The sequence below is a fragment of the Thalia democratica genome, chromosome 4 (genome assembly GCF_965202585.1).
Source record: "Thalia democratica chromosome 4, ktThaDemo2.hap1.1, whole genome shotgun sequence".
Classification (NCBI taxonomy): Eukaryota; Metazoa; Chordata; class Thaliacea; order Salpida; family Salpidae; genus Thalia; species Thalia democratica.
The window spans coordinates 55,535,943-55,640,984 of NC_139168.1; the positions used below are offsets into that span (position 1 = coordinate 55,535,943).

General features: G+C 26.3%; 2 protein-coding genes across 5 annotated transcripts; one reads left to right on the top strand and one right to left on the bottom strand.

Moving 5' to 3' along the window:
- Window positions 1–5,877: 5,877 nt before the first annotated feature.
- Window positions 5,878–24,013, bottom strand: LOC145834702 (E3 ubiquitin-protein ligase RNF25-like). Of its 2 annotated transcripts, none has more exons than XM_082942198.1 (8): window positions 23,929–24,013; window positions 23,621–23,704; window positions 20,589–20,691; window positions 19,317–19,526; window positions 17,253–17,399; window positions 16,767–16,874; window positions 11,229–11,372; window positions 5,878–6,668 (listed from the first exon to the last, which is right to left on the bottom strand). In XM_082942198.1, the coding sequence occupies exons 1-8, from the start codon at window positions 23,931–23,933 to the stop codon at window positions 6,399–6,401; spliced, it is 1,071 nt and encodes a 356-aa protein (XP_082798324.1). In that variant the 5' UTR covers window positions 23,934–24,013; the 3' UTR covers window positions 5,878–6,398. The 2 variants fall into 2 exon arrangements, with proteins under 2 accessions (XP_082798324.1, XP_082798325.1); XM_082942199.1 differs by having other exon boundaries at window positions 5,879–6,668; window positions 23,845–23,986.
- Window positions 24,014–30,968: 6,955 nt separating this feature from the next.
- On the top strand, window positions 30,969–91,367 carry LOC145833981 (uncharacterized). Of its 3 annotated transcripts, none has more exons than XM_082941276.1 (14): window positions 30,969–31,104; window positions 35,575–35,696; window positions 39,080–39,234; window positions 45,997–46,196; window positions 47,721–47,823; window positions 51,178–51,269; window positions 54,015–54,183; window positions 55,087–55,163; window positions 63,711–63,801; window positions 67,748–67,849; window positions 70,529–70,661; window positions 75,728–75,903; window positions 89,884–90,606; window positions 90,925–91,367. In XM_082941276.1, exons 1-13 carry the CDS (start codon window positions 31,022–31,024, stop codon window positions 90,571–90,573), a joined length of 2,193 nt encoding a protein of 730 aa, XP_082797402.1. In that variant the 5' UTR covers window positions 30,969–31,021; the 3' UTR covers window positions 90,574–90,606; window positions 90,925–91,367. The 3 variants fall into 3 exon arrangements, with proteins under 3 accessions (XP_082797402.1, XP_082797404.1, XP_082797405.1); XM_082941278.1 differs by having other exon boundaries at window positions 89,884–90,589; XM_082941279.1 differs by lacking the exons at window positions 30,969–31,104; window positions 35,575–35,696 and having other exon boundaries at window positions 39,105–39,238.
- Window positions 91,368–105,042: the final 13,675 nt, after the last annotated feature.

Genomic DNA, 105,042 nt, shown 5'->3' on the forward strand with positions numbered 1-105,042 from the left:
TTGAATTCAAAGCACTAGTTGTAATATAATATACTGTTTTTTAATTGCATATTTTCTTTGGGTAGCTGTCTAAATTGCACAAGCGTATAAAATTGCACGAGTGCATAAAATTGAACGAATATACTTTTGCAGGACGGTCACTTTTGCACGGAGACAATTTTGCAGGGGTTGATTTTTTTTATTTTATATGTTTTTTTTTTTTTTAATAATAATTTGATTAATTTTTTTTTGTATAATTTTATTTTTTTTTTTTAATTTAGTTTTTTTTTTTTTATTATCAAAGTTACCCCTAACCCTTACCTACGGTCGGTATGTTATTTTTTTTGTTTTTTTAAGCTTTATTATTTTTTTTATTATTTTTTTTTTTCACTATAACTGTTACTGTTACCTTTTACCCTTGGTTGGTAGCTTTTTTTTTTAATCAATTTTTATTATTTTGTTTTTATTTTTTATTATCATTTTTATTGATTATTATTTTATCTTAATTTTTACTATTGTTGTTACCCCTAACTCTTACCCTCGGTCAGTAAATTTTTTATTAATTTATTATATAGTTTTTTAGTGGGTTTTTTCTGTTTATTTATTTTATGTTTTTTGTATTTTTTACTCTCGTGCAAAAATGTAACTCGTGAAAAATTGACCCATGGTGCAAAACCGTCTTCGTGAAATTTTGTATCCTCGTGAAAATTTGGTTTCGTGCAATTTTTCCACACGTGCAATTTAGTAACCTCGTGAAATTATGTTTTCGTGCAATTTAGACCCGTTCCCATTTTTTTATATGTAACTATTTAATGTAATACATTTATACATTTAGTTTTAAATAGTCTATTCCAATTTTTTTATTTATTTTTAGACTCAGTACTTTTAGCAATTTTTTAGTAACCACAGAGAAACAACGTTACTTCAATACTTAGCAATTGTTATAATATTTAGACTAACTTGGATTTTATACTATTGACATCATTCATAATTTAAATTACACAATTTTTTTTATTATTATTTGTCTGTTGTACAACGCTGAACCTAGGCATTAAAACTTATACCACTTAAACTGAAAGACACGTGAAAAGAAACAGATAAAAACACAAAACATTCATTGTCTACCAAACAAGTTGTAGAACATAAGTTAAAACTTCTAGTTAGTTTTTTCAAAAAATTAAACATTATATAAACTAACAAAAGAAATATATTGTACTAGAAGGCAGGGGCGTGTTTTGACTAGTTTCCTGTTTCCTGTGAACCCCCTGAAAAAAAATGAAAAAAACATTCTTAGAATATCATCAAAAACGTTGTTTATTGACTTTGTTTTGGTTATTTGATAAACTTTGAACAATGAATGTTGAATTTATAACACTGAAAGATTAAAAAGTTACCTTAACAAAAAATGCTCGTTTTTGCCCAACTGAAATAGATTTTAAATAAAATTTAATTGTGACGTCATAATAGGTAAAAGTTTTAAAGTAACATTTTTTCTAAGAAACTTTTTACTAAGATGCTCTTAGTTCCTACTATAAATTGTTACCTAGTGTAAATAACTTATGCTACAGCATTGCTTTTGAACTAGTAAGTACAATTTTACTTAAAAAATGTCCAATTTAAACACTAAAGTTTTATTTCACCAAGTTGGTTGTTTATAATAATGTTGTGTGAAGCTTTTGTACTAAAAAGTTTATATTTTATGTTTATGTGTCAACCAACTGGGTTTAAACCTCGAAAAGTTCAATTTAGAGAGTTTTCAAAATGTTATTTAGACCACTAGACACTTGGCAATTTATTCTTTTATCATTTAGTGGTATTTTGATATTTCTTTATTTAAGTTGTTTTATTTTTGTATATCTGTTGGCCACAAAATGGGTTCTTGATTTTTTTGAAATTTTTAACTCAGAGAGATTTCAAAACCATTATTAGAATTCCTGCACCATCAGGCAAACATTTAATTATAACTTGAAGATATTTAAAATTTGTTGTAAAAGACTAAACATATTTTAATAATTACCTAGGATGATGTCGCACCAAGTTCAAGCTGAAATTATATTGTGTTTAATATCTTTTGGAATCATAATTTAGGCTTAAATTATTGATTTATTTGACTTTATGATTGATCTAAAATTATTCTTCGTTTCAAACAAGCTATATAAATAAATAGTTAGAATTAAATTAATGTGTTATAAACTTAAAAACATAATTGATTTTATTTTACAGTATAGTAATATATATAAGTTATTGTATCATTTGCTTTAATTTAAAAACAAAAGCAATAAATTTTATAAGTTTTATTGGTTTATGACAGATAAGTTTTATTTATGTATTTATAAAATATATTTTTAAACGTTTCTATAGTTAGCTGAATATTTGCATCCTTAAATTCATATTTATATCCAAATGTACCAAACCTTAAGTTGAGGTTGTATAGTTTTAATACTTTATATATGTGTTCTTGTAAGTCGTCTAATCCTTAATTTTAAATTTTAAATAAAAAGAAGCATTTCTGACGTCATAATCGACAGCTGAAAACGAAAAACCCGTAAAAACTGTCTAGTTACTTATATCCTAATGCACCAAACCTTAAGTTGAGGTTGTATAGTTTTAATACTCTATATATGTGTTCTTGTAAGTCGTCTAAACCTTATTTTTAAATTAAAAAAAAAGAAGCATTTCTGACGTCATAATCGATACTAAAAGATGATTGAATTACATATAGATTATCTTTTAAATATAACATTATAATTTTATCTTTATTTTTAGAAAACAAAATTATATCAAACTAGTCGACAAAAAATTTTGAATGCGGTATGTGGGCTGCAATTTGCCAACTTCGGTTTTATATCTAGCTGGATCCTGATCCAAAAAGTTTATTTCTTGGATCCGGTATATCACCAATACAATCTTAACACTAAAAATCACAAAATTTGACAAAATCATGAAACTCAAATTTCCAAACATGTTCTTGCCAATATTTCTCTATATTTTAGTACAAATTTAAACTTAAGAAATAAAAAAGTTTTTTCAATCGTTAAAATTTGTTGACAACATATTCATGTGCTAGTTTAAATATGTTTTGTTATTTTACAACCTGTGTTAAACTTTTAACCAAGTTCATAAAAGTCCTTTTTTAAGATTATTATAATGCTCTAGCAACGATACAACATAAAAAGTCCTAACAAGTAGTTACATTTTAAAGTTATTTTTGCTTAAAATAAAATGGACTAACTGGATGCTTCATTTAAAAACAAATATTAAAAATATTTTTAAAGTTATTTGTATGGAGTAAGTTTTTTGACACAAACATTGTTTAAAGATTAACTTAAGAACAGGGTTTCCACAGATCAATCTGAGAAAAATTTCGTACTTTTCCTGACTTTTCTAAATCAAACTCTTAATTTAAACTTAGTCTAAAATACATAATAAAACACTTGAAACTATCTAAAGCTTTAATCTTATTTTTATATAGGTTAACCCAACAGTTTTTTCCCTAAGTTCAATCATCTAACTTCCATTACATCACTTAAACCATTTGTGTATGATTGATGTATTTTCAGTAAACAGCTCTATCAGCAAAATATAGTCAGACTTAGCATAAAGCTGTAAAATAACCTAAAGGTAAACATATCTAACAATAAGAAATATTTATCTAAAGCATGTAATACTTATATAAATTGTTCACTTACATTAATAAAACACTACCTAAACCATGTAATATAAAATCCTTAAATTAAGAATCAATTAGAAAACAATATACTTAAGTAACTGTAAAAAATACATAAAAAAGTAAACTAAATATCTGTTATAAAAAATGTTTCCTCTTATCATTTAGTATAAAACTTGAAACAAATAAATCTACTCTTATTTATTTTAAAAATTTAAATTTTTCTACAAAAAATTACAAATAAGTTAAATTACAATGAAATATACTTTTCTTATAACTTATTATTCAAGTTTAAACAACTTTGAAAATTATAAAGAGGTATAGTATACACATAGATATGCTACATAAAATACTTAACTTAGTGCTTAATTATAAAGAACTTAATTATTTACTTAAACAAAAAACACTTTAATTCTTAAATTCTGCAAGATAAACTTTTGTGTATATATCACAGTTTCACTATGAGAGTGTCCTTGCCACAGACAAGGTTGCCAAATCTTTTAGTCAAATTTTCTCCAGGTTTTCATAATTTCCTCCAGGTTTTTAAATGAGACGTTTTAGGGTTTATTTTTATTTAAAAACTAATTTTAAGTTAAAATACTGTGTTAAATAGTATAACAACATGGAAAAGAAATCTTAAAGATTCTTTAAATGTGTTTAATAAAAAACATTTTGATGATGACAAAAAAAAAATTATCAGTGCGATAGATTTTTTGTGTCAAATCGAAATTTTACTACTTGACACATGTTAAAGTTTTTAAAAGTTCAAGGTTTTAAAGTTTTTTGGCAACCCTGCACAGATCATCAATACTAATGAGCATACAAAAGCTGCTTGTTCAAGTAGGGTAGTTGTTCAATATGTTAATAGAAGCACGAAGACACTTTTGCACGGGTTGAAAAACTTTTATTTTTTTTTAACTTAAATTTTATAAGTTTTTTTGTTACTATTACTACTACCTCTTTCCCTCTGTCGGTAAAATTTTATTTAAATATAGTTTTCTTTTTAATTTTTTTTTGATCAATAATTTTTATTAGGCATATATATTTTTTTTTTCTATTACTGTTACCGCTAACCCTCGGTCGGTAGTATTTTTTTATTCAATTAATCTTTTTTTTAATTATTATTTCAAATTTCTTAGTTATTTTTACTCTTGTGCTAAAATGTTTCGTGCGAATTTAACCCGTTCCCTATTTTTTACCCGGTTTCGGTTGAATAAAGCGACCTTTTTAGGAAATTACAAAGACCATACAAAATGGCACAGATTATTTCAATACAGTTTTGCGATTAAATACTTTATAAATACTAAGTTAAATTTTATCAAAGTTACACAGACCGCAAAGATATTTTTCTAATATGATTGACCTGCAAAAGGTCTTTCTTTGTAAATCTTTTCTATCAATTAAAAAAGTTTCCCACCCCTAGGATAAATGAATAAAAAATTCCAAGTGTAGTTTAACACATTAAAAACTATATTTTAACTAAGTCCTGATCTTGATTTGAAAATTAAATCCTAACTTTTTGTTTCGGTTTTTGTAAATTTAAAATTTTTTTACCATAATTTTCCAATTCCATTTTTAATGACTACACCAAATAGTTTTTTGGGATATAATAGTCTTCAGTTTGGTCACAACTAAATCGACTAATCGCTTTTGAATTCAAGATGCAACTTAGATAATCTTAAGTTCTTCAATTTTTTTTTGCTTTAAAGTAAAGTATAAAATTTGCAGTACATGTTTTCAACTTCAATTAAGCATTTTTATACTTAAAGATTGTTAAATTGAGAAGTTAAAACTTTTATTTGTAGTTCTAAACCTAAAGATATTGAACTAACAAATCTGTGAATTTAATAATGAAAACTGACTTTAATAAAAAAGATTAAACAATATTCTAAACCTTTTCAAAAGCTGTGCACAAAAAACAATAAAATATGTAAATGTTTTTAAATAATATTTTTTATGTTTTAAGTGTCTAGTCTAAATAACATCTAAAAAAATTTTAAATAATTTTACAATAAAAAAATGTAGAAAAAGACAAAGTTACGTCAGTTAATTCTTTTTTACTGAACTACTCAACTTTGATTGTAGATTGCAGTTTGCAACTTTACAGATTTTTGATTATGTCGGAATATTTTCCCAATTCGCACTTGTGTGTACACAGATGCATACCATGAAAGACCACTATATAAAAATGCACAGTTTCGTAGATTAACTTTTTTTTTCTTGGCAATTTAGAATACCAATTAAAAAACCGGAGTTGTTTTTAAAAAGTGATTGGATAAGAATAAATTAGGTGGTATGTGAATGAATACGAATAACCGATTTAAATGGAAGTGAATATGTCGAGCTAACTTGCGGGAAAATTAACGCTTTCCACACGAAAGTTGAATCTAGTTCAAAACATATATTAATAGTATCAATGTATTATAGTCATGCGAGGAGTGAATTTATGATTACAGTCTTAAATAAAGCGTTATTTAAACTAAAAAAGTACAAATCAAATTTCAGTCAACTAACTTAACAGATTTTAAAAATCTATCTGGTTGCTAAATCTAATCATGCAAAAGCTAAGTACCATAATCATGTTATAAAGTTCTAAAATAAAAATTATATTTATTTAAATGTTGAGAAAATAATCTGGAAACAACACCATAAAGTTAAAAACAAGAAAATTAATTGCCAATTAGTAAACTTTAAAACTAGTTTAAAATAAGTATTGTTTCAAGTCGCAGTTAAAAATAAACAAAAAGTTTTTTCATCCATACTCTTCAGCTGCTTTTTTTAACTTCTTTCTATTATTTAGTCGTTTTTTACTTTTGTCACAAAACGCCTTGTTTTCTTTGCTGGGGTTTTGGATATTTTTGTGTTTATAATTTAATTGCTTGTTCAAATCAGAGCCGCTTTGTTTTTTGATAAAGTTTTTTATTTTCTTTTTACTAGGCTCGTTTAATTTTGTTATTCTTTTATTCACTTTAGAAGTATGTCCTGAATCTTTGAATATTTTCTTCGTTGTGAAATGAGGCCTCTAGAATAAAAAAAACTTTGTTCAGCGTTTGATTTTTTATTAGTAAATTATAATAAAGTTTACTTTTAAAACATAGAGTTTTTTTTTTGTTTTACTAAATAAAAATATACATATATTTTTAGTTTTATCTTTTTAGTTCGGTTACTAAAACTACTCGACAAAAAAATTAAAATTTTGATGATGATAAATAAATTTAACTTTATAGAACCACTAAATATTAAACATACTATTTTTTATACCTTAAAGTGAAACTCAATTATAAGAAAATAAATATTTGTAATTAGAAAAAAACTAGTGAAAACTACAGTAATCTACCGCATAACTTTGAATAAAGAACCCAGTAAAAAGTTGCGTAATGTTCAAACATCCGCTTTCAACTAATAAACAAAAGCAGTTTTTACAACTTAAAAATTTAACTGATTAGTATTGGTAAATTAGGTATATGTAAATAAATTTTCAGATATTAAATTGCTAGTATACTTGTTTAAAACATTCGAAAGATACAAATTTGTTGAAATGTAGTAGGGACGCAGCAAGCGGAAAATGTTACAAGCTGCAAAAAAAATCAGGTACGGACGCGTGATGATGTCATAGCGGGTCAAGAGCAATTTAAACAACCTCAAATATTATTGTAATTAATATTAAAGTAAGAAGATATGTCAGCACTTAAAAAATAAATGAAATGTTGAATTAAAATAGGTAGCTGTATACAAAGCAACTTAGTTGCTTCGCAACCCTTTGACTCTTCACGTGTAACTATTTATGTTGACTTTAAAAAGTTTAAACTTTTAAAAGGTAAAAAAACCCACAATTTTATTTTGAAAGTAAGTCAACTAGGCTTGAAAGTAATACTTTCTTTTAATTTTTATGATTTTTTAATTAATTGCCATAAAATGACGCTATTATCAGATAAAAACATTTAGTTTATGAAATATTACTAAAAAAAATCAGTGCATTTAATGATATTTGCAAACGACAATGCTGACATCATTGATCAATACCTTCAACTATGTAGACTTTCGCTAATTTCATAAACTTTTTTTTTTAATCTTTACTTTTTCAGTTTAAGTTTCCAGAAAAATTTTTTTTTCAAAAAGTTTGAAATATGGTAAAATAGGATTATTACATGCACTAATGCATAAAAATATAACAACAAAGTAGATTTATTTATCTTTGATAACTATCCTTTTGATAAAGATACTAATTTTTTAATTCTTATATACAATTAGATACTTATTAATTGTCTTAGATTTTAAAGCTATTTTAAAACTTTTTACGTTGCTAAGGTGTCGTCTACTTTGGGAAATATATTTTTTGGCATTAAAAACTTCAGTGTTAATGACATTTAATAGATTTAATACAAGGGATTTTAAATGGTCGATGTTGGCCCTTAGGACGTTTTTTTAATCATGGGCAATACTAATAACGATACGAGAAAATAAATGGGGACTTAATTGTTTAAATGGCGATGTCTAATAAAGGTGGCAATTTTTTTTTGTTTCTGTCAAATGGGAAAATATAAAAGTTAGTTTTGGAAACCCTGGTTTAAACAAACTACATAGCTAGGAACTTAGTACAATTATTTTCAGTATGTAATTAAAAAAGGGGGTGGTTCTGTTTTGCACGGTAACTTTTGTACGGTTGAAATTTGTTTAATTAAGATAAAACTAAGTTAGTAGTGGACATATAGTGGAGGAATCGGACCACTTACATTCATAATTTGTTTAAATGACACCGCAAGAGAGATTAAAATTGAAAGTGAAATAATTTTGTTTACAGATAAAACGAAAATATTTAATAAATCAAATAATGCTTTACAATTTACTCTTGATAATCAATGGTTAAATACAGGAAAACTATAAAACTGTAATAAATTTAAAATCATTAATATCTACAAAAGTTAACCTAACCCTATTGATCTCCTAATTAATTCAAGTAAATCACCTTCAGTTATAGAATTTAAAGACTTAGATATACAAATATATATTTAAATCAAAATGAAACGATCAAATTGAATATATATACAAAACTGCATCAATACCATCCTACCAAATATTCAAAAGTTTTAAATCTAATACAATTACTAATCTAGCCAAATTATTTACGATATATGTTCGTCCTAAGCTACAGTACAACACTCAACTTTGTTCCTCTTATCTTTAAAATACATTAAGAAATTAAGAATATACAAAGAAACTTTACTCATTTAATAATTAATCGCTGTAATAAATTTTATATGCGTTTAGTTTAATCATAATAGTCTGGCTTTAGTATAAGTTAGCAAACAGTTGTTTTATTTACCGGTAAACAAAGTTTTTAAGGAAATTTTTGACAAGAAAAGTTTTTTGAACAAATACCTGAAGCAATAACCGACATTTGGACTTTTAAGTAAAAAAATAAAAATAATATCATTGTCAAACCCTCCAATTCGTGCTTTAGTGCGTTTTTGTGTTTTATTATGTAGTTTAATTTTAAAAGTCAAAGTGACCTTTAAATTGATTTATGTTAAGAATATATAAACAATTTAAAATTTAAAGGAGCTAATATTTAAAAAAAATTGTGAAAAAAGTATTCATTCATACTTTAACTTTTCTTCTTTTTACGGTTATTTTGATAGGTTAAATTTTCAAATTTAGATTAATAATAAACTTGAAAAAATGTTTGTTATTATGTTCCAAGTTAAATACTTTATAAAATTATTTTGAAAAATCATTACGTATAAAAAAGCTTTGCGTTTAACAGTGTGGATAATTAGACCTGGTTGTAAACAAATAATAAATACCAAAGTGAAAATAGAAAAGTTAGTTTGAAAATCAAGTTATAAATTTAACAAGTTATAATAATATCTTCAAATTACGTTTATTCTTTTTCATAAATAAATTTAAATAAAATGTAATATCACTTGTAAATAAACTTTAATTAATTATAAAATTTTGTTTGTAACTTAGTTTTAGCCTTTTTTTATGTAAGTATATTTAAATTTTTGTATTATATAGATTTGAACTTAGTTTTAGATTAGCTTTTATTATCATTATTATTTAAGTTGATGAAGTTGTACAATATTTTATTCATTATCATTGTAGTTTCACGATGTACAAAGTTTCGAGAGTACAAAATTGACTTCTCGTGCAAAATGGCATTATTTACAAAAGTGACTACTCGTGCATTTCTTGCACGTACCCAAAACAAAAGAGTTAGCTACGTCTTAATTAGGGTTTTTTAATGTGGGTAATATCACCTCTCAGGGCAATTTTTAATACCGGGGGGCAATGACTAGAAAGTTATCGAAAAGGTAAAGGAGTTATTATTTAAGGCTAATTGAAAACAAAACTATTACTTTTTTAAATCTTTAACAAGTGGACGACTGTAAAAATGATGCATAAATTAATAAATTTGAAATAGTTTAATAGATCATCTATTATTTATATTCAAGAGTTATTTTATATTATAGTTGAATTTATTTTTTATTTATAAAAGCTAAGTTAAAATAATAAAGAGAATTATTTTTTTTTCAAATGGTTTAGTTCATTTTTATACAAAAAATAATATCAGGTATATAGAAAGTACAACTTGAAATAGTTCATTATACTTAAATAAACAAAGTCTTTCTTTATATCTGATATTAGTTATGATTAAAAAAGAAAAGGTAAAAACAAGAAATTAAAGTTTCTTTTATTATATTCTAAACTATTTTTTCAGTAAATTTAATATCAATACGGCGTAAACTTTTTTTTTTTCAGAAGAATAATTTGTAGAAACACTTCTATATGAATAGCAATAAATTACTAACACAGTTCTACGAAGTGAAGTATCTTTAAGTAGAACTTAATACTAATGTGTTATTAAACCTAATCTAGAGAGCAACGTGAGTATTTCCAAATTGCACTCTTCTTGTGAATAAACAATTCATGCCTTTTTTAATGCCTAAATGAGTAAAACATAAAGTTTAGACATAAAGTGGTTTTCATGAACTGAATTATATCGAACCATTAATCTGCAACATCTTATAAAAACAACCAGACGTCTCATTACGTACAATCTTATAAAATTATTTTAACATTAAAATTAATATATGATTTGTAAAATACTAAACAGATGATTTTAGTAAATATAAATCTAGTAAGTATGAATCTAGTGATCTCTTATAGTTGATATATGAATAGAATTATATTCAGCCATTAACCTGCAACACCTCCATAAAATAACCAGACGTCTAATTACGTACAATGGTGCATATAATTAATTAGATATTATTAACTAACAAAAGATTGGTAAAATATTAAACGGATGATGTCAGCAAATATAAATCTAGAAATCTTATCAAGTTTGATAAAGGTTAAAATAAAGAATTAATATTTGTTATTACAAACTACAACTTCGTTTTAGTAATCATAATAATTAAATGTGTTAATTAAATTATTAATTAATTTAAACTTTAATATAAAATTTTCTGTTCAAACTATATATCGATTAACTTAAAAGACGTAACAGAAAAAAGCAAAAAGAAGTTAAGAAATTAAGAAATCAAAATAAGCTTTTAATTTTTTTTAAATACACTACCTCAAAAATAATGTGATTTTCATCATGTAACTTTTCTTGTTCTCGTTTACTAGTTACAACTCCACCATTTTGTTTCTGAAATTCATACTTAATAGCCATTTGCTGCATTTTATGTCTTATACTTAACATTTCCATATCCGTTATCTACAAACACAAAACTTAGTAATATTGGTCTTTTTAAACTACGAAGTTTTGACTTAAAAATTATATATTAGTGTTACTAAAAATGCGATCAACTTATTTCACCAAGTTTTAAATAATAATGTTTTTAAAAGTTATGCTTAACTTATTTTTCTTTATCATTATTTTTATTGCAAGTTTATTGTTAATACGATGGTTCAGATTTTGGTTCTACACATTTGTTTAACCCTTTTTTTTTCTTCATTGCTTTTCCAATCGGTACAATTAAAATCGTACAACTTCAGAATTAAGGTAAAAATAATAGAGAAAAAATCAAAAATCTTAATGTATAAACTTACAACAAAATTTAAAATAATCAAAGCCCCAAGCACATTAACTAGACTGGCCAAATAAATACTTGATTTATTGAAAAAGGACTTATCATTCATAAATGAAAGGCGCTGCTGATAAAATAGAACTATGGAAACAACCAAAGCTTACAAATTATAACAATGGTTGATAAGGAAACGACAAAATAAATAAATCCTTAATTTTACTGAGAATTCATTCAAAACAATTTTTTTTAGCTTTAATCGAAATAACACTCTTTTTTTTGCAAGAAACTAATTTGTTTGAAAATTTGTTCTAAATTTCAACTGGACAATAAAAAATTTAATTATGCCAAATATCATTACTGATGTATGCTGTTATTTCCTTTAAGTAGATAATTATGTTTATAAGGTTCAAAAATGGATTGTAAATCAGTTTTAGTTTCACCATTAACTAGTTAGAAAAAAAACTAATAAGGTCAAATTCAAGTCTTCTGTATTTTTAAGATTTAATATCAAGTGTTGTAAGTCTAACAAGGTAAGACGTAAAAGAATATTGCAGCGGTTGAAGATTATTCTGGTATATTTTCTTTGAACAGATTCTATATAATTAATGTCTTTTTTAAGTATGGAGACCAGATTGGTGGGTTGTATTCTAACTTATGACGAATGTATACAAGATACAACTGTTTAAGGATTTTATATCTGTAGACTTAAAACTTCAAAAGATATAGTTGATGCAATTCGGTAAAGGTAATTGATATAGTGGTTCCATTTCAAATCATCAGCAATAAAAACTCCAACATCTTTAATCACTTTGGTTGAAAATAAGCTTATATTGTTTATTTTAAAGTCATAAGTAGAGCTAGTATTATTTTTTGAATATTTATAACATGAAATTTACTAGAGTTAATTTCTTTTTTCTTTGGTCAATTGTAAAATTTATCTAACAGGGTGGCCACTAGTATTTTAGATATTTCTTCCAGGCTTTCTGAATTACTTCCAGTTTTTTGAAAGTACACGTTTTTGAGTTTATTTTTTGTTTAAATTTAAGTGTTAAGCAAAAAACTGTGTTTAATAGTATAACAACATTGAAAAGATACTGTAAAGCAGTGGTCGTCAAGGTATACACAGTGTTGCACACGAAACTTTTTTGGGGTGCAAAAAATTTTTAGGGTACACGAAACTCAGTTAGGGGTGTACGAAATTTCGAGATTACAAAAAAAATACAGAGTAAGATCAAGTATGTACTTAATATTTAATAAAGTATTTAAAAAATACTGAACTAGGGATTTTGTAGTAATTGCGGAAAAGTGTTCAATTAATAAGTATGTAAGAAAAAGCCATATAATTAAAATATCATAGTGAAAATAAGGTAAAAGAAATAAAAATGTCAATTAAAAAGAAGATCAAATAAAAAGTTTCAACTTGAATTGTTAAATGGTTTGCATGTAGATACAAACTGAGTTATGACTTTTAAGGAGAAATGCACTAATAAAAGTGTTTATGTAGCCCAACCACTAGCAGCGCTTATTAAAATTATATTTCATATTTCAGTTAGAAAAACTTATCTAAACTTTTTTTTACATGTATAACATTCAACAAAACTTATCTTATTTAAAATGAATCTTATATTTGTATATGAAACTTATAAAAAAATATTTTTACTAAAAATTGAAATATAACAAAAAAGTGTGCTTGAGGCTAAAGTACCAAAACTACTAAAATTAAAACTAGTTTTTTACTGTTATAACTGTTTGAGATCCTGGGTGCTGAACCGAAAGGGCTGTCCAGTATTTTCAACTATTCATTTTTGTTTAATCACGTACCTAATATTCAAACTTTTGCTTTCAGCTTCTGCTTGCTTATCTTTCAGTTGAACTCTTAATCTTTAAAAATGTTCTATCTATCTCTGATTCTGTTAGGTCATCATTAATGTAGATATAAAATATTTTTCCTTGGTGCATTGTTTAAAAGTTTCTTAGACTCAGTAATCTTTTTCTACTAGATAGAGTCCTTAGTTTCAGAAAAATTAGTCTTGTTTTATTGGTATTGTATTAACCGACACTGTATAAAGCATTTAGTTCAGTCTCAGCCAACTTGTTAGAAATGTATACTATATTTGACATAATTGATAATTTTATCATTATTTTTGAACCACTATACATGGTAAAATAACTTTTATACACGTTTAAACAAAAAAACTTATTTGAAGATTGTTTTTAATGCACTTAATTGTCTTATACAATAATTTTTTATCTAAGATGTACAAGCTAGGTTTCGTAAGATCACTTAGCTTAAAATCTATTTCAAAGTTGAAATCAGTTTCTCAAATTGGTTCTTCTACAAACGTACTACAAAAAACTAGAATCATGAATTTATAATTTGAAGTTTTGTATGTAAATTAAAAAAAAATATTTTGTCACTTAACTAAATAGTAATTGTAAAATTTTACCTGCACCTCAACTTTCAACAAAATTTTATATTTTCATATTTTATAATACCTTACACAAGCAACAACTGTGTTTTCAAAAAATTACCCAGTGCAAAAATACAAGTTAACGTAAACTCGTAATATCGTATTTCATGACAAAAATGGCGTTGACTGTTTAAGGGCATAGGGAGGGGCTACCTAATTTTACAAATTGATCTAATTTTGTAGAGTTTAATCTAAGCTATCAATCGCTTTAACCGCTTAGCAAAAATTAAAGCAACTTTCAAGGGGCACGGGTCTTAATTGCACAAGTGCCGAAAGTTGCACGGAGCCATATTTGCACGAAGCCAAATTTGCACGAATTAAATTTTTGCAAGGGAGTAAAAAAATACAGAAAAAAGAATAAAAACAGAAAAAACTAAAAGATATTTGATAAGTATAAAAATTACTGACCGAGGGTAAGGGTTAGGGGTAACAGTGATAGTAAAACCAATCAAAAAACAACCAATATTTTTTTTTTAAGTTAAGAAAAAAAAAATTTGAATTAAAAGTTAAATAAATAAAAAACTTAAAACATACAACTTACCAACCGAAAGTAAGGGTTACAGTTAACAGTGATAGTAAAAAAATAAAAATTAAATAATTTAGTTAATAAAATTTATTAAAAACTAAAAAAATAATTTAAAAAAGTTAACTCATGCAAAAATGCCTTCGTGCAATTTTATCCCCTCGTATAAAGCATCGTCGTGCAATTTTGAGCACTCGTGCAATTTTATACGCTCGTGCAAATTTGACAGCTACCCACTTTTAAGATATGAGCGATCAAACTCGGTTACCTAAATAGGCTCCTAATGGAAGGCGCAAACTAAAAGCGCGACAAAAGACTATTTCACCAAAAATCTATCTCCTCCATCATTTTTTAACCTATCTTCTTCAAATTTACACAGTAAGTCTATTACTTATACTTAAGTCGATTTAATGCAGGATTTTTTTCAACTTTGTAAAATAAATATCTAATAATAAAAAACAATTATTTTTTTGACTTTATTAATTTAAATTTTTTTTTTTCAATTTTTTTTAAAACTCAACTTTAAAAGCATTTTAAATTATAAAAGTAATGTTTTCCGAAAATTTGAGGTCTTTAACTCAAAAAATAAAAAGGGAATCCAAAAGTCAATAAAGGATCTGTTATTGCATTAAAGTCCCCCAAAATGTCAAGCTGGTCGTGTTTTGAGAAAGTTGCTCGTTATGTGTACAATTTATCGTTTTAGTTTCTTTTTTCATCTGCGCGTATAGGCTAATGACTTGCTGTTTCTCTCTTTGTTAGCAAACGAAAAGTGGTAATATGTTTGTGACCATCAGATCAAACATACATAGATTGTAATCATTTACTGTTGACAGCAAACACTACTCTTTCAGGGTTCGTGCGCAATTTTTTTATTTAACTTGACTGACACCAATCTAGCCAGACATTTTTTCAAAGTAAGGAAAATCCCCTTTTGAAGTCACTTTAGGTATTGGGGAGTCTTAATTAGTACTATTATAGTCTCCGACTTCAATCAACTTTATCTTTAAAAAAAATTTGAGCTTTAAAAATCTGCAAAAAGTAACTCATAGCTTAGTTACAACTTAATAAAATAAGATTAAATTGTGAAAAAGGTAATTGACTCCCCCCCCCCCCCTATGCCCTTAACATAACAAATTCAGTAATTAGTATTAAAATAAGTGTTATATCTAATGTATTACTAATGTAAAAATTTAATATATTTTACTATACGTAATCGTTCAATTTAATTAAGCACTAAGTAAAAACATAACTAGGAAATATATGTTAAATGACGTGCATTGTTGTGTTTTATTAAAATTTAAAATGAAACGCTTACACGAGTATTAAAATTTAAACATACAGCCAAGTTGTTGAACTAAACTGTAATGTTTAAACTATAGTTTTTGAATAAGTTTTCTTAATTATGACGTATATAACCTACTTAAAACAAAAAATTAAAGAATTTTAAAAATTTTTAGAGATTCAACAAAAGGTTTTAAGCATTTATTTTTACAAATACTGACTGATTTTGTCTTTAATAACTAAATCTTCATTTAAAAATAAGTTCGAATCTCAATTTCATCTTCAAAAAATATTTCTCAATGTTTTAATAAAAAATTTGAAGCATTTGAACTGAGAAAAAATGAGATTCTCAAATTTTTAAATAAAAAAACTGATTTAGCCTGACTTAGCCTGACGCGCACGAACCCTGCTCTTTATTCCTTATCATCAGACATAAAACTTCAAAAGAGATATAATAATTTTGTTTAATTGAATCCAAACCAGCAAGGCGTAAATATGTAGGGCTTACATAGCTAATAATTTTAGAAATTTAAAAATATTTAAACTCTTTCACTTAAAAACTCAACAACCTTAAGGAAATAATATCTACAAAAATAATGTCGTATTTACAGACAAATCTCACAGCAAATATAAAATTAGTTCTGATAATTGTGAAAACCTAACTATAGAAAACATTACATCTACATATAAAAAATCTGAAAATAGTTTTATCAAAAATATTAGTATTGAAACAAAAAGTTATGCCAAACTAAATGGAGAATAACTTTAGCTCAAACTTAAAAACTTTTAGAATAGATAATACTAACTACAGAATCTTCATCAAATGGTTCATTGTATATACCAACTAAGTTATCAACTTCAACCACAATCATTTTTCTGCATTGTGGGCATGGAATTCCTTCCTCTACCGTCATCTATTAATTTTTTGTTTATGAGTACATAAAAAAATTGATATGCATATAAACTATATACATTGATGAAGTGACCCGTTCCCATAATTTACTATATATTTTTTTTTTCTAAAAATCATCTGTAGTATTTATTTAACTGTAAAAAAATTAATATAAATAATCTTAACTTAAGGTTTTGTTAAGGAAACCCAGTATATTCAATGATAAGCATTTTCTTTTAAGTATAAACAAATATAGTGCAAGTATTAAAAATAGAGTTAAAAACTACAAAAATTTACAAAGCTTTTAAATGTATGTTATATTTAGACTAGCTTAAAAACTCTTCTAATCTTTAAAAAACATACTACTAAAAAACACATTTTAAGACAACTACAAGTAAACCTGTTTTTTGAGTTTTTCGCGAATCTTAGAGGGTAGTAGCAATATATCAATACTTTCATCAGGTGGTTGATAAGCTTTAACATATTTATAAATACAATACGTGTGAAAATGATGAAAACATGATGTTTTTATGAAGTTGTCTTGTACCTTTCAGTAAAGATTTAAGCTTTTAATTTAAAAAACTATGCATTAAATTATTTTTTTATATGTTTTATATTTTTTTAAATTATACTTTTGGCTTCAGATAATGTTTAGTAAAAAAAAACATTTTTATTGAACTACATTTTCGAAAACTTAACAAGGTAGCTGTACTTTTTAGATACTTATTTAAGATCATTAGGAACATTTTATTAAGAATCATTGAACATGTTTTAAATACTTTTATTACAAATGTTCTACCTTTTTTTATGTATATAGCACTAAAATGTACAGCAGTTTAATGAAAAACTATGACCTATCATTTTATACTGACACCTGAACTGTTATTAAGGTCATGAGGATTTTTTCTAATTATCGTTGACCTTTATTTGATGTTCAAATTCTATACTATAAATAATTTAAAAATATAAGTTTTTATCTACATTTGAGAAGTCAGGCTTTCAAAAAGTTTTCAATACCTAACATAGAGAAATATAATTTTAATTCACTATTCTCAAGACTTTGTAAAATTTAGTAAACAAAATCAAACATAATATTCTTTTTTAACAATTATTGTGAAATTTTCTAGAAATTTTTTGAATCTGAAAAAATTTACAACTTAAATTACACAACTTATTGTTTATATGAAACTCAAAAATTTAAATAACATCTTACAATATAGCTGTTAATGATAGAGTTAGAATTAGACTATAAAAGTTTATGAATGATTGCTTAAAAACTCTAGTACATTGTTACATAATGTAGGCCACATGGCCCCCTTGGGCATAATTGGGTGGGATAATGCCATAACTTGAATCTAAAACTAGATATTCTTGAGTTGATGGTGAATAACAAAAAAGGTCTTAGGAGCATTAAAGGGTAGTTTTGAAACTTTTACTAAACATGTGAAAATTTTAAACTTACACTAGACCACGGCTTTCAAAAGTGAGCATTTCAGAATTTTAGGAGGCCAGAAGTTGCTATATGGGAAAGTGCATAAAGCCATTACTTAAAATTTACATTAGATATTCTGGAGTTAATGACGAAGAACAAAAACAGCCTAACAATAGTTTTTTGAGAAATCTTGTTGGAGGGGGCTATAGCTTTTTTTTTTCTTCAAAGGGAGCCTTACAAAAAAAAGAAGTAAAACCCTGCTTTAGAATGAGATAGGTTAGTTTAATGAAGTAGTCTCTTTTCTGCCTTTTTAATTTAGTAATTTTATAAGAAATCTAATAAGTTGTCGAACTTAGTACTCTTATATTTCAAACACTTATTTGAAAGAGTTAAAAGAAACTGCTTGCTGCTGGTAAGTGATGGAAATGCATAAGCGTCACTTTTGCATTTTAGTTTAATCAAAACAGTCCAATTTTCTAACCAACTGGCAAACACTTTTATTTTAAAAGAAAACTACTTAAAAATGTACGAAACTATAATAAAAATTTTTAGAACAGTCTAGGACTATAACCATTTGTTACCTATTCCCCCTTGCTACTGATCTTAATATTGAGATCAACTTGAAAAATAGTACTTTTCACCCTTATAGGTTTAATTTAAAGCAAATTCTATATGGTTAAAAAAACCTCCGCTTTGCTGATAGACCATAAGTTAAGTGCCAACTTAAAAAGTTACATAGAGTACTGTATATTTGATTAACTTAATTACTTCAAGTATAAGAATCATCAGTAAACAATATGAGAAAATTAAAATGAAACTACTAATACATATACCCTAAGAAATAAATGTAATAGATGAAACATCATGTAACAAATTAACTGCTCTTAATCATATCTATGTTTTTTATAATCCTCTAATATTTAAATTTATTCATATAGCTAAATAACAATGATTTTCAAACTTTATTTAAAAATTATATCTGTCTAAGTTATTTAGTTTTTATAAGTAAATACAATTTAAAAAATGTATAACCTTAAACTTGACAAGACATATGGGACAAGGATTTGAAGGAATGTTATTTTCTGTTAGATTGTCTACAACTATATTTATTATTTCAAACAAAATTCCTTCGGAGTCTTCATGTTTAATTTTTGAGAAAATAAGCTGTTTTATATCATCAAGTCTTTCATCAGATAATCCACAGGACCTTACAAATTCAACATGTAAATCAGTGTGGGGTGCCTATAAAGTAGTGTAAGTTTTATTTTTGTGTAGCTAAACAAACTAAGTTCAAAGTTTACAAATTAATAACTGTATAGTATAACCTTACTTTTTAAGAAGTTTGAAACATTAAGTCAAATAAACTACATGTCTAGTAAAAGCTAAAATTTAAAGATATATAAGTATTAACACATAAACAAAAATGCTACATTTAAAAAAATTATAATTACTGACTATACCAAAATGAATACTTTCAAGTCTATTACAAAAGTTGATAATAAGACCTACAACAAAAAACCAACAGTATATTCCTAGGAAAAATAATTACATGGTTAGTATAATACTATTTCTTTTATTAAAATAGAAATGACTATAACTGAGTAAAATAAATTATAAAAAATATGATTTCTTTAATTATTATATGAAACTCAAGTGATGAAAATAATATAGTTGAGGAAAAACAGCAATTAAATGTTATAATAATTAAAAAGATAAAAATATATAACTTATTCTAATTTATTTAAACAATCTAAGAAATAAGGTTATTATTTGAACACACTGTAAGTAAAAAGTCTTCATGAGCTGCAGTTCTTAAAAACAGTTGTAGTAATCAATAAAATTATACTAACTTAAATTAAAATGTGAAAAAATATACACTAGTAATTACTGAAAAAGAGCCTAGGAGTGAGTTTTTACCAGAGAAACTATTTTTTTGTTTTAGAATAGTAAGCTTTTAAGCTAAAAAGTAGATAGCAGGCTACTATTTGCCAAACCCTGATCTACTATAACATATGATTCTAGCTAAATAATTTTGGTAATAAATTAAAAACAAATTATTTCCAGTCAAAAATAATTTACATTTAACTTAATTGTTTTTATTATTATTGTAACATATTAATAATTTTTAGATAATTTAAAAGATCTAAGTTAAAAAACTTAATTAATGTAGCATTTATTTCTTGATTGATTTATATTTTATTTTACTTTTAACTTAAATAACAAATAGATTTAAAGTTATTGAAAGTTTAAGCTTTGAGGAATAGGCAACTCTGACATTATTTTTAAAAGTTTAGTATAGCTTACATCAATTTCAAACACAAATTTGAGGTCAATTCTTACATACTGACTATCCTTGTCATTGCCGGTTGATGGGGTAATTGACTTTTCGATTGATTTAATTTGTCCGCTAAAAAAATTAAGAAAGATAAAAATGATGTTAAAAAAACAAGTTATTTACATATGGTATACTTACTAGATTATATATTTATAATTACTTTTGTACTTGTTACTCCTATTCAGTTTTTTAAACTTTTGTATTTGTCTCTAGTTTTTAGATAATCTTTTACTTTTTTTTTATATTTGTGCCAACCACTAGGTTTAATTCTTGCAATGTTCAATTCACAGAATTTTTAATGCCCAATCAGGACCCCTATTCCATCAGGCAACACAATTATAAAATTTGTATATAAATTTTGATAAAGCTTTGTTTTATTTTATTTTTTCTAAACAAAAAGTATCAATTAAGGTATAAGCATTAAATCAGAAATCTAAAAGAATGCAAAAGCCAAAAAAGTAAAAAAGATAAAATACATATAGTAGATAATAAAAGGGTTGATCATGCCAATTCGATCATCAGACCACAAGTTTCGGTAGACTGAGACCGGTTTTGTCCTTATTAGTACTCATCAGTCAGTCACAACCGAAAAACTTGTAGTTGGCAATCTACATGTCAAATTGGCATGATCAACCCTTTTGTTAAATTTGAGCTTGTCTCACGGCAAACGAAAGTCCAGACTTGTTCTGCAGACTTTCGCCAATTTTGTTGATTATAGTAGATAATCTTATTGTTTTTAATAAGGTAAACATAACTTACTCTCAGGACATAGTTTAAGAAATATATTCTCAAACACTGTCATAATACATTTAGAAAAAAAAAAACAATTGACATACGCTTTAAATTAAAAAACTAACCAAAATATATTTATGTGGTCGCATGGTTGTGACTCTTTAGATCAAAAAAAAATTCCTGAGCAACCTTAAGTCATTTCAAGTTTTTTAGTTCTTTAAATAGTTTTTACAACTTTAAAAAAATTTTTTAAATCTTGTTCATTAACAAAATTGATTATAAAATAACAAAATATTGAAACTAAACCAACTAAATCTCATTCAAGATCTAAAAAAAAAATTGAACTATCCTGATCTTTTCATATAAAAACAACACTACCCTGAGTCAGCTAGAGTTAAAAATAAAAATGTCTTCTTATCCTGAGCTGTTCTGAGTCGTCCTAAGATTTTCAGAAACTTCAAAAAATTAGGAGTTATCTTGAGTACAGCAACTCTGTGGTTGCAACTGGAAATTCAAAAAATCACCCTAAACATTATCTCAACATATAAGCTGCTTACGGGTAATGGATGGGGATAGATTTAGGTATAGAAAGAAAATTAATCATCAAATGCGTTCTTCATTAAAGCAAAAAAAAATCATAATAAAATGCTTAAGAGTTAAATTTTTTACATAAACTAAAGCAAGTGAAGAAGATTAAATGAATACTACAGCAAACTATACTAAAACTACAATTGGTTACAAATACAATTGAACAATAAGACAACTAAGAAGTATCTTAGAATTTTAGATAAGGAATAGGTCATAACTTATTTTTTAAACCTAAAATATTTTAGATTATAACACACCTAATTGCCACCATTTCTTGCTGTCAAAAATTGTAAGTAAAATGCTGTTTTATAAGCATTGTTATGAACATAACTCCTTGATTTAATATAGTTTGATTTATTTTCAAAACAACTTATTTAGAAAACTTCACAGAAAGTTCAATTTTACAATGCAAGGGTTGCCAATTTTAGAGTCAAAAAAACTATTATGAGTAATTTAAAAATGTCCTGAAAAACCTTAAGAGTTTTGAGCTATTTAGAGTTTTTAAAAACCTTCAAAAACTCAAATAAATTTTAATAAGATTAAATAAACTTTTTTAAACCAATAAAAATCTGTATTTTAGCAAAAATAGCTAGAAAAAATGAAAGTATTGAAATTGGAATAATTAAATCTCATTCAAGACCTAGAAAAAAAATTAAACTGACATTTTCAAAAAATCTTATAAATATTCTGAAATTTTATATTAAAAAAACTATCTTGAGTTATTGTGTGTCATCATAAGAATTTCAAAACTTTTAACTTTCATGAGTTATACTTCTAACATGATTTAATAAATATTTTCTTATACTTTAAGTCACTAATTAGTCAAATCTATCTCCTCCTTCATTTTTTAAGCAGTCATCTTCAAACTTTCACAGTCTATTCTTTATACAATAACAAAAAAACTTTATTTGTGACTTTAAAAAATTTCAAGTAAAAATACCTTTTTTGTGAAAAAAAAAAAAATTTTTGGATAAAAAATCTTTTTTTTTTTTTTGTCATAAAATTTTTATTTTTCAAAATTATTAAAATTCACAAACAACGTTTTTTTTCTCATAATGTAAGGAACATTTCCTGAAAATTTGAAGAAGATTGCTTGAAAAATGAAGGAGAAGATAGATTTTAAAGCCCGTTTTTAAAAACTCGAGAAAAACGGCTTTAAAGTTACCCTTGATATACCTTTTATAAAGACAACCCTTTATATAACCGGTCATAAAAAAAAAGTTACTTAATATTTTTAAAATCTAATAAAAGCATCTGAAAGATTATGAAATTTACTATAATATAAGTCTATATGTTATTTTTGGTCAAAAAATGGCTTCTACTCCCCCCCTATGGCCCTAATGGTTTAGAAAAAATTATCAAAAACAATTTTATAAATAACTCAAAATTTGGCCTGATAATGTAGGGTCCAAGGGACAGCTTTGAAAACTATTTAAGTTAAAATTTCAAAATTGAAACCCAGTAATGGGCACATATATAGAAAAACAGTTAGGTAAAAATTATATCTCAGTAATCCTGAAAAACAAAGGGAAGTATGAATCATGTATTTAATAAGTGTACAAAAATAATAATTATGTTATATAACTTGTAAGATTAGGCACCGATTATTTTTTACAATAACAAAAAATAAATTATAAGAAACTTAAGTGCAACAAACTAATAGCTATACAGTAACACTAACTTAGTGTGGTAATTCATAACTAATTCATTCTCGTAAATTGCTGACAGAGTAGCAGCTTCTATGTCCGCCCAATAATAGCATTCACTGTAAGTACAAAAATATGAGTAAATATTTAGAAAATCTATCTTAACTTTAAGTTAAAAGTATATTATTTAATCAATATTCTTTGAATAAACTGAGAATGTCTTATTATTTAGTTACTAAAAAATCTTAATTCAACTTACATTCAATATTCTGTACAAAACAAAAAAAGATATTTAAAGATAAAAGTAATGAGATAAAGCTATTTAGTAACTACAACTTTAAACCTCATATCTAACTATTGCTGTTAAGAATTTGAAAACAATTATCAATGTTATAATAGAATGATCAATGATTACACTAATATATATTATATGTTAACCATGTAAAGTTTCATTACATAAGCAAATACTCAAATTAGAAAGAATCCCCTAATAAGTTAAAGTAAATAAAGTACATTAACAGCTATTAACAAAAGCTTATTAAGCAAGACTATTAAAATAAGTAGAAATATTGTGTTTAAATAAAATGTTATACATTTATAACAAGAACCAAAATTAAAGTAAGAACAGTTTATAAGTTACTCTACCAAAGAATAAACTACAATAAACCACTTATTCTATAATTTTTTTTATTTACGTCACAACTTTTAAGAAACTTACTAAAGTTCATCAACTTCAGGACATAAGTATGTTTGTATGTTTTAATAATATCTTACACGGCATCTTTTATTCAGCATCTCTTTTTTTAATCAGTTTTTTTTTTGCTTGATTGTATTGGTAATACTATAACCAAGGATTTCCGGAAATAAACAATTCTGAAAGCTGAAATTTTAATGAACGTTTGTTCATCTTATTTATAAAGCTTAATATTCGTATATTTAGGAAACCAAATGGATTTAAAATAGCTAACCTAATGTTACCTAGAGATTTCATAAAGAGGATGAGCGTATCGCCACACAATGGAAAAAGTTTAAAGCAGGAACGTTATAAGCAAGATTTTTATGAACTTTTACTTCTGCACTTAATTAGTTGAAACTAAATGTACAGTAGTCTAAGTTAGGGACAAGGAATTTTTCTTTGCGTTCTAGATTAAAAAATAGGCCATACTAGTTAGAATAAACTCTTAGTTAGCTGCTTAATTTTGGAAGCTTATGTACGATATGAATATCTATTCACCCTATAATTTAATAATAAACAATAACCTTACCGCACGCCACTGATGGGGTCAGATTCGAGTCTTGGGGCCGAAACTATATTTCAGTTTTGATATTGGTGCGACATTATCCTAGGACCTAGGTAATTACCAAAGATGCTTTATACAGATTATTTTATTCCCAAATAAATTTTAAGATACAACACATTATATTTTAGAATACTAGATTATAGTGTACAATAGGTTCCTTATGGGAGGAGAAAACTTAATTTTCAAACAGTTTGAAATCACGGTTATACACACGAATTGGGGTACACATTATTCATTTATATTTGCAGGAACTTTTTTCTATCTAATATGATATTCAAGATATATTTACTACCAAGTATCTACAATATGCTTAAAAAAAAGGCATTGGTCCAAAGGTAAGGGACGCACTTCAAGAGGTACGCACCCGTGTAAAATACGCACTAATAAAAAAAAAAATTCGATTCTTTTGGTTTTAGGAAACTTATTTAAAACTGAATATTTATAAACATTTATTTTACAGGTGTTATCAGAGACAAAGACTAGCTCTTTGAAGCAAAGGTAGAAAACTGTAACTACTAGTCACATTTCAACTAAGTTTGACATTTAAAATATCTAAACTTTTTCGTCAAAAAAATAAAAATTAACTTTTATGAAAACTCGTATTCGACTGAAACTAAATACTAACAATAAAACAACTAGGTTCTGTTAAACTAAAGTTTAATTAAACTTGTACTAGAACTGTTTTAAATAAAAGATTAATTTTTTATTAGTAAATAAGAGTAAGAATGCAACTTTTTTGAAAAAATTAAAATTTAAAATTTATCAAACTTAAATTATATAAAATAAATTTTTAAGTTTAAACTACAAACCTTTTTGTTTTTAATAAATAAATATACAAATTAAATTGATTTTTTTTAATTAATTAAGTATAGTATAAAAACTATTCATAACTTTTGTTTTACTTAGTTTCTTTTTTGTTTGTTTTATTTACTGAAAATTAATCTTTAAAAAAACATTTTTTATTAGATCATTATTACACAATTTACGTTTTAAAGTATTTAAATAGTTTTAAGTCTGATTAGTTCAAAAATGTTTGAACACTTTGTCAAAAACTAAACCTTGAAATTTCTAAATCGTTTTTTTATTATGATTGTTCACCTTAAGCTTGGCTATAGATGACTGTTTCATAGCAATCAGATTGCTATGCTCTCTTAATTTTTTTGTTTAAGAACCAAAAATAAAATGTTGAATAATAAAATTTAAGACAATATTTAAAACAAATATTAAAAAAAAACACTAAAAAGATTGCTATTTTTTGCATAATATAACAATAAACTTTTATTGACTTGTTTCATTATCTATACAAGTTTATGCACGCATAACATTTGTTGTTTATTTAAAATATAAATTCAATTAAATTTTTTTATTATATTTACAAGCTGTTGCAAGCACTATGTATGTACTTTATAAAACAATAAACTTTAAATTCATTTTTTTGATAAGTATCTGCACAATATTAACTTTTTTCTTTATTCAACAATTAAAGTTTAGTAAACTTGTTAAAATTGTTGCATGAACAAAAAAAAGCGTTCAAATATTTGGTCCTAGGATTTAGTGTACGAAAAAAACTTTCGGTTATCGAGTCATACACCAGGATACAGTTTTAAGTCGTGTCCAGGACAATTACTAAAAAAACAATCAGTTAAACAAAATGAAAAATGAAAGAAAATAAAACAAATAAAATAATTGAAAAACTACTGAATTTTGGGTTTAATTATGTACTATGAATCTTGTTTGGTGACATATGAACTAAAAAAAACGTATAACTTTAAATTAACTTTTAAAAAAAGATAAACAACACTAAAAGAAAAACGTGTGGGTATTTGAATTATAGGTTACAACCTCTTTAAAGTAAGTAAAATGTAATACGATGAAAGATTTTTACGAAATATTTTTATAAGTATTTTGTGCTAAAAAGGTATATTTTTTATTTGATAATTTAACTTTAACAGTAAAAACATTTTTACATTGGAATAGTTAAAAAACTATTGTAAAGTATTTTAAGAATTTTAAAGAAGTGATTTTTACAATAACTGAGCTCAACTTTTATAAATTAAAAAATGAAGATAAGTACTGTAAAACTCATGCTTTTTATAAGAAAAAAAAAACAATAATAATTTTAACAATAATGATGTTAACAACAAACTTCTTTTCATTAAATAAAAAAAATATTTTCTTTTTATTGAACACTTGTCTAAGTATAACTGTAAACAGAAAAAAAAAAAGCATAAGTCTGTAAGTATTCTTAACTTAATTCAGAAAGTTATCTTAAAGAATAATCTTAAAAATAACTAGAAAGAAAATGCTAAAATCTAGACTAAACCAATGTTACCGTAACCAAGCAAATCTACTTTCGAACAAAAAAAGAACTAACATAAAAAAAAAAATTAAACTTTGGATATTAAACGACAAAAACTATTAACTCCTTAAACAAGTAAATAGGCGAGTAGGAATGATCATTAATAACCTTGAGAATCACTATTTAAAAGATAACTTTTAAGTTTATCCTGGAACTTTCCAAATGACTTATATTTATAGAAATAATGGTAGCTTAGTCCATAACTTACTACATTGGAAGGATAGTGATTTATTACTTATTTTGCTGTTTAATCTAGGTAGGAAAAAATTGTTTCTGAAGACCTGGTATGATTATTATTGACATTTTCTACACTTTTATAGTAATATTTAAAGTTATCTGGTAACAAATTATTGTTAAACTTAAACATAAACAGATGCAAACTTAAACTATAACGATGTAAGCCTTAGTTAAAGTCATAAAAAATTGAATGAAAGCGTTGAGGATGATAATGATTTACCAATCAACCAAACTTTTAAAAAGGAAACAAAGTTCAAAACTATTTAATATAATACAACTAAAACTTCGTCAATATTCCTCTACTATTACATTGTATTGCAATAGTAACACTTATAAATTAAATATGGTTCATAAATTTAAGGTTTGTAAAGAAGCCATCGACTTCCCGCACTCAATTAACAAATAATGAAATTTGTTTATTTTGTGCTTTTTCAAAAACAAATATTTAAACACATTTTGTCTTTTTTTCAACAATTTGCCGCGACCGTTTATGTGGTCCTTCAGATCTCCCAAAAACCTTTCTACCTTTAGGGTATATAATTTAGCTAAATAATCATATTTAAGAAAATAACTTCAAAATTTCCCAGTTTAGTTCTAGACAAAGTGTTTAAGTATTTTGGAACTAATTAGACTTCAAATTATTTAATTACTTTTAAAACCTTAATTGTATAAGAACGATCTAATAAAAATTGTTTTTTTAAGTTGTATTTCGGCAAACAAAGCAAACGAAAAAGAAACACAGTTAAACGAAAACTTCGAGTAGTATATTTACTATGAAAATAAAGTATATTTATTATACTTAATAAGTTTTGAAAACTAAATTCAAGTTGTTTATTATTTTACAAAAAAAAGTTCTGTAGTTCAAACTTAAAAAGTTATTATATTTTATTTAAGTTTAATATCTACTGACAAATATAACTAATTTTTTACAATAAGTTTGATTTAACTTTGATTTAATAAACTTATTTTAAACCTAATTATTATTTTGTGATTTCATTTAGTTTTAGTCAAATACATGTTTCATAATAATAATTTTATTTATTTGACGATAATTTTTTGATACAGTATAAATATCAACGTAGTTGAAATTTCACTAATAGTTACAGTTTTCTATATTTGCTTTAAAGAGCTTGTCTTCGTTTCTGATAACACCTGTAAAAAGTTTATAAGTTGATAGTTGTAAATAAATTATTTATAACTAATTATAAATAGTTTTAAAAAAATTTAAAAATTTAGTGCGTACCTTAAGCGGATGCGTACCTCTCAAAGTGCGTACCTTTCCGATGTCTTTACTTTTAAAAAGGACATTGAAGAATTTTGACCTGGTAGTAAATATATATAGAATGTCAAATAAAATAGGAAAAAGTTCCTGCAAATAATGCTAAAAAGCGTGTGCCCCGATTCGTGTTTAAAACCAAAATATGACTGTATTCAGGTTTACCACTTTATCTGGAATCCTGGAGTTTGACAATTTGGGCAAAAAAACCTGGAAAAATCTGGAATTTTAACAATTTTCATATGTTCAGTAGTAAAATTTTGATTTGACTTAAAAAATCTATATTCATAAAATTTTTTTATATTAAAAAACATATTCAAAATAGATTTTAAGTATTCTTTTCAATGTTTTTATACTATCTAACATAGTTTCTTTCCTTGAACTTAATTTTAAACTAAAAATTACCTAAATATGTGTACTTTTAAAAACCTGGAAGAAATTTGGTAAACCTGGAAAAACTAAATAAAAAACGAGTGGTAACCCTGTGTATTTCCAAAATTAATTTGAATTAATTGTATTCTCCATATAAGTACTTAATTAAAAACTTATACTAGACTAATAAGATGCATATGTTGTTTAATAAAAAAATTGAACTCAACTTTTGTCTAATACTCTGGCTAAAAACAGTTTTACTTGCTTTCAACTAACTATTCTTTAACTTACTTTTGGATTAAGTTACTCAAGACATAAAATTTTAAAAACACTAAATATATTTTAAGCAATTCTCTTCAATAGAGTTAAAATGCTAACAAATAATAAGATTTTACACACTTATATAGAAACCAAGTAATCATAAAGTAATCAAGAAATTGATAAAAGACAAAGGCAATTAGTAACATTTAAAATCAAACAAGTTCACTTACTTTATAATTGATCTACAGTAAAACTAAACATAAATAAAATGAAAACAATCCTTATAAAATGTTACGAAAATATAGAAACATAATAGTCAAAATCTTTTTGCTTTCATAAAACTAGTTTCCTTAACAAAATACAAATGGCTTCTAATTTAATCAAATCAAAAACATTACTACACATTTTAATAATTTTAAATATATCTATATCATAATTGTCCGCACAAGTTGGATTATTAACTAAATGATCTGAAATAGATGAAAGTTTAGATGCATTTAAAACCTTAACGGTATATCATCTTACTTATCTGACAGGCAAAAATTCTCAACACATTTTGGTATGTGTTTTTTTATTCTCTTCCTTAGATGTCTGGTTGTTAATCCAATATAACTTGCTGTACAACAGCAACTGTACTGTACTTATATTTTATTTTGATACTGGATCCTTACCACCTGGTGTTATCAGTGGCTTAGAGGTAAAAACAATTCTGGGTTTGCTGCATAATAAGTATTTCTTACTAATTATCTAATTTATTTTCTAACATTTCTGAGCTTTTATTAATAAATGGAATTTTTAAAGTAACTACACATTTTTTTCAGTCCTAATGTCTTTATTCTATCCAAATTTTTCATATGTAAATGAAATGTTTTGTTAACTAACTCTTTTGGGTAACCGTTTTTGTTTAAATTGTTTTGATTTGTTTGATTTCACTTAGTAGCAACTCTGGAGAACAAATTTTGTGTGCCCAATGACACAAAGTTCTTATTAAATTTACTTTTCTCTTTAAACTGCAGTTTTATTAAAAATTTAGATAACATCCTGTAAAAGTTTTCTTTCTGTACACCAAAGTTAAAAATATATTTTCTTTTCGTTTAATTTGCTCGTCTAAAAATGCAAGTTCATCATTGTTTTCTTTTTCTATTGTGAAGTTTAATTGAATAATCTAAAATTTGTTAGCATTGTACTCTACTGAAGAGAATTGCTCAAAATATATTTAGTGTTTTTGAAATTGTGTGTCTTGTGTAACTTATTGTGTATTTACTGGTCACTTATGTTCCAATTACTTGTAGAACTCACTTTTTCATAAAGCTTATAAATGTTAGTTATTTCAATGGATTTCAATAAATTAAATTATTTCACAAGTTTTTTTTTAAACTTGGATTTCTTATATAGTAAGTTTAGTTTTAAATTTACCTAAGTATATATTAACTTCTCACTTATTACAGGTGTAGAAAGATAGTATACAACTTTTATATGACTGAAATTTGTTTCGAGTTTATATTTACTAAAAGATTTTGAAGATTAAATAACTAAAAAGAAAGACATAAAATATGTTATATTTAATTGACAGGTTTATGTTTATCTTGAAATAAGTTAGAACTGTATAAAATAATATTCTAATGTGTCAATGAAGAGTATATCTCATTACATTCCTGTTATAGTGAGCTGTTTACTATCATTTGGACTGCCTGCTGTGTTTTTTATCTTCCCGTGAGTTAATTTTATAAATAAGCCATGATATTTTGTTAAATTAATAGAGCATTTATTTCTTAACATTTATTTTTACTTATTTAATTTCTTTACTCAAATCAATATTTTTTATATAATTAGCAAAAGTTATGATGAGTAAATTTAAGTTAAACTATTCAATAAAATTTCTGTTTAATTTTTGGTTGGAAGCTTTTATATTCATTAAAACAACAGTATTGAATTTATTAGATAGAGGATAAGTAGTTAAGATAGTAGGATAAGTAGTAATAATATTCAACATTTCACTGTTATTCTCAAGTAATTTTAAGCATGTTGAAATAGTATTCAGGGTTGCCACAAAATCAGGAAAGTTAGGAAAATTATAAAAAAAAGACAGAAGTCAGCAAAAACAAGAGTTTGAAAAAAAATCAGGAAAACTTTAGAATTTTGATACAAATATGTTCTTAATAAAAAAGTTTATCATCACTAAAATATGTTTTTTTCAGTTTTATTTTTTTATCTTTTTTTCAGGGTCTTCTTGAATTTTTTGAATGAATAAAATTTAAATCTTTTATTATCTTAATTTATTTTTAAGTCTTTTGAATTTGACTCTTAAAAGTCATGAAAAGTTGGGATTTTTTTTCAGCTTGATCTATGGCAACCCTGAGTATTTGATTTTTATAATATAAGTAATTTGTAAAATCATAATTTAGACTAAAAAAATGATTATCTTAAATAATAAAAGTGTAAGTTTAAATTTAAAGTAGGTTTTAGCCCTACTGTTATTAAGTTTCCACTACACTGGAAAACTTAATTGTTCAAAAAAAAAATGTAGAAAAACATAACTTACAATAAAAAAAGTATAAACAAAGTATAACTAGACTATATGATGAATACAACTAATTGTCTATATAATAAAAAGGTTGAATTAAAATGAATTTTAAATATATATGTAATTACTATAAATAAGCCATAGTTCTATAGATTAAGGGCATAGGGGTGGGGGGGGGGGGGTAAACACCATTTTTTGGTTTTTGATCTTATTTTATATAGTTTTTACTAAGCTACAACATGCTTTTTACAGATTTAAAAAATTCAAAATAATTTTTGAGATATAGCCGGTCAAAGTCGGAGGCAACAATAGGATCCTTATGGGAGGCGCAAACTAAAACGGCAAAAATAGACTATTTCACTAAAAATCTATCTTCTCCTACGTTTTTTGAGAAAACTACCTCAAAATTTCAGGAAGTGTTCCTTAATATATTTAGAAAATTCTGTCGGAAGGAATTTAAAAAAAATTAAAAAAAAATATATTTTATAATGAAAAGACAAAAAAAAAACTGTTTTTTTTGTTTATTTTTTAAATAATTTTTTTAATTTTTATTTTTTTAAAAATTCCTTCCGACAGAATTTTCTAAATATATATATTAAATTGTATATAATATTATAAATATATATTTTTGCCGTTTTAGTTTGCGCCTCCCATAAGAAACCTATTGTTGACTCCGACTTTGACCGGCTATATCTCAAAAATTATTTTGAATTTTTAAAATCTGTAAAAATCATCTTGTAGCTTAGTAAAAACTATATAAAATAAGATCAAAAACCAAAAAAGGGTGTTTACCCCCCTATGCCCTTAATAATTATTAATAGATACAATATATGTTATATAATCTGACTGTTATGAGTTGTGAAAAGGGAGTAAATAAATGAGCATTAATATACTAATTGTATCTACTATTAGTTACAGGGTTGCCACATACTCATAGTTCTCATTATATTTTAAAATTCTAGAAAATTGCAGGATTATACAGAATATTTTGACATTTTGTTAAATGTAAATGACTCAGGATTTTTTTCATTGTTTATAAAGATTTCAGGATAGCTTTTTAAAAATCTCTTAACAAACTTTTAATAGATCTAGAATGAGATCTAGTTGATTCAGTTTAAATACTTAGTTATTTTATATAACTAATTTTGTTCAAGAACATGATTTTTTTAATAATCAATAACAAACTTCACCACACGACCAACAACAACAGCAAGTACTGTGCAAATTGTTTTTATTATATATTTCAGTGAACTTGCTTTGCTAGAATCTGTATTAACAAACTAATAGCTTGAAACTTTAAATATATATTATACAAGTAGTTATAAAAACATCCTAAAAGTTTTTTATTTGAAAATTTAAATTCCTTGAAACTTTGTCATTCAGATTAGCATGCTTTAACTAATTTATGTTATAGTTATAATCTTTACAAACACCGTAGGCCTGTTCATACTTTACTGTAAGCAAAACATTGTTAGTCAAATAATGTATTTACATAAAGAAACATTTTTTTATAATTTTTCTAAGGTATTTGCTTGTCTGGACTTTTTAGATTTAACACCTTATTAAGTCTTTTTGATATGCTTATATACTTGTACATTTTAATACTTAAAATTTTTTGTTGCCAATAAACAAACACAGAAGTAAAAAGTTTGATTAGAGTTGTAATATATTTTTATCCTCAATTTAAATGAACTTTTATAAGCAAGTATATATATCAAAATGCAGTTCAAAAAAATGATTATTAAGTTTATTATACAATAAAACCTAATACTGATAATAAAGACTTTTATAATACAGTATACTACCGCTTAAGTACGCACTTTTTTTGGTACGCATCACGCCTTAAGTACGCACTTATCCAGAAAGACAAAGTAAAGGATGTTATACTAGAACTTATAAGAAATTCCAGTTTTTTTGCCTAAATTTTCAATCATCAAGTTTTTCAGATTGTTTTATGTTTCCAGGTAGAATGGCCAACCTGCTGAGTTAGCCTGAGACTTTCACAACTTTTAAACTAGGGTGAGTAATCCTGAGTAGTCTAAAGTAACCTGAGATTGTGACAGTCCTGTTATTAAATGTTAATAAACTAAATACTTATGTAGTGGTTGCAGAAAAGTAAAAAGAATAATGATATTTGAGCTGTAATGCTATAAAATAAATAAATATAGATGACAAAGTTAAAAAAACCTACAAATACAAAATAGTTAAGTCATAAATTAATTTAAATGTACATACATTGATGTTTTGAAAATGTTTGGTAAACACAATGTAGTTTGGTACTTTTCCTCTAACAAAACAAAATGTAGCTTAAGATTTTTTTTAAATCATTGACTGACATTGACTTTCTATATTAAATGTATGTATTAATTATGTAGAAACTTTTTATAGAAAAAATAAATCATTTTAAAATTTATAAAAAAAATTTACAAATTAGAGTTATGTATTAAATGTTATTTAAAATAAAAAGACTTGTTTGTTTGGCTTAATTATTTGGTGGCTAGTTGTAAGAAAGAAAACAAACAACTAAATTTCATAATATACTATGTCGTCAAAAAGTACGCACTACCCGTGCTAAGTACGCACTTTTTGGTCGGGTTCAATTTGCGTACTTAAGCGGTAGTGTACTGTAATTGTTTTTTAGTTAAACTTTAAGGGCATAGGGGGGTAAACACCCTTTTTTGGTTTTTGATCTTATTTTATTTAGTTTTTACTAAGCTACAAAATGCTTTTTACAGATTAAAAAAATTCAAAATAATTTTTGAGATATAGCCGGTCAAAGTCAGAGGCAACAATAGGTTCCTTATGGGAGGCGCAAACTAAAACGGCAAAAATAGACTATTTCACTAAAAATCTATCTTCTCCTACATTTTTTAATATAACTTCCTTAAATTTTCAGGAAATGTTCCTTGATATATTTAGAAAATTCTGTCGGAAGAAATTTTTAAAAAATAAAAAAATAAAAAAATTATTTTAAAAATAAACAAAAAAAACAGTTTTTTTTTTTGTTTTTTTGTTATAAAATTTTTATTTTTTATTTTTTTTTAAATCTGTTCCGACAGATTTTTTAAAATATTGCAAGTAACATTTCCTGAAAATTTGAGGTAGTTATCTCAAAAAACGTAGGAGAAGATAGATTTTTAGTGATTTCTAGTTATTTGCTGTTTTAGTTTGTGCCTCCCATAAGGATCCTATTGTTGCCTCCAAATTTGACCGGCTATATCTCAAAAATTATTTTGAATTTTTAAAATCTGTAAAAAGCATCTTGTAGCTTAGTAAAAACTATATAAAAAAAGATCAAATTTCAAAAAAGGGTGTTTACCCACCCCTATGCCCTTAATATTGATATTTATATATACAAGATATTAAATTTTAAAAATATTAGATTGCTAGTATGTTTGTTGAAAAAGATTCAAACAAAGCAAGGTTTTTAGAATACAACAACAAAAACAAATTGCTAAGTACTTGTATATCACATGTATTAGTAATTTTTTTTTCTACTATAATGAAAAAAAACAATGCAGTAGTAATCTATCTCATTTAGTTGCGAGATTATTATGTTAGTAAGTATAGCTTGACTTATTTTATATCCAAATGATAAAAACTTATACTTAATTATCAAAAAATACCAGATATGTATATATACAAAAAAAAAATTACAGGGCACCATATATATTTGATGAAATTTCACCTTTGATAATCTTTTATTGTGGTATAATCTACTTTTATTCTATTGTGCACTTCGTTATAGTAACCAACAAAAGTCCAGGTTATTATCAGAAAAGTAAGTTGTTGTTTTTTTAAACGTTTTTAAACTTTAAATATGCTAAAATAATTTTCAAAAGTAAAATAGTTATTGAACTTAATTTTTTTCTTTTGATAATTTGATAGGTTATTACATTACAATTAAAATTTTGACAAATAAAATTCTTAAGAGCAGGGTTGTTTCTTTACCTGGAAAAACTTGGAATTTGACAATTCAGACAAAAAAAAACCTGGAATTTAGAACTAAAATTACTTAAAAACCTGGATTTTTAAACAATTTTTACATGTTAATTAGAAAAGTGTTGATTTGACACAAAAAATCTACCATATTTATAAATATTTTTTGTAATCAAACATTTTTTATTGAAAAACTCATTTGAAGTAGCTCTATGGTATCTTATCAATGTTTTTATACTATTTAACACAGTTTTTTACCTTAAACTTCAGTTTAAACTTAGATTAGATCCAAAAACAAGTTTTTTTAAAAACCTGGAAGAAATTTTGAAAACCTTGAGAAAATTTGCCAAAATTCAGTGGTAACCCTGAAATTTATTATTACAATTGAAAAATTTAAGAAAGCTCTTGTAGAAAATTTTTAGATAGTTGATAAGACAACAAAGTATAAAATTTCTTTAAAAGACAAAATTAATTTTTGAGGTATGTTTCGTTCTTTTTATGACACAATTTTTTTCTATACTGCTATATTTCAAAAAAATCCCAAATCTTCTGTATACTTAATTTGATGTTCTTTTACAAAATTGATTGCATTGAAAATTAATTGACCAGAAATAACTTGTCTTTTTTATTTTAATTATTAGCTATAAGACAATAGTAAATAAATGTTAATTTTATAAACCTTTAAATATCTTGATTTAGCTGGATCTTATTAAAAAAAGATCTGCATCCAGCTGAATCTTCATCTGTTGGTTTTCATGAAATCATATATGTTCTATGGATGTTTTCAGACTGGAATTGCTAAAAATTCCTGAATTCAAAGGACAAATTTTACATTCACTTAAATTTTATGTTAGCGCCAAAATTTATTTCTAAAATTATTCAGAACATTTAAAAATCATCATTATTTACAACTTATTTTGGCATAGTAACCATTATAGATAAAATTCAGATTAACGCTATTAAAAATAAAGATTTTTAAACACAAAGAGAAACAGTTCCAGTCGAGGGTGAAATAGCTTGTAGTATTATTTTAAAATTTGAACAACTTTTTCCGGTCCATAACTTGGTCAAAAATTTGCAATTATTTGTTTTAGTAATTTCAACTAAAACTTATTAAAACTTACAATTCAAATTGTTTATAACTTACCTTATTAAGAAAGAAAACACAACGATTCACTTAACTTTTTGTATGTTTGTGTCCATTGTTTAGTCAATGGTATACTACCTAAAATCCATCAAAAGTTAAATTTAGAGGCATTATGTGTCCTATGGGCATCTTTTGCTCCATTCAAGCCTAAGTTAGGAGTTTTAAGGGTATGATAAATCGTTTTGCCAGATTTTGTTCTCCTTGCTAACTTGCAGGCTAGTTAATATTACTTTAGAATACTTTTCTATCTCTTTGTTGTCTAGGTAACTTAGTATCAAAAGTTATAGCAAGAGCAAAAAGTTCAACAACCTTAAGAATGATTGGCCCTTAGAAATGTCCAGTGTACATAAAACTTCCTTATCTTGGTAGTATTTCTGTGAGGCTTTTTAAGAACATTTCTGAGGAAGTAAATCTGTATTTGGCTTTGTTTGTTTAGTAACTATTTTGTACACTAAGCAATCTCTCAGTGGAACTTACAAAGAGGCTTCTTCAACCCTAGGAAAAAAAAAACATCAATTATAAATTTACTTGTCACTTTAGTAGTGACTAAGTGGAAAAAACATCTCAAGTGTTTCACTTAAGAATTGATCAGCATATTCCGAAAATCTTGAAAAACTGGTTTGATGGTTGTTTGGAGAAACCTGAAAAAAAAACTTTTGCAATTGGACAACATTTTTTTGACAATCATGAGTGTGCAAGAAATTATAAAGAATAGAACTTTTCAGTTTTAAGCAAGCTAAGAACTCTTTTCAGCTACATATTTTAGAATCCTTATATATTCAATTTTTAAAGCCAAGTTTATGTAACAGGGTTGCCAAAAAACCTGGAATCATGGAAAAATCTGAAATTTTGAACAAAAATCCCTATAAAACCTGGAATTTCAAACAACTTTTACATGTTATTTAGTAAAATTTTGATTTGACACAAAAATTCTATTGTATAGATAAAAAAAATTTGGCATCATCAAAAAATTTTTAATTAAAAAACACATTTAAAGAAGCTTTAAGACAGCAATTCTTAACCTGGGGTAAATTTACCCCTTGTAAATTCCTGTGTTCAAGGGATAAATTTTCTTTTATAAAAGTGGTGTAAATTGATGTTTTTTTTTCTATTTTAATTTATTACTTAGTATTTAACAATAAATTTTTTAAAGTTAAATAAACTCTTTAAAGTTTGCAAAATTTATAAAAGTTTTATATTTGTTAATCATAAATTTCAAAAAAATCTTTTTTTTTCTCTAAATTAAACACTATTTTGGATATTGGGGGTAAATTTGTTAGTTAACTTTCAAAAAAGGGTAAATTTGGTAATAATATTCCAAAAAGAAGTAAAGGTTTAGAACCGCTGCTGTAAGAGATCTTTGCAATGTTGTTATACTATTTAGCACCGTTTTTTACCTTAAATTTAATTTTAAACTAAAAATAGACCGTAAAACGTGTAATTTTAAAAACCTTGAAGAATTTTGAAAACCTTGAGAAAATTTGCTGATGTAAGCAGAAAAAGTTCTTTTATGAGACTAGGCTTTTTAAATCTTTGTATTAAATAGATCTATAATTATTATTTTCTTAAATATTTCAAAAGTCTAATGTTATTATTGTTAGTTATATTCTTTGTTCTTTACAGTACAATTTTAGTTCCTAAAAGTTTTTAATGTTAAACAGTAATATTTCTTTAGCTTTAACATTTAGTTAATTTTTTAATTCTAATTTTACACTCAATTATTACACCATTTTATATTTTATAAGCTTATAAACGTTTTCATTACATTATACTTCTATTTCTATTTAATTAACTAAGATACAGTTTTTTGATCAGTTTTAGCCGAAAGTACAAAAATGGTAGTGAAATGTGTGTTGTTATATGTTTTGAATAATTAAAATTTAAATATTTTTTTATTCATTATTGACAGTGATTATATACAGTATAGTAGCAGGGTTTTTATACATCATTATTATATTTTAAGAAAAATTAGACCTATTTAATCTATTTTAGTTTAAACGTTGTATTATTTGCAGTACTAATTTTATACTTCAACTTAAGAACTAAAATTTATAACTTGATTAAAAAAAAATATCCAGGAGCCCAACCTGAAGATGGAGATAACCAACAAGCACCTATATATTTAACAACAGATGTAAATCAGGTTTCAGTGCGTATGAAGTGGTGTTCTACTTGTAAATTTTATAGACCACCTAGAGTTTCTCACTGCAGTTATTGCAATCATTGCGTACACGTAAGTTAGTTAATTTGTTCTGTTAGATACATAATAAATAATGTTCTAAAATGTCTCATAAATAAAGTTTGATATAACTTTTTAAAACATTATTTATAGTTCTATTATATCATTTATTATGCAATGTTGGATTCAGGCCGTGAGACAAGCTCAAGTTTAACAACAGGGTTGATCATACCAATTCGATTATGGTCTGATGATCGAATTGGTATGATCAACCCTGTTGTTAAACTTGAGCTTGTCTCATGGATTACAAAAGTCTAGGCTTCTGCTCTGCATACTTTTGCCAATGTTTTTGTTCATTGTATTTAATACGAGCGTACCAGCTGTCTTGCCAAGTTGACGATGTATTCAACGTTGCACAGCAAAAGACAATGCTGACATCACTGACAGGGTTGCTACTTTACCTGGAAACATGGAAAAACTAGGAATTGGAGAAATTTTGAAAAAACCCTGGAAAAAAATGGAATTTTGAACAAAAATCACTAAAAAACCTGGAATTTTAAACACTTTTTCATGTTAAGTAGAAAAATTTTGATTTGAAACAAAAAATCTACCGTATAGATATATTTTTTTGTAATAATCAAAAATGTTTTTCATTAAAAATCACATTTGAAGTAGTATACAGTATCTTTTTAATGTTTTTATACTATTTAACACAGTTATTTACCTTTAACTTAACTTTAAACTAAAAATAGACCCAAAAATGTGTATGTACTTTTAAAAACCTAAAGGAAATTTTGAAAACCTGGAATTTTTTTCGAAAAAGGAGTAGCAACTCTGTACTGATCAATGTAAGCAAACGGTTGCTTCATCTTTGCATGTGTAAACCATTTGTAGATTGTTGGAAGCAAGTTTTTTGGTTGTGACTGACTGATGGGTCCTAATCAGGACAAAACTTGTCTCAGTCTACCGAAGGCTTGTGTTCTGATGATCGAGTTGGTATGATCAACCCTTGTGTTATTAATTACTTGCATTTTACTTGATAATTTATTTCTTTAAAATGTTAATTAACAAGATATCTTAAATCTTTGGTATGTGAAAATGATAACAAAGCAATGAGGTAAAAGAAACTGCTTAATTACTCACAATCTTACTCTTACATTTCTTTAGTGAACGTTTTAAGTATAAAATTTTAGTGGAATTCATCAATAAAACTTGAATAAATTCATTTTGCCGAGTTTGAGGGTGATTAGCAGAAATTGTTAGGTGAAGTAGCAGGATTACATGACATTACATGACATATCAAAATCTGATAATTTAAATTATTATAGAAATTTCTAAGGGGCCAAGACGTGTAATTGGTGTTTGAAAAAAGTAAAAATGCTCATGTAGGTCTAAAAAATAAAATTATTATGGTAAAAAAATTGAATAAATATTGATAAAAAGAGAAAAATCATAATTATCAATAATAATCATATTTTTGTAAGTTTCAAAACTTATTTTAGTCACATCACAAAAATAGTTTAAATTAAAAAGAAATATTTATGTAGATTTAATTTAACACGGTTGCCTATAAATCCTGGAAACACCTGTGATTTGACAATTTAGGCAAAAAAAAACCTGGAATTTGAGAAGTTTTGAACAAAAACTTTGAAGTTTGGCTAAAAATCATTAAAAAACTTGGGAGTTTAAGCAAATTTTACATGGAAAATGACAAAATTTTGATTAGTAACAACAAATCTATCATAAAAAATCTTTTTTATGTATAATTTAAATTTCTATGTATTAATAAACTCATTTAAAGTACTACTACATTATCGTTGTATTAAAATCTGGAATCCTAGAGAAACCTGGAGTTTTGAACAAAAATAACCAAAAGACCTGGAATTTTAAACAACTTGATTTGACACAAAATTAAATCATATGGATAAAAATTTTTGTCATCATAAATAATTATTTTTAAATTGTTTAAAACTACATTTAAAGTAGCTTTACAGTGTATTTTTAATGTTGTTATACCTCATAACACAGTTTTAAGCTTAAACTTAACTTTAAACTAAAAGTATATCCAAAAACGTGTTCTTTCAAAATATTGAAGAGTTTTAGAAAACCTGAATGAAATTTCTCAAAAACCAATGGCAACCTTGTTAGAAAAAAACTTCAGCTATTTTGATTATATGCATTTCGTTTGGAATTATTATTTAATTAAGGGAAGTTAATAATGAAAACTGATATTTTATATATGGTTGAGGTCTTTAAGATTTCCTTAAGTGACTATAGCTCGATGACCGAAAGGTCTTGAAACCAGAGGTTGTTGGCATGACAACTTGTCTATTAAGTTTATTAAGAAGGAGAGGGGGTTTAATGGTTGAATCTTGGCTAAGAAATCTTTGGCTCTGAATGCGAGCACTCTTTGCTCGAATTTGAACCATGGCGTCTAGTAGACACTCTGGATTTGGACTATTGACACGAGACATATAATTTTGTTATAATTGGAAATTTAGTTAACCAAAAACTATTTAATAACTATAGTTTAGTATAAAATACAAAATAGTTGGGATAAATGTATATGCTTATGAAAAAAAATTGCAATAAAAATAATAAAATTGTAAAAGTTAATTAACATAAATTTATATACTAAAATCTCAAAAGTAAACCAAAATATAACTAAAACAAAATATAAAAACTTGAAAACTTGAAATATCACAATAAAAAACTCAGGTTTAAAAGTCAATAAATTTTTTTAAACTGTTATAAAATTTTAAATTAATATTATCAAAAATAGAAAAAATCAATAAATTTTATAAATATCACTCTAAAGAACCAAGGCTCAGAAAAAATAATAAAATTTTAACTAGCATTACACTTTTCGCCAAGGTAGATGAGTTTACTGGCTAGCAATCGACTGTCACTGTCCAGTTCTTTGCTGCAACAGTTAAGTTTAGATTCTTCAGTATTTCAGCTCAAATGACCAGCTAGCCGATGAAATGTCGTTATAGCAACCAATTTCTCTAGTAAAACTGTAAACATCTTATTTGTTGTTTACTAGGTTGCCAAACAACAGAGTGTTTCCAATTTAAATTGGAAAAGTTTATTATTAAATGAGGTTCTATTTAAAGTCTTTCTCCACACCAATCCATTCACCATATTAGTGAGTGTTCACATTGTTATTTCTTATTTTAGATTTAAATGAATTTTCTCAATAAGATCGTTTATAAAGTGGACTGAAAATGTGTTCAACAGGTAATTGGCTATAATAAATAAATTTTGAGAATAAACAATTAGTTGTTATACTTTGTAGGTTAGAACTGGAAGTTTAGTTTTCAAAACTGCTTTTCTTTCAAGTATTTCAGAAGTTATGTAACAAATATTTTCTAATTAAGATGAAAAATTACTAAAAATTCTTAATAAGTGACTTTAAAAACCTAAAAAAAAAACAAAGTAGTTATTTAAAACTTGTATTTTTATAATTTTTCTCAAGTAGGGTATAATCGGGGTTCCAACTTCCCTATAAATCCCTAGAAATTTGCAATATTCTGAAAAATCCCTATAAAGTTCAAAATGAATGAGTATTGCTTAAGTAAATCGTATTTGTAACTTAGTTAAAAGAATAAATCAACTAAATATAACTCTTTATATAGTAACTGCAGACGTGCAATATATAGATACATAACATAACATACACAACAAGAAGTACATACATAAATACTCACATATAATAATGAGAATACCCTAGACTTCTAATAACTTTCAGCAAATATGTTTGTTTTTATTGTGAATTTTTTGTTTGGGGTATTCTGCTTTAGTAGTTATTTTTAAACTTAAGTTGCTTTTAGCATGTTTGTGGTAGGGTTAATGTATGTAAATAAAGTCTAAAATTTCCTAGGTACGCACTGCCTCTTGGGTACGCCTTTTTGCGCTCTGTTCAAAAAGCGTATATAGTTGGCAGGTTACTGTAACTAATTGATTTAGGGTAGCGATGTTTGAATACAGGTGCGATCAGTTTGAAATTTCTACCAAAGAGTGATTATAAAAATGAGTTTTGGAAACACTTACACAGACCATGTTAAGGATTCGAAATAATCGAAACAAAAAATCATCCATTATCTTTTTTAAGTTTTTCTTTATAAAAAAATCAAACAAGATACAGTGCTTTCTCGCTAATCCGGCGGTGTAGGGCAAGCTCTTTTTTGTAATATGGCTGGATTAGCCTTTTGCTAGATACGAACAAGACATTATTTTTTGTCTAATAATCTACCTCTTTTATAATGCATACAATAAAACTCACCCTATTTTCGTATTGATTTAATTGATTTTTAGTTTTTAACGAAAGAAACAATTAAGACAAACACAAAGCAAAACTTTTATTAAGTTTAAAATCATTTAACAAAAACTAATGACACCATAGATAGGGTTCCCACCGCCCTATAAATCGCCATAATTCCTTATAAATCACAAAAGCCCCTAAAACATATTTAAAGAAGCTTTAAGATATCGTTTCAATGTTGTTATACTATTTAAAACATTCTTTACCTTAAACTTAATTTTAAACTAAAAATAGACCCTAAAACGTGTAAATTTAAATACCTGGAAAAAGTTTGCCAAAAACATGTGGCAAAAAAAGGCTGCAAACTTTTATTTTTTAAGTTAATTATTTTTAGCATTAACTTTGAAATTGTATCTATGTTCAAAACTTACTTTAATAATACAGTCACCTTTCGCGAATCTACGCACTCGTTTGGTTACGCTTTCTCATTTAGTTACGCATTCTATAATTCTCAATAAATGAAACAAAATAAATAAAAAATCTTCAAAATTGTAATTTGGTGCAAAATCAGCAAAATTTCTCTTAAAACTACAAAACATGAATTTCATATTATGTATTTACTTTTTGAGAAAAAAATCAGCTTTTGTATATACAGCTACATAATTTTAATATTTATTTTAAGAGCTTTGATCAACGAATTTAACAATCAACTCAACTTTTGTTAACTAAGTTCGATTTTATAATTTTAAGTATTTTTTCTGTAAGTGAAAAACTAATTACTATGCATTAGTTAACATAAATTAAAAGTTCTTCTCTTAATTTAGGTGCGTAAACAATATGTTGCTTTGCTTTATTATTTTATAGTAAGCAAATAAACTTAGCAAATAGTTTTAGAAGCTTGAACTTTTTTTAATTTAACGAATAACAAACAAAAATGAATTAAGTATTTTAAACTAAAATATGTCGTAACATCAAACTGAAAACAACAAGCAAAGCCGAAAAATTAAACAAACTACAATTGTACAAAGTAGTATTCAGGGTTGCCACTCGGCCAGGAAAAGTCAGGAAATCAGGAAAAGTCAGGAAAAAATGGGGGGTTTTGAAAAAAAGTCAGGAAAAGTCAGGAAATTTGATAAAATTTAAAAAAAAGTCAGATTTTGTCAGTTTAAGATTACAAAACTCCTTGTTTTCCAAAGCCTTCATATGGTAAAAATAAATTAAAAGTCCTTTAAAGTCAGAGATATTTCCAAACTTTTCCAAGAAATTTACAAAAATATTTAATTTTATTTCCAATGCCTTCATCTGGTATAAAATAGTAAAATATCCTTTATAAAGCTGCAAAATATTCCTATTAACATATTAAACAAGTACCCTACTTGAAAAAGCAGATTTTGTAAGCTTTTTAGTATTGATGATCTGTAGCAAGGACACTTCCATAGTGAAACTGTGATATATAAACAAATGTTTATCTAGCATAATTTTAGAATCAAAGTGTTTTTTCTTTGAGTAAATAATTGAGTTCTTTATAACTAAGCAGTTAGTTTAGTATTTTATGTAACAAGTTAATGTGTATACTGAAGCGGAATGCATACCAGATGAAGAAAACCATATCTTCATTAGATGAAGAGGTTGAAGTGCTAATAAAAATTTGAAGAAAATAAATTTTAGTACATACATTAAAAGAAACAGTGTTTGATTAAGTTCTTTATTGTTTTAATGTTTTGACTGTATAAGTTCCTTATTGATTTAAGGTTTTAATTGTAAAAGTTCCTTATATGTCGTTTGTTTATCTAGATACATTTATGCTAGGAAATGCTAAAAAAATGTGTTATTTTTTAGACAAGTTGTGTTTATAAGGTAATAACACAAGTATTTTGCTGATAGAGCTTTTTATTACAAACATAAGTCATACACAGATGGTCTAAGTGATGTACTGGAAGTTTGATGATAGAATTCAGCAAAAAACTGTTTTTTTTAACCTGTATTAAAATTAGATTGAAAGCTTTATATAGTTTCAAGTGTTAGGTTATTTATTTTAGAATAAGTTTAATTTAAGAGTTTGATTTAGAAAAGTCAGGAAAATTTTTGTAAAAAGTCAGGAAAAAGTCAGGAATTTTTTCTCAGCTTGATCAGTGGCAACCATGAGTATTTGTTAACCAAATATAAGACAACAGCCAGTGTAGTAGGTATATTTGCTACCTCTCATTGAGTTACGTTTTCTCATTTAGTAAGCACTTTTGCTGGGGACACAATGTGCGTAGATTCGCGACAGGTGACTGTACGTTCTAAATAAAGTTAATATTTTAAGTTTTTTCTCTCGTTTAGTGTTTTAAAAAGTTAATAGATCTTATTTTATAAAAATACTTAAGTTCCAGGTTAAAACTCAGTATAATCTATGAGTCGATCAAGGCTTTATATTAAACTAACCAACTTTTGAAATAGTTTTAACTGTAATAAATGTTTTGAATCACTTAGCTTTAACTTAGTTTGATGTTTTTTAAGCATGTTTAAAAATTACAAAAAAGTTAATTAACTTATATTTTAAATTATAGAAGTTTGACCATCATTGCCCGTGGCTGAACAATTGTATTGGTCAGAGGAACTACAGATACTTTGTGATGTTTCTAACATTAACAATAATCCAAATGTTAAGCATTTTGACCTTTTCAATATTCTTTCTTGTAAAAAAACTTAAAGAACATAAACGAAACGAAGAATACTTTAACGTTTACACTATTGATGTGATTGCTACGTAAGTATTTTCTTCTTTTTAGTAATGCAACGCTTATTTACTAAGCTTGTATTTTAAGTTTAGTATGTTTTTATTTAAGTTTTCAAAACACAATCTCTTTTTTTTTATTGTCAAGTTTAATATAAAATTTAAATTAAAAACGGTCATGTGTCTGTTTTTATATTCATTTCATTTGGATTTACTTTTACATACAAAAATATCATTATAATGTAAAAAAATGTCTAGCTTATAAAAATTTGGTATTATATACAGTTTTGAACTACTACGTTATTATATATTTTTTAATTTTTATTTACTTAGTTGCATGAATGTTTTTTAGTTCTGCTAGTTTAAAGTTCACTGAAGAAGGACAGTTGTCCGAAATTAATTTGAACAAAATTTTGCAATAAACTTGTAGATTTTTAAACCATAGTTTATTTTTTTTTGTAAAATTCTGTATTAGTTGATGAGCAAATATTTAATGTTACAAATGTCTGTGTAACAAATCTTTTTTTAAACATTTTTTTTTACAAAAATTAACTTTGGCTTTTATATGAAAGCATTAAATACAAACTACAAGCCTGTTTTTATAGAATTCAAAAATATTATTTAACTTTTTATTTTTTGTAAAAAGTTTCTGATACAAACGTATGGACCGCAAATTTTTCAAGGTCAATTTTCTCGTAAATTTAAAAATTCACTAAAAATCTATCTCCTCCTTCATTTTTCAAGCAATCTTCTTAAAATTTTCAGGAAATTTTCCTTATATTAAAAGAAAAAACGTTACTTTAGAATTTTAATAATGTAAAAAAACAAAAAAAATTATCACAAAAAAAAAGGTTAAAAAAAAATATTTTTACAATTTTTATTCAAATTCCAAAGTAACGTTTTTTTGTTATTGTATACAGATTAGACTGTGAAAGTTTGCAGAAGATTGCTTGAAAAATGTAGGAGGAGATAGATTTAAATAAAATAGTCTTTTTTCGCTGTTTTAGTTTTACCTTTCCATAGGGAACCTATTAAGCGGCTCGACTTAGACTAGTCATTTTTCAAAAAATAATTTGAATTTTTTAAAACGATAAAAAGCATCTTAAAGATTAGAAAAAACTTTATAAAATAAGATCAACTTGTAAAAAACATGACTTACCCCCCTATGGCCTTAAATAACTAAGTATAAGTTTAATGTTTTTCATTATGTTAGTAGTATTATTATATATTCTTTTTAACACTGATTTTTAAAAGTTGCTTTAGACATGGTTTTCTCAAAGTGGACGCTAATTAGTAATGCAGCGAAAAAAATTATTGTTAAATAACCAATAAAGGGGCAATACCTAGTAAATGGAAATAATAATAGTTTAAATTTCTAAAAAGGTCACGTTTATGAAAATGATTTTTGGAAACTCTGCTTTAAACTTTTTTAGCAACAGGTAACTTATAATGTGTTAATTTAAATGTGCACAGGTTTCTACAATATCCTATTGTTTTTGTAATATAATATTTTCTGACTTAATAACAATTTTATATAATATAAAATTTAATTTATAGAATTGTACTGGTGATACTAGTGGGTTTACTGCTGATACCAATCAGTGGCCTAACAGGGTTTCATTACATGTTAATCATCAAAGGAAGAACTACAAATGAACAAGTAATTTTTCTAAAGAATTACTAAAATTAAAAAAAGTTTTTTACAAAGTTTTCACATTGAATTTTTGTAATTATTATAGGGAAGCTTCTATTTCGTTATGATTAGACTTTTTTGTCATTGATATTTTTTATGTTTTTGGAACGTTTTGTATCGTTTAAATAAAAATCACCTTTTTACAATTTAGTCTTATTTTATTGAGTTTTAACTAAGCTTCAAGTTGCTTTTTACAGGTTTTTAAAACTAAAAATGATTTTTGAGATGTAGCCGGTCAAAGTTAGAGACCACAATACGATTCTTATGGTAGGCGCAAACTAAAACGGCAAATAACTAAAAATCTATCTCCTACGTTTTAACTGCCTTTAAGGTATTTATCTCAAAAAACGTAGGAGGAGATAGAATTTTAATTAAATAGTCTTTTTTTTTGCCGTTTTAGTTTTCGCCTCCCACAAGGAACCTATTGTTGGCTCTGACTTCAACCTGCTATGACTCAAAAATTATTTTGAGTTTTTAAATCTCTGAAAAATGTCTTGTAGCTTAGTTAAAACTCTAAAAAATAAGATCAAATTGTGAAAAAAGTGATTTACCTCCCCTATGCCCTTAACAACTTATTATTTTACGAAAATATCTTAAGTAAAACGGTTACTTATGTTCTTACATTTTTGTAATCAACAGTGAATACATGAATAACTATGCTTTACGCAATTGAGAAATTTATTAAGTTGATAAAATTTGGAAATTATAAAAAAGTCGATAAGTGATTAGGCAATGACCTTAAAAAGTTATTATCATGTAGGTATAAAGGAATGAGAGGTAGACTAAAAAAAATTTAATCAAAGTTTTTAGAATATCCGATTCTTTAACTTAAAATGAAACTGAAAATAATTTTTAAATATAGTTTTGATAAATAACTTAATTTACAACTAAGTATTTTTTGATTAAAAGTAGTGATGTACCGGACCCACAATTTCGGGTCCGGCCAGATCCGGACTTTTTTTTTCAAATTAGAATCCGGCCGGAACCGGATATCAGACAAAAATGGCAATATCCGGCCGGAACCGGATCCGGACTTTTTTTTCAAATTAGAATCCGGCCGGAACCGGATCCGGACTTTTTTTTCAAATTAGAATCCGGTCGGATCCGGATATCAGACAAAAATGGCAATATCCGGCCGGACCCGGAAGGTGAGTCCGGTACATCACTAGTATAAACTATCCTGGGTCAGAATGAGGCTTTTAAAAACTGAAAAAAAAGAACTTTAATCTAATAACAAGTAGAACAGCTAGCCACAAGGTTCACAAATTTAGGTGTTATTTACAATTAAAAATCTGAAATCAAGTTCTTGAAAAAAATACACTAGAAAATTACAAAATATTAAAATTGGATCAGCTCAAACTCATTCAAAATCTAAAAGAAAACTAGCCTGAGTTTTTATAAAAAACTAAACTAGCCTGAGGCAGTCCAAGATTTTCTAAAATTTCCTAAAATTTTCAAACTAGCAGGGTTGCCACTGTTTAAGTCAATAAAACTAGCTAGAGTGAGTATAAACAAGCCTGAGTCAGAATGAGGTTTTGAAAAACTAAAAAATTACTTCAATCTAATAATTAGTAGAACAGCTAGCAAAGATTGACAATTTGGTAGTAAAGTTGTGGACTGATTGTGATACACTTAACTTATTAGTACTACCCATCATAATTAAATCCTACCTTATTTAATTAATATCTAACAAATACTAAATTCTAACTGAGACTACTTTCTATAATCAGACACGACAGTTTTGAGTGATGAATCTTTTATATAAAACACAACAAAAAATACTAGCATATACAAAATTATTAATTACTTTGGTAACACTTTAAAAACTGGAAGCTATTTAAATCTATATCAAAAGACTTCAAACAACAAACTAAAAATTAAATAAAACTTTTAGTAAACAAGAAACTGTAAAATTTTTAATAAACTATTAAACTATAAACCTGGCTTAAATATTTAAACAATTAAACACCAGTTGAAATACTCACTTTTATAACAAAAAACTACTTACAATAAGCATTCACAAAAAAGTTCAAGATATTTTGTTGCTTCAAGCTGCACACCAAACTAACTAACTGCTTACATATAAACTGTCTGTCATGTTCTGATGTTTTGTTGCATCAGTATTTAGTTTGAAACATTTCGTTATATGATTTTCATTGGCTCTTACATTCAACCGTATTAACTCTAAATATTCTCTGAGCTCAACTTTAAACAGTAAATAATGCAAGTATTCATTCCAAAGTTTTCAATTTTACAACATATGTAAAGAGTTGCATTTCTGAAATGTTTATTTCATAGTTTAAATCAGTGGTCGTCAAGCTAATCTAATTCTGTGTACACCAAGCTACAAAAAATAAAATCGGTGCACCTCAAGATCTAATTTTAATAAGCGCCGCTAGTGGTGGGAGTACGTAAACACTTTTATTAGTGAACTGCTCCTTAAAATTCATAACTCAGTTTGTATTTACATGCAAACCAGTTAACAACTGAAGCTGAATCTTTTTATTTTATTCTCTTTTTAATTGACCTCTTTATTTGTTTTACCTTATTTTCACAATAATATTCTAGTTATATGTCTTTGTCTTACATACTTATTAATTGAACACTTCTCCGCAATTACTACAAAATCCACAGTTCAGTATTCTTTAAATATTTTACTAAATATCAACTACATACTTAATTTAACTCTATGTATTTTTTGTGGAATCTCAAAATTTTGTGCACCCCTAAATGAGTTTCGTGTACCCTAAAAGTTTTGTGCACCCCAAAAAAAATTTTTGTGTGCACCAGTGTACACCTTGCCGACCACTGGTTTAAATGTAAACAAATGTAAATTAGTCACGTGTACAAAATGAGCCAATCACGGTAAGTGTTTAATTTTGACTGACGAAAATGACTCTTATTAATTTACACAGGGTTTGGTTTTGAAAAAATACTTTTCAGTATGCTCTTTTTTACTAATTAGATCCGGGTCCGGCCGGATCTCTGTTAGGATTCGGCCCGATGATGCCGGACCCGGATCATCGATGATGCCGGACCCGGATCTGGACTTTTTTTTCAAATCAGAATCCGGCCGGAACCGGATCCGGACTTTTTTTTCAAATTAGAATCCGGCCGGATCCGGACTTTTTTTACAAATTAGAATCCGGCCGGATCCGGATATCAGACAAAAATGGCAATGTCCGGCCGGACCCGGATAGTGAGTCCGGTACATCACTAATTAAAAGTTATGTTATCTACGTTTTAAATTAACAATAGTTTTTTAAGGTTTATAGATTTTTACAAATTAAGAAACAAGGTAAATAGTTTTTTTTCTTTTAGGTTACTGGAAAATTTGAGCACAGTCAAAATCCTTATACTTTAGGTTGGAAACAAAATTGTGCAAATACGATGTGCATTTCGCAAAATCCAGAGTAAGCTTGATATATATTTTCAAACTATAAAACTGCAAAAATAAATATGTTATAAAGTTTGTATGTATAGTTTTAATAAACTGCTTCTATAGTATGTTAATTTTTTACAAAAGCGTTTCTTTCGCTCCTATTAGGAAAACTCAAACATATTTTAAAAACTATACGAAATTATCTGTTAATTAAATTCTCCTTATGGGTAAAGAATCGGTTAAAACAAGTAAATTTCATAACTCTTCAATACCTGATTAATATTACAAAAGGTGGTCTTGCTTGCCTGGATTTTAAGAAGTTACTGTCTTGCTATATTGTATATTAAATATGATTTAAAATGTTCTATTTCAAAAGAAATTTTTTTATTAGTTTGAAGAAAACTTATTATTATTAAACTTAAAATACTATTTCAACTGTAATATTTTCAGAACAAAATCTAAATAATACATTAACAGTTAAATTTTTATTATGAAGTCTTTGATTTCAAAGATCAATTTATCAAAGTTCAAAATAGTTTCTAAATAAGCGTAATTTACTAATCTAATTAAGTTTTTATAACTTATAGATGCAGTGAGTAAAAAGGACTATAAAAAGAATTTTTATTGATATTTTTTGTAGTTAATGAAACTAACTCTTTTTGTTCTATTTTTGTAAATAATGCTATGGTCTTTTTTCACCACTTGTGTCCAGTGGAACTTTCCATTTGTATCATCATTGGCAGAGAGTTTCATGCAATTGAAATCCACGAGGGGAATGCCCCGAAGTTGGGGTCACATTAGAGGTGAAGGTTTTCTCGAAGGTAGCTTTGCTACATCTAGACTGGAGGGGCTTTATAATTAGAGTCCATGTTAGCTATAGCTTTGAGTCTAAGATAATTTCAATCAATAAATTAAATAAAATGACAAGCCAATGTTAAATAACAAATTTATTCAGCTTAATAATTAAATCAGTTACAAATGAACTGCTTCAACCACTCAGAACCAAATGCACAACCTGTGTTCCAACAAACAGCAAATTCAAACACAAATTAGTTATAAGTGAACTGCGTTAACTACTCAAAGCCAAGTATACAACCTGTGGATAAAAAAGTAGTAATTTCAAATACAAATTAGATATAAATGAATTGCTTTAACTACTCTAAGACAAGTCTACAACCCGTGATCTAATAAGGAGTGAATTGACTGCAAGCTAGGTATAAAAAATGAATTTGTTTAACTAAGTTACTTCATGAACAATGCATTTTATACTAAATTACAAGTTATTTGCAATTAGAAATTTATTGATTAATGATTGGCCGTTCAGTTTGATATTGATATTTAGGAAACTACTTATTATCAGGGAAGCATTGCTAATGCATTACACAATAATAGCAACATGTAGTATTTTATCAGCTCCTGGTGCTTTGCCGTTGAACTAGTGATCAATAACAAAAAAAAGGTTAATTCCTCAATTTTTAAAATGTTTAGGTTTTAAGCTACGTCACAATTTATAAGCTATAAGTCACGTCCGGGTCATCATTTAACAATCCTGATTTAATAATGTTGTTGCTTATCTTTACTCGCGAACCTGGTTATCATCTGACTCCACGCGTTATAACAATTTCGTTGATGTTATTTAAATGTAGAACTGACTTAGCTAAGTTATTTAGCTAAGTCGACTTAATGAATCGCGAACTAAGTTTAGGTTATCTTTTAAGCTTAGCCTAATTAAATAGTTAGATTGTTAGAATGCTTAAAATAATTGTATATAAAGAAATCGAGTCTTAGAAATATAAAGCTGTATTACGATGAATAAAACTGCGATTAACACAATAACAAAATATAGCAAACTATACAAATAAACTACTTCAATTTAAAAGATCATATAAAAAACAGTCGCCATCGTACAAAAAGTACGTGGCGAACACAACCTTTAAAGCAAACAATGCGTTCACTACGAAGCCAAAAAACTAATGCCCCAAAATGAGCGCGTTTTCTGAATTTAAGCGGCTTGAATAGTTTGAGAAAAAAGAAAGAAAAGAGAACGCCGCTTTTGAATTTTAAAAACAGTGCTAAACTGTTACTAAGATTTTTTAAACAAAAACATTCATTGAGTTGTGGTAGAGTTTTGAGCTGTTGATTGGAAAATATTTTTGAAGATTAGTTTGTTACTTTTGATTTTTCTTTTATTGGTGTTTTAAACATTTCAATTAACAAGCAGTCTCGTAGTTCTTTGATATTATTTGTTATAATTTGATAAATTAGTTATTGAAGTAAGTAATAAAATCAATAGATGAATATTATACAATAGATAATTTTAGAGAGAAGGTCTTTATCTTGATTGGTCCTACTTTTTAATTAATATCCTCTCGCATCTCACGATTGTATATAGAGTCTGAAGCCAATTGAGTCTTTTGATTTGGTTAAACTTAAATTTCGTTTATTTACCTTCTGGTGGTTAGTTAAATAATTTTTTAGCATTTTTCAGTGCAAGTAAATATTTTGAACTTGGCAAATTACTATACTAGAAGTTTGGTCAGCGTGTTATTTGAAGGTTTATCATTACAGCTGCTTTAGTATAAAACCACTTGTAAAGAGCGTGCGTTAGTAATTTCCTCAGTTTAGATCACATAATTATCAAAATAATTTTTTTACGTAGTTACGTTTCAAATTTTATTTTTTAACCATCAAACTATATTCAAAAAACAATTGATGCTAATAAGAATTTATACAAAGTTTAGAAGTAGGTCTGATAAATCTTATTATTTTTATCTAGATTCAAGGGGTACAAAATATCTAATCTGTCACAGTATAAAAAAATCAATAATTTGCCACAACCTCAACAATTACTGGTACCATCGAAGGGTTCTGTAGAAGTAGATACGCTAGACCCATCAGATGTTGTTTTTAAAATGACCAGTAAATCGAAAACGATAAAAAATATTGTGAGTTGTTTTTATTATAAAACTTAAATTTAAAATTAAGCAGAGTACTTTACTTTAAATTCCACACTTTGTGTTTTTTTAAATGAAATAGGACATGCATAATAATGTTAAATACAATCGAAGCAATTATTTTCACTTCAGTTTTCCAAAATATGAACGCATAACATATCTTTAAAGGAAAAGTTCTATACGCTTAAGGTTATTGAAGGTGTACTCAGTTTAACAAAAAATGCTATAATTACTTAATTATCTTTAAGGATAAAACATAACAATAAATTGTGAACATATTTCAGAACATATTTTTAAACAAATTAAGATTTTGTTAATTTTTTTTCTTCAAAAAATTATATCTTAAAAGTAAAACTACTATGCTACTTCGTACAGGCTCCTTTTTTTTTGAGAAACACTTACCGAAAAAAAGTTTTCCTTTTAACAAAAACAACCAATATGTATTAAGACAACTTAAATTTTTTTATCAAATTTTAGTTTAAAAAAAAGTTTTTTTTAAACGCTTTTTATACATATATTTAATTTACAGCGTTATTTTTCTAGTAAGTAGTAATAATAAATGTACAGTTCTGTAACTAACTGTATCACTTAATTTTGTATGTTTAATTTATTTTTCATATTTAGTTTCTATTTAAAAATAGTTTTATAAAAAGGTATAAAATTGGGTGGCCATTTAAACTAGAACTCTGAAAAAAACTTATAATTTCTTTTACTTGATCCATTTTTATTTATAAAAAGCAAAGGAAATAAAGAGTTTAATAAATCTAGCTTTTATAACATTTTCGCCATAAAGTATAAACTTGCGGTTGCATTTAAGTTTTAATTTAGTTTTAAATTATTCTTTATTACACTGATTAAGAGCCCCTCATAAATTCAATGAACTGTAAACTTTAGATAAACAATGGATCTATAAAGCAATCAAGTTATTTGAAATCGCAACAAGAAAGTCGAAACATTCGAACAAGTATAAGGTTTGTAATCGGATTTTCTTTCAATTTTATAATTTAATAAAGTAATAAAAATTTGAGAAATAAATAGTTGGGTATATTTCAGTAAAGCTGCTGACTTAAATAGAAAAATTTTTGTTATCTAGTTTAAGCTTCTCAGTATGTTACGTGATTGAAATATTTATAAACACTTACTATTACGCTTTTTAGTTAATTTTTAATTTCAAACCTTTATATTTTGAAGATATCACAGTGGGCTGAAAACGGGGATCAAGCGGCCATTGACTTAAAACTGTTATAAAAAGCACTATAATACAATTTAAAGTTACACTTAGTGTTACAATAAGAATAATGTTTTTTTTTATTTAAAAAATAGTTAAAATTTTAATTTCTAATGAAACTTTAAAGAACGAAACTTAAAAAAAAAAAAATTGGCTACCTCAAGAGAGTTACATTTACTCCCATTTTAGTTTAAATATGAATAAATTTTCAATATCAAGCCGGGTGAAACTATACTCTAAATACAGTTTATTTTTAATTTAAGACTGATCTTTGTATATCAAAGTTTGTATTATTAATAACGTTACATTTGTACTAGTTTATCAAAAGTATAAAACCGCAAACATTTTGAACAATAAAAACATTTATTCGTTGCAAAAAAGTGCAAAAAACAAAATATTTTAGCCTGTGATAGAAAAAAAGTACTTTAAATTTACTAAAAAATATAAGTCAAACAGTAAGTTTCTAAAACTTCTCTGAAATTAAGTTTCTAAAATAAATAAAACACTCTATTCAGTAGCACAAAGCATATGTAACAACGTTTCCCATTCTGAACTACATGATGAAATTTTTCCATTTAGCTGCAAACAACTTCGCGCAGTATGTCCAGCTTCTTTACAATAAGTGCAATTCAGTCTGTCTAAAGTGTTGTTAACATCGTAGTCACTCTTGTCCCATAACCGATTTAAACAATCAGTTAAATTTTCATACTGAGAAGTTTTCCTTGAAAAGTTCATTCTGTACTGTCTTAGAAACTTGTTGTTAGCTTCCAATCCACTTTCGGTGTAATTTAGCAAACCTCTACCGTTGTTTTGCTCAATTAGTTCAGCACTATGTGCAAAAACAGTATGCACAGTTATTGTAAAGCGAATCCATTTAACCGACATGACCAGCATCATTGTTTTTTGACATAAAACTGACTATTTCTCTACATTAATCTTTCTGTTAGAATTTATGAGGCATAAAATAATGGAAACATAACAAAAATTTTGTCAATGTTTTCTTTTAAACTAACATCAGAAATATGCTTCGTCAGCAGAGTGATATTATTAGTGTTTAGCAAAGTTTTGACTACGTTACCTGTTGTAGAAGTTCCACCATGGCCTGTGAGAAAATTAACCCTGAAGAATACCCTAAATTGACAGAAAGTCATCAATGAATTTTGGCGAGAATAGAATATTTTTTAAATGAGAAATAATATACTTTTACATTTAAATATTCAAAGAATTTTGACTTTTTTCAATTAACACTAAATCAAAGAAATGAAAAAAATTAAAAAAAAAGTATTTGTATAAATGCTTTTAAGGTGTTTTTTGATAGTAGATGTAGGCCTTAATCTTGACAAAAATTTAAGCATTTTTCGAGGCTTTTTTAAACTTAAAAAAAGCAAACTTTGGCTACATTTAAGCTTACATAACTTTTAGTATACTTGAAGCAGAACAGAAACAAACCCAGTTTTTAAAAGACGAAACCCCGCTCTAAACAATTAAATAAAAATCTTGCTTTAACTGTTTAGTCGCGAAAAAAGTCAATGGCCACTTGCCAGCCCACTGTGGATATGCTGCGCTAAAACATACTTGATCGATTCTTTACTAAAGTTGTTTTTCGGAATTTGCCCACAAACGGTCGCTTCAGTACTTCGTACTTAAGCCCGCTTGGTCAGATCACAACAGCGGTTTCTTGCGACTATTCCTGCCTGATGAGTCCTAATAAGGACGAAACCGGTCGTAGGATTGTCTCGGATGCTGTTGTTGTAGATCGTGCGGTGAAGTTCATTGTTTATATTTACTAAAGTTGTATATGTTTAATCTCTATTGGCTAAAACTGTTTACTTTTAGTAAATTAGTATTACTTTTTAACATTTAAACTACAATAACTGAAAGCACTCATTCAAGTTGCAATTATAATGCAAAAAAATTTAACAACCAAGTTTTTATGAAAATCTATAAAACAGTAAAACATAAAGTATGACTAGAGCTGTGGTCGGTAGCCTTTTATAAGTAGCGGGCAAGTTTTCCTATAAAAACTTACTCGCGGGCCGCACTGTATAAAAAATCTTTTCCGGCTTAAGTTATTTCAAAGTATTTGTTTTAAACAACATATAATAATATTTTATACAAAACTGTGATAAAATAAGCGTTAGTAAATTATACTATATGTACAGTACATATGCTATAATAAGTACATATTTCTCTTCAAATTTTATTTTCAAAACAATGTTTTACTCGTTTGAAACAATTAAAACGAGATCCTAAGTAGATAAATAAAATCTGTAAAAACATGAATGAAGACATTAGTTAGGCTAAACTTGAAATAAAACTGGCAATTGTGAGAAACTAACAATATAAAACTTATAACTTAAAACTATCAATTTAGCATAATCATAAAATTGTTAAGCGAATTCATGCTAAGATTAGAAATATAAAAGCTGCTTTTTCAGATTATTACAAAATTAAAACTACTGATCTACCGGATTTAAAATCCGGATCTGGCCAGTTTTTGCTTGGATCCCGATCCAACCGGTTCCTAATTTAAAAATAAGATTTCTAGCCGGATCCTAAATTTAAAAAAAATTCAGTATCCGGCCGGATCCTAGCTGAGATTTGTTAGTTTGGAAAAACTTTGTTTTCCGCAATCAGCTTCTTTAAGTTTTATATACTTGGATTATTGTGTTTTGAATGTTTAATATATTTAAAATTCTTAAAGCGAAACAGATTAATTAAAGTTAAAGTAATTCAATAATTTGTTGTAAACATACAGGTACATACATCCATTAGAGTAAAAGTAGTGAATTCTTAGTTTAAAGTTTCTTGCAGATAAGATTATTCTACTGACTTTATAATTTAGTTCTATTTATAAACTTAAATTTTTTATTTTGTTAATATGTAACATTAAAGCAGATGCTTGCATACTTTTAGCTATATACTTTTATGTTATTATTTTTTTATATATTTAATTGGTTGTTTTAATTTTATGACATATATGTTTTAATTTCAAACATTTAAAATTTTATTTTTAAAACAATGGTTTAAAGAAAAAAACTGTTAATAATAAAATCTTAATTAATTTTTAATATTTATTTATTTTATTTGATAATATAATTTTTGGAGTGAAAGATTGTTATGAAAACAAAATCTTAAAATAATTGAAGTTATATCATTTTCTTGAGCAATAACTGGAAACCTTTAATTGTTATTTGTCATTTAATAATATACTTCTTAAACTGTACGTTATGTGAATGAAAATTTTGAGTGCAAACGTCATGTCTGGTATTGCCGGAAATGGAAAATGAGCATACTGGCCAAAACATTTGTAACGTATGTGGCAACTGGTTAATCACATATGTTATTCTACTGCTCGAATATTTTTTTGTAACAAATGAGTGTAGTAAATACAATGCATTGCTCTCAAGCGTGATGCCGCATGCAAGGTCACTGATGAAGTTTGTTAACACTAATGAAAATTAAGAACAACTTTCATATGTGTGTAAAACTTTAGCCAAAAATGTAGGAGAGGCTTGCGAAACAAGGTTCTACACTAGGGGTGGGCAACGTTTTTAATCGGGCCGGATCCGGAAAATTTTTGTCTTAAGCAGGCCGGAGCATTTCGAATTAGTGATTTACCAGATGCAGTATCCAGATAATCCCTTTTTAAATCCGAATCCGGCCGGATCCTAGCTTTAAAATGTTGTCCGGATCTGATGATTTACTATTCTCTTTTATAAATCTCAAATCAAAAAGGCTATAATATAGCTCATAAACAATCTGTCTTGTGAAATACAAACCGAACTATTATTTACAAAGCTTTAATCAATTTATTAGACATTTTCAATGCAATAAAACAAACGGATGTTAAAAACACAAACAAAAATTTAAATATAAACACAAAGATTTTCGAAAAATATAGGCAAAAACTAGTTAATATACAAAATTTAAATAAACTAAGATTTACTTATCAACACAAACAAAAATAATTTTTCCATATTAAATAATAAAACATTTCACTTAATACTTAAAATAATAAAACTTAGCGTATAAAAATTAATAAAAGTACAAATTTACATACAATAAAGTTTTTATATATAAGTGAAACTACAAAAAATGCATCATCTTACAAAATGTACTTTTACTATTATACCCTTATAAATAACTGTAATGTGTTTTAGCTATATTAATATTTGATTTAAGTTTATTTATCCAAAAATGTTCTCTATAATCTAAATTCTTAAAACTAGGTTGTTTTAAAAAACAACTTCGTATGCGTCATTAAAATTAAGTCTCTAAAAGTTGTTATTATGCTTAAAATGATAGTGTCTAAACAATGCATTTTCATCTGATATATCTTTAGGATTAAAGTTTGGTTTTGATCTGTTCCAGTTAAATCTGTGTGTTGTCCATCTATTACTAAAGCTATTTTTAGTTTGGCCTACATAACTGCTATCACATCTTGTGCATACTGCTACGTAAATACCATAAGTCTTACAGTTCAGATTAGTTTTAAATTGTACTGTTTTACCCTGAATGGTTAAAATTTCTTTATCTGTAAAACAAACAAAAGGATTAAAGAAGCCTATACAAATTAAATGAAGTAAAATTTTATCTCAACAAGAAAAGTATTAAAAATAAAAAGCACCGTCAAAGATATTTAATCAGAAAGAAAAATAAACTAAATAAATCAACAAGTAAAATGGTCCATAATGAATCAGAGGAAATTTTAAATAACTATGATATACAACTTTTATCTCTTGGGCCCCAATTCATACCCACGTCTAAATGGGAAAGTAAAGTCATTCAGAAAGAAAATCTATTAAAACACATAAAGGCAATAGAGTGGAAAGGTGTTTTCATGAATAAAGATGGAAGTATAAATGACAAAAATCAATTCCATTGTCATTTAAGCAACTAACTAAAAGTGCTTAACTTCTCAAGACCAGATAAAATTCAAATAACAAAAAATACTGAATCGTACATTCAAGTTGTTTGATATAGTTTTTTTAGTTCGCGCCTCCCATAAGGATCCTATTGTTGCATCTGACTTTGACCGGCTATATCTCAAAAATTAATTTGAATTTTTAAAATCTGTAAAAAGCATCTTGTAGCTTAGTAAAAACTTTATAAGATAAGATCAAAAACCAAAAAAGGGTGTTTACCCCCCCCTATGCCCTTAAACAAAAGAAAAGAATAATAACAGGTGATAACAATTCTGTTGTTATAGCAATTATCTCGTTGCAATACTTAATGATGAAAGCTACTAAATTAAATAAAGCACTCATGGTAAGACGTTTTATTGATGATATAATAGTGATATCAGAGAATAATACAGTATCAATAGAAATAATTGAAAATCTCAAAAATACTTTTAAAGAACACGATCTAAATTTAACATCAACAATAATTTCAACTGAGAGTGAAATAAATGCATTACCTTTCTTAGATGTTGAACACATATTTACCAAAGCAAACGAAAAAGAGTTTTTTCTACACCATAAATTTTAGGAAAGCTACAGCAATAAATTCTACCTTTTTAAATGGCAAATCGTTTCATCCACTGAATACTTATAAAGGAATTATTACAAGGGAAGAGAAAATAATAAATATAAGAAAAGAAGATTACATTGAGATTTTGAAAAAACTCAAAACCAAATGTATTACATCTAATTTCAACTTAAATTTAATAGAAGACCAATTTGAGAAAATTTGTAGGCAAAATGTTAATGAGAACATGCAAAACAAAGAAAAAGAAAACACTAACAATAAAACCAACAATTGGTATTCTCAGTTTAAGAAGATCTTAAAATTCACTAAAGAGGAATCAAAACTATGCCCTTTGGGTAAATATCATTTACAAAACCAGCAAATCTAAGAAAACTTCTAAATAATTATAGTCAAATCGCCAAACAAAAACAAACGAAGACTGTTTCCAGCAAAAAGTGCACAAAATGCGTGGAAATCATGGCCTACATAAAAACATGGTGTTAGATAAAGAAATATTAATTATTTATGGTAAAACATTACAATTGAAAACAAATCTGAACTGTAAGACTTATGGTATTTACGTAGCAGTATGCACAAGATGTGATAGCAGTTATGTAGGCCAAACTAAAAATAGCTTTAGTAATAGATGGACAACACACAGATTTAACTGGAACAGATCAAAATCAAACTTTAATCCTGAAGATATATCAGATGAAAATACATTGTTTAGACACTATCATTTTAAGCATAATAACAACTTTTAGAGACTTAATTTTAATGACGCATACGAAGTTGCTTTTTTAAAACAACCTAGTTTTAAGAATTTAGATAATAGAGAACATTTTTGGATAAATAAACTTAAATCAAATATTAATATAGCTAAAACACATTACAGTTATTTATAAGGGTATAATAGTAAAAGTACATTTTGTAAGATGATGCATTTTTTGTAGTTTCACTTATATATAAAAATTTTATTGTATGTAAACTTGTACTTTTATTAATTTTTATAAGCTAAGTTTTATTATTTTAAGTATTAAGTGAAATGTTTTATTATTTAATATGGAAAAATTATTTTTGTTTGTGTTGATAAGTAAAGCTTAGTTTATTTAAATTTTGTATATTAACTAGTTTTTGCCTATATTTTTCGAAAATCTTTGTGTTTATATTTAAATTTTTGTTTGTGTTTTTAACATCCGTTTATTTTATTGCATTGAAAATGTCTAATAAATTGATGAAAGCTTTGTAAATGATTATTTTCGGAAGATGGTAATTTTAACGAGGAAAAGCGTAATTGATTGCTTCCAAAGATCGGCGAAAACTTTATTTCTCTAATTAACTTGAAAAAACAAGAATAGTCTTTTGTAGTATAAAAAAGACATTTTTTGCAATTGTACTTCGTTTTATATTTTCAAACAGTGTCTAAGGTTAATTTATATTTCTTTTTTGTAATGGTAAAAGTGTAATCCTAAGTGGAATTTAAAAACTTTCTATTACAATTGTATTTCCTATTCTTTCTTAGGCCTTTACTGTGGCTGGTAATATATTTCTAGTTATTACAGCTCCGTGTTATTTTCAATTGCACTTTGTTTTATAAATATGAGCACTTGCAAAAATTTATGTTCTAACTCGTTTATGGTCACAATAAAACATAACTAAGTAAGTTTTAAATGTTTCAACTTAGTTTGTAATATGTTTTCTACTTTAAACATTTATTAAAGTCAATGATTTATTTATTTTGCATAACAAAAATACAAGTTAATTGTTATTGTTGCTAGCATGGATATCAAAATATTAAAACTCAGTCTTGTGTATCTAGCTCGATTTTTTTTCTCAGCAAGACATTCGTTTTTTTATCGCTTTTTAAATAAATTATTCTTAAATAAAAAGTTTTTTTTTAACATTAAAAATATTGTTCAAACTTAGTTTACTAAATAAGTAATAATATTATAGGTTTTTGTTATTTATAAACTTGTGTTATTTTAACATTACAAGCAGCTAAAATCTTTAGGTTTCCTTTAAAAAAAATATTTGGGTTCGTGTAAATCCAAAATAAATAAAATGACTCGGTAGATCACTAGCTTAGTACAATATGTCACCTTTGCTTGTTATTCTTTTCTTAAAATGATTTGTAGTTATTTAGCGAAAGTCTACAGAACCAAAGCCTGGAATTTCATACACCATGAGACAAGCTCAAGTTTACCAGGTTTGATCATACCGATTCGATCATCAGACCACAAGCTCTCGGTAGGCTCAGACCGGTTTCGTCCTGATTAGGACTCATCATTCAATCGCAATCAAAAAACTTGCATTCTTCAATACACAAACGGTTTATATTTATGCAAGCATGAAGCAACCATTTGCTGGCGTTGATCAGTGACATCAGCATTGTCTTTTGCCGTGCAACGTTCAATACATTGTCCACTAGGCAAGACATCTGGTACGCTTGTTTTGAATACAATCAACAAAAACATTTGCGAAAGTCTACAGAACCAAAGCCTGGACTTTCATTTGCCTTGAGACAAGCTCCATATCAATGCCAGCAAACTGTTGCTTTATGCTTGCATTTATAAACCGTTTGTAGATTGGAGAATGCAAGTTTTTCGGTTGCGATTGACTGATCAGTCCTAATCAGGACGGACACTGATCTCAGTCTACCGAGAGCTTGTGGTCTGATGATCGAATTGGTATGATCAAACCTAATTAATTCTGTAGAACATTTTTAATAAGTTTTGCCGGGCCTTGCTTGTTTAAATTTTTATGTTTTGAAAATTGTTACGTTATTACAGACAATCTACAAATACTAAACACTTTTCAGTTCGTCGAGTCAACAATTAAACAATAGATGTTCAGAAATATTAGATGGAGATTACTACGCTGATGTATTAGTAAAACGAAGTGAAAGTTTGGTAAGTCAAACATTTTTAAAAACAGATATTTAATGCGTTTTGTTTCTTTATTTTAAATCAATTCACTTTATTGCTCCAATTCTCTTGAATTGAAAAGATTTACAGTGGAAAAACTTCATCCTCTATCACGTGAACCTTTTAATTAATTAAACTAAATCATAATGATGATTACGTACAACTTTTTTTACACGTAAAAAAGTTTCTCTTTTCATGAGTAGTTGTCTCTTAAGTTTTATTTAGACCTATTATCTGCAAATTAAAAATGTAAGTATTTTTACCAGGATTGAACTTATAATTTGCAGGGTGTCTATTGTTTTTTAGAAATTTCTTTTATCTTTTTGAAAGTACAAGTTTTCATGTACATTTCTAGTATGTCGGCTGTTAGGAAGTGATTTTATTTACCGTTTTAACAGCATCAACTTGAGAATGTATAGCCCCAATAACTTCTCATCTCACTGCGAAGACTTTGGGTGCCCGTATTTTTGTGGAGTGTAAGACGAAATATAAGGGGCCATGTTGCATCTCCTAGGTTGTTCAAGCTTCATGCCCTAACTTGGTAAGTTTATTACAAAGAAACTCTTCGGAAGCATTCCAATTATAACCTGGCCCTTGTTGCGGTACTCGGACTAATCTGCGCTAGTTTTTTACTGCCCACCGATTTGAATAACTCATGGTCTTTGTGTTATTCCTGACTTCAAGGCTAGCGGCATCGCTTTTACTGCGGATGCCAACATGGAAGTTCCCGCCGCCCATATGCAATTTTTTACAAAACCTAATTTTAAGATAGGATTTCGACGAACTTTCTTAAAGTGTGAGGCTCCTTTGTTCTGCCACCCGCTCATCTCTATCTCCTACTCACGCCTATGAACTGCATGCCTCTCAGTTCTGGGCAACAGCACTCAGCTCAAGCCCCCCTCTCCACCTCTCAGGAACGCCTTGAGGCTTTAAGTCCTGAGAGATAGTTTGTACATTTTCTTATAAAGGTTCCTTGATCTCTCTTCCAGTAGTTTATGAAGTTCCTTGTCTGCTTTTATGTTATTTTCTTCACGCTTTCCGCCAAAGTACTTTAGCATCATTTTAACGTTTCTTTCCTTGCTTTATAGATCAGGGTTGCCACTCGGTCAGGAAATCAGTAAAAGTCAGGAAAAATTTAAAAAAATGACTTTATTTTTCAACCAATCTTCTTTAAATAAATTTAAATATTTACAGTCAATTACCTATGTTTAGAAAATTTACTCTAAATAATTTATTGTTTTAGAAAAAGTTGCTCAAACCAGCCTTTTTTATTTCTAAAAGCGTTTATTTTTCAATATTTTGGGAATTCCCACTTGTCTTTGTTTTAAATTATATAAGAAATGACTTCTATAAATTTGAGCTTCTAAACTCACAAAATAAAAAATAGTAGATAGTACAGGGTTCGTGCGCGTCAGGCTAAGTCAGGCTAAATCAGGCTAAATCAGTTTTTTTGAAAAAAGTTGAAAAACGTCAGGCTAAATCAGTTTTTATGTTTAAAAATTTGAGAATCTTAGTTTTTGTCAGTTCAAATGCATGAAATTTTTTAAATTAAGATCAAATTGAGATGTGAATTTATTTCTAAATAAAGATTTAGTTATTAAAGACAAAATCAGTCAGTATTTGTAGTGCTTTAAACCTTTTGTTGAATCTCTAAAATTATTTTAAGAATCTTCATTATTTTGTTTTTAGTAGATTATATACGTCATAATTATAAAAATTCATAAAAAAGTACAGTTTAAACATTACAGTTTAATTCAACAACTTAGCTGTTTGTCTGAATTTGTTTACATGAGCTTTGTTTTTCAGAGCTTAGTTGGTTAAACTGTTTTAATTTCTAATATAAAGGCTTTATACCAAATACTTTTTAGATTAACACTCTTAGCAGTTTGTTAATATATTTTATTTTCTGTTAATTCAAAGTTATTAGAGATATATTCACAAGACTAAAACTTAGCTTAAAGATATAAGTTTCATAATTAGTAGAATCATATTTTGCAAGTTAATGAGTTGATAGTAATTTTTATTTTACTCTTTTTAAATGTTTCAGTTTATTATAACGCTTAGATAATTTTACGTTTATTTTTCGTTCAAAGACATTTATTTATTATAACAATTTTAAATATAAAATTATTTTTAATATAAATGTTTTTTTATTCATTCGTTTATAAAGATTTTTTTGAATAGTTTATGTAGTAACATAAAAAGCTTAAACTGTTTTTTTAGTTTGAGTAGTTATTTTAAAAATTATGTTGTTAATGAAAAGATAAGTTTTAGAGTCCAGATCATGTGTTTAATACTTATCTTTATGTATTCGTTTTAAAGGATTCTTTGAAATAACTTATGTAATATCATGATTAGTTTAATTAGTTATTTTAAAAATTAAGATGCTTTAATGATAACATAAAGTTTTTGAGAGATGTGTTTTATTACATTTTGTTTTTCTTTTACAGACTTATTCACATTTCTGTTTTAATAAAAGCTTCTGGTCCAGTCATGTAACTTATAATTGACGAATTCAAGTACTAATTGACACTAACCCTGTATATGGGTGATAAGCGGTGGATGTAACTAAGCCCCAAAATTTAATAAAGGTATGAATTCATTGAAGCAGAAATTATAATGACCAGTTTAAAAATATTCAAGTTGCTGGGTAAGCGATTGATAGATGTTGAAAATAATTTATTTAAATTTTAATTTTCTTCAAAAATAGTGTTTGTGAATACTTTTATTGCGTTAATTTGCTAATTAAGACCCTCCGATACCCAAAATGCCTTCTGAAGGTGATTTTTTCTACTTTAAAAAAATGTCAGGCTAAATAGGTCTCTGTCAGGCTAAATGAAAAGAAATTTCGCGCACGAACCCTGAGATAGACTATAAATAAATATTAAGTTTCCGAGAAAAATGACGATCAAAAAACTGCTATTCTATAAAATCTGACTAATCGATTATACTTTAAGCTTTCTTATATAACCCAATTTTTAAGTTTGTAGAGAAATACAATAACCCCCTATAGCATTAACCAATTAAGAAACATTGATATACGTCCAACAACAACTGTACTTTTTTTTCCTCTGTATGATGACCCATATAATGTTACAAAAGTAAGATTTATAGCAAATACAATTTTAATGAGAATTCTAGATGTGAAACAGAAAAGACCAATTAATCTGCATAGGTCTACATGTAATAAAATTAAAAATAAGTGTACGATTACAAAAAATTCAGCAATTTACCTTCGTTAATTTCAACTGATAGGCAAAAAACAGCAGCTATTTTTTCAGATTTAGTAATGAAATATTCAAATGGTTGTTGTTATAGCTGTTTTAGTTGTTTCAATTTATATTTACTGCACTAGTTTTTTGCAAACATTACTTAATATAGTTATTAGTAGATTACATGATCCGGAGGGCCCACAAAAGAAAAGAGAAGCTCTCATACATCTGACTACTTTTTTGTGTTTTTATCTACCTGATAGTTTTCTTTTTATGTTTAAACTTGATTAATTGGGACTGTTGGTAGCTTTGTAAAAAAAATCAGTTCTATATATAAAATCTGTTATCATTACTTTTATGAAATTAAAGCTAAGTCATGCAAGTTTTTTGTAAGGTTACTTTTTTATAGAAGTTTAGTGTCCAAGCATGTCTAAAACCTAGTTTGTTGCAAAAGACGTTAAATGTTATGATAATTTTGCAAAAGACGTTAAATGCAAAAAACTTAAAATGTTAACGCTTTTGAAAATTCAAACAGTTCAAGTATAATTATTATATTTGACTTACTATTAGGTTTATCTTTGATGATAGTTATTACTTGATGTGATTTTATTGTTTTACTCTACTAGTATATACATATATTTGGTTATAGTCAATAAATAAATAAAATATTTTAATGCTATACCTACGCGTCAATTAAAACTTAATTACATGTTTTACAGTATGACCCAAATAGGTTTAAAGCACGAGTTACTGTTATAGAAAGTAAAATTTGCAATGAAGATAAAGAAGATGAACCATTTTTGTTTCAACCTGAGTCTGAAGTTATTTGTTTTATGATTTTTATATTTTAGAACCAATTTTTAAATAAATATAATAGTCATTTGAATATAGTATTGAAATTCAATGAATCTACAATAACATTATTATACTTATCAAAAAGTTTATACATAAATTACTCATTTTTGAAAAGTTCTGGAGTTGATTGATTAACGTTTTTTAGAACATCGTTAGAATAAGGTTACTAAATATGTACTGATAAGTATATGGTATAAATTTTAGTTATGTATAATGATATTTTAAATATCTAGCTAAAAATAGATACGTCATAAAGAGTAAAATCTTTATAGAGGTTTAAATTAGATCTAAGTTAAACCGAACTGATTTGAAGTTATTTTTAAGATAAAATTGTTAAAATGAAAACATTAAAAACTGTAGAAATTTTACTTGAAACTAAATTAAAAAGTACATTACAAAAAACGACAGTTGGAATACTAGAAATGCGCTTATTATATAGTTTTAAGTTGTAGAAATCTCGTTGTTTACAAGTTTTCGGCTCGCAACTTCTAATGAACAATGATTCTAAAATTGAGAGATGGTAAGAGTTTCTCACTCTAGGTAGAACTTCGAATCTATAGCTCTCAGCACAACTAGGATTATTGAAAAAGTGTTCTTGGATGGATGATTTTTCATCTTTTGGCTTAACGTAGCCATTAAAAATAAAGATTTTTCATGACATGCTGTACTCGCCTGACGTGGAAACATTGAGATGTTCGATCTACGTAGTCATCTCCGCAATGACAATTAAGTATGTATACTACATCACTTAAAATATGGGTAGGTGTGGCATGTTTCACAATTCTGTTAGGTGGGCGGTTGGTGTTGTAAACAACACGTAGCGAAACGCTATTAAAGGTGGATTGCCCAGTCCTCCTCCACCTCCCTTATATGTGTGAAAACTCAATTAGGTTTGCTTATAATCACCGGCCTGGAAAAGGGATTATTTTTACTCATAAAATACAAATCAGTATTTACACATACATATAAAATTCTAGCAATAACTGTGATTAAAATTTTTATTCATCAAAGCAAATACAACATATACTAAATAAAACTTGTAACAACCAATAACACAGAACAATCATAACAAAATATAAATACGCTTTAGCACCAAATTTACAAATTAGTGTGGTAGAAATCAAAATCAAATATATCAAAAGACATTTTGTTACAGACTAAGCAAGTTTCATTAGATACCTGGATAGTAGATTCAAAGTTCTACCTAGAGTGAGAAACTCTTACCATCTCTCAGTTCTATAATCATTGTTTATTTGAACTTTCAAGCCGGTTTGTAAACAACGAGATTATTAAAACTTAAAATTATATAAATAACGTGTTTTTAGTGTTCTTATTGTCGTTTTTTGTATCGTACTTTTTAGTTTCAAGTAGAATTTCTACAGTCTTTTATGATTTCATTCTAACAATTTTATCTTAAAATCAGTTACATTTAACTTAAAACTCTATAAAGATTTTTACTTTTTATGACGTATCTATTTTTAGCTAAATATTTAAAAAATCATTAAATATAACTAAAATTTATGCCATACATTTATCAGTATTAAGCAACCTTATTCTGACGATGTTCAAATGAAATTAATCAATAAACTCCGGAACTTTCTAAAAATAAGTGATTTATGTATAATTTTTTTTTATAGTGTTGTACTTAAGTTTAAAATGTATTTATTTAGGTTATTGATGATTGTAATAATTAATATAAACAATTTGTCACTTCTAGAAATTAGTGTTCTATTAAGTATAAAGTTACTATAGTAGTTACTGTAATTAAATTCAAATTTTTAAATAAATAATCTTTAATTTACAATATGTTAATAAATTTATTTAAATTTTGAAATTAATTTTTGTTAGACTAGTAAATTATTCCTTGTTAAGCATGATAACTTAGCAATTTATTAAATTTCCCTAAAAGTATGTATTTTTCAGTAGAAATGAAATTGTTTTAATTAAAAAAATATCTATTTCTTAGTTATTTGTTATAACAGTTGAAACATGTTTTTTCAATAGTTTTTAACCAAACTATTTTATAATAAAAAAAAAATAAAATAAAATCAAGTTTTTACTATATCACTGTTTAAAAGTTATGACCGATTTTTTCGGAAATAACAATTGTTAATAATTTTAAGAAACAATGTAATTTAATTTGAAATAACTATTTTAGGTATGAAACATTATAGTTTAACATATAACATTTTAATCAAACGTTTTAAAGTTTTTTAATTTGTTTATTTTAATCTTGCATTTTTCAAACAAAACCTGCTTTGTTTAACATACACCTACTTTATTTTATAGCCTATACTTTTTTTTTTAGAATTCATTAATAGTTTATTATACAACAATTTCCAATTCGTTTATTCCTTTTTCTAAATTTAAGTATTGTTCTTTAAATAAGTACTATAGGTATACTTAATTATAAATACAAGATATGATTGTTGAGCTTTTTCGAATAATATATTTTGAATTTTTTTAAGTAAAATTGTTTTCTGCGAAAAGTGCAAAGGGCTGTTTCATAATTTAAACAATTAATAAAAACTATGTTTAGTTTTATTACATCTAAAAGATCGAAATGAAGAAAACTTGTTAATATATTTAAAATATAATTTGATTTTGAAATTGTTTTAATAAATTAATTATTTGATACTTTTAAGAAACTGAATCACTTTGTTGAACCATCACAAGAAATTTCTTCTAAAAAATTCATGGAAGATGAAATAGACTTCATAGATAATAAATCTAATACTTCATTAGATGGTCTTATTTTAATTGATGAAGAAATTAGAGGTTATTTTATCTAAATATTAATAAATTGTCTTTTTTTAATTGATGAAGAAATTAGAGGTTATTTTATCTTAATATTAATAAATTGTTTTGGTAATCTATAGAGTTTTCAACAAAAACATTGCTAAAAATTTTGAGTAGTTGTTTGTTAATTTCTAGATCTCAGTTAAATCTTAAGATATCTAATTTAGATCAGGGTTTCCCAGACTTTTTTTCATAAGGCCCCCTTTAAAGAAATAAAAAAAGCTATTGCTTCCGACAAGATTTCTCAGTGTAATTTTTAAATCATGGCTTGTGGCCTTTTACAGTTTAGGGCCCACTGAATTTGTAAAAATTTTCCATAATATTTAGTATAATTTTCAAAATATGGTCTCATAAGCCCCTTTACTACTCACGCCCCCCCCCCTGCTGCTTATGCCAACCTAAATTTCAGTAATGTCCCACTATAAGAGATCCTGGTTTAAGTAGATACTACAAGGTATTTATAGCATAATAGTATTGATTGTTTAATTACTTGGTAGTTTCAACTAATGTTTAAATTTTCTTGATTTTAAGTATGCTATAAATTGCCTTTATATGCATAAAAATATTTTTACTGATAAATATTAATTATTTGTACCCTCTATCTGATTTTATAATTTATTCGTACTCGTGTAATATGAAAATTGAAGACCAATACTATGTTGCATGTTTTACTTCAAGGATGCAGTAAAAGTGAAAATATTTTAATATTTGTAACTAAATTTTAAGATAAAAAGTTGTTAAAAATGGTATTTATAGATAGTTTAAAAGATCGGCAAACTGCGACTTGTTGGCCAAAACAAAAAAAGTATGCGGCCTTCGAGGTATTTTTAGCTAGAAACATACTTTTATAAAACAAATTTGAAATTAGAACTCTCTGGTAAATTCTTACAACTAGGTTTGCAATTTAATGATTACTCTTTACAAGTCTTTAACATTGCTTATTTTTTGTAGAATAAGTGAACTATAGCTTATTTTATTATTTTAAATATGTGTGTTTGTATTTATACTTGTTATCGTTTCTGATTTTTTGTTGTTAGTAAAGTACTTAAACACAAGAAGTTTTTCCTATGAAAATTTTTCAAAGCTTAAAATGATTGTAATAAAGTGCCCAATTCATGTGTGCCTCTACCAGACGCAAGATCGACCATGTGATTTAGTTTGCAGACTTCTTGACCTGCACAAAGTGGAACATGAGAAGAATTATTGGTCATCAAACGCTGTGATAATGCCAAATGTACCTCAACTGATTTGGCGAAGAGTTGACTGGGGGATCAGCCAAGAAAAATGGCTTGCCTTCATTCGCAGGTGGGAGGTATTCAAAACTGGGTCATACATAAACAGTTAAAAGTGCAAGCATACAGCCTTTTTAATGCGCGCATGACAAATTTGGCGATCTTATGTTGGCAAATGGTCCTAGGCTGATAGTAAAGTCGGAAGAATATGTGGATAAACTGGTGAAGTCAGTAGCGGTGATAAAAGTCACAATTTGGGTCAAAAGAGCAGAATTTATGAGCGTGCATCAAGACCACGATAAAAAGTTTAAAACTATGGCAGCAACACCCGAGGATCTCAACCAGTCCACGGACACAACGGAATTAACCCTAGTGGCGAAAACGACAGAAAAACACTAAAACAACACAAACGATTCAGCTTAAAGAACAGAGACAATCAACCCAAATTGGAAAGTACGTAAGACGTCTACCAAACATCGTTACCGCAAAAGTTGTCTGATCCTTCTACAAGTCCTTTTGAAAATATGTTTGCAGATTTTTAGAGTTTGCTAGAATTAATTTTCTAGTAGTGGCCAACCGATCATTAGGCTGGTCAGAATTATTTTACACACCCAGCGGAACCTCTCAAGCAGGTTCGGGTGTGTTGGTTGAATACCTTAGAGACTTAGTTTTCAGGTTTGGAGTACCTGAGGAGATATCGAGCGATAGTGGACCAGAATTTTTGTCCAGTTCAACTAAGGAATTTCTGACAATCTTGGACGTTACACATTGAATAGCTTTCGCTTAAAACTTAAGATCAAACGTAAGTCACTGTTAAGTTGGGTGCTTATAAAATCGGTGACCATTGAATTTTCAGATCAAAAGCATTTTACACTTGGCCAATACCACAAAACCACCATGTTCAAAATTTTAGCTGATTTAAGAAAGCTTTTACAGAGGCTATTTTAGGTTTTCTGAAAACCATCCCGATGAAAACTGTAGGGACCCAAAAAATTCGACCTTTGGTATTTAGCTGATTTATCTTTAATGTGGCCAATTATCACTAAAACACATGTGCACAGTTTAAAACAATTAAGAAAAATTTTTATGGAGGCCCTTCTTGATTTTTGAAAACAGAATCAAAAGTTCAAGAAAACTTACAAAACGTGATAAGAATTACATAAAATCAAGAATCGCCTCTATAGAATTTTCTCAAAGTTGTTTAAATTGTGCACAATGTGTTTTTGTGATAATTGGCTATATGTTTAAAAAAATCTGCTAAAAACTCCTAGTTGAATGTTTTGGGTCCCATATAAATCGGGGTGGATTTCAGAAAACCTAGAATAGCCTTTTTAAAAACTTTTTAAAATCAGCTAAACTTTTGCACATGGTGGTTTTGTGGTATTTGCCAAGTGTGAAAAAAATTCAGCTGAAATTTTAAAGGTTGCCGATTTTATATGCATCCTACAGTGTAAAGCAGGCAAATAGACTTTTGGTAAAAGGTCTAATATTAACTAATCAGATAGCAATAAATCTCTAGGTGCAATGCTTCAGTTGAGGAACACCCCTGACAGCAACTGTCAAGTATCCCGAGCTGAAATTATTTTTAGACGTCAGCTGCGAGATTACATGTCTCAATCTAGATCTTAAGATTTCACGTCTGAGAATTTTTTTGTAAATTAGAAGGATTTAGAAAAGTGACAAACCGTATCTATAAAATTTGATTCCGACCAAACCTAAAATTTTATTTAAGTTAGAATGCGACCTGATCCGGTTAAAAATCTGTATCCAATCAGATCCGGATAATATTATAAAATTAGGACCCGGCTTTATAAAGACGTTATCCGGATACTGGATCTGGTAAATCACTGATTCGAAATGCTCCGGCTTGCCAATAACAAAAATTTTAGGATCCGGCCCGATTAAAAACGTTGCCCACCCCTAGTATAGAACCTTATTTCGCAAGCCTCTCTTATAGTTTTGGCTTAAGTTTTACAAAAATTTGATAGTTCTTCTGAACTTTCATTAGTGTTAATAAACATTGTCAGAGATCTTGCATGCGGGATCACGCTTGAAAGCAATGCATTGTATTTACTACACTCATCTGTTACAAAAAAAAGGTTCGAGCAGTAGAATAATGTGATTAACCAGTTGCTTTAGCTGTAATAATCGAATCTGGATAGTTTTTATAGTTAGCCACATAGTACCGGACACCTGAATTTATTTTTTTAGTCTTTCTAGCACAATGTATATTGAGTTCCACCTTGTATCCACATCTTGAACAAGAAGCAAGGCAATCTTTTTTGTTTGTGCTTTTTAATGTTTCTTGCATTGTCTCGCAAAAACGTGAAGAAGGTAATATTCCAATTGTTAATAATATCCTGAATGTAATTACAAATATTTTGGCCAGTGTGCTTAGCCTCCATTTCATTTAGCCAAACACGATGTTTGCACTCAGAATTTTCATTCAACCAATGCGCGGTTAAAGAAATCTATTATTTAAAGATAAATAACAACTAAAGGTCTCCATTTATTGCTAAAGAAAATGATATAATTTCAACTATTTTAAGATTTTGTTTGCATAAAAATCTTTCACTCCAAGTAAAAGAACATCAAATAAAGTATAAACTTATTAAAAATTAATAAAGATTTTATTATTAACAGTTTTTTTTTCTCTTTAGAACATTGTTTTGAAAATAAAATGTTTGAAGTTATCTATATATGTCATAAATTAAATTTATCCATTAAATATTTAAATAATATAAACATAAAAGTATATAGCTAAAAGTATGAAAGCATCTGCTTTAATGTTACATATTTAAGTGTGATTTTTTTTTCTTTGTATAGATGATTGACCTTTATTTGAAAAATCTCAAAAAAAAAACAACCTATTGTAACTGAGTTTTTATATTTTAATCAGGAAAAAAGTAAAATAAAATATATAAGTCCTACAATCCTTGTAAAAAGTCATTTATAACACAATTAAATAAATAATCAATAACATCTAGATGGAGACTGAAAACCATATTAACCAAACAAAAGATACTTAAAAAAACATGGTCTTTGTAAACTAGACCTCCCTACTAAAAACTCCATAAATCTATCTATAAAATATATGTCATAATTTTTCAAGATACACTAAATAGAGATGTTTAGAAAAAAATTCTGGTAAGGCCTGATCTATGCAGGTAAGATTTCACTGAACTTTGGTGACCTGAGGATAACCTATAAAATGAAATAAATTAAATTACTTACAAGTATATTTATTTTTTAAATTCTCGTAGGAGAAAAACTAAATTGTTATTTGAACCGAAATAGGTTCGCAACCAAACACAAAGAACTAAACATATGATGAAAAGTATGAGCGGTTATCTAAAAAGCTGAGATTAAACGTCTTAACTATGTATTTAATTTTATTTGAGAGTCTAACAAAAATAATTTATCATAGTTTTTATACTGAGTGCAAAACTCTAAATCAAAGTTGAGATGGCTTCTATGAGTGTAAAAAGCACTGTTTTATCAACTCAAGTTTTAAATCATTAATTAGTTTTACATTCCATTTAACTTTTTACAGAAAGTTGCGTAAAATTCAAAACGTTTAAAGTGGTCTACCGGATCCAAATCTCATTTTAAAATCAGGGTTCGGCCAAATCCGAATCTTGGATTCGGTAGATCACTAACTGTAAAGTGATTGTTGTTCTGTTTTATTTATTCAGATAAACGAAATTATAATTATAGTTGCAATTTTAATTTTTGTTTATTATATAGTGTTGAACTTCTTAAAGTAGATTCAAGTTTTACATTAGTCAACATTAACAAAAACTATTACTACAGGAAAAAAGAATATAACAGAATCAATCAGTTCGTTAAACAATCATTTTGAATTAAGTTCAAACTCTTCTATTGATGAAAATTTTAAGTCTCAACAAGTATTAAAAAATCAAACACAACAAAAATTAGAACCTAAAATTCAAAATCTCATTTCAGTCAAAGAAAATTCTTTAAATAAGGTAACAACGTGACACTAACGATCAAATCAACAGTACTCTTTTGTTGGAGTATGATAACAATTAAATTATTTGTTGATATTAAAGTTTTTTTTTAGAAAAATTGAGTGGTTGTTAAATGTGCATATATTTTACATTGTGATGCCTTATTAAAAATTTAGTATTAGTGTATTAGGTATAAATGCAACTTATAACAAATTTACTGCTTTTACTCACAATTGTTAGACGCTATAAGCTACTTTTATTTTTCTTTCAATGGAAAACTGAATGTTTTATATAAAGGTAATTACTAACGCTTTCTACTAAAAAAATCTTCTTTTTTTACAGTAATCTTTAAAACCATTTTAGGTATATTCATGCAAGATATAGTATTTTCAATAACGATTTTTTTTTGTATTTTTTAAGTATATAAAGCTAAACAGAAACTAAGTACACTGATAAGTTTAGAAACATTTTTAAATTAAATTTAAGTTTTGTAATTCTAGTAAAAAAAACTAAGTTATTAAAGTTATACCTCATTATTCATTAAATCTATTTTGAGAAATACATACATAAAATTTTACAACTGTTTTATTTAAAGCTTAAACTATAAGAGTTTAGATCAGAGTTTCCCTTTTTTTTTTTCTTAAAGGCACCCTTTAAAGGAAAAAATTAAAAGCTATGCCCCCCGACAAGATATCTCAAAAAACTACCACTAAATACGCCTAAGACATTTTTTTGCTATTCATCATCAGCTCTAAATAGTCTAGTGTAAGTTTAATTTTATGCCTTTATGCCCCCTTTACTACTCATTTGCTGCTTAAGGCCCACTAAATTTCTTTAATGGCCTAATTTGGGAAACCCTGGTTTAGATTATAACTCTTGAAGTGAAAACATAATTATGTCATAGTTTATTTTGTAATGAATAATTAGTTTTATTTAGAATTTAAGCGTGTGATAATTTTTTATTATTATTTATCTAAGTAAATATGTTTAAAGCTCGGAAATAAAAGCATGTTATTATTTAATAAGAATAACTACGTAAATAAGAAAAAAGTAACTGCTATCGGCTTTCTGCATAAAAAAGACGTTAAGTTTTCAAAACCAGTATTTTTAAAATTCTATAGTGAAGTTCGGTTATGAAAAGCTTAGTTTGATTTCTGTTTCAGTTTTACAGTTCTTTGTGTCTTGAGTTTTGTTTGAAACAAATAAAGTGTTGTTTATCTCTAATTTAATCATTTTTAGTTATTGTATTTTTATCATATATAGATATTATTTAGTTTTCATATGTTAATTAGTGATCAGACCATTAACATTTTCACTAAAAAAGTCTTTATTTTAGCTTGTGTTAATAAAACACTATGCCTAAAGAAAAGAAGAAACCAATATTTGCCTCTCAATTAACTAGTAAGATAGCTATTCTCAACCAACGCGTGTGGAATCAACCTAGACCGCAGTGTTCTCTTTTACCCTTTTAAGATTAGTTGCAACTACTATACAGACCCCATAATTTATAATTTAACTTATTAACTGACAAACTGTAGCTTCATGCAGGGTTGCCACAAGGTCAGGAAAAACTAAAAAAAATTACAAAAGTCAGGAAAAAGTAGGGTTTTTTTAAAAAAAGTCAAGAAATTTGACCAAAAAAACGTGATGTTTGTCAGTTAAATTTTACAAAATTCCTTATTTTCCAAAGCCTCCAAATAGTAAAAAATTAATTAAAAATCCTTTGAAGTCAGACTAAAATTGCAAAATTTTCCTCGAAATTTACAAAGTTATTTAATTTCTAATGCCTTCGTCTGGTATAAATAAATAAAATATCTTTATAAAACTGCAAAAACTTTTATTAACATATTAAGCAACCACCCTACTTGAACAAGCAGCTTTTGTAAGCTTTTTAGTATTGATGATCTTTAGCAAGGACACCACCATATTGAAACTCAAACTGTGATATATACACAAAAGTTTATCTGGCATAATTTTAGAATCAAAGTGTTTATTTGAAAGTAAATAACTGAGGCAGCAAAATTGGAGGTAAAAATAAATGAGTGCAAAAAGAAAAGAAATGAAGCCCACAAATTCTTTTCGACAAGTATAGGGGCAGCAGATGAGAACGATTTAAATAAAATGAGGCAAATGGTTTTAACTGCCAAGAAAATGGAGCAGGATGCAGACCAGATGAAAAAAACCATATCTTCGTTAGATGAAGAGGTTTAAATGCTAATAAAGAAACGGAGAAAATAAATTTTAGTACATAAAATATAAAAAACAGTGTTTGATTAAGTTTTTTGTTCTTTTAAGTTTTAATTGTAAAAATTCATTATTGTTTATATATAGTTTTATATAGTTTATCGAACGACAAAAAAGACGCTCAAAATATTTGGTCCTTGGACCTGATGCACGAAGAACATTTTTATTATCGAAGTCATACCATAAAAATTTAAATGTTTTTTTATTTTATATGGTGTAGATTCCATTGAAGCATAAGTTATTTAAAAATCAAAATGTTTGAGTATTTCTATAGTTTAAAATTTTTTTTTTTCAAAACTAACGGGAGTTATTAGGGATGATAGTATATTGAGGGTGATATTACTCAAAAGCTTACAAGTAAACCTCAGTTATTATTTTTTTTCCTCAGGCTAAAGCATATATATAAAAAAAACTATAAAACTTTATTTATCGGGTTTTTATAAGCAATATTTTCATAACTATTTACTTTTTTTCGGTACAAATGAAGATTTAAGATTAAAAATAACTGTTACTTTAAAACGACTATTCTTAAATTTTGATAAACATTAAACATAGTTGAGAAAAACGGTAATAGTTGTAGTTTATTGAACGACAAAAAAAGACGCTCAAAATATTTGGTCCTAGGACCTGGTGCACAAAGAACCTTTTAGTTATCGGCTCGCACATTACGGATATCTTTTAACGTCTTGTCCAGGACAAGGTAAGTTAATAAGGTTAGTTTAAATACGTATTTCAGGTAGTTTTGTGAGGTTTTTTGCGATCTAGTTTTTGACAACAATTCGAAAATATCTAGTAATTTTTGACCTGCAAAAAACAAAACTTCTTGCATTTGAACCTTTATAACTTCTAAAATATTTGAATCAAAAAAGAAAAGAGCCCAGTTTAGGAAACACGAAACCTACTTCTATCCAGCTTATATAACAACCAGTTTTAGTTTCTGTTCTGAAACATTATTTTTAGACTTGAGTCAATTGCCGCTTGACCCTCCTTTTTAGCCTATTGTGCAAAGGTTTTTTTAATGTATATCTAACTAACAGATATAAAATAATATAGACGAAATAACTAAATTTAAAACTGTTTGTAAAACAAAATTGTTTAACATTCATATTTTAAAGAACTATGTGTACATACACATTTGGTCACTAAAACAAATTTATATAAGTTTAGTTTATCTCCGTTAATAGAAGCTTACTGCATGTTGCATGCTCCAAATTATAAATGCTTTATCTAAACTGTTTTTTTAATTAAAAGCTTTTCTTGCTTGAAATTTATAGGTCAAAACCAAAAAATAAAAAAAACTTATTAACTGATTATTGATGTCTATAACAATAAAAATAACAAGCGATTTTTATCACAATTCATCGGGTGCACGAATATTCAAATTCTTAAGGAAAAATTAAAAGGGCCACAACTTAAAATGTATATTTTAAAAGTATATAAACAGGTATTTAGATCTTAATACATCTACAAGCCATTTTTTTTTGCAAACTTTAAAATATTTTTTGTGATATGAATAAATCAATTTTTTAAATGTAGTTATTTAAGAAAACTTTTTAATATTCGAAATTTCCAAACAAGAAAAAAGCCTATTTCTTTTTTTTTTTTTTGATATATTTTGGTTTTTGACATATGGTCTCTTTAATATTTTTTCTTTATTCTTTCTTTTTATTTAAATTATTTTTTAAATATTAAAAGAAATTGAATTTTCGGAATTTGAATTGTCATGTAACTCAATTCATCATTGCTACTTACATGGATATTTATGTTAGTATTACTAGATAAAAATCATTAAGACAATATAGAAAGTAAGGTATAAATAATTAAACTAAAATAGTTAAGTTAAATAGACAACTAATATTAAATAACTTTAAGTGTTTAGAAACTTGAACAAATTGACAACAGTTTAGCCAAAGTTGTTTTAAATAAGGCGTAAGAACAATAAAACATAACTTTAATGTTAAAAATAAAGTTATTGGCTAAACAACTTTTTCCTCTTCACACAGGTTCAGTTTTAAACTTAAAATGTAGTTGCTTCTTATGTTTTATGTATTAAGCATTCCTAAAAATTGTTAAGATTAAAAATCTAGCAAGTTATACATAGATAGTTTAGAACAAAAAAAATGCGCTCAAAAAATATTTGGTCTAAAGACTTAGTGTACGAAAACACCCATTTCAAGGTTTCAATAAATCCGGAGTTTCGAATAAAGTTACTAGAAAAACCTTGAGCTTTAAAGTATTTTTACATGTAAAGTAACGAAAATTTGTTAAGAAACAAAAAATCTATTATAAAGATATTTTTTTATGTATTGTTAAAAAGTTTTCCCATACAAAAATCAATTAAAGTATACAGTACCATTTTTTTTTATAATATTAAAGACAGTTTTTAAACTAAGTTTAGTTTTATACTAAGAATGGACCAAAATACTTGGTAATTAAAAACCTGGATAATGCATTTTAAAAAATATTTGGCTACCCTGTTTTACAAAAAAAAACAGTACAAATATTCTCATAAAAATAATAATGTGAACTCGACTTAACTAGAACAAGGCGTTTATGAAAATGAGTTTGAGAAACCCTATCTTAAACCCACATTCTCCTTCCAAATTCTTTAGTGTCAAAATACATACATACTTTCGGTTCTTAAATTATTTTTTTTTATAAACCAAAGATAAAATTATTTGTTTTTATATTTACTTTTTATACTATATTTAGATACTATATTTTTATGTAAGATCTACTACCGTTTACACTACAATTAAATTTCTGAAAACTTAAAAAGCGATAGTTCAAAGTACTACAACTCAAACTAAAAAAGATTTAATGCTTAGAACATTTTAAATAAATGCTAAAACTCCAATGTAACTTACTTAGCCGAGCCTGAACTGTGTACAATTCTAGAGGTACATTGATAGACCATTTTTATTGCTCAACACCAGAAAAAGTTATTCATTGCAAAGTGCGTATGTTAGATGTATCAGATCACTTTCCACTTTTAATAAAATGCAACCTAATGAAAAACAATTTTTAAAATATATACCAACACTTTCAAGACTCTTCAAAAATCAATACTAAAAAACTTTTAGCAGATGCTTCACTTATTTTTAGCATACATGAAACTAACAATTTAACTCAATCTGAAAGTTCTATTGATACAAAATTTAATAACTTAATAGAAAATAAATAAAGAAATAACCTAGAAAAATGTTCCAAATACAAAATTATCTAAAGATAAACTAAAGTTAAAATCAAAACCTTGGATAACTAAAGCAATATTAAAATCCATAAAACAAAAAAATAAATTATACAAAAATACCTGCAAAAATAACTTTAATAATCTAATTAAAGTTCAAGAATACAAAAAATTATAGAAATAAACTTACAAAAATTAAAACAATATCAAAAAAGGTATACGATGAAAACATGCTTAACGTCTCTGAAAATAAAACATCCAAAATTTGGATAATAATAAAAAACATAACCTATAGGATAAAACAAGAAAACCAATTCCCACACCAGCTAGATATAAATGATTTTTTTTTACCAAACCATTTGAAACAGTTGATGAATTAAATACTCATTTTGCACATTTTGGCTTACAGACCTGTACAAAAAAAAGTGATACTCTGAACTCAGCAAATAAAATAAAAAATGTTACTAACAGTTTTTTTTTTGGTTTGACGTAACAGAATTAGAAATATTCAACATTATAAAAAACTTAGATTCAAACAAGGTTAATGGTTATGATAATATCTCAGTTGAAATTCTTAAAAAAGTTAACAGTCCTGTCTCTGAAGTTTTAAGTGCATTGATTAATCAAGCATATTATGAAAGTAAGTATCCAAATAGTTTAAAATTAGCAAAATTAATTCCAAAATTCTAAACAGGCTCAAAAAAGTTACCAGGCAACTATAGAACAATCTCAATTTTATCTAAATTAAAATAATAATCGAAAAAGTAGTATACAATCGTTTATATAGTTTTTTTTTAATAAAAGCAATATTTTAAACACATCACAATTTGGTTTTCGAGAGAACCACTCTACTACAATGGCTTTATCTGAATTTGTAGAAGGTGTCCTGAGGAGGTTTGATAAGGGAGAAGCAGTATGTACGGTATTACTTGATTTAAGTAAAGCATTTGACAGTGTTGATAGAAGGATTTTGCTAAACAAATTATAATGTTATGGTGAAGGAGGGAAAATGCAATTATTAAATAAATCTTACCTGACTGAAAGGGAACATTATATTAATTTCTGTGGTTATGAATCAACAAGTGAAAAAATTGACGTAGGCGTACCACAAAGTTCAGTCCTAGGACCTCTTTCATTTCTTATACTCATTAATAACTTACAAAACAATACTAGCTTAAAATTATTAAGTTTTGCAGACGATACCTTACTGTATAGAACAGTTATTAAAAACACATATTTACAAGACAGTGACAACCTTAATTTTTAACTTCAAAAAGTCTCAAATTGGCTTGAAGAAAATTGACTTAAATTAAAATAGGTAGAACTAAAAGTATTTTATTTCATCCAGTTAAAACAATTTTCTGGAAAAGTATAAAATTTTGTGTCAAAATAGGTAAAACAGTAGTAAAAATGGTAAAAAATTACAATTACTGTGAGTAATAATAGATAATAATTTAAGTTGGGCGGAACATTGAAATGGTAAAAGGCAAACTATTAAAGACAATTGGTGTTCATTATAAAACTAAGTACTTTTTAAATTAAAATTCTTTATAATTTTTTTATGAGCTATTTAAGGTATGGTCTGTTATGCTGGGGCAGAACTAATAAAAGAAAAGTTAATGAAATCAATATACTCTTAAATAAAGCACTTTGCATTCACTATAAAAAGTACAACAAGCGTGTAAGAAATTTGAAAATAACAAAAAAGGTATTAAATGTTGACAATCTATTCAAATATGAGTTAGGAGTTTTTATGCTCAAATTTGTGCATAATTTTTTACCAGTAAATTTTAAATGTTACTATTAAAATAAAACTAAAATACATAGTCATTCAACAAGGTCCTAAAAAACAATTTTTCCTACCAAGATTTAAAAGCAGTAATGGTCATAAATTACTAGCTTATCAAGGTAGTAAACTTTGGACAGACCTACCTATTAAGTTAAAAGACCAAAGCCATCTTGAAAGGTTCAGGTTGAACTAAAGGATATTTTATTAAATGATCAAGTAATTCAAGAGAGTTTACATAAGATAAACAGGAACTTTTAAACTATTTATAAATATTAGATTAGTATTTATTTTTCACCTGAGTAGGTATTTATAATTTTTTGAGTATATTATTTGGGTTTCAGTCTAGTTTATAGAAATTTGTAATATATGTATATATATTTTTTTTTTTTAATTTTTTCTGTTTGTAGTTTGTTAGCGTATTAGTAAACAATTTCATCGTCTACATATTATCTGTATAAATAAAATTATAAGTCTCTAAATATATTTTTGCTAGAAAACAAAGAAAGTTAAATATTTAAACCGTGAGCTAAAATCACTGATAAAATTTAAAACTAGTAATAGGTTGACTTGTTTTATGATTATTAGTGTTTTTTTATCTTATTAATTTTATTTATTTTGTTTTTCTTCAAAGAAAAAACTTATTTAGTATTTTAAGTGTTTTTTTTTTGTGGTTGTTTACATGATTGATTTGGTATAATTAAACTTCTATATTTAGACATTTATTCAAGATTGTAAAAACTGATAGTTTTAATTATAAGGATAGATTTATTTTGTACTTTTTATTTAGTTTAAGCATAAAGATTTTTTTATGGATACAACTTTATTTTACTGTGTTTTTTTTTTGAATATTGCAGCATTATTTTATGTATTTATTGTTATTTATATTTTTTAATGTTATAGCTTTAATTTATTTTTATTTATTTTCTAAAAGGTTGAAATAAGTTGATAGTAGAGTCTAAATTCTTAAACATACTTTGAAAAAAAAAACTTCAAATTTTTTTTTTTTCATTTTTAAATCATATAAAAGGTTAAATTATTTGCTAAAGTTATTAATACATTTTGAAATTAAAAACATTTCAGATATAAACTTTATCTTTTTGACGTAGAGTTCAATATATATTTTATGTGTATATATTTTTTTTTTGAAAAACATTTAATGTTGTAAAGTTCATTAGTCTCATTTTAGATAGAGTTTTTCGTTTTAGAGTCTAAATTTTCACTATAAAGTTTTTATTTCCTTTTTTCTCATTTGTAGCTCATTATAAATTTGATTAAGTTGGGTATGCAACTCGATGACCGAGGGGCCTTTTTGCGTATCCAGGTCCTTGAACCAAAAAATCTTGAGCAATTTTTCGTTTTTGTGCAATAAACCACTATAGGAAAATTTATACAAAAAAAAAGTGGTTAAAATGTTACTGATAAATAAACAAAGAATTACATTTAACTTCTTTGTTAATACTAAATAAAAGAAAACTTTTGAAGCATAAAAATTTTTACTAAATAAAATCATTACGAATAAACTTATACTATTCAACTACGTAAAATGTAAGTTTGTTCACTTAAAAAAGTACTTAATGTCATCAAAACAGTGAGTTACGTCCTTAAGCTGAAATCCCTCGATTAAAGTAAATGTGTTACAACAAAATTCAAAGTATCACGAATAAAAAGCTTACTAATATTAGTTAAAATGACATTTTAAGAACTACATAGATAATAAATCTTTTTAAATTGGAACGCGGAGTTTTTATTGTCAAAATCTTTGTAGTATGTATTTAAAAAATTAAATTGACATAATAATACAAAATTTAAATACATTTACTAAATAATAATCTATTAAATGTGTTCCCACTGTATATTAAACAAATTATGATTTACGAAAGTCTTTAACCCTATGGCCTGTCTTAATGATTTACTTTTATATTTAGAGCAAAGTTACTTTTTATAGAATTAAATACAAGAGCTACAGAGTTATTAGTAGTTTAATCTTTTTTATTTACATTAATAAAAGCAGAAAAAAAATTCAGATACAGGTTGACACTATCAAAGTTAGTGTAAAAAACAGCTTTTATCAACAAGAATTTATAAACAATAAAAACATTTACAGCCAACACGAGTCCTTTTGTTGATGTGACGAAAATCTCTCAATATTTGCTGAGTCAGCATTAAAAAAATATAAAAATGTTATGCTTTAATTAGTTTTCGATATGTTTGGGTAAGGTGGGTTAGGGTTAGGTATATAAATGTTTAAAAAATTAAAAAAAAGTAATTGACGATTCAGCAAATATTAGGAGAAACACCTTTGCTTTAAAATGGACACATAACGAAAATGACCGAAAACTAAAAGACAATTTAATAACAACGGGCAAATTTGTTACAAGTCTAATCAACGCACCTACGTAATTTTCTAGACTATTATAGTTTCCAAAGTACTAAACAATATAACAAACATAAAACTACTACTTTCAGGGTTACCACTTTACCATTTAGTTTTACAATTTAGGCAAAAAAAAAACTAGAAAAACCTAGAACTTCGAACAAAAATCACTATAAAAATCCGGAAAAACCTGAAATTTTAACAACTTTCACATTTTCAGTAGTAAAACTTCGATTTGACTCAAAAATCTATCATATAAACAAAAAAAAATTGTCATCATCAAATTTTTTTTATTAAATAACATGTTCAAAGTAGCTTTACAGTAACTTTTCAATGGTTTTATACTATTTAACACAGTTTCTTACCTTAAACTAAAAATAGATCCAAAAATGTATACTTTTAAAAACCTGGAAGAAATTTGGAAAACCTGAAAAAAAAATTTAAAAACGAGTGGCAACCCTGTACTTTTTAAGTTTAATAAAATCATGTGTTTTAATAGTATTTTAAAACTTTTTAGCATGAGTTTATCGGTTGTAAATAGTTTCAATAAGAACTAATCTGATGGGATATAGTTCGGATAGACATAGATCGTATCAAAAAAAATATTTGGAACTGATAGTATAGAAAATAATTTAAATAGTTGTTTTTTGGATTTGAATTAATAGTAAACAAATAAACACACATTATTTACAAGTTAATAATAAACAGTGAATTCGAGGTTTACGCATTTTATTTTTAAAGTATTAGTATAAGCTCTAACTCTGTAAATTGAGCAATTTTAAAGTTAGCACAAATATTAAAAAAACACTAATATAAAAAAAAATTTAAGTTATATTTAAACGAAAGTAGAAACTTAACATTTGACGATTACTGATACTGCGATAGTTTTAAGTGTTTAATAACATAATTATTTACATAAGTTCTTAAATTAGTTATTTAAACATGCTTTTACTAAACTAAAAGTTAGGCGATACAAAACAGATCACGAAATTAGTGTATATAAATAACCTGGACATAGACTTTAAACTGAATCCACTCGATAACCGAAAGGTTTTTTCGTACACCAGTTCCTTAGACCAAACCTTTTGAGCGTTTTTTATCACTAAACGATGATCAATAATTTATCTATTCTAATAGCTTTAAATTAGTTAATAGAATGTTTAGTAGGATTTTGTATTATATGTATGCTATGCATTAATGAATATTTACATATTTAGATTATTTTTAAAGAATGGCAAGTTAGATCAGGATATCTTGAGTACTAAGTTTCAAATTACCAAGCAAAAGATTGCTGTACTTACTATGATTACATGACGATTCAATTACTTAAAAAATATGTTTAAGATGCCATATCTCGAAAAGTAATATATATTTTTTTTAATCTCTTGGAGGTCTAACTAATAAATTTAATTGCAAAAAAAAAATTTTAATATTTCACAAAACTACTATGTTTTAAAACTTATTGTAGCCATATCTCGAAGAATATTTAAATTTTTGCAAAAAAAAATCTTCTGTAGGTAACCAGTAAAATTACAAGAGCATTTTTTCATAGATGTTTTTGAGATAATGACTATTAAATCTTATTTATTAATTTGAACTATACAAAATTGAATAATCGTGCTATAACCCTTACCGGGATCACATCTAATCCTGGTTTAAGGGATTAATTTTACTTTATAAATACAAATTAGTATTTACTGTCCAATATACATAACACTCTAATAATAATTGTGTTGAATAATATGTTTGTTCAACAAAATAAAGTACAACATACACTAACTAAACTTGTAACAACTAAGAACACAAAACAATCATAAAAAACATAAACACGCCAAATTAATTTAGCGCCAATTTACAAACTAGTGTGGTAGAAATCAAAAACAACAAAGGACAATTTGTTACATTTTTATTTCTCTAGTCCTTTTACTGAAGACCTCGGAGGGGTCTTATAAACTTTAAGTTAGAAAATTAAACATTTAATGTTCCAAAGAAAATCTCAATCAAAAAGTTATCACAACGAAGATAAAAAATCCTTAGTTTTAAGAGTTCCTCTTTTTTTTAGCGTTAGCTGCTGCTTCCACTGGCTATCTCCATTTCCCAGGACCTTCTCGGTCTCCGAACCCGTACGCTTCAATGCGTATACAACATTCAAAGCGGTGACTGTCTTCCGCCTGGCATACTCGGTGTAAGTGATTGCATTACAACAATGTTTTCCAAGAACACTTTTGGCACACCACGTGTTTCTTCATAGATCAAACCTAAAATACTTGACACCGCCTTGAAAAGCCAATCGGCAAATGACAGGCTTTGTGATACCCTGGATGTCATCACGAAGGACTTTGCGATGAAGTTTGGCGTCTCATTTTCCCAAACCTTTTTCTTCTTTACCACAACCTGACATTATGATTAAATCGCCCTGTTCTGAATGTTGATCATTTGCTTATCAGTTCCCTTCATTAACACTTTTTAGCCTAACCTAACCTTGTACTAACCAGCCGTGAGCCACTTATTTTTACTTCACTCTGCTAGTGTGCTTGGTGACTGCTTGTGCTTTTTCAGGGACAGCGTTCCTAACCAACTAACTGGTAATAACAGACGAACAGCGGTTTAATTTCGCGAATGGTGATGGTTGAACACTTGTTGTAGTGAGCCAAACGTGAAGCTTCAGCGGCAATGAAAGAGACAAAGATGATTATGGCCTTGCTGAATATTCCAGTGTCGGGTGTACTTGCTTAAGCACTTTGTACACATAAATGATAAAAATTTCCTTGCAACGAGACCTGCGCTAAATATATTCTCATTTACCATACAGACACTAATGAGTATTTCTTGAACTTTATTTTGATATTTCCTGCCAAATGAAAAAAATTTGAGTAAAAAAGTCCAAGATATTGTGGTAAAACTGTGGATTGACTGTTGACTGAAGGCTTACCAATTCAAACATGGAGTTTTTATTGGATGTCATTTGCCTATCTTGGTTACTTCTTTTGTTAGCAATTTGTGGTATGTTTGAAAACTTCATGCCAGGCCAGAACTGCACATTTTGCTGAAATTTATTTAAGTTGTTTAGAAAATTCACAGCTTGAGGAGAAAAATTCACAATTTTAGAATTAAAACCAGGGGAGGGCAAACTACTTTGTGGGGAATTTAAATTGTTTAATGAAGTTTTTGGATGTGGGTGTTTTTGAATAGAATAAAGCTTTTTTCAAACTAGTGGGTGACATCTTGCGGGGTCTGATAATTTTTCAGCAGTGGTAAACATATTGTGAGTTTGTCTTCTTTTTGTATGCTTATTGGTGCTGTTGCTTTAGTTAAATTTAGTTTTTGCTGATTTGACAATTTATTTGACCTATGGGAAGTCTGAGTAAAATTTGAATTGCTGCTGTTGCAATACATTACATCTTTGTTGGTTGTATTTTCTTGAGAAGTTTTTGTATCTCTGACAGTTTTGTTAAGACTTAGGCTGTGCTTGCCTATTACTGACTTGTTGAACTGGAAGTTCACCACTTCTTTGGTGTGGTAGCTGCTGATTTTGATACTTAAAACACCTGCCAAAAAATGTCTAGACTGCTTTTGCTCATAATTTACCTGTTGGATTAGCAGTATTTTTCTTCTTTGATATGAGAACTGTTGATTTTGTTTATTGAAATCTCTACTAAAGAAATTTCTAGAATGCCTTTGCTCATAATTAACCTGTTGGGCTGGTATTTTATTTCGACTTTGGTATGAGAGTTGCGGATTTTGTTTTTGTTTCTTGAAACATCGTCAAATGAATTTTTAGGGTGTCCTTTTCCGCAAATAACTGTTTTGTCTCGCAGTTTATTTCTTCTTTGGTAAGACAACTGTAGGTTTTGTTTTTGTTTCTTGAAACAACTGCTATGTCTCGCCCTATCTTTTGACCAATTTCTACCAATTTTAAACCATTTTGACCTACGTAGAAACCTTTCTTTATCAAATACTTGTTTTTTTCGACATAAAAATAGATAAGCTGTTTATTTCTTACAAAATGTGTAATAGAAATTCTATTTTACATAGCTTTGGTATTGTATGTGCTTTAAAAGCTTTAAAGGCAAACAATGAAAGTTGTATTTTAGTTTATATTTTTTAATGTAGCTGCTACTGCACAAATTAAATAGATAATTTTTATAATATATTTAGTATTCAAATATAAAACAAGATTAAAAAATATTTTCGAACAAAAACTGCCAGTTTTTTATAAAAAAAGTATGTTATACATTACACTTGTTTAATAATATTTTTTAGTTAGGAAGCTCATGATTTTTAAATACTACTTCTTATATCAATAAAAAACTATAAATAGTACAATAATGCTGGTTTTACTGTTGTAAAAGATTAATGTTTACCTACACTTTTTAGAAGTAAAAGTGTAAACTTTTTTAGGTTTTACCAGAACTTGTTTTGGAATCTTCTGACGACAAAGAAAAAAAAAACGTTTTGTCTAATCTAAATGAAACAAAGGAATCAAAACGTGAAAAAAATATAAATTTAGAAAATTTATATGATACAAAAATTTTAAGAATTCATCCTAATCTTTATAAAAACTTTAAAAATAAAAGCAATAATAATGATGAAACAATTGAACTAAATCTTTTTAATAATCGAAGAAACTGTTTGGAAATTAAAAAAGTTTACTGCAATCAAGATAAACCAATACGGGGTAGGATTCCTAACGATAAAATAGATAGCACTGGAATTAAGCAGTGTAAACCTATTGAAGATACGAATGGAAATAAAAGTTTGACAACGTTTGGCAAAAGTTATTTCAGCAAAGCAGACATATATTCTCAAGTACCAAAAACAAAATTTGAATATTCAAAAGAAGAAAAAATTAAAACGTCAAGTACTTTGCCTTCTAAAGTTAGAAAGCGTAAACACAACATTGAAAGATTTAGAAAAGCAAATATTGAATATACAGACCTTCATCAAACACAAAAATTCAATGCCTTAAACTTAAACCAAGCGACTCTTTTTACTGGTGCACGACGCAGTGATATAATTACAAGATCTGGAAAAGTAGCAAACATTATTGGTAGATTTGAGAAGTGCGCCATGCAAGAAAAAGCAAATTAAAATAAAACTACAACTAGTTTGTTTAAATCAAAAGTAGATAGTGTTTTTAATTTCAATAATATCTGAAGTTTTGTAAAATATCAGTTTTTGTTTCTCGGAATTCTTTGAATATTTTCTGCATTGTGTTTAAAAATTTATTTTCGTTAAGAAAACTAACAGCTTTATTATCGACGTAATGATAAATGAGTTTTACTAAAATAATATTTTTAAAAAATAGACTGATGAAAACAAAAAGGCAATATTTTTTTTTTTTTTAACTTTATACTTTACAATTGAAACTAAAAAATTTTCAACGTAATTATGAAGTATTTGAATTTTGTCAAATAATAATGAACATTTTTTTCTTAACAGACTCGAACTATTAACATATGTTTGAAGTTTAAACCAGTGGTCTTTCGGTGTGCTTACGAGTATTCACGAAACTTATTTTGGGCTGCACGATAACTTTTTTGGGTGCAAAAAAAATAAGCTTTTTTATTGATTAATTTCAAGTAATATAGTTTAATATCAAAGCTAGAAACAGTTTTATTTATTTTGCTTTTTCATTTATTATATTGTTGGTAATCATTTTTTTATTTTCGTATTTTCTTCTTAGTTTCTTTTTATTAATTCAATGTACACATTCTTTTTTAGAATAAAAACTAGAAATGATAAAGGCATCCTAAAGGCGTAAACAAAGAGAACTTTTTTATTTTTCTCCTTCCTTTATTAATTTTTGTGTCAAATTTTTTTGCTAAATTTCAAGTTAGTTTGACAATGTTGTTTCATCTACAATTAAAAAAAAATTAATCGTTTTCAGCTAACAATTTCAATAATTGTATATGCAATAGTTCGAAAATTCAAAAGATTAATGTTATTTAGTTTTTATGTTTTTATTTTAAACATTTATTTAATTTTATGTTTTACTTTAACTTTTCTAGATAATACTGTAATTACAAATTATTCCTTTTATATAATTATAATTTTCATTGTTCTGACTTTTAATATTATTTATTCTTTATTGAACGACAAAAAAGCGCTCAAATTAATTTTTTCCTAAGACCTGGAGAACAAAAAAAGTTTTAGGTTATCGGGTCGTACACAACATAGATATTTTTAAAGTTTTGTTTAGGACATAAAAAATATTGGAAATACTAGGATTAGACAAATACAGATTTGACACATATTTAGGCTAAATAAAAAAAAATTGAAATTTTTTGCTAGGCTAGTTCGGTAGTTTTTTCTTAAACTTTAAGGTACTTTTATGAGGAACGGGTCTAAATTACACGAAGACAAAATTGCACGAGGGGACTAAATTGCACGAGAACAAAGTTTCACGAGTGCAAAAAATTGCACGAAGACGATTTTGCACCTAAGGTCATTTTTGCACGAGTTACATTTTTGCTCGAGAATAAAAAAATACAGAAAAAATAAAATAAAACATAAAAAAAATTTCTGACCGAGGGTAAGTGTTAGGGGTAATAGTAAAAATAAAAATAACTGATAAAAATTATAACAAAAAAAAATATTTAAAAAAAACTAAAAAAAGAATAATAACTTACCAACCGAGGGTAAGGGTTAGGGGTAACAGTGATAATAAAAATAACTAAATTAAAAAAGTTAAATAAAAATTAGTACAGAAATTTAAAAATATAAAAAAAAAATTTAACTCGTGCATAAATGTCTCCGTGCAAAATTGTCTGCTCGTGCAAAAGTGTTTTTGTGAAAAAGTGACCCTTCGTGCAAAAGTATCTTCGTGCAATTTTGTGCATTTGTGCAATTTTGTCCCCTCGTGAAATTTTGTACGCTCGTGCAAATTAGACAGCTATCCCTTTTATGACTGGCTTTTAAAACAAAGTTAAATTAGTTAAACCTGGTTTTAAATCCAAGAACAATAAAAGTAAAAATTGTAATTGTCGTAAGTCGAATAAAGTAATTTACCCGTTACAAGGTAACAGCTAAATTTAAAATGTCATTAATAAGGTGCGTGTTAAATGCAACCTTAGTTATGATGATATTAAAAACAGTTACAATTTTGATAAAGATGAAACATAAATCGGTTCGACAGGAGGTCACTTTAAAGATTGGTACACCGGGCATAAGCATACTTTTAACTTTAAGCATATCCTAGCTGAGATTTAGCCGGATCCAGTTCCAGTTAGTTTAGAAAGACTTTGTTTTCCGCGATCAGCTTCTTTACGTTTTATATACTTAGATTATTATGTTTTAAATATTTAATACATATAAAATTAGTCAAGCGAAGCAGACTAATTCAATCAGTTTTTGTAAACAAACTGGTACATACATCCATTAGACTTTAGAGAATAATAGTGAATTGTTACTTTAAAGTTTCTTGCAGATAAGATTCTTCTACTGAATATTTAATTTAGTTTTATTCATTAGCTTATATTTTCTTTTTAATATTAAAATAACACGTATATTTAAATTTTATTTTATTTCGATATATTAAAAGTCTATACAAATTTAATTTAACTGTTTTATTTTCACTTGTATATATTAAATAGTGTAAAAACTCTACAAATACAGCCCATTTAGTATTTGGTTACTACAACTTTAAAAGGCAGCAAATGTTGAACAAACTTTTTGTTTTTCAATTTTTCATTTTACAAAATAAATTTCATTTTATCCCTGATTTAGATGAAAAGTAGTATATAGTAGTATAAAATATTTCTGTTAAAAGTTAAAACTTTTTTGAAAAACTGCTGCCTCGTAAAGATATGGTAATCTAATATTTTATAAACTTTATTCTACATATATATATTTATCTAGTTATATAAAAACTATAGTTTATACAGCTGTTTCACACATGAAATGTAAAATTTCATGTGATCGTCAGTAAGTTACAGTTTGTTATAATAGTGAACAGAAATTTCGATTTTAAAATTTTTATAATAATTATGACGTAGTAATGGTACAGTTTATTGTACGATTAGCTGAATTTAAAATAATACGCTGTGAATGTTAATTTATGCTTTTAAGGAAAGTTTAGAAAGGTTATTTTGGAAAAATGTTTTAAGCTATCAGAAAAAATCTTTTCATGTGTTAAACAGCTGTATAAATTATAGTTTTTATATAACTAGATAAATATTTAGCTCCAATTTAATTTGTCGAGCACTATCGACCATAACTTTTATATAAAACCTTTAATGTATATATATGTATACATTAAAGTTTATTGCAAACAAAATACAAAATAGAAGTACTTTTCGGACACGCTCTTCAGTATTTTTTCGTGTCAAAACAAGCTGAAATAATGGTTAACTGATAAAAACTAATAAAACTAAGTATTTAAGAAAACAAATTAAATTTAACACAATAGTAATAATTAACAAATTAAGGCAATCGTTTAATCAGAAATAATATAAATGTAACACAACTTTACTAATCAACTAATTCAAAACTATAAAGTGGATAACTTCAAAATAATATCAGTTGCTCGTAATGAATTTCACCTAAAAACTTTAGAAGCTATATACATTTTAAGCTTAAAGCCAGATCTCTGTAAACAAAAGAAATTTGTTTATTCGACCATTTTGTTTAATTCGTTGAACTTAAATTAGTTGACTAGTAAAGTTGTGTTACATTTATATTATTTCTGATTAAACGATTGCCTTAATTTGTTAATTATTACTATTGTGTTAAATTTAATTTGTTTTCTTAAATACTTAGTTTTATTAGTTTTTATCAGTAAACCATTATTTCAGCTTGTTTTGACACGAAAAAATACTGAAGAGCGTGTCCGAAAAGTACTTCTATTTTGTATTTTGTTTGCAATAAACTTTAATGTATAAAAATTGTGATTTTTATAATGGAAAAACCATTATTTCAACATATATGTATACATATAAAGTTTTTTCTATAGGATAATTTTTATACTAAACAAGAATGGTAGCCACAAACTCTGTATACTAAGTACACTCAGAATAACTTTAGATGTTATTTAATTTGTTAAATATTTGAGATAACTCAAGACACTAATGTCAAGTTAAACATTTTTTAAAAACTAATGCTAACTAAGTTATCTATAAAAACTCTGGGTAGTTTTAAGATTTAAAAGTTAATTGTTTTACAACTTTGGCAATCTGGCAGAAAATATAAAATAGGCTTTCAAAAGAAGGTTTTATGCTACTATTAACAGCACACGAATAAACCTTCATGATAACGACTTGTTTTTACTCACAACAGCTCTGTTGATCCACGGTATCGACTTGAATTTTTCCCTACTTATTTCAAACAGAAGGTTGTAAGGCTACTGAAATCAGAGGTAAAAATCATAGTTGTCGTGAGACTGGTCAAAGTGGTCAAGTTCCTCTGGTACCGCCTAATAAACCTAAAGCTCAACTAGCTATAAATTATGTTCCTAAATTTTTGTTGTTGTTTTGTTCTACAATTAAATCATATATTTTTTAGATGTCAGCTTAACCTATCTGATGGTACTTTTCGCCCTTACCGAAAACCAAATTGATTAATAATTTTATTAACTTAAACTTTGACCACCCCCGACATATAAAAAAGCTATCTCAATAATGACTCAGAATGCAGCAATGAAATTTGTATTATTAAAAATAAATTTAATATAAAACAGAATACTATAACAAAATGATTGTACTTTCCAATATTTTAAACATTATCAGGTGATATTTTGTTTTCAACCCTAATTTTTTTTACGACACACGTGTTATTAAAGCTCGAAATATGCGCAGTCAAAATTAACTCCGAAGAGCTTAACTATTGCGCTAAGCTAACTTAAATAACTTTATAAGAAGCTTCTGTCAATCAAATTAATTTCCCGTATTTTTGTTTTATCACTTTTGCAGCACACAAAAAATTTGAAGTATATACAACTTCCAGCTGTTAAGCTAACTTTTTTTGCCACTAAACAATCTTATTAAGATGTTCCGTCAATCAAATTGCTTAATCTAAAGAGTTTGGAATGTCGCTTCTCCACCTATCTCTAATTTCAAGTTATTCACTGACAGTGTGGAAGTGAGTTTATAGCATGTTAGTTTTTCAAAAATATGTACGTTTTTCGAAAAAAAAAATTAAATAAACAAAAAATTTAAAACTAAAATAAAAATAAACTTATAAAACAAAAAAAAACACATTCTATTAACAACTTATTTATCTATATATTTATTTCTTTTTTTTTCTTTGAACTTCATTAACTTTTATTAATATCTTATATCAATTAAGTAAAAGTCGATTTTTTTTCTTTTCTTACCTTAAAAAATTAAGAATTCAAACCAATTATCAATTTAAAATTATTCGAATTCTTACTTCAGATGTTTTTCATTTTTTTAAATATAACTAATTCATTCATGAAAAATATTATAACTTTGATATGATAACGTTTCATACTAATTAGAACTAACTTTTTTTTTGATTTTTTCTTTTTTGGAAAAGTACATGTCTTGTATACGGATAATTAGGTAAGAGTTAAAAACATATTTTAGTTTTCTTTTGACATTGTTTTTACGTTTGTCGTTGTAAACCTGTGTTTTTCTCTTGCTTTATTCTTACGCGATGTTTTGGATTTTGATATTTAAGTGTTTGAATTTTCTATTTATTGATTTTTCATTAACTATCAATTTTTTTTTTTGAACTCTAAAATTGAAAATATCGTTAGACTTTTTATTTACACTCTATACTAAATTGCAATCTTCATTTTAATGTGTCGATGAACTTATGTATAATTAATTTTTGGATTAGTTAAAACTTCTATATTTTTTTCTTCTAAACATGATATCGTTTTAATTTTTTTTATTTTTTTATTTAACAAACTGTTTCAAACTTGGGATTTATAAGTTTGTTTCGTCTACCTAATAATTTTTTTCTCATCCATTTATTTTTTTTTTTCTACAATTTAAAAAAGAAAAAAAAATGGTGAAAAAAGAAAATAAAAAAATTTGACAATAGTCGATGTTGGACACTTATGCAAAGTTTTATTTTCCCTTATGTATCCAAATTTTGATAATTTAAAGAAATTAATATTTTTCACTTGATATTATGTTTTTCTTTTAAAAAATAACAAATAAATATAGTAAAACTAATTCCGAGAAAAACTATTTTTCACAAACAAAATAAGTGTTAATTTATAATGAGTGTGTTTCTGATTTCTTGTTTGAACTGGAAATAACTTGTTAGCTAAGGGAAAATGAGAGATCGCGTGATCTACAGTCCAAAGTTCATCAGAAGTTCTAGAAAAAGAATTGAAAAACTATAAATACGCCCAATCAGAGCGTGAAGCGGGCATTCCACCTCGAAACAAGCACGAAGCGACACTCTGCTGCTCGCAAATTTGAGCGTTATCCACCATCTTCGAAAGGCTAGCTGATCTTCGGGAAAACCTTCTCTTGGCGCTCTAAACATAAGTCGCCATCTTGGAGAAACTAGATGACCTCCGGTAAAACCTTCTTATTCAACAATGTCGACGGGGCGAACAACTCGATTTGAGTTCTTAACGTGCCATACTCATAAGCCTACGCATACTGTAGCAGACAACTTCTTTGGATCAATTTGAACATTAAACTCTACGCTTAAGCCCACACAGACTATGGCTTCAACCTTAGCTACACCTCTACGAACAAGTTGTTTTCGTACATTTAATAATTCCGTCGTAATATTTATACATATTTATATTATCGTATCTACTTAAAATTGTACTTGTATTGTAATATTTATACATATTTATATCATCGTGCCTATTTAATATTGTATTTTATCGCCACGCTCCGATTACGGAAAGGAACCGAAAGAAGACCAAGCAAACGTTCATTAAGATTCTTTACACGTGACGGACCAACGTCGGGTGCTAGAAACTGAACGACCGGAGACCAGTGACACGTCAAGGAAGGAATCTAGAGCACGTTTCCCTTCTAATTATTAACTTTAAGTGTTTAGCTTATTGTGAGCTGTCATTGCGTTTATTTGTACATAATAAAACAATATTACTTAGTTTTTTTATATTTAGTTATATAAATTATATAGTTATGTCCTTAAAACCCCTAAAAAAGGTATTAATCTTTAAAGTGCCACACACACGTTCGCGAACCGAAATGAGTTGTTCCGAGACTACTGCTAACCTGGAATCTGATGAGATTGTCGAGCCTGAGACCGAGGCAATTTCGAAGGAAATCAGTGAGGCTCCTAGTCTGGGTAACAATAAGCTCATTGTCATCCAACGCAGAAATATTTAATGAAATAAAAGTTCCATATGAAAATGTATTAAATAAAATTAGTTTTAAATGTGACTTAACATAAAAAAAAATTCACAATAATATTAATATTAACAATAACAATGATATTGTTCACGATAATAACAATAATAATTATAGTAATGATAAAATAATGATAACAATAATAACTTTAATAACATTAATAACAATAATAATTACCATTATAATAGTAATAAAAGTAAAAGTAATAGGTATAATACTAGTAATGATAATGATAATAAAAATAGTTGTAGTAACAATAATAACAATAATACTAACAATAATATTGATATTAACAATAAAAGTATCTCTAGTAATGATAACATTAAAACGCAGAAAAGTTATAAGTCTCTTAATAGCCGTGTGTTGTAATATAGCCCACCATACTGTTCTAACATCAACATAAACTTAAGTAAAAAAAATGTTAAGGCTACTAGACAAAATTTCCCAGATAACCATTGTTACCGTAAAGTATTTAAGAGAAAAACTTAAAATATTTCTTATAGTTGTATGAACAACGTCGAGTCAATAATAGAATCACTTAATAACTTTATTTTATCTAAATATAATGAGATAAGACAACAAATTAATACAAACAATAATAAACATATCGCTATTAGTAAGAATGATAACAACTATTCAGATAATACACATGAAATTAATATTAGTTTAAACAGAAACGATAACAGTGTTTTAAATTATTGTAATACAAGCAAGCCTAACGTAAATAATAATGATAACACTAATCGAATTTATAAAGATAATAATAGTAGACCTATAACTAGAAGTATTAGCAAAAGCCTAATTAATAGTATAAACTCAATTGTACCTAATGATTCCTGTTCTATTGATAACAAGAATGGCAATAATAATAATACCAACAATAAGAAAAACAATAACAATGATAATAATTAAAATAAGAATAATGATGTTAGTAATAATTATAACAACAAAAATAATTATACAAATAATATTAGTAATGATAAAATTTATAACAACAAAAATAATAATAATAATACTAAATAAATTATAATAACTATAATAATGGTAATAACAATAATGATAATACTAATAATAAACTGTTGTAATCATAATAGTATCAATAACAGTAATATAAATATCAATAAAGTAATTAAACCTGGTTTCAAACTCAAGAACAATGTAAGTAAAATTGTAACTGTCGTAAATCGAATAAAGTAAACTACCCGTTACATGGTAACTGCTTAATTAGGAATTTCGTGTATAAGGAGCGCGTTAAATGTAATCTTAGTGATGATAATAATAAAAATATTAATGATAATGATAAGGACAAAGTTTATATCGGGTCGACGGGAGGTCATTTTAAAGATAGATGCACTGGGCATAAGTATACTTTTAAGCATGTAAATAAAAAGATTAATTCAATATTGTCAGATTTCGTTTGGCAGTATTTTAACAGGTATGGTACCAAACCAAATATGGAATAGAGCATCGTCACCACGCCAACAATAACATCAGTAGCGCGAGCAAGATCAGCCAAATATGCAACCGTGAACGAATGGCAATTGTAGCAGAAGATAGTAAACAATTACTTAATAAAAGACGTGATATTTTAAACATCTGTGTACACAGTCGAAGGTTCTTCTTTAAATAACACCTTAGCGTTTTCTCACCTTTCATTTTTCATTTACCTTTTACATAAATACACAAACCCACTAAATATATATTAATATAATATGTATCTTAAATTAATATATATTTTTTATTTATTTATTTATTTTTATACATTTGTTTCACACATGTCACTTTCTATTCTCCGATTTTTTATATAGTAATTGTTTTCTCCGACTATATATTCTTCATATTTTTTTGTGTTAAGTTCCAAGTTTAATTGGAAGCCTGTATTTAAATCACAGATAAACCGTGCTTTTTTACCTACTACGTCCAATAGAACGGCTAGAGGTCTTTTTAATGCAGGTTTATACTTAGCATATAACCACCTTGTTGTTTTATGTTTTACATTTTTTCATCATATTAAACACAAACCCGTAATATAGTTTAGTTTTTAGATATTTAAAACATCTGTATAAGGTCTTTAATTTAGATACCCGACTACTCTTTTATAAAACAATAACTAATTATTTTACTTATTAAATAAAATATGTGTAGTTTAAGTTATGGTGGAAATATGTATGGCGCAGTAACTTAATTATTGTTCAGGGCTTTGAAAGTTTAATAAAAAGTTTAATTTTTGTGCTTTGTTTTTAAACTTATTTTTTTGATTTAAATTCAATTTGCTTCCTAATTGTATCTAATTTTAATTTTGTTATAACTTGGATTTGACCATTAAAAACATTTAATAAAAATATATCATACCAAGTTTCTGTACCTTTTATTACTTTTACTATTATATCTTTATTATTTCAATAATTAATGTTTGTTGTTTTACTTTTTTATTCACAATAGATTACATATTACCAGTTAAAATTAAAGCGCTTTACTACGTAAAGAATAAATTATCTAACTTTGTAGGATAAGTTAACTGTCTTGTCCTGATGTTCACATATAACAGCTTAGTATTGTGACTCAATTATTATACACATTTTCAGTTATTAGTAACTAGTAAATATATAGAATTAGTACTTCCTTAACTTCATGTAAGTTATTTATATTATGATTTGTTATTTAATTTTGTATTTTTACTTTAATTTATTTGATTTTGACGTCATAGTTACAAATATTTTATAGTTTTATGACAGTCGGATTTAACATTACGTATTTTATATATTATTAACAATTAACCTAAAAAATCTAACGAGTGTGAAGTTAGCTTGGTAACGTTATTCAAGAATTTAAAAAAAAAATCCAAACTTTTAATCCGATTATTTTCCTTATCTTAATAGCTAAATAATTTTTTTTTTTTTTTAAAGAACGGTCCTTTTTCTTTAATTTAAAAAAAAATCCATTGGATTAGAGCTTGACTTTTAGTGTGGGGTGCCTTAGAAAAAAATGAGTTTTTTTATCAATTTTTACTTAGCTCAAATTAAAAAAAAAAAAGTAAATAAAATCAATAATTATTTTACTAATAATCATATTAATTAGTCAATTAATTATATACAGCACTTTTTTTTCTAACTGCTAATATTTTGTACTATTTAGCCTTATTCTAGATTTCTTAATTCCGAAATAAGGCCAAATAAAACAAAACATTAACAGCTGCTAAAAAAAAATTGTATAACATTATTCACATATAAATATAAAAATTAAAAAAAGAAAATTCAATTTATTTATTTATTTTTATAATTCGAGCTAAGTAAAAATAGACAACAAAACTCATATTTCGTACTGTTTGGCCATTTTTCAGGATCAATTCAATGGGTTTTTTTTAATTAAAGACAAAGGACCGTTCTTTAAAATAAAAAAAAAAAGTTTTTACTTAGATATTAAGATAAGGAAAGTAATTGAATCTAAAGTTTGGCCTTTTTTTTTAATTCTTGAAAAAAGTTACTAAGCTAACTTCACACTCGTTAAAAATCTATCGCAATTATTTTGGTTTTTAATAGACACATGTATACACCTACATTAGCTTCTACTCATCCCTTAAAGTATTTATTGTTTTACAGAGCTCCGTTGAAGGATGTTAGTCCGTTAACACACAGAAACATGTGTTAGTGTAATAAAAAAAAGATATTGTATAATTTGTTATTAATAACTATACTATAAGAATTTACATTAATTCTAATTTTTTGCTTTAATTAAAATAAAAGCACCTTTAAACGTCCAAAATATAACTCTCATATAATATAATAAAAAAATTGGTTAAAAAAAAAGTTGAGCAGATTTATCTAAAATAATACCGTATAAATTAACATAACAATTCATTTTTTAATCATAATTTGTTTGAAATTTGAAAAAAAAAGATTAGAAAGATTTTTTTCATTACTGCAACAAGCATTTCTTAGAACTTCAGGTGTCTAGTGAAAAAATAAAAAAACATATAAAAGATTCAAACATTCAAGAAAATTGACTACAAAAAGTCATTTTCTATATGTCTGTGTGTAAAACTTTTTAAGAAAAAAAAAAGACTATGTATCTAAACTTCATCGTATTTTTTTATTTATTTTTCAAAACACTGACTACCACTAACGACTGGAAGCTCTTACTTAAGAACGAACTTTATTTTGGCTAAAATACTTAAAAGTCAGTTTGTTATGCATATTTGCAGAGTGAAAAAAAATGTTTTTTTAATTATTTTATTATTTTTATTATTAAAACTTAACTTGTGATTATTTTTTACTATGTTTTGGTAAGGTGGGTTCGGGATAAAGGAAGAATTTGGAAAAAAAAAATTTGCTGATTGAGCAAATATGCAAATCAAACTTATATTTTAGTACATTTTCCCTTTATTTCTTTTTAATGTATGACCTTCTTTTAAAAGAAAACTTATAACTGAAGTCCTAAGCTATAGTTGCTAGACTTAGAGTATAAAAAAAGTTATTATTTTCAGAATTGGTACCTTTTTTAGTTCAAATTAACACTTAAAAGGTACCAAAAAAGTACTTAAAGAATAAAATAAATAACTGTGCACTTCTAAATATTATAAACAAGTTGAAAAACATTAAAGAATTTGATTTGACGTTTACTATTCATGTTTTTTGATAGATTACTTACAGCTAGAAGTACGTGAAGTTATTAATAACAACTGGATATTTTTAAGTTAGTTAATGCCTTAAAAAAATTCATTTGTAGTTAGTTGTGCAATTTTTACAGCTTTAAATACCTTTCTATAAAAATATTTTACCTTATTGGTATTTCAAAGATGTAAGCCAGACCGCCTAACTATAGTCTTAAAAATAACCTGAAACAACATTAGAATTATAAATAAAAAAACTCAGAGCTTTTAAACCTTACACTGCCATTAAAAAAAAATTAACTTGGAGTTCTTACATTTGACACTAACGTAAAAAATACTAATCTGAAAAAATAAATAAAGGGAAAAAGTTACAACAAACTAATTATGCTAATACTGAAAATAACAAATTAAACTTTTTTAAATAAACTATAATGAATTAATTATAATTAAAAAGTGTTTTTATTACATATATTCTATATATAGGAGAAAAATATAAGGAAAGAAACCATTATTTACCAGGCAACAATTAAAGCATAAAATGAACTAAAGACATACATTGGAGTGACGATTAACTTGGATGGAAATTTTATGGGTGGGAATCGATTCGGATTGCAATTAGTCGGGTGGAAATTGTGCGTCGTTGGTTTATTGGTTTACTGTTGATTGTTGTTTATCGTGTTGCTATTCATTTTTCACTTACTTTGCAAATAGTCTTATCCGTCACTTTTCCAAGGATCTTAGTTTTTTGCACGGCATCATTTTTGCACGAAGAATCAGTTTTGCATGTCGTCACTTTTGAACAAGTTGACAATTTACCACTAGTCTTTAATTTTGCACAGTTTAAGTTTAGTTTAAGTTTAGCATCACAAGTTTTAAACCATAAGTTCAATACTTTGTTTTTTCATTTTGTTTTATTTAATATTTTTACATAACTTCCATTTCTTTGGTTAAAATTTTCTTCTGATTTGTTTATAACAACTGATGATCTCCTATATGCCAATATTTGCGTCCTGGGCAAGACATTAAAAGGTATTCGTGGTGTACGACTCGATAACCGAAAGGTTTTTTGTGCATCAGGTCCTAGGACTAAATACTTTAAGCTCCTTTTTTTTGTCGTTTAATAAACAATAACAATATAGGATTGAAACATTGTTTTGTTAATAATAAACTGTAAAAATAAATAATAGATAAGAATATTCTTAAAGCTATTTAAGTCGAGAACTCTAAATTGTTTGATTTAAAACAAATTACAATATTGAAATTAAAGTTTAACAATACTTAAATAAATAAATAAATAATTTGAATTAAATTTTATTAACCTAAATAAAAGTAAAATTAATTTAAATTATACTTTATGATATACTCTACAAAAACTTTAATTTGTTTAGTTCAAATTATTAGACTTAAGACTAAATTAACCAAAAACTAAACTTCAAAACTATTTAATTAATAATTTAAAATATTTATAAATAAAATGTAGAAAACATTTAAAAAATAATTGCTTGTTTAATTAAAAATTATTTTCATTATTAAATTTTTAAATGATTTTGACTTAGTTTAAGAAAGAAAATACAAAAGAAAATACAGAGACACACAAAAACACAAATCAGGATTTATTAAATAATGTAAAATTATAGAGTTTTAAATTCAATTGTACTAATGTCAAGAGCCTTTAAACAACTTTTCTAATAAAATTTTGTTTTTTTTTGATAAAATTAAACAACAGTGCAATAGTTTTCATTTATTTTAGATAATTTAAAAGTATAGTAATTTTATTACACTATATTTAAAAAATAGCAATTTACCATTTCAGCATCTTTTAGTTCTTATGTAGATGAACTTTTAAAACTTTTTTTAGACTAAAGTTGAAACTGCTAGTATCATTGTAGTTTCTGAACATAAAAGTAACGTTTAGTAAAAAAACTATTTAAAGTATTTTATTTTATAACATTCTGCAACGTACCATGTGTAAGTATAGCTTTAAGCAATAGTTTAATTAAACTAATTTTTTGTTCCACAATTTCTACCAAATTCTTGTATAATACTGTTATACATTTTTATGTTTTACAAACTCAATCTGCCGTAAAACGTAAAAGTTTTTGGAAATTATTATTATTTTTATTATTTTGAAATGTTTTATATTTAATTTGTAAAAAAAACATTTTAAAATTATTAAACTTGTTTATATACTTTTTTTGAATTATTTTATCACGCAGTATTAAGTAATACTAAAAAGTGAAACTAATAAAAAGTTTTAAGTATGATATAAAATTTGTAGCTCTATTTCAAAGAAAAATAAAGTTAAGTTTTTATTGTCATCAGTTAAATTGTCTTGGAAAATAATAATGTTATCGATATTATATTTTATATTATATGTTATTGAAAATAATTGTTTCGAAAAAGATGTAGCTTCGACAGCGTAAAACTAATTGTATATATTCCGACCTGGTTATAAAAATTATCAAAATTAAATAAAAATATTTGTCTAAAAAACCAAAATTAAAAATATATAATTTGTTCCCTGAATCGCACAGAAAATTTTAATGTGTTTTTTTTTTACTCTACATAAAACAAATTTCAATTAACTTTTGATTATAATTAGTTTCATTTTTATTTCATGTCAAACATATTTAAGTTTTTATA

Excerpts from the sequence above, each read along its gene's own strand:
- LOC145834702 (XM_082942198.1), bottom strand. Across the intron at positions 19,527-20,588 it reads AATTTGTGTTTGAAATTGAT|GCACCCCACACTGATTTACA; the intron begins GTAAGCTATACT and ends ACTACTTTATAG. Across the intron at positions 17,400-19,316 it reads TATGTCTTGTCAAGTTTAAG|GTACAAGACAACTTCATAAA; the intron begins GTTATACATTTT and ends CTTTACTGAAAG.
- LOC145833981 (XM_082941276.1), top strand. The coding sequence starts at position 31,022 with ATGAAGAGTATATCTCATTACATTCCTGTTATAGTGAGCTGTTTACTA. Across the intron at positions 51,270-54,014 it reads TGCATTTCGCAAAATCCAGA|ATTCAAGGGGTACAAAATAT; the intron begins GTAAGCTTGATA and ends ATTTTTATCTAG. Across the intron at positions 70,662-75,727 it reads AATTGATGAAGAAATTAGAG|GAAAAAAGAATATAACAGAA; the intron begins GTTATTTTATCT and ends CTATTACTACAG.